This window comes from Schistocerca nitens, chromosome 4, assembly GCF_023898315.1.
Source record: "Schistocerca nitens isolate TAMUIC-IGC-003100 chromosome 4, iqSchNite1.1, whole genome shotgun sequence".
Taxonomy (NCBI): Eukaryota; Metazoa; Arthropoda; class Insecta; order Orthoptera; family Acrididae; genus Schistocerca; species Schistocerca nitens.
The window spans coordinates 710,373,870-710,518,048 of NC_064617.1; the positions used below are offsets into that span (position 1 = coordinate 710,373,870).

The 144,179-nt window shown below is 40.5% G+C and overlaps 1 protein-coding gene across 3 annotated transcripts; it reads left to right on the top strand.

Moving 5' to 3' along the window:
- The first annotated feature begins 35,369 nt into the window (after positions 1 to 35,369).
- Positions 35,370 to 114,086, top strand: LOC126252745 (acetyl-coenzyme A transporter 1). 3 transcript variants are annotated; one of them, XM_049953649.1, is made up of 9 exons: positions 35,370 to 35,550; positions 35,635 to 35,891; positions 45,172 to 45,470; positions 45,560 to 45,714; positions 47,716 to 47,912; positions 83,758 to 83,942; positions 95,889 to 96,006; positions 101,035 to 101,250; positions 113,080 to 114,086. In XM_049953649.1, exons 2-9 carry the CDS (start codon positions 35,679 to 35,681, stop codon positions 113,251 to 113,253), a joined length of 1,557 nt encoding a protein of 518 aa, XP_049809606.1. In that variant the 5' UTR covers positions 35,370 to 35,550; positions 35,635 to 35,678; the 3' UTR covers positions 113,254 to 114,086. The 3 variants fall into 3 exon arrangements, with proteins under 3 accessions (XP_049809606.1, XP_049809604.1, XP_049809607.1); XM_049953647.1 differs by having other exon boundaries at positions 35,370 to 35,544; positions 35,630 to 35,891; XM_049953650.1 differs by having other exon boundaries at positions 35,370 to 35,544; positions 35,637 to 35,891.
- The last annotated feature ends 30,093 nt before the right edge of the window (positions 114,087 to 144,179 follow it).

A 144,179-nucleotide genomic window follows, 5' to 3' on the forward strand; every position in this document is an offset into this window, starting at 1 on the left:
CAACAACAGCAAGCTTACATACAATGGTAAGCAAGAATTTGTGATAATTGATGAAAAGAATAAAACTTGGTTTAAAGTTGAAAATGTTGCTGAAATTTTAGAGTATACAAAACCTGATAAAACTACCAAACATGTTGATGACAACAATAAGAAAAGATATTATGTTTTTATTTATTTATTCATTGGGGCCATCTAGGACCATATTAAGTCTTGTTGACCTAGCACTGGGCCTGGCTTTTTTCTGAGCCCAGACTTCCCTCATTTGTGGAGTGAGCCTGCTTGCGCTCTTCTGTCCAAAAGACATCATGTCTTCTTTTCGGTTGCTTGTCTCGGGTTATTCCATTTTTCACCATCTTCTTTTGGAAAAGAACTCTGTCAAAAGCATCTTCAGCTTTGATATATAGCATCTGGAGGTCTTCTTTGGTGTTTTTAAACCATGGCATCCTAGGTTTTGGTTTTGAATCAAAAAAGAGAAATATATTTTTGATTAACCTATTTCTGTCCATTCATATGAGGTGACCATATTTGTGCCTGGCTTTTATGGATTGTGTCTGTAATTTTTTATAATTTTAATGTAGATTTTCTTGTTGGATCTGTTTTGATGGATGCCATTCTTGTACATAGATCCTAGGATTTTTCTAATGATTTTGTACTCTTTTTTTTTTTTCCTCCAGTTCTTCAAGAAGCCTTTTATCAGCATTTAGGGATAAGGTTTCAGCTGTATACAAAACTACTGACTTCAAAACTGTTTCATAGTGATGTATCTTAGTGTTCTGGGAAAGACATTTCTTGTTGTACATCATGCAGAATGTTTGATAAGCTGTTTCTGGTTTGCATATCCTTCCCTAAAGCACTTCCTGGTCCAGTCCATTTTTCATGATGATCTCACCCAGGTATTTGAATTTGTCCACCCAGATGATGACCCCATATTTCGTATGGAGTTTTGGTGGATGTTAGTCATGACTTCCATTTTCTCAAATGATATTTGTACACCAGTTTGTTCAGTGATTTCTTTTAACAGTTCAATTTGAGCTCTAGTGATGTCTACGTCATTTGAAAGAATGGCAATGTCATCGGCTAAAGCCAAGCAGACTATCTTGATCCCCTTCTAGTTGGTTTCCATTAATCTTTCACACCACATTCTAATGATATTTTCAAGGATGCAGTTGAAAAGCATTGGAGACAGGCCATCACCTTGCCTGACCCCTTTCTTGACATCAGAGGAATCCAAGAGACACCTGAGGGATTTTACTTTGTATCTGTTAGGGTAGCACTAATTAATGCCTGCAATTCAAGCTCAACTCCAAACTAATTTAGGACGTTCAGCAGGACCTCCTGGTCTATGGAGTAGTATGCCTTCTTGAAGTCCACAAAGACTGACACACAGTGTTTGGACCTTAGAGTATAATATCTGATTATTGTTTTGAGGTTGTAGATCTGTTTGGCTGTTGAGCGACTTTTGATGAAGCCCCCTCAGTATTCACTTTTTGATGTGCGACTTGGGCTTCTAAACGCTCCAGAATGGCAAGTGAGAGAATTTTATATGTTACCAGTAGCAAGGATATTCCTCAGTAGTTGTTAATGTCTTTCATGCTGCCTTTCTTGTGCAAGGGGTGGATCAGGGCCATCTTCCAATCTTCGGGCAGTGTTTCCTCATTCCAGATTTTTTCTACTTGTTTTTGTAAGGTTTCAGGTGATTCCTTTGGGACATATTTTCACAGTTCTGCTATGACTATGTCTTCTTGAGGTGCTTTGTTGTTTTTGAGATGGGCAATGTGGCGCTTGATCTCTGCCAGGTGGTCTGGACTCTGGGCACCTGAGCAGTGGTTCTTTGGTCTCAACAGGGTTTGGAGTTTCATTACAGTTCAGTAGGTCTCAAAAGTAGTTTACTAGAATCTGACAATTTTCTTCATTTAAAGTCACCAGTGTGCCATCCTTTTCCTGAAAGCATAGTGACAGTGTTTTTTAATCGGTCAGTTTGCATTTGAAGGCTCTGTAGCACTCTCTGGTTTCATTATTCCTAAAATTTTGTTCTATCTTTTCAATGAGTGATTTTTCGTACTTATGTTCCTCAGTTCTGATTGCCCTGGTTCTTTGGGCATGTTGGATCTTGTAGGTTTTCCAGTCAGTTTCCAATTTAGTTTAGTAGTATTGCTTCCATGCACTGAGCATTTTCTTGAGGACTGACTCACATGTGTTATTCCACCAGGCATGCTTTTTGCTGCTTTTGATTTCTGCAACTTCTTTGGCAGCCTCTATAAGGCTGTATGGTGGTATTGAAGTCACAGTCGCTTGGTATTGCCTTTTCTTGAAACTCCACCACCCTTTTTCGAAGTTTATCATTGTCAAAGTGTATAATTTTTTTTATGGTCTTTCTGGTGTTTGTGGGTATAGGTTTGAATTTAATTATGGGCATCTAATGATCTGAAGCAACATTTATGTTTTGCTTTACTTTGACATTCATAATTTCAGGGCTGTCCCTCCTGGAGATCGGGAGGTGGTCTATTTGGAACTCTGATGGTTTGGACGGGAGATTGTCAAGTGGTCTTCTTTCTTGGTTGATGGCAAAAGTGGGTCGACATTACCTGAAAATTGCGATTTTCATAGATGGGTACAAATCTGTTGCTGTTTTGGTTGGTTTTCTTATGGGCAGGGTAATTTCCCATGATTTTCTTGTATTGTCATTCTCAGCCGAGTTGAGCACTGCAGTCACCCATAAGGAGTTTCACATGGTGTTCAGGAATTTTAGATAGTTTTTCACCCAGTAGGTCCCAGAAGTTATCCACTTCTTCTGGGTCAGACCTGTTTTTATCATTTGTAGGGGCATGCACGTTTACTAGGGTGTAGGTTTTGTTGGCACATTTGACTGTCAGTATGGATAATCTGTCATTCACTGGTTCAAAGTTTGTGACCAATTTAAGGATTGTGGTTCTCATGCAAACATGGTTCCAAGCATCACAGCTCTGTTGAGGATCCGTTTTTGGGCTCCAGTCTGGAAAAACAGTAACCGTTGGATTCAAAGATCTCTTCATCTGGGTACCTTGTTTCTTGTAGGGCAATTACTGATATCTGATTTTTGTGTAGGGCTTTGGTGAGGGTTTTCAGTTTGCCTGTTTGTGTGAGTGAGTTTATCTTGAAAGTTGCTAGAAAGGGTTTTGATTTAGTTCTGAGTTTTTGATTGTGCGGAATACACTGAAATGCTCCAATTCGTCTCATGCATGATGCTGAGTCTCCCCCAGAATCCAAATGAGGCTCATGCATGGTGGCTTTCATGATGAGGGATTCATCTGAAGACTTACCCCTTGGGTAATTTTCTTGAAATGTTGTGCCATCATACTTCTTGACTTGAATTTGTTTTGGGTACGTACGCATCCTGGTTTCAATTAGAGTTGTTAGCCCTAGAGGTTGCCTCAAGATGTTTTCTAGTTTCTGTGTGGTCATTTCTTCTCAAGGTCTTCTTTGATAAGTCAATATAACAATACAAGGCAGCAGCCATTAGTTTTGGTCCACCCTGGGTATTTTATTTCCCCAGTACCCACCATATCTGGTGAGCATTTCCGTATCCGCCACCTGGAGAGATGTCCAATGAGAGACTAGCAACTCCACGTGGGATAATGATTTTAATATAAATAAAATATCAAGACCTTTAAATATACAACCACATACAGTATTCATAACTAAAAAGGATTATTTCTCTTATACAAAAATATAAAACAATGACAAAATAGGATACTATAGATAGATTAATCAAAGCTTTTGATCTTAATTTAAATCTAGTCACTAAGAGTAAAGAAAAAGGATAAATTAGTATTATCAAGAAAGGCTTCAAGGATGAATCCATGGAGGCACAGTTTAATATTGGTAAATATAGGAGAGACCTATATTCTCTTGAATATAAACTACAGGGATAGGCAAAATAATGTGAACACCTGTACTTACTTGGGAATGGTTTATTGATAAGGCGTTGGACCCCCATTTGCCAGTGCCTGCAGCTTGTGGTCTAGTGGCTAGCGTTGCTGCCTCTGGATTGCAGGGTCTTGGGTTTGATTGCCGGTCGGGTTGGGGATTTTCTCCACCCACAAACTGGGTGTTTGTGTTATCCTCATAATTTCATCATCATCAGTCATGACAGTGGCTAGATTAAGTTGTGTAAAAATTGGACTGTGTAAAAAAGTTGGGACTTTGTACGGGTGCTGATGAGCGTGCAGTTGAACGCCCGACGAACCAAACATCAACATCATCAACATTCTTCTTGGAGTAGTGGCATATAATGACTGTATAGCATACAGTGGAATGTTATGCCACTCTTCGATCAGAGCTTCTTCTAACTCTTGTAGTGATGAGGGAGGTGGAAATCAGCTCCGGAGTCTGCTCTCTAATACGGCCCACAAGGGTTCAATAATGTTCAAGTCCAGGAACTGTGATGGCCAGAAAAAATGCTGCACTTCAGTTGCATGCTCCTTGTACCACAATTGTACTTGTCCTGGCTACATGAATCGGTGCATTATCGTCTTGAAATATGGCATCATTGTTGGGAAACAACTTTGAATCATTGGGTGCATGTAATCACCTTAAATGTTCACATAATCATTGGCTGTAACATGGCCTTTGAGAGTAATAATGGGACCAGCAGACTACCATGATATGACTGCCCACACAGTCACATTTACACCTCAATGGTTAACTGCTGGAATCAAGCAATCAGGATTGTAGGCTTCTTTTGGTGTTCACAGGGCACAAACCAAGCCCAGTGTTGGAAATAATGAAAATGTTGACTCGTCAGACCATATGACGTGTTTCTACTGATCAGCTGTCCAGGATTTATGCCCCTGACATCATGTCATATGTTTCTTTGCATTGGTTGTCATCACTAATGGTTTCAGGATAGCAGCTCGTCCATGAATATTCATTTTATGGTGTTCTCAGTGGATGGGTTGATAGATACAGGATCTCAAAGATGGCTTTTGAAGTCACTTTAGCCGCTGTAGTTCTGTGTTGTTTTGACACAATTTGCGTTAGTGTATGATGATCTCTGTCATTTAGTTTTGATTTGCACCCACTATTACGTTTACATGATGATGTCTTTCCATGTTTTGTGTAAGCTGTCATGACTATTGAAACAGTTACTCTTGAAACATTCAATAAGTTGTCTGTCTTGGTTACTGATGCTCCAGCTAATCAGATTCCCACAATCTGCCCTCTTTGGTACTCTGTAAGGTCTTTCATTGCATGTCAACCTCACCTCTGAATGCAAATACAAAGTGTGCACTACTCGTAAACAACCTGCACTGAAGCCTAGTCCATACTGAACACACACAGTCCAGTGAGACACGTGCCTTACCTGCATTGTTGACCGTCAAACACAACCATTCCATTACTACCTCTGTTCACATTATTTTGCCTATCCCCTGTAGCTATAGAATGTGATGAATATAATCATAGTGATAGAGATCTTATCAAAGAAAGGGAAAGAGAGAGATTTATTAATAATCAGTAATCACATGAATTAAACAATGGAAAATGCAGGATGGAATGTAACAATATTATGAGAAGGAAAGCTGCTACTCACCATATAGCATAGATGCTGAGTCACAGATAGGCACAACAAAACAAAAAGACTCTCACAATTACAGCTTTTGCCCGTTAAGGCCTTAGGGCCTTCAACAACAATAGACAGACATACGTGCGCACGCACACACACACGCGACTGCAGTCTCGGGCAACTGAAACCACACTGTGAGCAGCAGCACCAGTGCACAATGGAACTGGTGACTGGTTGGGGGTAAGGAAGAGGCTGGACCGGGGAAGGGGAGGGATAATATGGGAGGGGTGGCAGACAGTGAAGTGCTGTAGGTTAGACTGAGGGCAGGGGAGAGGTGGGGAGGGGTCCCCACATGACTTCATTACATTTAATCCTAATGCAAAGGATTTTAATATTTATGATGATAATGAAATGTATAAAAAGATTAAGATCAAGATTGGAGTTACTGAAAGAAAATGAAAAAGAATCAATATTTATCAAAGAATGAAAAATGTTTCTAATGAAAAAAATTATTCTATTCAATGAGGTCAATCACACACAACCTGCATCAACAACAAGCTTATGTATAATAATTAGTAAATGTTTATGATTATTGATGAAAAAAGTAATCCATAGTTTTATGCAAATCAAGCTGCTGATCTTTCAGGGTATGATCATCCTAGGAATGCAATTAATGATCATGTTAAATAATCATGTTGTAAAAGTTGTAAAAATTTTCACAGTCCCAAAATGGAACTAATGAAATAAATACAAAATTTATCAAAGAGCCTCATCTATATTCTTTAGTTATGAGATCCAAAATGGCTTTCACAGAAAATTTCCAAGATTGGATTTAAGTAGTAGTTTTGTCATCCTGTAGAAATCATGGAGAATATAAAATTAAAGAAATGTATCAAGATCAAATAGCTAATTCAAAAATTTAAATAAAATTTGAGAAAATCACATACAAAACTTACATGGAACAATTGATAATGCTTTAGAAATAGTACAAGAAAGAACCAGATAAAACTGTGCACTTTAACACAATGAACAAAGTATGTTACCAACAACAAAGCAGTACAGTAATTCACAGCCTCTTGGTCACTCCAGTGTATATTACTTTGTGCTCAAGCATTGAGTGGCTGCAGTGGGCAGAGCAACTAAAAAACAATTAGTGTGCATAAAAGTTTAAAAGCTCTACTTTCACAAGATTAGAGCTACACACTGTCAGAATTATGGCCAATATTTTTGCAGGGGATCTATTGCTGTGGCAGATATCTTGCGGCTGTTATCTTTTTTTTTTTTACTCCTTAAAACATGTGGTCAAGTTGGTGATGTTTCCTTGTAAGATGGAACAGTAGTGGTCTTCACTCTCTGGCAGCCATCAAACCCAGCCAATCGCCACTTTACTCTTCTCTTCAAGTTATTGGAAACTACAGTTTCCTGAATCCTTCTTACAATTTTTCTAGTACTCTAGTGACCATGATTTTCATGTAGGCAATGAAGTAATGTAGCCTTATGTCGCTCATGGAAACACAATTTTGATCTCTGTTTATCTAAAGACTTTCTCGTGAGTAGTAAACCTTGGTATATTGTGTGTTCCTGTTTACCCTTGACCTAATGATCTGAATTTTAATATTGTTTCACCACTCTCAAATTTTGATTTTTGTTTTGTTCCCTCCTCATGTTTCTACAAATATGCCTAATAGTTTTTTCATCCTTCAGTCACTTCAAATAAAACATGGTAGAGCACTTTCCCGCGAAAGCCAAAAGTCCCGTTTGAGTCTCAGTCCGGCAAACAGTTTTAATCTGCCAGGAAGTTTCATATCAGCCCACACTTGTGACGAAGCAAGCTGGGATAATTTTAGTTTCCCTCTTGTTTTGTCATCTGCCTCCTTAAAGTTTGTTTTGTTACTTTTAACTGATTACTATTAGCATACGTGGGTATAATCTGCATTTTCAGATCAGAGAAGGATTGGCCCTCAGTTTTAAAGTAAATAATACTAGATCTAATTTTGTGCTTCGTTTTATGTAAGTATTTGATTTTCTAATTTATTTTGGTTATTCCTAGTTAGTAACTTTCACCGTAGGGCGAAATCAGTAATTGTTTTGTAGCTTCAATTCTATTGTTGACATGTAAACAAGTATACATTCTGTACTAATTATAAACGTTTGGAAGATGAAACAATAGCAATCTTAAAGTATTTATTTGGCTCTATTCGAAAATATGATAGCAAAACCTGGAAAACCTGGAAAACGAGCCATGGCAAATTGTCCACAATTTGGAACTGGATTTATAGTAGATACATCAATACTTGATTCAGTCACAACTTTCAAATCTTACTCGGGTCGGCTCTCCACGATGACAATAAAATCAGCTAATAAGATATACACCCTAATCAACGGACATGCACCAACTAACATCACTAACAAAAACAAAATAGAAGAAGTAGAAGAATTCTGGAACCAATTAGATAATATTCTCCAAAAAATCCCAAATAACCATGTCAAAATCCTTATGGGCGATTTCAATGCACATATTGGTAAAGAAAATAAATATCGATATTGGGTAGGTAAATGGTCAGGGCATACACAGACCCACCGGAATGGCATGCGACTCATTGAAATCTGCAAAAACCATGACCTATTTTTCAAATCAACATTTTTCAAGAAAAGAGCCTCGAAAACGAAAACTTGGATCTCACCTAATCCATTACTAGGTGAATATCAGTTGGATCATGTAATGATCTCCCGCGTAAATACAGTAGAAATCATGAAACTTAAAGTCCTTAATGGAGTAGACCTAGATTCCAACCATTACCCAACAAAATACTCCCTAGATGTCATTCCATAAAAAAGAAAATTCACTAAGAAATCTCCACACCGTAAATATGATGTACACAAGATAAATGGCAATGAACAATTTACAAAAGAAACACAAAATTTAAAACCACAAAATTGGCAACAACTGCAAGCAGGACTTTTAAATGCAGCTGAAACTGTAGCACCGCAAACAAGAACACGTAAACACCCATGGTGGACAGATCAGTGTGACCAACTGATAAATCTCAGACAACAGGCGTGGAAAAATTGGTTGTGCAACAAAAATCAAAAGACCTTGGAAGATCTCAAAGATACCAGGAAAACAGTCACAAAAGCAATACGAACAGTCCGTAAACAACACGAAGACAAAAAATTGCAAGACATAAAAAATGATTTCAAGAAAAACAATTCCCGAAATTTCTACAGTGTATTCAAACAAAAATTAACAAAGTACTCTCCTCCATCACTCCAGTTCAAAAATGACCATGGGGAAATTGCTCATACCAACACCGAAAACTTTGAAATTCTTGCAAAATACTTTTCTAAATTACTGAATTGTGAAAAGCCTACAGAAAAATTTGAGTTCCATCGTACACAACAAAACCCAGACTCAAAGCCACCAAGTTTACAAGAGATTAAAGAGATAATTCAGTCACTGAAAAATAACAAAACATCAGGAGAAGACCAAATCATCGCAGAATTATGGAAAAATGCAGGAGAAAATCTTATTGCAAAACTCAAAGAAATTATACATGAAATCTGGAAAACTGAAAAAATCCCCACAGATTGGAAGACTGCAATCATACATCCTCTGTACAAAAAAGGAAGTAGAACAGACCCCAACAACTATCGTGGAATATCTTTATTGTCAATAACATACAAAATTCTGTCTAAAGCCCTACTAAACCGCGCAGAACCTCAGCTGGATTCAAAACTAGGCGAATACCAAGGTGGGTTCAGAAAAGGTTGATCATGCATAGAACAAATCCTTAACTTGAAAAACTCAATGAAATATTTACATAGTACTTCAAACAAAAGTTATGTCATCGCGTTTGTCGACTTTAAAAAAGCATATGACAGTACAGACCAAGAATCCCTTTTTGAAGTATTAGCAGAATTTGGACTAGATCAAAAGACAACAAACATCATAAAAGAAACACTCACAGAGACCAAATCCAAAGTAAAATTTATGGGAGAATTGACCACAGGAGTACGACAAGGGGATGTACTGTCCCCAGTGCTCTTCAATTGTGCTCTTGAAAAAGTTGTTAGAGAATGGAAAAAAGCAGGTGCACCAGCACACAGACTGGGACCAAGACATAAGGGCATAGAATTAGACTGTTTAGCATTTGCTGATGACATGGCACTGATCGCACAAGACATTACCGATGCACAGAAACAGCTAGAATTATTACAAGAACAGGCAGCTAAAATAGGATTACAAATTTCATTTGAAAAAACAAAATTTATGACTTACATCAAAGATGAACCTTCTGATCTCAAAATTGGTAATAACTACATCTCTCGAGTAAAAGAATTTAAATATTTAGGTGAATGGATTGCAGAAAATTGGAATGAAAAGAAATCTGTCAGATCAAGAGTCCAGAAAATGGAGACGGCGTTTCAGTTAACAAAAAACATTTACAACAAAAAAAGTCTCTCGTGGAACTGCAAAATACGACACTATACAACAGTAATTAGACCCGAAGCTCTCTACGCATCTGAGACACTAAACCTTCAACACAGAACACTAAAAGAGGAATTAGAAGTGAAAGAACGTAAGATAATGAGGAAAATCCTAGGACCAAGAACTAAAGATGGGGTACATTATCCAAAACCCAATGCAGAAATATATAAAAATATCTCCAAAATAACAGACACAATGCGCATGAGAAGAATCCAATTCATGGGGCACTTAGTAAGAATGGACTCAAAAAGGTTAACGCACAAAATCCATACATTTTTAAAGAACAAAACTACAAGACCGAACTGGTACAACCAGATGGAAAAAGACCTGAGAGAATTAGGGTCTCCAAATCTACATGATAAAAATGAAATCAGAAAAATCACAAACACACGGAGTTTTGAGGAAGAAAAGAGAAAAACTAACCGACATACATGGTCTACGCAACGAAAGCTAGCCCATTCGTTGTTTATGAAAGAATACTGGGCGAAAAGGAAGGCCAACAAATGTTGATTATGCGTGGTCCTAAGTGATCCATCTGTGAAGAAGAAGAAGATAGCAAAACCAGCCCTTCATTAATTCCACAGTAATTAAGTCTTGTCAAAAGTATTGGTTTCATAACTATATTTGTTCATTTCATGATTTAAATAAATAATTTGGCCTAAACCTTGTAGTGGAAGAAACTGTTAAAAAGACACAATTTTTCAGTGTAATTGAGTGAGTTATATTTTAATTGTAATTTCTGTGAATTTAACTTCAAATAATGTGTAGTTTCGGTACCTATTATTGTGAAGATGTATAAGGGCCCTGTTTTTTTCTCATGAGACAGTCAGTCCATGGCCAAGTTTCAGATGAGTAACCTGTGCTGGTTAGAACAACAAAAATGCTTCAAATTAACTGTGAACTAAGTGTAAAACAATTAGGCTGTGTGTAAAAATAGCGACAGTGTCTGCTCCATATATACCTGATTATTCTTCAAGAAATGTGAACTTTGTGGTTAGGTTTTACTGCTCGTACATGTTCAACAGTAAACTATTGTAGCAGTATGTGGAGTTTTGCCTGCAAACTATTAATGAGGCTTATCACAACAGGGAACTGGCCATATAACTGTGTATTATCAAGGGGTTGTGAACAGTGAAATTAAAGTACTGAAAAATGTAACTGTGCTACGTGGTTTACAGTAGTCTGTGTTGGAATCTACAACCCATTTTTCAGCCAGTGTAGCAATGCAGTATGATGACACCGAGGACAATCAACAACAAATGAAATAAATAAAGCAGGAGGGACCGCCACACACTCCACTGCAGAGTGAAAATCTCAGTCTGGAAACATTCCTCAGGCTGTAGCTAAGCCATGTCTCCGCAATATCCTTTCTTCCAGGAGTGCTAGTTCTGCAATGTTTGAGGAAGAGCTGATGTGAAGTTTGGAAGGTATGAGATGAGATACTGGCAGAATTGAAGCTGTGAGGATGGGTTGTGAGTCGTGCTTCGGTAGCTCAGATGGAAGAGCACTTGCCCACGAAAGGCAAAGCTCCCGAGTTCAAGTCTCGGTCTGGCACACATTTTTAATCTGCCAGGAAGTTTCATATCAGTGCACACTCCACTGCAGAGTGAAAACCTTATTCTGGAAACATCCCCCAGGCTGTGGCTAAGCCATGTCTCTGCAATATCCTATCTTACGGGAGTGCTAGTTCTGCAAGGTTTGCAGAAGAGCTTCTGTGAAGTTTGGAAGATAGGAGATGAGGTACTGGCAGAACTGAAGCTGTGAGGATGGGTTATGAGTCATGCTTGGGTAGCTCAGATGGTAGAGCACTTGCCTGCAAAAGGCGAAGGTCCCAAGTTCGAGTCTTGGTCTGGCACACAGTTTTAATCTGCCAGGAAGTTGAAGGTAGATCTGTTCAACCATTATTGTAGATGTAGTTGTACAAGGAAAACATTTCATATATAAACAGAAGAGTTGATGCAAAACTGTTTACATCATTTAGTAGCTTGGACTGACTTAAGATCTCTTCCAGTACCAGCACCATGCAGTGAGGGGAAGAAGTCTGACTGTACAGCTCTGTGGCACTGCATAATGGGATCATGAAAGAAACTAACTTTGAGAATGGAAACCAGAAATTAAATAAGGTAAAGTTTATAGATATGCATCAGGGTGACAGATTGTACAAGGAGTTAAAAATTCACCACATAATACTCCAAAATGAACAGATGTGGCGCTATGAGGGGATAGATGATACGAAGTATGAATGTTAATATGAAGCCTAAGCTATTCTTGATAATAAGCCACATTTCAACAGCCAAACATAAATTTTCGCATAGAGTACATAACCCTCCTCCCCTCTCCTTGTACCCCGCTCCTTTAAAGTCAGACTGTCTTGCTGTATTTTTTAGTATGTTTTATATATCAACTATTGGATGATTAGGGTATTGTATGCAGTGAGGATGAGGAAATGTGCGTTTTTTAAACCACTAGTACTCAGCAGGGAGGGGATATTGACTTTGGGCAACCCCTGGCAGATAGCTCAGAAACTGCAGTTTTAGTCACTACAGAGCACTGGTGGTTAGATCATCATGTGTTTGCTCTCACACAGTTCTTAAAAACAATGTTTCTGCGGTCAATGTTCAATATTTTTCTTTAGACATTTTAATGTGAAACATTGACAAGCAGTGCCAGAAACATGCTACTCTGGTGGGTTGAGGCATTTCTGGCCATCCCCATTCAATACAAACTCCTTAAAATGCAGACAGTGTGAGAAAACCAGTTCTATATCTACACTACTAGCCATTAAAATTGCTACACCAAGAAGAAATGCAGATGATAAATGGGTATTCATTGGACAAATATATTATACGAGAACTGACATGTGATTACATTTTCACGTAATTTGGGTGCATAGATCCTGAGAAATCAGTACAACCACCTCTGGCCGTAATAACGACCTTGATACACCTGGGCATTGGGTCAAACAGAGCTTGGATAGTGTGTACAGGTACAGCTGCCCATGCAGCTTCAACACGATACCACAGTTCATCAAGAGTAGTGACTGGCGTATAGTAACGAGACAGTTGCTCGGCCACCATTGACCAGACGTTTTCCATTGGTGAGAGATCTGGAGAATGTGCTAGCCAGGGCAGCAGTCGAACATTTTCTGTACTGTTTCACAGGGATCGAATGAAGGGTAGAGCCACGGGTCATAACACATCCAAAACGTAACGTCCACTGTTCAAAGTGCTGTCAATGCAAACAAGAGGTGACCGAGACGTGTAACCAATGGCACCCCATACCATCACATCGGGTGATACGCCAGTATGGTGATGACGAATACACACTTCCAAAGTGCGTTCACCACGATGTCGCCAAACACGGATGCGGCCATCATGATGCTGTAAACAGAACCTGGATTCAACCGAAAAAATGACGTTTTGCGATTCATGCACCCGTGTTTTGTCGTTGAGTATACCATCGCTGGCGCTCCTGTCTGTGATGCAGAGTGAAGGGTAATTGCAGCAATGGTCTCCGAGCTGATAGTCCATGCTGCTGCAAATGTCGTCGAACTGTTCTTGCAGATAGTAGTTGTCTTGCAAACGTCCCCATCTGTTGACTCAGGGATCGAGATGTGGCTGCATGATCCGTTACAGCCATGCGGATAAGATGCCTGTCATCTCCACTGCTAGTGATACGAGGCTGTTGGGATCCAGCATGGCGTTCCGTATTACCCTCCTGAACCCACCGACTCCATATTCTGCTAACAGTCATTGGATCTCGACCAACGTGAGCAGCAATGCCGTGATACAATAAACTGCAATCACGATAGGCTACAATCCGACCTTTATCAAAGTCGGAAACATGATGGTACGCATTTCTCCCCTTACACGAGGCATCACAACAACGTTTCACCAGGCAACACCAGTCAACTGCTGTTTGTGTATGAGAAATCGGTTGGAAACTTTCCTCATGTCAGCACATAGGTGTCGCCACTGGCGCCAACCTTGTGTGAATGCTCTGAAAAGCTAATCATTTGCATATCACAGCATCTTCTTCCTGTCGGTTAAATTTTGCGTCTGTAGCACGTCATCATCATGGTTTAGCAATTTTAATGGCCAGTAGTGTATATCTACATCTATACTCTGCAAACCACAGTGAGGTGCATAGCAGAGGGTCCATCCCATTGTACCAACTCCTGCAAGTCTGAAACGATTTCCAAGGTGGCAGGCTGTAGCACTGGATATGTCACATTGTTTGTTTGGTTGCCTCATGCATGATGATCCCAAATTTCACCCATACAAAGTAGTGATCATGCAGCAGCTAAGTGAAAGGGATTTTGTGCAAGGCAAAGAACTTTATGGCACAATGGCTGCCATTCTTACAGAAGGTGCTGAAATCCTAAAATGATGCATGATGAAGCCCATTTCCATCTGGGTGAGCATGATAATGTACATAACTAAATATATTGGGTGTTAGAGAACCAATGTGAACTACACCAATTATCTCTCACAGCTCAGAAGTAACAGTGTGGTATGGTGTCTCCAAAACAGGGATTGTTGATCCTTACTTTTTTGAAGATGCACTACATGAAAACGTTAGGCATCTTCCTTGCTCCTGAACTGGAAATGCATCAGGTGATCATTTTATGACTTCATGATGTTTCTTGATCCACAGACTATCCCGATCTATTGATTTGTGACTTTTTTTCGTGAAGACACACGAAATCAAGAGTGTACATGAACAATCCATGCACATCAATGACTTGAACATTTCCATTTGTCAGGAAATTTAGGTTAAGCCAAATGAAATATTGGAGTAAGATGATTTTCGTGAAAAGTCTCTGAATTTGCATGAAACAAGGCCATCATCTTAGTAACATCATTTTCTGAACATAATTGAACAGTATATGTGCAAATTAAGAAAAACTGTTTAAATTGTATAGTAACTTTATATGAGCATACTGATTAGCATTTTTATGTTATATTATTAAACATGACTGTCAGACAAGAGGCTGAATCTCTGATGTTATATTTTCGAAACCTGGTAGGCAAGGAAAGCTGGAACCGGCAGTCTGGACTCCGCCCGCAGAATACTGTGCTTAGAGCGCCCAGAAAGAGAAAGGAATCACTACACCAGAGTAGAAGAATCACGAACCAACCTACAATCAAGAAAGCTGTCAAAACTACATGCCTCACTGGACAGCTGCGTCAAGGTGACTCACTGGACAGCAGCGGCAAAGTGAGGAAACATACACTGCCGTTACATACACTAACCCCCAGGGCAGGTAACTGGGATGTTAGTGGCCATGAAGCAGGAAATATACCACTGGTTTAAATTAACAAATAATAACAAACTGAACACAATAAATAGTAATTAGAAGTCCAGGAAAGCTAATCAGATCTGCCTTCCCCAAGTACTCCACTCGCTACTCTTCGCCTCGGCAACACTACAAGCAGAAACACGAACCCAAGTCACTGGAGAATCTCAAGATCTCGCAGTTGTGGAAGTTTCTCTACTTGAATCCAAATGCACTCAACTTAAAACTTGCAGGATCCGGTTTACAATGAGATCATGCACCCTCGTGACCATAGGCCTTTGATCCGGTAGTCCATGCCCACCGCCAACAGTCCCGGCATGTTCTCACACTGCATGGACCTGGCTCCTCTTGAGTCCCCAACCGAACTGCACACTGATGCGACCCGGAAAGACAATGACGTTGCCCCAAAGATAGGGCCACAGTTACTACATATCGATAACCGCTGCTGCTGCCGCTAGTGGAGAGGCAACGCTTGCGAAACCAAGTGGCACCAGTCAACATGAGAAGAAGACACAACCGCAACCATGTCAGCTAAACAATACGGTCTGGCCTCCAACAGAGGAAGGAATCCTACAAACAGCACCAACGTGAGTTGCAGCATGGCTCAATTTTGGTAACGTAAAGAATAATTAAAAAATGTAAACTGGTGGCTTTTTAAAGAATACATGTAAAACATATTGAAATCACACACTTCTTTTTGCTAACACTATCATGATTGCATAACATATAACATATAAAGTTCAAAATTTCACAATGCTAATGCGTCCTTCTACAACAATTATCAGTATTTGATAGTCCATTCACTTGTATCTTGGCTGATGTTCTATACAGGCCACTATAAAATTCCTTCATGGAATGATAAATCTTCATCAAGCAAATAATGTAGGAATTGGAGCAACCCAGCAGCTATTATGTCAGCTGATACAGAAAACACACTGGATCATTTGCTGAGCCCTGTGGATGATCTTTAGTGTCAGTTTGTTCTGTGTGTTTATAGTATGTGCACATGTTCTTCATATTGCTGCCAGGCTATAATGTGTATTTGTTCTACATTCAACATCCCAGTGATTTTACTGGACTCCTCTCAACATTAGTTCTCCAATGTGATTGTAGTGTGAGTAGACAAGCAACAATTTCAACGTAAAGAGATCTTAGTTAAACTCACTGACAACATTCTGGTGGTGGAATGACAGTATGGTGAATAGGAGGGTGACAAAGGGACATTTCTGGCACTATCTCTCACCATTACAGACTTGTGCAGGATAGTGACTGAGATACTACCTCATCTCAGATGTCAGAGGGTGGAATGCTCATTGCCATGGTCTCTAAGAAACAATTACAACTTCAGCACTCACAAATAGGATACACCTGTACTCATGGTTTCACTATAAAAATCAGTTTAAGCTCCACCTCACTCCAATGGTGATCAACAATTGCTTTATGGACAACCACAGTGACTGCTGCCTCACATTGCATAATATCATCTCTGCCGACAATCAGCAATCACACCTTTCTCCACCCACTCGATGTGATGAGAAACCATCCAGCCGTGCTCTGCTTAGGTAGCCACGCACAGCACAGACATGAAGAAGAAGTCAATAGCAATATCATCCATCCCCCTCCCTCCCAGTGCTCTGCATGACCAGGAGGGAGGGGAACTCTACAGTGACCTAGCATGATTACGTTGGCTGATACAGTATCTCAGCATCTCTGCTCTGCAGCATGATCGTGTTTAGAGTCAGTTTGTTCTGAGGTTTTGTTGCATGCGCATGCATTTGGATGTATCGCTGCCAAGATATAAAATGTATTTATTCTACACGCACTGTCTTAATCATTTTAGTTGGAGCATCCTCACCTGGGTCCTCTCCACAGAATTTTCCATGTCCTCAGTTGTAATGGAACTAATTGGAACCTTTCCTGATGGATAAACTAGTTTTTATGGCACAGTCGTGGAATATGTTGGAGCTCCAGAAGAAAAATGTAAATAGTCAGTTGATTGATGATTGCAGAAGCTGTAATGCAACCATTTCTTGTGTTATAAAAAACAAAATGTGAATGAGCTCCAATACTTCAGGTTTTTTTCTTTTTTTTCCTTCAGAAATTCTGTTCTTCCTCTAGTACACTGTCACAATGATTTGAGGTCCAGTATTTCAGCAGCAGTGACCTCTCTAACAAGAAATTTGCCTGGTATCAAACTTCTAAGAATCATGTCTGTGATGACATGTGCAGTAAACAATCAGTCTTATTTTCTTTGTCCATTCTTAGTGGAATACTTTTCCCTCAATGATTCATGAGACCTTCACCTTGTATAAAATTGGATTTTACTGCCCTTGTAAGATGCTAGTTCTTTAGTCTTTCTTCATTTTTCCAAATTACAGCACTGCTCTACAACATTAATATACATCATGTGATACCTCCTAATATTGTGTCAGACTTTCTTTTTTCCGGTGTAATACAGCAAGTCTATGTGGTGTGCACTCAACAAGTCTTTGGAAGTCCTCTGTGGATGTATTGAGCCATCCATAACTGCGAACGTGTTGCCAGTGCAGGATATTGTGCACAAACTCACCAGTGCAAAATGTTCGATGGGATTCATGTCGAGCAATCTCTGTGGCCAAATCATTCACATGATTATCCATAACGTTCTTCAAACCAACCACAAACAATTGTGGCCCAACAACATGGTGCACTGTCATCCACAAAAATTCATCATTGTTTGGGAATATTAAGTCCACAAATGGCTGCAAATGGTCTCCAAGTAGCCAAATGTAACTGTTTCGAGTCAATGATCAGTTCACTTGGACCAGACAACCCAATCCATTCCATGTAAGCACAGCCCAAACCATTATGGAGCCACCACTATCTTTCACTGTGCGTTGTTGACAGACTTGGGTCCATGTGTTCAGACCATGGGGTCTGTGCCACACTGCCCTACCATCAGCTCTTACCAACTGAAATTGGGACTCATCCGATCAGGCCGCAATTTTACAGTATCTAGCGTCCAATTAATATGGGAATATTTAATTCTCTATCAATTTCTGCAATGGAATGTCCCATTCATCTAGCTTCAACTTCTATTCTGCATTCAAAGTCTATTAATTCCTGTCATGCAGCCAGAATCACATTAGAATTTTTTTTCACATGAATCACCTTAATACAAAAGACAACTCCACCAATGCACTGCATTTTACACCTTGTGTATGTGTTACTACCACTATCTGTACATGTGTGTATTGTTATCCCATGACTTTTGTCACCTCAGTGTATTACTCTAAGTGCTTGTGAGGACAACAACCTGCAAAGGTCGATGTTGCATCTGAAATGTGTGTTTTTATATTTTTATTTCAAGTTGCTTGTTCAGTCTGTTCATGGTGCCCAGCTAATGCTCATGTTTTATTTTGTTTGGTATTTATGCTAATTAATTGCTTTATTTAATTTCATTACAATGGTACACAAGTGCTACTGTGCCTACATATCTGTTTTCCTTCAGTGATGATGCCTTGAGGGTGATACTGACAAGCAAGTTATGTCCTCAAATCTAAATTTCTTTGATTTAAAATGACTGTGACATCTGTGAGAACAAACTGTGTGTGGCCCCGATGAGGTCGACACCAGCATCGATCTGAGTATCATATTTGAACTAAGCTAAACATTATCTTTGTGCAGTTCCGCTATGTCAGTTCTGTGTAAGCCTTTGATGTGTTCAGGTGAATAAACGAACTACTGCAAAATGGGAGTGTTGTTTGGTGTAACTGACCCAAACTTCCCCCTCACTGGTAACCTTGAGTTGTAACGTCTTCCGTTTTCGCCGTTTTACTGTGTCCACGACCTCCGCGTCGGTTATTTTCGCATGTATTACATCGACACAGCATTCGAACAATGACTTCGGTCCAACGCCTAATGCCGGATTTTGTGATCGACATGCATCGTGTTGCGGGCGATGTACACCTGCCAGGACTGCAACACGATGCCTCTCATCGACGATTACGCCGATTTCGCCGGACGTTTTTGAGCCTGCAACAATAAGTGAGGTAAGGAGTGTGCATGACTCCGGCTATCAAATGCCTTTGTTCCCACCACATGTGCCCTCCCTCATCGACTGTGCAGTTACCTCTTATGGATCTCCATGCAGTGTGGGACCAATGCCGATTTCTGCAGATGCTTCGTTGGACAACCTACCACCGCCAGGACAACGATTTGCCACGCCGCAATCCGTGCAGTACCACGCGGACACCTGCCATGTGGCCGGAACTGCTTCATTCACAGGTCAACCTACTCAGCATCTGACCATGCCTGCGCCTGCCTCGGTTCAACATCAGCACTTGCCTTCCTACTTCGATACCTCAGCCTGCAACAGGAACAATAACTTGTTATCTGTGTCTGACCTCCACCTCTGTCCCACTGCTACACCTCAGTGTTTTGTGCCACGACATTCACCTTATCCGCAGACCGTTTTCAATGGAGTGACTATGAACAGTGAACTTTCACACATTCCATCCCACGTTCGACATCATTTCCCACACTGTGCTTCTGGACAGCCCGCACCTCTGCAGCCTTCCTGCAACACAGGTGGCCCTGGCTCTGATCCTACGTTGAGCTTTCTGCAAACTAACACGCATTCTCAAACCTTGAACTTTTTCTCACCTGTCGTCCACACGCCGGTTCCAGTCGAGCTTCCGCGACCGTTCTCGGCACATCTCGGTGCCTCATCCACGTCGGTCTTCCGTGATGCGTCAATTCGAACACACCTGCAACGGTTTGAGCTTCCGCAACAGCGATCAACACATTATGGTGTCTCACCCATGTCGGCCTTCTGCGTCACGACAGATCACGCTCAACCACAACGTGTCACCTTCACACTGCCTCCTGAACAGCTGTCATTGCCACATCCCCTGGAAGCACACTCTCCTGGAATAATACAGCAGCAACAGCTCATTTCAGGCAGTGCCCCGACGAACTCAACTCAACCTGTTCTTCCGAACATTCTACAACGTTTAATGACGCTGCCACCGTTTAATCCCCACAGAGCTACAACCTGGTTCAAAATTGCAGACAAAGTGTTCGACCATTACAAACTCGAAGAGTCAACCAAATTTCTGTGCCTCATCACCCACTTGCACGACCAGGAGGACTTGATTGCTGACCTGGTCAACACCCCAGACTCATCTACCCGGTACACTCTGGCCAAAGAGACAGTTCTATGTCAGCTTGCACACTCAAGTGAGGCAGCAATTCGGCAAGTGCTCCACGTCGAGCAACTAGGCAATGACAAACCTTCCCAGCTCAGGGCGAGGTGGCGCAGTGGTTAGCACACTGGACTCGCATTTGGGAGGACGACGGTTCAATCCCGTCTCCAGCCATCCTGATTTAGGTTTTCCGTGATTTCCCTAAATCGTGTCAGGCAAATGCCGGGATGGTTCCTTTGAAAGGGCACGGCCGATTTCCTTCCCAATCCTTCCCTAACCCGAGCTTGCGCTCCGTCTCTAATGACCTCGTTGTCGACGGGACGTTAAACACTAACCACCACCACCACCACCATCCCAGCTCTGGAGACGGCTACGTGCCCTGGTCAGTGCCGATCTATTCTCTGACACAGCTCTCCTCGCCATCTGGTCACATAAACTATCTCCTCACATCCGCTTTGCTCTGGCTCAAAGGCCTCCTGATCTGTCGAGCAAAGAATGACGATTGCTGACAAGCTACACAATGCATCTCTGCTCCACTTTGCCAGCTACTGCCTACCTGACAAGTTTCAGGTTCAGGCTCATCACCCTGCGGCCGGACGCGGCCGGGGCCATACTGTGCTGACCATTCTACTCGCTCCGGGAAGCAGTAAACAAGCAACTGGGACATCACCGGCTCTTCCCGCGGTCACGCCCCCTCCTGCAACCAAACCTGCTGCAGCCACCGAACCTCGGCCACCACCACTGGCAATGAACTTTCCACAGGAAATGCAACCACACTACCCGTACTGTTACTTTCACACACTGTTTGGTGAGGTGGCACATAACTGCAGACCACCCTGCTACTTCCCAAACGCCAATCGCAGGTAGGTTCAGGTGCCGCCTCCTGCGCGCAACATGACAGGCACCCCCCAGTGCTCCATTATGTCTGGGAATGACTGGATAATTGTGGACGACTTTACATTAAAGACATTTCGTTGGGATACCTTCTCCTAGTGGACACAGGCGCCGATGTTTCACTGCTGCCCACGTCCTTAGCATTGTCGAACATCCGCCCTCATCATACTTCACTGCAAGCCGTGAATTCAACTAAACTACAATGCTCGGATTCAACTTTCCACATCGTCTCACTCTCCGCAAACTCGAGTGGACGTTTTTAGTGTGCGAAACTGACGAACCTATACTAGGAATTGACTTCTTGCGACACCACAAACTTTCACCGGACCTAGTGCGGAACACTGTGTTTCACCATCTGTCCAAGACTCACTTCCCCTGTGCTCCATTGAGCAACCCCCTCCCCCATGACACATCGGTCCGGGCTCATCTCATCCGTACATGCTTGTCTCTGTCGACAACGTTACAAGAAACCATGCATAAGTGCCTTGTCGAGCTTGAACACGTCGCTTGCCTACGCAAGGAAAACTTCGAGCTCTCCCTACGGCTCCACGAAACACAGCTCCAGCTCTCCGATGCAACAATTGAATTACAGACACTACAGCAAGGACAAAGCAAGGTCAGTAAGTGCGCAGAATCTGCTTGCAATCCCAGCAATCGAGCTTCCGTGTGTTTACCTCCCGCTACCCCTCGCAACTGTGCTATCAAGACTGCCATAACGTGTACTGACAGTTCTGCAGGGCCACACCCTCCTAACACGGCAGCGTTTGACACTCGGCCGGACACAAGTGTGCATGCGCGACGAGTGTCACGTGTTCCTGAACTGACAGCTCCTACCCCGCCTCTCGTGGACAGCACCTCAAACAATGCAACTTCGGCTCCTGCACGCTGCCGTGCGACTGCCACTGACAACACAAACAGTGCACTCGTGCCAAGCGTTTCGCCCGCGACCGTGCTGCCACAGGCCGCGACCTCAGACAATGGACTCACTAACGCTTCACGAGCTCTACCGAGCTCACCCGACAATGGTGCCACTGCTTCGGGCCGGTGGACATCTTGTCACATTGACTCCTGGGACACATCGTCGCCTCGGCTCCCGTCGGATCCGCCGAGTGACTCCGAATGCCACGACCCCGCCTCCCCTGCCCCACCTGCCACACATTGTAAACAAACCACCTCCCGTGCCGCTGGCAACATTTCCGTCGTCACCAACGGCATGTTCACAAGCTTCGCCTCACGCCAGGCTCCCCTGATCTCCAGTACACCATGTCGACTTTGTCCTGAGTGCCTCTCCGACCTTAAAAAACAGATTTCTGAACTACTAAGTTCCGGTGTCATTGAACCCTCTGCCAGCAGCTGGTCTATGCCCAAATACATGACACCCAAGAAAGACGGGTCGTGGCGCATGTGCGGAGACTACCGTCGACTAAACACACGAACAATTATGGACACCTACCCCATACCCAACATTGCCAACTTTACCAGTTCCATTGCAGATGCGACCACATTCTCTGTTATTGATTGCAAACAGGCCTACCACCAGATCCCCTTGGCACCTGAAGACATCGAGAAGACAGCAATCACCACCCTGATCGGGTTATTTCAGTTTCGATTCATGCCCTTCGGTCTGAAAAACGCAACCCAGACCTGGCAACGCCTCATCAACGAAGTGCTATTCGAACTAAAATTCTCCTTTGCATATCTTGATGACATTCTTGTGTTCAGCTCCTCCGTCGAGGACAACATTCGACATGTGCAAACTGTTATGAACACTCTCGCGGCATCGGGACCAACCAGGACAAATTGCAGCTACATCAACCCACTCTCACTTTTCTTGGTTTTCGGGTCTCTGCCGACGGCATTTCACCGCCCCCTGAGAAAGTACAAACAATACTAAACCTACCCAGACCTTCATCATTCAAAGAGCTCCAGCGCTTTCTGGGGACGGTTATTATCGCTGACATCTAACTTGGGCTGCGGAGATTCAGGCTCCACTGACGGATGCCTTGGCAGACACCAACACTTCTGGATCTCGGCCCGTTCCATGGACCCCTGCTATGACTGCCTCTTTCACTGCACTCAAAAATCTTCTTGCCGAGGCCTGCACCGTCACGCATCCTCATCCCAATGCGCAGCTTTTCATCACCACAGATGCGAGCGATACTGGCATTGGCGATGTCCTTAGCCAGACAGTCGACGGCCAAACTTTGCCTCTGCAGTTCTTCTCGTGCAAGCTCAGCAATGCACAACAGAAATATTCCGGGTTTGATCGGGAGTCGTTCGTGGTCTATGAAGCAATCAAGCATTTTAAGACTGACATTGAAGGATGCCTTTCTATGTTTTAACGGACCACAAACCCCTGGCTGCGGCCATTACAAACCCGCCAGCTGACCTGCCTCCTTGCCACTTCAGATACATGGACTTCATATCTCAGTTCACTACCGATGTCAGACACATAAAGGGTGCTGACAATATAGTTGCTGATTTAATGAGTCGATGCCGTCCATTCACTGTTAGACCTCTCAGACCTCTCTGAACAGCCTAACCTCCAACCCACCAACGAGGAAACACAAAACCTGATTTCAGACTCTACCTCTTCACTACACTTCATCCGCACCATAATTTAGCCCACCCTGGTGTTCGTGCGTCCGCCCGCCTCGTAGCGGAGCGCTTTGTGTGGAGAAATGTCAACAAGGACTCCCAGCTATGGGCATGCTCCTGCGTCGTGTGCCAACACTGCAAAGTACACAAGCACACTTCACCCCCCCTTTGGCGCCTGTTTTATCCCTCCTGGGCGTTTCCAGCATATTCATGTTGACATTGTCGGCCCCCCCCCCCTCTAATGGCTTTCGTTATGTTCTCTTGTCTATCGTCCGAACAACTCGCTGGATCGAGGCTGTCGCCCTCCCCAACATTACGTCAGAAACTGTTGCTCGAGCTATCGTCGAGTCATGGGTATCGCTTTTCGGATGTCCAGCTATCATCATGACTGACCAGGGCAGACAATTTGAGTCGGCCCTGTTCAACGAGATTTGTAACATCTGCGGCATCCGGCGCATCCATGCAACAGAATATCACCCCCAAAGTAATGGGCTAGTTGAGCGCTGGCACCGCACTTTCAAGGTGGCTCTTCGATGCCACGACACTCAATGGACAGAGGCTCTTCCCCTTGTGCTACTCGGCATTCGTGCGATCTATAAGGAAGACCTCAAAGGCACAATAGCCGAGTTCGTATACGGCCAGAACATTGTTCTCCCTGGTGAACTTGTGAGCCCTTCCACTTCTCTCCCTCAGTCTGACTTACCTTCCTTCGTGGACCACATCAGACGTCACTTCATCAACCTCCATATCCCTCTGCCTGCCAGCCACTCCTGCCCTAAGGTTCATGTCCTGAAATCTCTGGACAATTGCAAATACATCATGCTCCGAGATGACACTGTCCGTGCTCCCCTCCAACCTCCATATACCAGCCTGTACCGAGTTCTCCGGCGCTCAGCCAACACCTACGACATCCAGATAAAAGATTCAGCTGTTACAGTCTCTCTCAACAGACTTAAGCCAGCTCATGTCGAGCCTGCTTCTACCCCCTTTCAGGCCACGACCACGCCACTCACTGTCGTGGCTCACGACGCTCCAACCACTCCCTCCACGTCGGACTTACACACTTGGTCGAGTGACTTCCAGCTCCAGTCATCGAGCTCTTCTCCGACCTCGCCCTCTACTCTGGTCTCACGCACTCCATCGAGTGGTCACATGCTCCCCACGTCGAGCTTACCTACGATCATGCCCTCGCCACCAGGCCCTTCGCCGGTCCCTTCAACCTCTCCCCTGTCGCCTGCCTCGCACTGTCGAGGTTTCTCATACCTCCCCCCACCCCCCACCCCCCCCCACATAATCCACGACATCTCAATAATACTGTGCGATGATACACTGTTCGTCATGTGTTTCCCGTCATCCAGTGCTCATGACACGATCTCCGCCATTCCCTGCCACTTGGTGAAATGTGTTCCCCTCTCACCCGACGTCGACCTGGACATGCTTCATGAGTTTGCCATGCCCACCGGAGACGTCATCGTCGCTCCGTTCCATCTGCAAACCACCAGCTTACCTGTTGCCACACGACCAGCATGCCCAGTACGATGCCCAGCTAACTTCAACGACTTCCAGGTTCGGAGGCCAAACCTTCCTTCATGACATCTACCGACACAGCTCCCTGATGACACTGTCGAGCTGACCTTGGTCCGGCTCCAGCGGACCACCCCCGCCAATGCCATAGTCACCCCCTCCCCCCCCCCCCGGCCTCTCAAGAGTCCTCCGTACTGCGCGGGATGGGGGGTGGGGGGGGGGTGGCTATGTGGCGCCGATGAGGTTGACACCAGCATCAATCTGAGTATCGTCTTTGAACATTATCTTTGTGCAGTTCCGCCATGTCAGTTCTGTGTAAGCCTTTGATGTGTTCAGGTGAATAAACGAACTACTGCAAAATGGGAGTGTTGTTTGGTGTAACCGACCCAAACTTCCCCCTCGTATGGATTATTGACCAGAGTTCTGCACTTCCATATCACCATCATTACTATGTAAGAACCAACTATGACATACAGCACCGGCAGCCATTGTTCACCTCATCACAGTGACCTACAATCAAAGTGAGACAGATGCATCCACAGGAACATGATGTGGCTGCCAGATGTAAACAACAGCTGTCTCTCAGTATTCCTTACAGTAATATGGGTGCTGTGGATCAGGCCCTGGCTGACATTATGGAGGATTCCAACTGCAGCTGGCTCGCTTCTGTTGGTTTCATTTGCATTTTGGAGCAGACACTTGTGAGTGTGTTACACCATGTTCACTAACAAATACTAATCATGATGTCCAACAGGCATCACAGGTCATGATAAGATGCGAGGACTCCTGTGTCTTAGGCCTGTGTGCCAAAAACAGTTAGTCTCAGTTTTCTGAGGAAAGTGGCAGATTATACATTCTTGACAGAAAAATTGATCAGTATTTTTTTTCATTGATTCAGGCACTGAAGTACGCACAATCCTGAAGACAACTGCTCTATCTCATATCTTTGGTTCTTTTTGACACCTCCAGGCTTTGAACGACACATCCATTAGGCTGTTTGGTACTACCAGTTGCACAGCTAATTTAGGTCTGAGCACCCCTTTTATACTCTCCTGGAAATGGAAAAAAGAACACATTGACACCGGTGTGTCAGACCCACCATACTTGCTCCGGACACTGCGAGAGGGCTGTACAAGCAATGATCACACGCACGGCACAGCGGACACACCAGGAACCGCGGTGTTGGCCGTCGAATGGCGCTAGCTGCGCAGCATTTGTGCACCGCCGCCGTCAGTGTCAGCCAGTTTGCCGTGGCATACGGAGCTCCATCGCAGTCTTTAACACTGGTAGCATGCCGCGACAGCGTGGACGTGAACCGTATGTGCAGTTGACAGACTTTGAGCGAGGGCGTATAGTGGGCATGCGGGAGGCCGGGTGGACGTACCGCCGAATTGCTCAACACGTGGGGCGTGAGGTCTCCACAGTACATCGATGTTGTCGCCAGTGGTCGGCGGAAGGTGCACGTGCCCGTCGACCTGGGACCGGACCGCAGCGACGCACGGATGCACGCCAAGACCGTAGGATCCTACGCAGTGCCGTAGGGGACCGCACCGCCACTTCCCAGCAAATTAGGGACACTGTTGCTCCTGGGGTATCGGCGAGGACCATTCGCAACCGTCTCCATGAAGCTGGGCTACGGTCCCGCACACCGTTAGGCCGTCTTCCGCTCACGCTCCAACATCGTGCAGCCCGCCTCCAGTGGTGTCGCGACAGGCGTGAATGGAGGGACGAATGGAGACGTGTCATCTTCAGCGATGAGAGTCGCTTCTGCCTTGGTGCCAATGATGGTCGTATGCGTGTTTGGCGCCGTGCAGGTGAGCGCCACAATCAGGACTGCACATGACCGAGGCACACAGGGTCAACACCCGGCATCTTGGTGTGGGGAGCGATCTCCTACACTGGCCGTACACCACTGGTGATCGTCGAGGGGACACTGAATAGTGCACGGTACATCCAAACCGTCATCGAACCCATCGTTCTACCATTTCTAGACCGGCAAGGGAACTTGCTGTTCCAACAGGACAATGCACGTCCGCATGTATCCCGTGCCACCCAACGTGCTCTAGAAGGTGTAAGTCAACTACCCTGGCCAGCAAGATCTCCGGATCTGTCCCCCATTGAGCATGTTTGGGACTGGATGAAGCGTCGTCTCACGCGGTCTGCACGTCCAGCACGAACGCTGGTCCAACTGAGGCGCCAGGTGGAAATGGCATGGCAAGCCGTTCCACAGGACTACATCCAGCATCTCTACGATCATCTCCATGGGAGAATAGCAGCCTGCATTGCTGCGAAAGGTGGATATACACTGTACTAGTGCCGACATTGTGCATGCTCTGTTGCCTGTGTCTATGTGCCTGTGGTTCTGTCAGTGTGATCATGTGATGTATCTGACCCCAGGAATGTGTCAATAAAGTTTCCCCTTCCTGGGACAATGAATTCACGGTGTTCTTATTTCAATTTCCAGGAGTGTATTTTATTCACCTTGGCTGACGTCGAGAAACTGGTGGTAGGTGCTAATTTTCTACTTCACTTCCACCTCTGCCCTGATTTAACACATGGAATACTTCACTACAGTAACAGCAGTGATTCCACAGCTTAGATTATCAGCAGAGCACCTTTTCCTAAATATCTGATGTTGACAAATTCCTACACTTTATCAACAAAAGAGCTTCAGGACTCATGTATTATTCACTAAAGAAACAAATATGTGCAGACATCAAGGTTAAACATTCCAATTTTAGTGGTTGAAAACTTGGTTTTGCACAAAAATTTGAGGGACAAAAGCAGCTAGCTACCTAAGGTCAAGCATCAGCTATCATAGCTAACGATTAGCATGATTTCCAATATTGGATGACCTCCACCTGCAAAACCCCAGTTCAGCACAATTCTACAAGATTTGGAGAAACAAAAGTGCATGAAAAACAAATAGTGACTCTTCCAGGCAAAATCACGAGTTTGTTTACCTAGACAAGAAACTAACTCTGATTTCATTGAAGTTTGATGCTGTGGACACAGGCTAGAGAGGATGTAAAAGAGTTGTGTAAAGATGTAGCTTGAAACATTCTCAAATGTATTGAACATCTGGAATTATCAGAGACCATTCCTACTCATCCCAGCCACGGACTTCTAGAGGTAATTATGAAGCAATTACAGAACAGTGACAGGGACATGAGGAAATCACCATTTTCAGTGTTACAAAAGCTTTGTCTTGTGTTTCCCATTTTCCTATGCAATGTGGCATTATTGAAGAACTGTTAAATTCTAGTATCGTGCAACTACTGATGCCTAAAAACGATGGCACATACAGAATGAGCTGTGACTGCCAGGTAACAAATTCCTAAATGGTACCTAACAGATATTTTATCCGTAATATTCAAGACATTGTCCACTTCTTGGCTGGTGCTCCCGTATTTAGTGTTGTTGACTTTGAAATGGCATACCTACAGATTCCAGTGGCGCCAGAGGACATCACTAAAACTGCTGTCATTACTCCTTTCAGACTATATGAATTCCTGTACATGTCATTTGGGTCATAAAATGCTACCCAAACTTGGGAGGATTTCATTGATAGTGGCCTCAGTGATCTTCCTTTCTGCTTCCCATACTTCGATGATATACTGGTTTCTCTTTTTCTCCTGAATAATATGAAGAGCACTTGTACCTGGTCTTCAGTGAGATGGAGAAATTCAGAATTGTAGTAAACAAGGACAAATGCCAGCTGTGTAAGCAGGAGGTTACATTCTTGGGCCACTTGATGATGTGGGACAGAATCAGATCCATGCACGAATGTACAGAACTCGTCAGACAGACAACATGTCCAACTGTATTTCATGAATTTGGACATTTCCTGGAATGACAAATGTTTATAGGCATCTCACTACTGAATCTGCAAAGATTCAAGCCCACTTAAGTAATATCTTGGTGGGTAAAGTTGCTCCGGGTCAACAGCCTCTGCAGTTGGCCTCAGAGATACAACATGCATGCATTTGATACTATCAAAGATTGACTTCACAGTGCCATTGCTTTGGCATCCCCTTTGCCTTCAGTGCAATTGTCCATAACAGTGGACACCAGTGACACTGCAATTGGGGCAGTCCTGTAACAATTAGTAGATATCCAACAACAACCATTCCAATTATTTTGGTGTAAGATCACCAAGTCAACAAATGTGGTCAGTTTATGACTACGAGCTTTTGGCTGTGTACAAAGCAATTAAACTTTCCTGTGAGGATATTGAGGGACACCCGCTAACTACCTGTACATTCACTGCCCACTAACCACTGGTAAGCACACTTTGCAACCCCAACGAGAACTGCTCCCTGTCCATTTTCATCATATGGATTACGTTGGACAATTCACTACAATTTGTCACCTTGATGTGTTCAAAATATGGTTGCTGACTTTCTGTCTTGGATCAACACTCTGAATGCCACAGTAGGCTTTAGTGAAATGGTGAAGGAACAAGAGGCAGTTCAACAGATGACAGCACTCTTGATGCACAGCAACACCAGGTTCACTGTGGAACCAGTATGTATTCCTGGCACAGGCTTGTATATACGGTGTGATATTTCACAATGCAGAGGCCACCCACTGGTCCCATTACAGTTCTGCAGAGTTATTTTTGACAATTTACATAAAACAGGGATTACGGGGATAAGATTAGATTAATTAAGGCACACACAGAGGCAGTTAAACAATCATTTTTTCCCACACTCCATATGTGTGAGGAATGGGTAAAAGTGCTAGTAATTCTACCGTCATTAGTACCTCTTGCCATATACTTTGTAGTGGTTCACAGAGTATAGCTGTAGGTGTAGAACTTGTCATACTCCACCATCCACCCTACCGCTGGGTTAGCCACGGAGTATTTCGTGTGGCGTAATGTTATAGCCAATTGCAGCATGTGGCCCCATACTTGCATTGACTGACAGCGCAGCAATGTTGGATGTCATGCCTTCCCGCAACATGGAAAATACTAAATTCCTGAAGGAAGACAGACCCAGATCTAAGGGGGAGGAGCGGGGTCAAACTGAGTTATCTCCCACAGGCGGCAATTTCAGGGGGTGCCAAATTCATATTCTTGAAGAAAAAAACCCTTGTTTCCCAAAGCACCTAGCATCCAGCGCACATTGGCCTATCAATTATTCGTGTGATTTTGAAAAGCATTCCTGTTGGTTTTTTAACATTTTTGAACACATTCTAAGTTCATTCCTCATCGAATCATAAGTTGATTTTTGCATCCATGTATAGTGTATGTGATGTCTGCCAGGCAAATCCCAGTCACATCTAGAAATAAAAATACTTCCCTGCAGACAAAAGGGGGCAGAGCAATACGAGCTGAGCCGAATTAACCCGAACTTGTGTATGCCAATCGCTGTTTATTTATGTGGTTGACTGGGTGTGCAAATGATCATCATTGTTATGATTATTAGCAAAATTCATGGATTTACACTACCATAGTTGAAATAAATGACTAACGGAAATAACAGCTGAGAAAGATTACATATTAATCTTCTTGATGTATCCAGAAAATTTTTACCAGATCGCTACACTACTAAGGGCCAGTTGTGCAATCCCTGGTTAGCAGCCGCTTAAGTTCTATTCTCGGAATAGCATGGTAAGTGTGTTCTATGAATGCGTAATAACTTCTAACTGGAGAATAAATGCAGGATAACGAAACTGGTGATTCTGTCAGGGTTAGTGAAGTTAACCAGAGAATAAGATTTGACAATGGCAGGAATAGAGAATTACTGATGACAAGGTTGTTTGTTAGAATGGGGAAGGAGAAGAAACAGGGACACACACAAATTACATGGACGAATATGATGATTCCAAATTTATTTAAAAATTTCTTACTACTAGGAACTTATCGATCACATGCTTCATAAACTGCAAGCGTATGAGGGAAATGTGAAACTGTTTCCAAACAAAACTTTTTGCTTCTAATAGGCCGAATAGGCATTTGATACTGGTACTTCATGAATTATATTCTTTCTTTCTTTTTTTTTGGGGGGGGGGTGTAAATGAGGTAAGCAAAAATGACCATTTGTGTCAAAACAGTCTTGCCTTTTTGGCATGTGTTACAAATCCAGCAATATTAGAAAAGGCTATTTCATTTTATCTAGCAGGCAGTGACAAAATAGACCTAATCAAATCGAGAAACCACACCAGTCTTGGGTACTATTCATATTAACATCTTCGTTAGTATCAGAAAACGACATTTTGATTTTTTATGTAGCAAAACGTTTGTCAGCCTTTGATGAGTAATAGATTCTTTCACAGAAAGGAAAGGATGCCATGTAAAGCTGTAGCAAGATTAAAGAGAAAAAAATGGTGGGACCTAAGGATTGAAGAAATGTTTACTGTCTTGCTTGTCTCTTATCTTTAGTGGTTTCATGTTTCCTTTGTTTGATTTTATATCACACAAAAGACAAAGTTATTAGCTAATAGGCAATAAAAAGTGCAAATTTTCTGAAGAGTTCTTATTTTCCCAGTTACAAATGATCCCACCCAGTATTAATCGTGAGGTTTTTTAAGGAAGGGAGGGGGTCAAACCGGCCAACTGGGAGCAGGAGAGGCACCACCGGGCAATTTAATTTCTGCTGTCCTGAATATAGGTTTGATAGCTTTCATTACAAAAAATAAACGTTTGAATTCCATAGAGCAAAATACAGTGACATGCAACAGAAAAATGCTGTTTGAAGAGGAGTGGCATTGTACTTTGGCACACTTAAGACCAAATAACATGGCTTACATTTCCTCAATCATATATGTTTAATATACAGGGTGAGTTACTAACTATTGCCACCAAGAATAACTCCAAAAGTATGATAGGAGCTGAAAAGTTTGTGGGACAAAAGTTTCATGGAACAATGGGGGTCATTATATGACATTGTTTTTTTTTTTTGTTGCTGGGTGGAGTCGCTTCAGAGATATGAAAGTCAACTTTGTTTTTTTAGATGGGATGCTATAGTTTGGTACTTATTTTCTGATAACAGCTATCAAGATGAATCCAATGATGTGTAACAGTAAGGTCATAAAGGTAGCATGAACATCCATTTACAGAAGGTGTTCGAAGTGATGACCATTGATATCAATGCAGTGCTGCAATCTTCTTATCATCGATTGAGTGGTATTACTTATCACATTCGCACTTATAGAAGCACATGCTCTGACAATTCTCTCTTGCTTATCTTCAGGTGTAGTTGGAACGTCTTTATAAACAATGAATCCCCACAAGAAAAAATCCAGAAGCGTCGTCTGGCAAACAAGCCGGCCATGAGACATCTCCTCCACATCCAATCCAATGATTTGGGAACTGTATTGCAACTTATTTCTAGCCATCAGCGAAAAATGTGCCAGACACCCATCATGTTGATACCACATTCTGTTCCTTGTTCCTTACAATAACAGACCTAATGTTTCTTGCAGGAATGTGGTGTACTTCCTACTATTAAGATTTTCTTCAATGAAATAGGGGCCTACAATTCTGTCCTCCAGAATCCCACACCATTCATTCACCAACCACGGTTTTTGGTGAGGAACTTGCTGCAGCCAACATGGATTTTCAGTTGCCCAATAACGCATGTTATGCAAATTAATGGTTCCATGGTTTGTGAATGTAGCCTTGTCAGTATATGGAATAAAATTAATAAATGTGTCATCCCTTTGAATATGAATCCTGCACATCGGCAGAACTCAATGCAACGCATACAATCCGCACCAGTTAATTCTTGGTAGAGGCCGATATGGTAAGGATAATATTTATGGCGATGCAGAACATGAACAGTACTCTGGCTCATGCCAGAATCCCTTGCGATTTGACGACACCTAACACAAGGATCTCAAACCACAGTGGCAAGAGTACCAATTTCCGTTTTCTTGTTAGTAGCTTTCATTTGCTGGATATATTTCCAAAGTGTTAAAGATCCAGTTGTTCTCAATTTATCATACACATATTTAAAAGTACGGCATGTAGGGTGACTATGCTGAGGATATCTTTTAGCGTATGAGTCTCTAGCTCTCACTGAATTTTGTTGGTATTCTCCGTAAATGAGAAACATATCGACTTGCTCTTTGAAGGAATACATCATTCACATTTGCTTGATTCAATGATACCAGTCTTGCTGTTCATATTAGTGTTGTATTGCGAAACCGTCAAATGGTGTTTACATGTCAATGGCATGTTAGATGGATATGCCGTATTCGGCAAGTATTTTACTATTTGCATGATGTACGAGAGAGAATTGTCAGAGCGTGTGCTTCGATAAGTGCCGAAGTAATAAGTAGGCTAATACTAGTCAATGCGTGATAAGAAGATTGCAGCACTGCATTAATTTCAATGGTCATGACTTCGAACACCTCCTGTAAATGGACGTTCATGCCACCTTTGACCATTTTGAACTTTGTTGACCGTCAAAGACCTTACTGTTACACATCACTTGATTCGTCTCGATAGCCGCTATCAGAAAATAAGTTCCAAACTATAGCATCCCATTTAAAAAAACAAAGCTGACCTTCATATCTCTGAAGCGATCCCACCTAGTAACAAAATACCAATGTCATATTATGGCCCCCATTGTCCCATGGAACATTTGTCCCGCAAACTTTTCAGTTATTATCATACTTTCGGAGTTATTCTAGGTTGCAATAGTTAGTGACTCACCCTGTATATCAAACACTTCAGAAAGATGTGGGCTACAACATCAACATATTTTTCAATTTTTTTAAATTTTTACGTTCTATCTGAAATGCTCGATGGGGGGGGCACCAATATCAAGTTTTTGCCCCAGTTCGGAAATAATATACACCTGGCGCTGAAGGAAGTCTACACCCCTACGCCTAATCTAGTGATGTAATTGTCAGAATCAAATAGTTTCTTCCATGTACTGTCAGCGGCAGGCAGAGTGACACACTGTGTGGAGGCAGTTCCACGGGGCAACAGCAAACTTAATAGCACCGAATTACGAACTGATACCCGTTTTCAAATATAAGATTCAGTTAATGTACCGGTGTGTTGATTTGAAAAATGCAATAACATACTGTTATTATATACTTTAAAACTTTTTTCTGTAAATAAAACAGCAGTAGTTATTCAGTAGCGAAACACACGCATTTCCTCGACTCCTCCTTGTAATTAGTTGTACGTACACCAATACTGAGCGATGAATGGCTCACCTCGAAGCCAGAGTTGTAAAGTGGTGATAGTAGTCTTTATTACAGATATGGCGAAATACAGCCGTTGTGAGAGGTTTCACTAAAGCAACAATAGGCCTTGCGAAGGAGCTTACGCGCTTATGATGGAACAAAATCGTTGGAAAAGGACACAAAAAGTTAATGTGTAACCTAATACACGTGTGCTCAATCATTGTATCGACTTAGAGCTTTTGACTCAGTCTAGTGTTGAATGTGCTGTATGATTTTGTGCAATGTACACAAAGAATATTTTCCGTGTATACAGTTCACAGACTATGGCAACTGTTACAATTTTCGATTATTCGCGTAACGCCTGTCCTTTGTTGTTCACAGCTAGAACCTCCACTTTCCTCACAAAATCATGCGTTTTAAACAGATTATAACTGTGAAGATGTGAAATCGTGAACATGTATTTTCGGTTTATTTGCGTTTATTGGATACGTAGACAACAAACGTTGGACGTGTAAATTATACAGTTATACAATAAAGTTGAAAAAATTGTACTGTTTTAGGTTTCGGTCCCTAGAAAATACGAATCTTTGGTAAATGAGACAAGTTTATTGCCTGACGTGAAGAACGCGTTCAGAAATCCTGACACTGGCTGTTTTGAGTACGCAGAAGTTGACGTTGGCAGCACTGATTTATGTTCGTCGCTCTATTCGCTACACATGTGATAATGTTTTGGTTTGAGAGAGAGTGGGAGAGAAGTTGTATTGTGTTGTTGGTGAATTATGTTTTCAGTGGCGTTTGCTAATGTCTGTGCGTGTCAGACAATAAGCAATTTTCACCCTGACAAGGATGCATGATGTGATAACATGTTAACCTGGATACTGCAGTGATGTGTATTGCAGGCGTGGATTGTTGCTGACATATATCGGTGTGCATTGATTACGTGTACTTAGTTGACAGGTGGAGTACGACGATACTGAAAGTTACTCAGCGAATAACAAGATGAGCACCCGTAAACGAACAGGGACGGAAGTGAGGAATCACTCGACTGATATAGAAGACGGATATCTACCAGAAAAGAGAAGTGACATCAAAGGAGATGAAAAAAATATCGCTATTCTGTTCTTTCTGTACTTGTTACAAGGAATCCCTATTGGGCTTACTGCGGCAATCCCTATGTATCTCCGAAACAGAGGCGTGAGCTATCGACAACAAGTAAGCTAATTGCGACCAAATATAATTTTAATTCGTGTCTTTTTTTCACATTAATGCGAAATTAATACAGAAAAATTTCAGTTCGATATGAGTTAGAAAGACATGACCACAACTCGCCGAAACTGTAAATAAAATAAAAATATTGTGTTATTGTTTACGCTGCATAGTAATAAACGGAAACAGCTGTTCCGTCCAAAAATAAAATTATCTCTTCGCTGACGTATATATTATCGTTAATTCAAATAACTGACAGCAGCGGGTACTGTTTTTACCGATACTTACAGGGTTTAACAGGCTAACAGAGAAAAAGACAGACAACCAGCGTTTCAGTGTTATGCAGTGCATTCAACAGAAATTAGAATAAAAGTTGTACCACCTCAAAAGACTTGATATTTATCATGTGGAAAATCCGATTGTGTATCTTTGCTCGTTACTCTGTTCTGTAAAGTCCTTACAGAAGTAGAGCTCTCTATGATGTGGAAGATCCAAGCTGTACAGTAACAGGCAAAAGCGACCACTGCTGTCTATTTTTGTAAAGTATACAAGTGTATTTTGACTAGCGGTAATTAATGAAACTGATACTTATGGCAGTAATTTCTAGTTTTCTTTATACATGTAAGGAAAAAACAAACCTTGAATTCATATAGGCCTAACTATGCAGTTAAATGTCCTTTGTCATTACCAGTATTTCCTTTTCCTCAAAAGATAGTGAAATTGTCAATAATATACTAGGACTACAACAACCTCTGTAAAGAGTTCAAGCAGCACGGGATGTGTCTTCAGCAACATATCAGAGCACATTAAACATCATGTAGATAATGTGGTGGAGATAAAGACTAAATTAAGCAACAATCTGATGGGCTATTTCTCCCAGTCCATTGAATCGTCTCTTCACAGAAATTGGCTAAAGTGTGATATTAGAAGCCCCTCCCCCACCCAGACACCCACACACAAAATTTTGGTTGTAAAGACTGCATGATGTGTAGCACAGCACAGTGTTGTGTGGGTTAGGTTGGAAGCCTACAGTTTGGTTGTTAATTGGGAAAGCTAATGAATTTGAATGCTAAATAAAGTTGAGGTAGCAGATCTATCTGTAACATTGCCTAATGTTTACGTTCATGTCATATTCAAACCCACTTTTCATGATAAAAGCTAAAACTGGATGGCAGATTTGGTAACAGTGCATTAGATGGTGAACAAGCCTCAGAATAGTGTTTTGATGCATGTTATGTACAGATATAGTTACATAAAATATGAAAAATGCAAAGAGGGGTCACTTCATGACTTTTAGCCAGAAATTTAGTATTTTAGGTTGTGTTAGAATTCACTGTCGATAAAATAGCCACATGTAATGTTAAGTCATTGCACTGTTTTTAATTGAAGAACTCTGTTGGCTTTCTACATTCGAGAGACAACTCACTGTGAGATGTATGTTGTCACCATAAATGCATATTTCAGTGTACACGCCATCAGATAACTACCACAATCTTTTCAGTGGTGATAATTTTTCATGTACTACCTCCCTGTGGTAGAGGGAGCTCCTATGATGTGTAGGTATTTATGTCATATCTCTTAACCTGTTCTCGTGTAAGTAACTAGTGTCTTTGGCACTTCATCTGGGCTTGTTGGCTGAGGCGAGTGTTATGTTGCTTTAGGCAGACAAGTAACACTAGCCAGTTGACTCAAGGTTGCTGGTGTAGAATCAAAGTATCTTGTTTTTGTGTGGGTACACATGGAGTAGCAAATGTGATGGTTTCACCTGTTCTCATGACACCATCATTGGCTTGTCATTGTAAATTATCTGACCTTATGTTCCTCACATATTAGCACCTGGAAAAGGCCAGAGCACCATGGTTGCAAAGGTGGATGTACTGTTTTTGTTCACAGCATCATTGCTCTCAGATCTCCACGATGGGATGCTTGAGTGTAATGCTGCTTAGCTATTTGGGCTTGACTTGTTGCAGCATATGTGGTAGCTCCATCTCTGTTTGCATCAGTGTCACTGAAAAAATTCCGATGGCAGGTGCCCCTCTCCATAAACCCTCTTTATGGTAGATATGCCTCAATGCCCAGCTTAAAGGCTATCTGAAGCCCCAGCAAAACCAGTGGTAGTACAGCTGTCCCTGTGTTCTTAAGACACCTAAGTGCAGCTTTCAGTGTTCTATGTCATCGCTCTATCATCCTGTTGTTTGCGCATTGATAGTAGGTTGTATGATGATACTGGAGCCTCCACAATCTAGACAGTTCCAAAAACAGTATCGGTAGAAATTGCTGGCCGTGGTCTTTCATGATGTCTGCCGGGCAATTGAAACGGGAAATCAGTGTTTTAAGGAAGGCCTCAGCTGTGATTTCTGCTGAAATATGACCAGTTGACATTGCCTCCCCCCAACATGACTGGAGATAAACAGTGAAGTGGTAACAGGCGTTACAGACAGAAATGCTAACAATGGTTCGGTTGGTCCAGAAGCTAGACAAGAGATGGTTGGTCAATTACAGAAAGTATTGTATACAACATGTATATCTGTTTGCAGCTGTAAATATATAAAGATATTCATTTCATGGCAGAAGTGGGCCAATAAGATCTGTGTGAATGTGAGAGAAATGACTTGTTGTCTCAGGAAATTCTTCCATTGGCATGAATATGTTTGCCAACTTTGCATTGTTGACATGCTCTTGATCAGTGGTAACAGTCTTTTTTTGATATTTGAGCACTCAAATTTCTCGATCATCAGTTTAATGGTGGCATTTGCAATGGGATGGATGAGATTGTGAACATTGTCAAAATCTGCTCTTTGTAGAATTCCAGGCATGGATAGGCTAGGTGAGGATCTAGACACATCACATCAAATAATATCCTTTGTACCTAGCAACCGTACTTGTTTGAGCTGAACAGCTATGGAACCATCATGCAAGTATTGTTGTAGCTACTCTTCCATAGCTTGTGCTGCCCTTAGTTGATCATAATTTATTGCCAAAGAGATTTTCTGACTCTAGAAAAAAAATCGGTCACCACATTTCCTGCCTCTCTTATGTGTCTTATATCTGTAGTTGCCTGCCTAATGAATTGAAGCTGGCAGAACTGCCAGGGCGAACAATCTTTGTCCACAAATCTATAAGTGAAAGTGATTGGCTTATGGTGTAGCTTCAGCATAAGGACAGAAGTGTCATATGGCTAAATAAATGGCAAGCAGCTCTTAATTTATGCAATCCAATTAGTCTGGGACTTCATCAGCTTCTGAAAGAAAAACCCCAAAGTTTTTCAACTATTCTTGACATACTGATGGAGAGCTCCCTCGATAGCCTGTTGGCTGGCATCCACCACTATTGCTAATGGTGCATTGTGGACCAGATGGGATAAGAGGATTGCTGTTTACAAACTAGCCCTTACCATTTCAAAGGCTTGCTGCCTTGCGGTTGTCCATGGTAGGGACACCTGCATGTAGTGTTGTTACCTGCCAGTGCTTCTGTCAGCTGTGCATGTATCTCTGCTGCGCTGGCTAGGTGATGTCTGTAACAGTTGATGACCCCCAAGATTCATCTTAATTGCTGGTAAACTTTCAGCTGAGGAATGCTCTTAATGACCTATATTACTCTTTAAGAGGTTTAAATCAGTAGCTGAGGCCACCTGTTCTTGATGCAGAACACATTTTGCCTCATTTTTTACCAGGCCATATTTATGTATTCTGTCTGACACTGTCTTAAGATGTTCCTCGTGTAATTCAGCCGTAATCAAAAATAACAAAATATCATTTAGGCAGAAATCCAAGCCCCTTAGTACTTCATCTACAAACCTCTGCCATGACTGAGCAGCATTCTTTAAACCAAATGGCATATGTAGATATTCGAAGAGAGCCCATCACACTGAAAACTGTAGCACCAGCTAACACATTCGTGAAATATCTTAGGCTATGTACTGGACAGCAGTCGGGAATTGTTTGTGTATTTAGAATGCTATAATTCCCGCAGGGTCTCCAGGTGTCATCTTTCTTTTTCACTAGGTGTAATGGTAATGCAGAGGAGCTGTCAGACCTTCATATGACGCCTGCGTGTAACATCACTTCATATTCTTTCTTTGCTGCAAAGAAGCAGCCTGGTGCTAGTCTCATTGGCCGGTGAGACTGGTTGGCCAGTCGTCTTCTTAATGTGATGTGCTGTGGTATGCAATACTTTCTGTAATTGACCAACAATCTCTTGTCTAGCTTCTGGACCAACCGAACCATTGTTAGCATTTCTGTCTGTAACGCCTGTTACCACTTCACTGTTCCTAGCTTTATCTCCAGTCATCGGTAGCATATGAAGTCTGTATCTAATATTGACTCACTAACACCTGCCACTTGAACTTTATACTGTAGCCCAGGTTCACTGTCACTTCACACTCAAAATAAGATGGGTGAGTTGTTAACTATTGCAAGATAGAGAATTGCACCCACCATGGCAGTCTTATTTTGCCTGGACAGATGCCATAATGTGAGTGGGCACGCTTACTTCACTGTATGGATGCTGTCAATTGCTCACAAATAACTGGGCCCATCTTGAGTGCTGAGTCTTCACTACTTCCTATTGGCATCTGCAGATGTGGTATCAATTCCTTCACCTACACTTTGGAACTTGTATGGAATTGTTTGGCCTGCTGTGCCTACTGCAGACTGCTGAGGCAATTTCGGAATGGGCAGGGAGATGTGCATCATGTGATCTGATTACCAAAATGCTTGTGGTGCCAATGTATGTGGTGATTTTGTCCTCCATTTACTATCTGGCCAACTGTTTGATTCTGCTGGTTGGTTGGATACCCCTCTTCTTTTATCTTGTGCAGGTCCGTTTACTCATCACCAGTCCTAGCAATTGCTTATGCATTGCGCCCATCTGGTATTTAAGACTTAGGAGCTGCTCATGGATCTTAATCTGTTGCATATGCCATATATCCCTGGTCTCCACAGTGGTGATCTCTCTAGCTAGTTGAGTTAATGCTGAGGTACTCACCTGCCCCACAGTAGAATGCCCCCTTTTTGTTCATTGAAAGTGATACTTGCAGCAGCCATACATGTCATAGAGTTTTATCTTACATTGCTTCCTCTTCCACAATGTTCCTCAGATGTCACCACAATTCAGATTGCATTCTATTGCTGATACACTTGAACTGAAGCAATTTTCATTGATCCAGTGACTTACAATTACATCAAACCAAAGTGTTCATCAGCTGAAGATATTGTTGTGAGGGTGGTTTCAAAATAACATCAGACACCATTTCGACTGCTCGAGCATCCAAGCTGTTAACTGCTACCGCAGTCTTTGTGTAACCATTAGTAACTCTGTTTTACGTAAATGTCAATTCTCACATTGTGAACCACAGTTCAGCTTTCTGTGGTAGGAACTTCGGTATCTGTGTTTTCATCTTAGGAATGGGAACCACGTAAGACGCAGCGGGCAAACTGTTGTACTTGTATAAATTTAGGTCATTTGCTGCAGCAATTTAATTTTGCAGATGCTTAATTTGCTTCTGTAAGGCCTCTTCAGGCATAAAAGCTGTTCATTTGTCTAGTTTCACTTAACACAGCTACGCAAAATCACTGTTACACTCTGTGTATTGCTTATGATCTGCTTTTGTGCCACTTAAATGCCTGCTTTCATCATTTCAGACATAAATATGCTGAGATTCACATGACACACGTTAACAAGGTTTAATCTCTTAATTTGTTAGATTCTCACGTGACAACCAACAGTAAAAGTGAACTGTCAAAAATTAGAACTGGGCATGAATGTGAAGCAAACCCAGATGACTGTCCAAAGAATAATACATGTGTGAATCTTCAGGTTTTCGCGGCGCAAAGACTGCTCCATTAAGTTTCGGAAATGCAGCCGCATAAATTCTGCTTCTTCTTCTAATATTTCGGCTGTATACCTTTCAGCCATCTTCAGAGAGAGCCGCTCTCTCTGAGCTTCTTCTTCTAATATTTCGGCTGTATACCTTTCAGCCGAAATATTAGAAGAAGAAGCAGAATTTATGCGGCTGCATTCCCGAAACTTAATGGAGCAATAATACATGTGTTTTCAATCACCGTCCAAAGTTGGTAATTACTGCAGACCCGTACCTAGTACCAAATGAAAAACAAAAAAATTAAATTTCAAACCATTAACAGCACAGTGAGCTTACAATTCTAAAACTAAAAACAAATTAGTGGACAATAACTAACAACAGTAAAATAACTCACTGAGAAGTCAACAAAAACAAACTTCCAAAACACACACACTAAGTCCAACACCAAACGAAAATCACTCACAAACAACTTAGAAATATGAAGATCCCTCACTAGAGAGCATCACCACTTACTCCAACTTGCCCTCTGTAAACACAATTCATTTCAAAGTTTCCCATATCATAATGATGTCACACAACACAGTTAAATCATGGGTCAGAACAAAGGGTGGTACTGCAAATTTCGATTGAGCCACACATCTTTCTGTTCCAATCACATATGGAGCACAGGAAGGATGATATCTTAAAAGCTTTTGTGCTCGATATAATGTAGTTTAAACTTGTCTCCATGGTCCCTATGTAATATATTCCTAGATTTCTCATTTAATGCTTATACTTGAAACAAGATAGTTGGCATCTGGTTTTAATCATCTGCCAGTTTAGGTTATTCAGCTTCTTTGTGACAATCTCCCTTGTGTCAAACAAACCTATGACTGTTTTCCCTGGTAGACCTACTTGGTATGGTCCCCACACACTTGAGGGGAGCCAGAATGATCCATCTCCTCCATGTTAATTTTAGCAAATAAAAGGAACATTTTTTCTAGAACCATTAAACATATTGCTCTGAAATTTGGACTACATTTTCAGTGAATATTTCTCTACGAAGTTAAAATGCCATGTTAAGAAATATTTATTGGTTTTTGTTTTACAATTTTTTTAAAACAGATGCTTATTTTTTTTCTCTAAAATTTTGCACTTTTTCTTCCATAATTTTTGAATTATACAGTATTTTTTTTAGAATTTGTTATAAAAATGAAGGAAAAGAAGTAAACAATATTGTGTATAAATTTCATTGATATACTGTTAGCAGTTTTTTAGAAAATGTTCCTCAAAGATGAAAATTTTAAAGTTATGGGAAACAGCTTCCAAAGTTTTTTGATACATTCCTGCCCCATATGATGGATTATCAGCATCCTCTTCTTTTTCCACTGTTAGTTTCCTTTTCACTGGTCTTTTCTTCCCTTTTGCTGCATGTTGTAGGCTTTTGTCTCTCCTTCCTGCACGTCTTAGTCTTTCTTCATCAATTAGGCGCATTGTGGAAATGGTGTTGTGTCCTGGTTGGAAACCTAAACGTTTCAGCACATCACATTTGATAAGGTTTCCTTCATTGCACATTGCTGCTGCATCATACATTCCAAAATTCAATGTTTTTATCTGTACAAACACTCTTTTGGGAATCCTAATCCAAATTAAATTATTTACACTTTCATTTGGATTTTGTGTTTTCCCATGTAAACACTTTTCCAATAAGTGCATGTTGTGGGTGCTAATTTGTTGATTCAGTGTGAAAAAATAATGCTCATACTGCTCTCCTCATATGCTCAATGCTTCTTGTATTTTGCCTAATTGCACACCTATAATACCTCTGCAATATGTCAATTGCTTCATCTGTCAATCTTCCTCTTCCTCCAAGGGTCTTACCATCACTAAGCTTCTGGGATCCTAATGTCTGCTTTAGTTTGCGCAGGTGATCCCCCATGCGCTTCTGCACATGTCCAATGCTCTCCTGTTTTTTAATGTGAATTTCATTGCCATAAGGTTTGAGTTCCTTGACAGCTTTGTATCCCTTAGAATCACCATCTCCTAGATAGTTAGTGTATCATACATTATACCGCTTCTGTGATCTGGAAAAAATTGCTTTCTCTCCCTCTACTTCCATCGCTCCACTCGTGCCGTGAAAATTTGCTTCATAACTTTCACTGTGTTCATCCTTGGTATTGCCCTTACATCTACAATATTTTGAGAGAATAGCAACATCAATTACTTTGCAACTGTCGCCACTGGTAGCTGTCACAACTCCATTTAGAGATTTATGACTTCTGCGTTGCCATGATCCATGTAAAGCAACAGTTAAATCTCTACAATTCACGTTATCTGTCACAGCTTCTTCAGCTGAAACTTCTGCAGCGCATTTGTTACACTTCAGTAACATTTTACATGCCAAACCAATGTGTGTAGTTATTTTCAATTCCAGTCCTCTTTCTTTGCAAACTTGGCATAATACGTTATGTTTCAAAATATTAGAGAGCAAGGAAATGTTAATTATTTCATTCACATCATTACTGTCACTTTCATAGTTTTCAAATTTTTCTTTGCTGTCACAAAGTTTCTTACTGGAAGAAGGTCTATCACATTCATTTGGAGTAGTTGGCAAAGCAGTCTGAGCAGCATCTCCCTTCAAAACAACAAAAGATTTCTTCTTCCACTCATTGTGCCTTTTCTTAAACACTCGATTGCTGAAACGGGGCATATGGATATCCACAAACTGAATACGTAAAACAGGACGAGCAAACTTAGTCAAATACGCAAAATTGAACAGCTAAACAACACAAAGCAAACTCCACCAGGTCAACACACATGGTATAGCATTTATGTGTACCAATATGAACAGTCACTTGTCACAAAGATCAAGCCATACAACGTTGGAAAACAAAACACTGTCTAATTCCGCAAAGATACCCTGCTTGCAACCAGCAAGTGGTGCCATCAGAGGTCACACACAAAGTTGCTGCAACCGTTTACGCGGCACGTCAACTTTGCAGTGATAAAAAACACACTTAGAATTCACTTAGAAGGGTGCAGAAACAATGTATGACATGCCTCAACTTGCAACAGTGTTGGACAGACTGCTGGATATTTCTTGATTTGTTTTATTCATATAATTCCAAATAATTTTATAATGGAAAAAAACCCAAAAAACATTAATTTTGTCATTTTCATCGTTCCGGCTCCCCTTAAGCAATATTCTGCAATAGAAACACTGGTTACTGTAATGTCAATGTAATAGCCTCCCTTCAGTGCTGAAGTCAACTATTTCAGTATAAGTAACTTCTTTGCAGTGTGAGTAAAAGTTATGAGTATTCTGTCTGTGGAACACTCCTTAGCATAATGTTAGTAAAGCAGTGTAAATGTCTAAAGCTTATTCTCTTCCTCAGGAGGTAAATAGTAATTAGTAAACTTTTTAATAAGACGGTTTGGTCAGTCTATTAACTTTTTACATAAAATTCTTCTTGTGTATTTTTGTAGGCTGAATTTAGTTTTGCGCATTGGCCATTTAGCCTGAAGCTTTTGTGGGCCCCAATTGTGGACTCGGTTTTCTCCACACGCTTTGGTCGACGAAAGTCATGGCTGGTACCAACTCAGTACCTGATTGGTTTTTTCATGATGTTCTTATCAGCTAATGTAGAACACTGGCTTGAAGGAGAATCTGCAGGAACAAATGGCCCTAGTACTGGGACCTTGACAGCATTTTTCTTCTGTCTCAACTTCTTAGCGGCCACACAAGATATTGCAGTTGATGGATGGGCTCTCACCATGCTCAAGAGGTAGTTATGTTGCAGCAACAAGTTAATTGTAATTATTTACTGTTTCTTCTGCTATTTAAATTAATGTGACTTCCTCTACAATCTTGCAGGAACAATGTAGGACATGCCTCAACTTGCAACAGTGTTGGACAGACTGCTGGATATTTCTTAGGATATGTTGTGTTTATGGGATTAGAATCAGCTGAGTTCTGTAATGCATACCTTAGATCTGAGCCAGAACCTCAGGGATTAGTAACATTATCAGGTATTGTATACAAATTAACTATGTACGTACTATGGAAAAAAAAAAACTGACCCTGTTGTTCTCTTCTAATCTTGTGACATACAAGAAACGAAAAGAAAGATTCACATGGAACCATAAAGGAATGACAGCTGAAAGCTTCAGGAACTGTGACATAGCATCGCAGCTTTAGATCTACTTTATTGCCTTATGTCAAATCTAGTTTTCGTGGCAAACAGCAGTCAAAATCGAAGTAAAGGAACATTAGTGAAAAAGATTATTTTTTAAACAAGGAAGAAAGGTTTTGCTATGTAGATACTGACAAAGTAGAAGTGAATGAGACTAGATTCTACTGTGGGGTTATTGAATTGTGGAAGCAAGGTACACCATTTTTGTTTTATGTGTCATGTTACGTTCTTGGAAAGACATCACTTTTATTCACAAAGAGGCAGTTGGGGGTGGCCAATATGTACTTTCAGGGAACAAAATTTCCTGCACAGCTAATGCAAACATATAAAACTATATAACAGCAGTTACAGCTTTTTGGTCAAGAAGTTCCTTCTTAATGGTTAACCAGGATCCAGGATAAGAGAGACCCACATAATGCAAGCAGAAAGAGAGAGACACAGGTGCAAGAAATGATGTTTCTCTATTTACTTATTTTCAAACACATTGTTAAAACTTCCTTTAGTTTGGTAAGAACTTACCCTTTTAGTCTTGTGAACATACTTTTCGTAAATTATATAGCCATATTCCTTTACGAGATATGTTGTTACGCTGTCATTCCCAATCTACAGCTGTGTTTATGTTCCTTGAAAATCCTGTGTGTAAGACAACTAATTGAAGAAGTAAAGGTAACTATCCACCATATACACCCTACTTGAGACATTGAGTGGTTGGTAGGTAGATAAAAAAGATTGACAGACTGCATCTCAAAGAACAAAGAAGATTAAAAGTGTTACTAAGATTTTGGAGTGTCCTTCCTAGTAGACACACCTACACATGCACAGCTATATTGTTCCATCTGTAGTGCCAGAACAAATTTAAAGGCTTTTGAGTGATAATAGTAATAAATTGTCATTATTGAGGAGTCTTTGGGCTTGAATTGATACTTTTACTTCCACATCCTTGTAGTAAGTGCTTTGCCCTCTTACTTTTACGTTATTTTCCTTTACACTTATAAGCCATTATATTTTTTGCTGTCTAGTTTTGATATGTCCTGTACTGTTGTTAAATGCCCCATGGAAAAGTATATGAAAAACCGTTCTGTCATGTGCTTAATCAATAAATTTATTGATTTCTGCATCCTTTTTAAGTTCCTGAAGATGGATCCACTGGGCTCGGAAATTGATAGCATGTAAATTTGACACACATGAATGCAGCTGAAAGGACAAGAAAGAGGAGGTTTAGATTTATTTTCCCCTGTGGATTTTTGATCAGCATTGGATCTTCTTTACTGTATTCAAAACAATTTTTGTGCTCTGATGTTTGTGCAATTCATAAACTGTTCTATCCTTTCAGTCCAACCCAATTTTCTCCACAGTGCAGTAAAGCTGCTCATCTTTGTCACCCCTGTCATCACTACAGATAGATTCTTCTCAAACTGGAGCCTAAGTGACTTGCTCTTCTTCTCCAACCTATTCCTCTTTCCTCCCCTTGCAAAGGAACTAACTGTTCCAAAGCAAGGCCCTCCGCCCCCTTCTCCATACCTACCTTTTATTTGTGATTGTCAACTGTATTTGGAATTTCTCCTCCTGAATGTAAGTCTTGGTCAGCCTTTCTATCTCATTGTAATTGTAGTTTTATCAAGTGAATTTTTCTTTTGGTGTTTTGTAGTGTTTTGTAGCCATGCTGGTGACACCTGATTGCCATCTTACTTCTGGTAACTTAATTTTTAATTTATTGTTATTGTATCCTTCAGGCTAGACTTACAAAAATAATTGAAACAATGATACATTTATCCATTCTGTTAGCAATACTTGTTGCTTTGCAAAATGAATATAATGGTACGTTTGTGTGTTACAGGTTTTCTGTACTTCTGGGGACTAGTATTTCTAGTCACAACAACACTTGTTGGCCTGTTCAAACATGAGATTCCATGTCGTGAAGGAAATGAACCACATGACACTGATTTAGGTGTCAAAGAGACGTATAAGTTGTTGTGGGATATAGTACGTCTGCCTGCAGTCCGTACAACCATTGTTGTTCTGTTAACTAGCAAGGTGAGTAACACACGGCTTTGCTATTTTGAAATATTTTGACTTACCCAATTTAATTGCTGTGGCCCCAAGAGAACTTGCCATCCCCCCCATCTTTGGCCATGTCCCTCAATTCTGACCTGGTCTTGCAAACTCTCTTTGCTTTCCCTTCTGGTGTGTTCTTATATTTATTTCTGGACCTGCCTCTCTTAATTGTTTCCTGGGGATTTCATTCCAGTGCCTGCTTCTCAATTCCTCCATGTCACTTTCTTAGTGTGTACCCAACTACCACCACTTTCTCTCATGTATCTGATTTGTTCTCCTCCAGAGTTCCTCATTATTTATTTTTTCCAGCCATCAAACATTCATGGTCTGCAAGAGACAGCTATTTATGAAGCTCTGAAGCTGTGACATTATGTTCTTGTCTACTTTGTAGCTTTCGCCGATATGGAGCCAGCATCCACATTTGTATTAAAAATACAAAGTTTTGTTTTGTGTGAGATGATTCTGTTTAACGTATTGGATACAGTTGTACGAAGGCAGCATTTACCTTCTTTATATGGTTCTTCACGTCTTCTCCAGACCCACCATTTTCTGTCAGCACTGTACCAAGGTATAAAAATGAGTTCACAGTCTCCATCTTGTGATGTTTTCTATACTGGAGGCCGATAAAAACTTAAATTCTGAGGCCCCTTGCTATGACACCACAAATCTAACATATGGATCATCAGTAATAAATCATAAAGTAAACTGACTACAATCCATTTCAGGAGTCTGGCCCTAGAGTTGCTTGTTCTGTGTGAATATTAACCATGTAATAATACCACAATATTTGTTTCACAAACATAGTTCACTATAGAAGTTAACAGTAACAACAGCCATAAACCTTGTTTTCCCATTGTTTCCTATGTACTTTTGGAAGGTATTCTTAGAAATCAAAGTATTGTAGGTCTGAGTGACCTACCTTAACATCAGCTCACTCTGAACTGGCTTAAGCATCTCTCTAATCTTTATTTATAAACATGCCTCTCCTCACCAGTTTAACAGATGTGAGGTCACAGAAACTGCATAGAAATACGCTGCTCTGCAAAACTTAAGTGTGATACAGATACAGTAACATAACATGTTACCAACTTTGAGAACATGAGTGAAATTGAATGAGCATGTTGCCAGAGGTTTCCCAGTCATGCGCAGAAAGCTGAACGTAACACCACATGAGGTCTGAGTGAAAACAGTGCCAAATGGGGTGTTCCCTGCAACACAAGCCAGTAGGAGAAATGGGGAAAAACTGTGTCAATCAGTGAACAGCAATGGTGCACTTTGATGGTGTTCTTCATTTCACCATTGCCTTGAGACAGCATTTGGATGACTTCACATGGCAAAGAAACATCAGGAAACTGGAAGAAGGATGAAGTGTGGCAAGTGTAACCCCAAGAATTTGGTACTGCTCAGCATTGTTTCACATGCTTGGGAAACATTCCTAACAATGGGCACAGCTGCCAGAAGGAAAAAAGTTGATCAACCACTGTCAACTACAGCAGCAGATGATCACTACAATGTGCAGCAGGCAAGAAGGGACCCACATCAAATAGCAGATGTAGTTGCAACCTCATGTAACAGGAATGGATGGCACAAAATTTTGTGCTCTCCAGTGACACGGCAGCTGCATGGATGTGGTCTCTTTGTCCGGCAACCAGGATGTTCTGTTCCATAGACACTTTTACATAAGCAGAACTGTTTGCAATGGTGCCAGGTGTATAGGAACTTGACCAAAGAAGAGTGGAGCTGCATTGTCTTCTTGTATGGAAACAGATTTAGTCTGAGTAGTTATTCTGGATGTGCTCTCACACTGGGAGAAATGGGAACAGGTGAAACACCGAGGAACATTGTCTAACATGATCGTTTTGGTGGTTAGAGTGCTACGGTGTGGAGAGGCGTAATGTTGCATGAGCATACTGACTTCCAAATTTGTGAACATGGTATACCCACTGCTAAATGTTATTTTGACACTGTACTACTTACCGCGTTCATCTTTTCAGGGGTTCATTCAGCCCTGACTTCATTTTTGTGGATGACAATGTGCGAACCACATTGAACTGCACAGGCTCTTGGAACAAAGTGGATTTTTGTGAATGTTGTGGCCTGCACATTCTCCTGGCTTAAATCACGTTGAGCATGTTTGGTATGCATTTGGGGAAACACATTTCTGCACAGCCACATGTGCCAGTGATCATCCAGCAGTTGACAGTTGCACTGGTGGTGATATAGAACACCCTACAAGAAGAACTCCTAACCAACCTTGTGACCAGTAAGGGAGCACACTGCAGAGCATGCATCACCGTCTGTGGTGATCACACATCCTTTTAAGAACCACTTCCCACTCTTGTGATGTTCAGGGGGCTTCATTGTAGCTATTACCTCTGAATAAATGTATCATTTCTGTTTGTCTCATTTTGTATTTCTTCCAGTTACCTTCTATTACCGTACCGTACCAGTTGTTTTTATGTATGGTGCAAGTTTCATCGAACTATGTTATGTGGCAGTGATACATCATGTGAAAGTTAATTTTGTCCTTAAGTTTTTCACACATACTTGATTCCCCTATTCTTTCCAAATGTTTACTTCTACTTCACAGCAGAGCTCAGCAGTGATTTGAGAAGAGGGAAGAGAAGCTCAGTAAGTGAGATAACTTTCATACCGAACTGCAAATTTGAATTGTGAAGCTGACAATATCTCACATTTGATGAAAGAGTTTCAGAAGACATGTAACAACTCTTCCTTCTGATAAAAGCTGGTCACAACCACAGAGGGATTCATCATGTTTTGCCAGTGCAGTGTGGAAACTCAACAGAAAAGAATTGGACAAAAAAAAAAAAAATGACCAACTCCCAATTGTGATCCCTATGGCAGTTGTGGAAGACCACAGTGTCCTCTCCTCTCTCATATGCCAGGTTGTAAGAGAAGAGATAGAGCCAGAAATGTCAGGCTGAGTAAGCACAAGATAGCAGCCATAAATGTTGACCCTGTACATCAGGAAGTAATAGAAGATGTTGAAGAAGACATGTATCAGTCTTTAACACCGATCACCCCCATCAGAACATACTCTGCCAACTCAATGCCACAGCCATTGAACGACAATCTTGTACCCAAACAACGCAGGTAAAACCAACTTCTACTCCAAGTATAATGCCCCACAGAACAGACATTTGGAGGGCAGAGGAAAACATACTTTTTCACTGTGGACACCTTGTACATGTTGTGCACTATTGCACAAAAAGGAGGAGAGGTTTTTTAATGACAACTATGTTAGCAGATGTCAACTATCATGACAGTTCTGTTCTCACCAATTAACTGCAGACAATTATTGTCAACCAGTTTGATGAAGTCTGTTGCTGTGCCCAGGACGAGGTAGTTCTCCAACTCGCCATGGTCATTCCTTGTCATCATACAGAGGTCTGACATACGTCAGAATGGAGGATTCTAAGCTGAGCAACTATATCTAATGGTGAGGCCACTACGGATGGATATCTTCCATGGATGACAGTCATAAACATGTTAGGAAATTTCATTGACAACATCATCGACAGCTAACCTGTCCAGGTGCTAGTCAGCTCGGGCTTCCTTTTCGGTAGTGTTGAATACTCATTGTCAACATCTAAAGAAGAGTACATTCTATGGTACAGAAGTGAATGTGCAGAAAGTCACAAATGAGAATTATGTCCAGCCAACAGGAACATCTATTGCAAGAGTGCCAACAACAGAACAGAGTCCTGTGAATCTGTGTTCTTGTCAGAGTGTATTCATAATGTTATCAGTCATAGACTGGAAGATCAGAGGCCCAGATCAACAAAGCTATTGCAGCGAGCACTTGCTCTGGGTGTTTGTTTGGCATTGAAGACATTGTTAACTCATTGTCATCAATGAGACATGTTCCAGTCATCAAACTAGATGCTCAATTAAACTGTGAAGCTTTTGTCAGTTGCAAAAAGCTACTCAGGCTCACAGAAGAAATAACCTGCCAGCGATGGCCATAAACATTGTAGGTGATCAAGGAGAACTTTGGATCACTAATTGTTATGAGCAGCCACAGCTCATCCTTAAATCTATGTGTGTCCAAGAAGAGCCCCTTAATGTCATAGACTTGTGTTCCACAACCAATACAGACAATGAAGATGAAGCTAGTATAGAACTGCTAAAAGGATCTAATCTGACCGAGGAACAATGTGAGTGTTAACTGTTTTTTGCCTATTTTTGGATGTTTTCAGATCCGAAGTGGAGAAAAGACAGACCAAGAGGCTTACGGTAAAACACCATGTCAACACTGGGTATTATCTGCCAGTTAGCCAGTAATTGCATAGGAAGCCACCAACTGAATGATGGATAATCCTGGAGGAAGTAGAGAAGATACTGCAAGATGAGACCATTCAGTGTTCAGAGTCCTTGTTCCTCTGTATTGGTCTTCATGAAGGAGGGGGGTTGCACATGGCATTTGTGCACTGACTATCTGTGAATGAACAAAATCACAAAAAAATGCATCTAAACATTGCCAGGCATTGATGATTACCTAGACTGCTGGAGAGGAGCAAATTAAGACTCAACTGTGTAAATTTAGTAAGGCTATTGGCAAATCAAAGTTGATGAGGATGATGGAAAAGATTGCTTTCCACAACTCCTGGTGGCCCTTACATATTCAATGTCATGCTGTTTGGACAATGGAATGCTCCAGCCAACTTCGAGTGTGTGATGGACACCTGCTTTGATACCTTAAATAAACATCTATTTTCTATCTGGGTGACATTTTTGTGTTTTCAAAGATATTTGAACAACAACTAAGTCAGTAACAACTGTGTTGAAGTGTGTTCAGACAACTGCCTGAGTCCAAAAGATTGCCTCTTCGTTGCCCAAGAAATACAAATCTTAGAGCTTCCAGTGTGTGACAGAGGACGCCATCCTGTATCGGAGAAAATAATAGCGGTCACCGACTTTCTGACTCCTCGGCACATTAAAGTATTAATGTGCTCGTATTACCACTGTTTCATGTAAAACTTCTGTGCAAAGGCACTGCTTTGCAAGAACTGCTGCAAGGAGATGCTGGATTTCCCTGTAACATGGTGCAAGTAAAATATTACCTTACCCTTAAGGAGGCACTAACATCTCCTGTCCAAGCATTATATGATGAGAATGCCAAGTCAGAACTTCACATTGATGCTAATGGTTATGAAATAGGTGCAGTTCTATTAAAAATTAAAGAAGGTGCTGAAAAACTAATAGCTTATGGTTGCAGAGCACTGTCGATATCTGGTATGAACTACTCTACAACCAAGAAAGAGTGGCTTGAAGTTGTGGTGGGCCATCAGTGAGTTCCAGCCATATTTATCTGGAAAACCATTCACCATTTGGAAGGACCATCATTCTCTATGATAACTAACAAGTGTGACGAACCTTACAAGTCACTAGTGAGATCGGCACTGGGGCTTTAGGAATATGTCACAGTGGTGTATGACAAGAAACATATTCACAAGAACACTAACTACCTTTGAAGAAGTCTTGTCGCGGAACACAGGGTCGTGGACGAAATCTGAGTCATTCCTGCATTAAGTGGAATTGCTGTTGAACAGAGGGAATATACAACATTGCTGAAAACCATAGAATCCTTTTACCGACAAAGGAGAATTTCACTTAATAAATGGAAGACTGTATGAGAGGAAGTATCATTCGATGTTGTGAAAAAGGTTGCTCATCATCCCACCTCATCAGTGACCAGCTATAGTGAAGTTTTTCCATGGTACTCCAGCATCTGGTCACCTTTAATGCATGAAGGCTGTAGACAGAATCAGACATATCACTGGCTGAAAGCACTCACCACAATTACCTCTGAGGTGTGCGGTACGAATTCCATCAGCAGCAGCACCATTGCACTGAACTAGAGTTGACCACTTTGGAGGTTCCCAAAGTCAACGAGTGGGAATCGCTGGACAGTAGTCTGCATGCGAGACGTAGCAGTGTCATGTTATTTCCCTGTCCATGCTCATGTAGGAACCTAGTTCACGTTAGTGTCTTAAGTTAAGGGAAAGTATAACTTGTTGTAGAACGGAGTGTAAAATAGGCTACTGGAATTTTGCAAACTATTGAAGCAGTCCACATTTAAATCCGACATTGATTTTGAGTGCTGTATGATTTTAATCAGTCATCGCATCAGAATTCATGAAGGCGAGCGGAAGCTGTGTTTGACCATTGTCATGCATATTGACAAGATGTGGCCAGGAGATACACGAGTCCGCTTGAATGGGTAAAAGCTGGGTTCCAGAGAAGGATGAAAAAGAGGCGCCGCGAATGTTTTAGGACCAGTTACCCTTGCCAATAGCAGGATGGTCTCATCCCTGCTGTGGCAAGGTGGGAGAGAAGAAATAGCCCATCTATAAAAATACTTTTTGTACAAGACAGGTCAATCCTAAAATTATTAAAAGGAGGTCTCCTAGTGAGTTGTAATTGTGGGTTACTGTTGTGACCCATAAAAGTAGCTTAATTCTGAATATAGTGCAGTGTGTTGATTATATTCAGTCAAAAAGTACACCAGTTTGGAAGCGAGTTGCAGCAGAACCAGCCACAGGCAGGCAAGAGTGTTATGCATTGCGAAGCAAAACACGGCTGACAAGCATTTCAAAACAGAGCCAGTGGATGCAGTACAGCAACAGCCAACACTGCAATACACTAGTGGAAGGACGGAAGCCTCTCCTCACTCGCCACCACGGAAGTGTTCAGAGTGCGTACATTAAGCCCTAAATGAACATAGTCTGGAGCAAATAAGTACTCAGCCATTTGTATACTAAAATATTTTCATCTCAGTATCACAGCCTATACCACGAGTCTGTGACACTCAGAGTGACATCCTGGAATGCAGTACGTGGTTCACTGTTTGACCACGGGGCAGGGCAGCCTGCCCTGAGTCATGAAAGCAGCTGCTGCTAGAGCAGAGAGCTGCCTGCGTGTTGGAGGGCAATCCGGCCACCTCCGTGGATTTGTTGACTGCACTGCCGCACTGTCATCACAGTCGCAGCCGGAGACATTACTGACAGTGGCATTTGAGTGATGCCACGCTTGGCCCCACTCTTTGCACTGTTAGCAATGCTGGTCGTTTATTGTTTCGTCTGAGAGGCAAATGGACATCTCCACCAAGCTGTTCATGGTGTACTACGGCCGAGGGCTGGAATAAAGAAGTTAATTCAACAAATCTACTGTAGCCTGTATGTCTCAGTTCACTCTATATGGGAGACAATCCAATGGTCATCTAACATGAGGAAAAGTGACATGTCTGATGTAACAGGCTGAGCAGAAGTTACAAATACAGGTTGTGTTCTGTTGTTTTGAGCAGACGTCTATGGGTGTTGGCTCCAGGCAGACCATGTTGGCAGTTCATCCTTAGCAGCACCTTTATTGTTAGGTCATCTGATGTTTACAAAGTATAGCCATGTAAAGTTGTGTAGGGAGTGACTTTGATCAGTGCTCAAAAGTTGCCACAGTAGCTACAGGTTTAGAAGTGGTTAGATCAGATGATCAAAGCTTTTTTCATGGCTCACTCTGGTACTGGTAAATATGGCTGTGCTTATTATCTTACTGTCTACTTGCTGGGTGTTATGGTGGATAATTGCATATGGCCTTTTGATCATGACTGAGTGTGAAAATTTAATTGTTGTAGAGAATCTTGTGAGACAATGTGTTAAGCAGTATTGGAACTATCCTGGCACTTCAGATATAAAGTCCCATGTGGTCATTTTGTGTGATATTCCACTGCAGTCACTAGTTCATCAAAGTTATATTTGGAAGATAATTACTTTGATTTAGTGCCTTGCATGTAAGATAATTGAATTCTATACGTATTATCTTGAATTGCAGGCAACGACAGCCAGACATCCACATTTTTATATATAGGCATCAGATAGTGCTCTGGCTGTAGAAAGTTTTATGGAACCACAACTGATTTCATGACAGTTTATACAAGATCAATACATTGATAAAGTTAACCAGTTTATTGAGGTAAATAACATAAAGGAAAGTAGGTGTGACTCTGCTGCAAAGTATGTAGCTAACATTAAGAAAACACTGAAGGGCAAAAAAATTTTTAAGTATTTCAAACATCTGCTGAATTTTAATATTTCCAATAGAGATAACATCATTTAAAATAATTTTCAGACCTTTCCATACCTGAGGGCACTTTGTTGGTACTCTTTGACATAAGAACATGTATTCCAGCAACCCAAACAACCAACTGAGCATAGCGGAAGACCATGGGATGACATCAACGAAGTAGTCCAGTTCCTCAAACTAGTCTTTAATTTCAATTATTTCATGTTTGAAGATACTGCATCCATACAGAAATAGGTTCTCCATTATACTACTGCCTTGCTAATATCAAGGTACGTTGATGACATTATTTTAATTATATAGAGGCTCTTTTCAGGACTGTGAAAATTTTTTGGAGGGATTAAACAAAATATAACACAATATTCAGTTTACTATGGAATGGAGAAGAGGGTGACATTAAGAGCACTTCTGCACAGGCTGCATAGTGTCAGTTATCTGCCGAGGCTTTCGAATGTGAGTTCTAACAACGCAAATAATAGAAGCCTCGAATGTTTGCAACATTTTTGTACGTACCATTAACCGGTATATTGTATGGAGACTAAATAGGAATCACAAAGCGGCAGAACTTTCATCCCATTCAAAGACCTTCAGCTCTCTTATCACAACCGATAATACAGATTCCACTAGAAGAAAGTACCACAGGGTTCCTTTCTTTGGAAGTGTTTCTGATAGAATAGGCAAATCCCTAGTTTCAAAAAACAATACCTCTGCATCTTATATTCCTAAGAACAACATCCAGAAAGTTAGACATAAGGAAAGTGTGCTTTGTGATATGTCTAAGTTATTAGGTGGCTACTGCATCTCTCGTCAGCATTGTGGTGTCAAATATATAGGCCATATTGGCAGAAGTTTTCCAACTCAGTTTAAAGAACAAACCAATTGTGCGAATTCACGATCAGCACTAAGTGCCAATATACATGACACAGGACATTGGATCACAGACATAAATGAGAATATGCAGATCATAAATTTGGAGAATGAGGGTAACTACCTTAATATTGTAGAAGAGATAGCGATTTTCCGAGTCTTGAAGTCTCCCGAGCTCACCTTGAACACCCAGACAGAAATGAGGTACAGAAATATTTTAGAAAATTTTGACTGTCTATCCTGATAGCCACTTGTTCTAATTTTTGACAATGTATTTTGCTATCAGTACAAACTTTTATTTCGATTGTAATTTATTTTTTATATTGTACGGGACCTTCCCCTATTTTACCTTTCGTCTTTTGGTACACTAGCTCACTTTCTCTATTGCCATCTCACTGGGTTTTCGGATACCATGGCCAATGCAGTTGTCCTCATGGTTGCTTGCATAGGGATCTAGATAGTTCATTGTTCCTTACAGCTGAGCGTGAATCATCTCCAGATGATATTGTGGGATTTTTTTATGTTGCTTGTATACAATGTCGCACACTTTCAAGAGCTTATTGTACTCCCTTCACATCAAATACTCGTTTTATGTTGTTGTAGGAACGTCCTGTTTTATGTATTTGATAAATAGTTCTAGTGGGTTTTATTTTTATTAATGACATGAAGTACAGTGAGAGGCTTCAAGAAAAGTGTTAAATAATGTTGCAGATGCAATTAAGTAAGTACCTAATGTGTGAGTCTATTTTACTTCATGTAATAGTATGCACGAAGCCTGTGTAAAAAGAAAAATTGTAAAATACTTCTTTTCTAGTCTCTTTTTTTGACCACCTGATGACATGCCTAAACTGGCACGAAATGTATCATGGTTTTAACTTTCTTCAGCCAGAGCTATGTTTCTTGCCTTTAAATAAAAATCATTGAATTCTGGTGTGATGAACATTTATGTTTGATTTGAAATTGTTACTTGTTTACACCAAATTAATTATAGGGCACAGGGCCTCAATAATATAGTCTGTTTTTATCAGACATGTTGGGTACTTATTTTCTGGCCAATAGATCTTGTCCCAGGCACACAATTAAGGTCATGCACATATCATCTGTGGGAGCACGGCATCTGAACTTGGTGACAGTTGAAGTAAGACAAGTGAGTTTACAGACCGCAGCATCACTTATGTAGACTGAATGGCAGCAGTGAGCAGATGGATCCAGTTCAGCATAAGACTTAAGAGTACTGTTAACTAAGCCTGCTGTCACTGTGGCCTGTTCTTTTTGGTAGAGACATCGCATGTTTTGTACTTTCCATGTAATATGTAGAACTGTGTGTGTGAACATGAATGGAAGGTGAAAGGGTTTACGAAATATCTATGACACAGCTGTAACGAGTGCTGAATCTTTGGAAATTAAGTTTACTTGTAGAAGACAGACTTTTGAAGTACGGGACATCCCATGTGATGATCTCTGATTGTGGACAAGGTTTCAAGTCGAGTCTCATGTCAGAGGTAATTGCACATTGTGACATTACACACAGGATGACAACTGCTTACCACCCAAAGATGAATGATCTCACATAATGCTTTAATAAGTGTTGGCAGATATGCTCTCAGTGAACACTTATATCAAGCAAAGAGAATCATACAATTCTGCCCGACTCGATATTCGCTTACGAAACAGTGAAGCAAAACGCTACAGGCTTCACACCATGCTTCCTGCTCCATGGTCACTATACTGAAGTGACGTGGATACACCAGTTCCTGTTGAACTGGACTATACTAAGGATTACTATGTGTACACCTCATCTCCAGGACTGCGGAAGCAAGATAGCTGGCTTGCATACAGATCCTGAATGCCCAGGCAAAGGACCGAGACCACTATAACACCAAGCACTGAACAGTGAGATGCAGTCCATAATGTAACTATTATTTTCATGGAAATAAATGTAACTAAGATACATTCCAAATTGTTAGTAATAATAATCTGTAGCATAAAAGAATTTTCAAACAAAAAAAAAAAAGAGTATATTCACATAAGGTATTAAGAAAGGACTAACAGTATTTATCACTTGTGTTCTTGTGCAATAGATATTTTGTAAACTGATGATGTAATCAAAAAACATGATTAATATACATACAGATAAAATATCTTTAATAAGCTGTAGCATAAACAGGCAAACAAAAATGAGTATGTTTGCATATGATATTAAGGAAAGACTAATTATTTATCTCTCATCTTCTTGTTCAGTGAATTTTATGAGACATTTTTTATATTGGTGACAGCACAAGAACATAGTTAATATGCAAACAAGCAATATAATTTATAAATCTATAAATAAAAGCCTTAAGTTAAACAAATTTTCTTTTTTGACAGAATTGGATGATTTTTTTAATTTTTTATTTATTTATTTATTTTTTTAATTAAATTTTCTTGTAGTATCAGTTTGTGAAATGGTTGTACGATATTTCAATCCTTGTGTACAACACTCATTGAAATCCCATTATTTGTTAGTATTGTTCCATCTTTGCCTTGTGGGCTGATTGCGCAGCAGATGCCATTCCTTACTTGGACTACTTTTAGATTTAGTTTTCCCTACAAAACACAGGTGGGTATCAGTACCAAGTCAATCATGGTATCATTGTAGGGGTCACGGTTTAAGCCCATGACTTGAAAAGCATCACAGAATGAGTGAAGCATGATTGACTTTTGAAGATCATACTGACAGCTTAAGGTCTTAACAGCATTCATAGATTGTGCTGCAGAGTAGATGTGACAGATTTTCTTATAAAGAAAATATGAACATCACTAATGTATAAAATAAAACATATAACCCTATATATGTCTGAAGAGTACTTAAGAATAAAATTAATTGCTTTACTTGATTGACTGGATTACCTACCAATATGTAGTGAATCATTGGTGCACATAATCTTTTGTTTTGCATTACCACAGTGTTTTAATTGAAGATTAATGAATTTTACTATTATCATGCATGTATAGCCCTTTAGATTACATAGTATTTTTATATATGATGATGCAGCTGTAGGGTGAATAGGAAAGAATTAGTATTTACTTTAACTGTACATATAAGACATGTGCAACATTGAATATTATTCTTATTCATGTGCAAACAATGATAAAAATTTACATGGGTTCATTTGCACCAAGTAAAATACTCATATTTCTTATCAGGAAAGGTCATGTGGTAAACTGCTGCAGTCTTCATTACCTCTATTAGGCACAATATAAAATAAACAGGTCAATCATGTAATGTGAGACAGTAAACAAAACACATTTAGATGCTAAAAGACAGTCAGGCTTTTAACTACCAGCTTGCTTATATTATTTTAATTTAGTAATGTTTCAGCATCCAAAAAGTTTCTTATGTTTCGGATATACTAGTCTATATGCATTGGCAAGGTTCAATATATATGTCAAAAAATTTTCAGAGTTCAGCATTCATCTGGCATAACTTTTTCTAGTACCTGGGCAGCTCATATTTTTCTATTATGGCTCCTTGTGCTGATGCCTTTTTAATAACCTCCTTGACTAATGCTTTCCTTTTTTCAACTGACTTTGGAGTGCATGGATGGAATTCTGTACATTCTGAAATCAGAATTGTGGGGTGCTTGTAGGACATGATCTCAAAACTAGGTAGCCCATGTATTTAATCCAACTGGCATACTTTCATCAACAGTTGGTTTGACATAGATGTCCAATTTTTTTCATGTCTTTCTCTGCAAAGTTACTTTCAGGATGATACACATAGATTAGTATGCATTCAATGCTACTACTCTCAATGAAAGATTTCCTAGTTTTGGATACATACTGGAATCCATTGTCTGACATGACTGTTTTCTGTTTTCCTATGCGGGTAAAATAATCTATCCCTAACTTTTGAATTATGTTTTTACTGGTAGTTTTATGTAGGGCATAATTTAATAAATTTCTAAAATAAGTCAACTATGACAAAAAATAAAGCAGAACACCCTCTAGGCCTGGCTAGTGGTCCATATAGATCCAAAGTATCTTGGCTCAGAGGCTTTCTTTGGCATGGTACTCTGCATGTATCCTTGGTTGGTCCTATTAGACAGCTTTGCTCTCAAGACACCAGTCATTTGTAGCTAACTGTTTGCATGTTTCCAGATCGTCTTTTTCATATTATAAAAATACATATTTTCTTGAAACTTTCTGGCAGATTAAAACTGTGTGTGACGTGAACTCAGATCCTTTGCTTTCGCGGGCAAGTGGTTTACTGACTGAACTACCCAAGCACAACCCACAACTCGTCCTCACAGCTCTACTTCTGCCAGTACCTTGCCCCCCCTACCTAGCAAACTTCACAGTCGCCTCCTGTGAAACTTACAAGATGAGCACTCGTGGAAAAATGGCTATTGTGGAGACATGGCTTAGCCACAGCCTTGGGCTTCTTCCAGGACTGCTAGTCATGCATGTTTCACAGGAGAGATTCTTTGAAGTTGGAAGGTAGGAGACAACATACTGGTGGAAGTAGAGCTGTGAGAACAGGTCGTGTGTCAAGCTGAGGGTAAGTCAGTTGTTAAAGCACTTGCCCACGAAAGGCAAAGGTCTCGAATTTGAGTCTCAATACAGCACACAGTTTTAATCCACCATGAAGTTTCTAACAGTGCACAGTCCACTGCAGAGTGAAAATGTAAAGCAGAACACATTTTCTTGCAGCATTTCTTGACTTCATAATGCCCATGACTCTAATGAACATAATTTATTAATTTGTTTGCATGCCATTCAGGAAAGCTCAATATCTGTTTTTCAGAATCCAAATTTGTTGTTATAAACAAAATTCCTTTCAAAATCGTGCACATCTAGCCAATCGGCTATGACGTTCTTGTAGGTAGATTAGTGTAGTATATCTAATTACATGATGACCTAACAGAAAACATTTAAATTTTGTGAACCCTTAATGAACTGCCAATAACTCATTTTCAGTCACTGTATGTATCTTTTCATGCTTTAGCAGCATCCTGCTTCCAAGAGAGAGAGTTTATTGTCTGTATTCACAGTTTCTTTATTTTCTTGGAACAAATGAATTTCCAGCCTAACACTTCTGGCAACTGTGGTCAGCCAAGAGAATAGAGTAGTAGAAATGTTGCTGTTACACAGGGTCTCTTTTATAGCAGTAAATGCTTTCTGACAATTATTGCCCCAACCCAAATTGCATTTTTGTTAAGAAGTTCACTTAGACAGGATGCATTTAAGCACTGTTCATTTAGTTTGCACCTCGTCTCCATGACTGTTCTAATGCTGACAACTGTCATTGGCAGCTCTACATAAACCTTAAAGTCGTTAATCTTATCATTCGAAGCTTCTAAAGAGTGGACACCAAACATCTAGTATCTACATTTTATTTCCCAAGTACTTATTTTTACATTTATAATAGGTCTGTGAGGTTCATCTCCTTCCTCCTTTAATACGTGATGGAATGTTGAAATTAGCCAAATGAGTAGGTCCCCCATGAAATGTGTTATCCTGTTATGGTCTTCAGTTGTTATGTATCCTCAATTCTCATTCTCCTCCAATTCCCTTGTGCTTTCAGGAGTCAGTGATCATCAGTTCATGTTATCAGAATGTATGGCAATGAATTTAACTTGTTTCAACATTCAAAATATGGATATTATTTAGGAATCCTAAAATACAATTCCAGGAGGATTGTATGGAATTTGTGGAATCAGCAAGCAATCAGCAATGTTGTGCTGTTATTATAAACATGTCTTCTGTATTAAATAAAAAAATTGAATTTATGTGATATCAATTTATGTTAAAGTCAAAGGGTCTGTTGCTAGACGTTGCAAGAATGGATATTGAAATTATATATCAACCTGCTCCTACCCAACAAACAGGGGGGCTTTTCCATGTTCTGAGAATATACCGGTACTCTCATTTTCTTTACTTTACTTATATTTGCCTTGAGGCCAGCAATTTTCTGTGGTATACCACACCTCCACAACACCAGCCACACTACTCGATGTTTACAGAATCTAAGGTGTTTTCAAAATCAATGAATCCCAGGTACACGGTTGCCGGGAATTCTTTACTTTGCTCTAAGACGATCATTACAGTATTCATAAGATCAACACAATTGTTTTGTGCCCAGAGACTGGCTTCTTTACACAGTCAGTTTTCGTCAATCTTTAATGCTACTTACAATGACACTGGTGCCCTTGCTGGGTGTTGGCATAAATGTAATATCACACTAGTTGCTACAATCTGACAAATTTCCATTTTTGGTTGACTTATCCACCAATCCACTTATCCACTCGTTTGGGGATTTCACTTCGAGACAGATAATCTTCAATGAGGGATGGAGCATTTTAACAGTAGTTTCTGAATTGAATTTTAAGAGCTTCCGTGCTATATTGTCTAACCCTGGAGCCTTTGCCTTTTTCGTTCATTATGGGATGCCGCGTATTTATATCTTGACCACTTTGACTTCCTCTGGAACATCTCTGACCTATTTCTTTTGGTTGTATTCACAATTTAATAACTTTTTGAAGTACTCCTACAGTCTTTGTAGCTGTGCCTGTTGGGTCATAATCATCACTCCATCATTCCTGTTAACTGGCCCTCCACATCTAAAATTCTTCATTGATAACCATTTGGAAACATTGTACAGCTTCTTTGTATTATCCCACTTTGCTCTCTCTTCTGCTATTATCAATTTCCTTTTATATTATCTTGTCCCTGTTTCCATGCTTTTGTTCACCTCAGTGTATTCTTTATGCTCTTAAATCTTCTATGCGCTTGCCTTACAGACATTTAATTTTTGTTTGAGTTCTTTCCTGTAGTTAATCTCATTCATCATTTCATCAGAGACCCAATCTCTTTTCTGATACGTCTTATAATGTAAGATATCTCTGCAACATCTAGATAAATGTCTCTGAGTTTCTGCTGATCTTCTTCAGTTCTTTCCCACATAAAGTTTTCTTCAGAGAGGGACAGAAATCTGTTTCATAGTGCAACAGCCATTCTGTCTTTGACCTGTTGGTCTTGTTCTTTTAACCTATGATTGAGCTAGGTCCACTTTTCAGTCTGAACTCCGCCAAACCTAGGTGGTGGTCACTTCCATTGTCTGCTCCTCTCATACTTCTCACATTTAACAGAGAGTGTTGAAACTTAAAGCTTATTGGCTGCATTAGTCTTATCTGATAAAACTCACATTATGTTATGGCAGTTATGATTGGAAACTGTAGTAGCCACCAGAAAGATCGCGGGAGGCGCACATTGGCACGGCGCGTCACGGGCGGTAGTTGCCGCAAGTAGAGTCCCGTCCACCAGAGGGCACGCGAGAATTCAGACGCGACCTCTGCCGGCGTAACAACAAGAACAACAACAACAACTCCAGCAGCACGGGCCGTGCCCATTCAGTCAACATCGGGCATGCCTAGGATACAGTCCCGGTCTACGCTAAGTGAAGTGCGACGTAAACGTGAACAGTGTTACTACAGAAACAGTGCACCTTCAATGACTAGATCATGCTCAGTGCATATATCTATAAGCAGTTCAGCAGTTACATTTCTGTTTCTACTGCTGTGGACATGTGTGGTGTGTTTAAGCATTTCATTATCTGAACCAATGTTGACATTCAAGTCTCCCATTAAAATATTTTTGTTTCTACAGTAAGCTTGTCTAAGTACTCCATTTAGCTCTGTAGGACATGCATCTTATAGCTTTCTTTCAGCCACTTTGGTTGGTGTGTAGTGCTGAATGACAGTAATATTTTGCACATTTGTTTTAAAGCATGTAGTTATTATCCATTCAGAGACTGGTTTTCTCTCCAGTAAGCTCCTTTTGCTCTACACCATTTCTGTGCATTGCTCTGCATACAGCTGTAGTTCACCATTTTGTGTTTGAACTTCCCCAGATTCTGGCCATCTTATTTCACTTTGTTCGGCCATCTTATTTCACTTTGTCTCAGTGTACCCAACTGGTAGTTCTCCAAGTCATTTTGACTTGTCTTAATCTTCCTGCCTCTTTCAACGTTCTTATGTTCCAAAATTGAATAAGGGTTTTCCTTTTTGGGCCAAAGGATTCACCTGGTTATTGTCCTTTTAGTCTCTGTGGTTTAAAGATTTTTAGTGCTGCTGATTATTGGCCCACAGCCCCCGAGTGCCTTGGTCGGCATGCCACCTCAAGGCCTGGGCACCTGCTAAGTTTATATTTCCGGGTCTTACCCTTTAGACAGCTTGTTTTCACCATGGCTACAATCAACTATCCATCCTTCTGCAGTAAGGCATATGTTCATGACCATTGTCATGGTCACCAAGGAAATTCCACAGACACAAGAGGACTGTGCCTGCTGCCCCACAATCAGAGAGAGGAAAAGGAAATGATATAAGACAGGATGGTGTGAGACATACTTTGTCTGGATCCTCTGTAGAGACACTGTCAACAGTTTCTCTACCATAATATATAGACCTTCACTTCAGTGGCACACACAAAACCCTTTGTGCACACAGCCACTGTTTCATTAAGACTGTGTTTCCTGAGGGGGTTTAGAAATGTCTGATGATAATGTTTTAGAACCCGTAAAATATTTCAGATGTCTGACGATAATGTTTTAGAACCCAGAAAATATTTCTTGGGGAATTACTGATTTTGATTATCAACATCCTAGATCTACCTCTATACTCAGCAGTCACCTTTTGGTGTGTGGTAGAGGATACTTCTGCTATCACATGGTGTGCTCCCTTTCCTGTTCTAATCATGAATGATCCATGAGAATAAAAACCCTTGATAAGCCTCTTTATGAGTTTGAATTTCTGCAATCCCAGTATTCTTGGGATGTTTGTGAAAAGAAATAATATGTTGCCTGACTCTTCTTGGAACATACGCCCTCTGAATTTGAATGTTGGAATTTATGTAGTCTTTTTGAACGCACTTAACATGCACTGTCACAAGGGCTCACTGCAGCGATTTGTCATGCCAGGCAACAAACTCTTCTTACAACGACCATCTGCACATGCAGTGAAATTTAATTAATTATCATACGATGCATTTTGTATTGCCATTTGTAACCACAGTAGATCCCATTATTATATTCTATGCTGCTATTGTAGCTGCTCGGTTGGCACGTTAACGGGTTGTCAAACCTTACACTACGGCCTGTAGATTTTTTATGACTGATGCTGCCATCTGTAAGTTTATCAAACTGTGTACTATCTTGGTCCATCCAGACAGTTACAATCATCTGACAACATGTGGCACAGAAAACGCTGATAGCACAATCAATTACAGTGCCAGAAAAGAATAGGAGTGAGAGCAAGAGCTAATGTTACATGCATTTCATTTTGAATGAAGTTCACAACTTAACTGACACAATCCCCACTGAAGATTATGAATATTCTAAAGATTGATTACAGAAACTATTGTGTACACAAAGAGATCTTGATAACAAAATACATAATCTTCTTGGTGTCACTGATTCCACTGCTGACATGTCCAAATGTGTATGTAGAGGCAGCCAAGTGCAGGATTTTATACACATCATGGGCAGTAAAGGGGGAACTGCTGAAATCCATGGCTCACATTATCATCAGTGATAAACAACCTGCTATGACTGTCACTTCAGTTGCTCCACTATCTAATGTTAGGTAGTTCTGTAGCGGTATAGAACTTGAGATGTTTCCTGGAGGTGTCGAGACTTGGGGTCATTTTTTGGAACAGTTCCAGCTATTGGTAGAACAAGATCACACAGTATCCACTCTTCATTAGCACATGTTTTTGTGTGGCTGCATAGAAGGGAAGCCAAAGGATTTAGTTGTGATGGCATTGCTGTGATCTCTGACACATTTGAAGAACTCAAGAGATTCTTCAAAGCACACCATGACAATAAAAATAGAATTATATAAGCTCACCTGGATTATTTGGAATCTATTAAACTTATACACTTTCCGAATCCAGAATCACTTAATTCTACATTTATCAATTGTATCTGCCATGTCCGTGCTTTCTACGGGCTCAGCAAAGACACAAATACTTATATTCTTGTATCAGCACCACAAATTCCGAGATCTTTTCCTGAGGATACTTGCCAATGCTGTCTTATTCTTTCAGGGAAACTTTTCTTTCATATGGGGGACATACTTCAGTTGATTGAATTTATTGATTGAATTTATAGCAATGGAAACTGACACAGCATTTGCCTCACAGAAGAATAAAACACTGAGTTAGACTCCTGTGGCTGCAGCACTGCATGTCTGTGCTAATCTGAAACAACCAGTACCCAAGGGCAATAAAAATTGTGGTCCATTTTGTGTTATTTTCGAAGAATGTGGACATTGGATCAAGAATGTGATAAAATTACTGATGTCACAAAATGAGAACAGATATTGAAAAGTATTAACTGATGTTTTATATGAACAAAAGACATAAAGTGTCAGATTGCGGGAAGAAGGGTAGGGGATTTTGTACTAGCTATAAAAACCACATCACAAGTCAGTATGTGTCAACAGTAAGGCACATGAAATCTCAGCATCACAGAGTATCACTTCTGTTAGTAATACAAATGCAACAAAACCAACCTTCGTATGTCCAGAATAACAGACACCATGTGTATATAATTAAAGTAGGTGCAGCAAGTGATCTCTTCAGTGCAGATGCACATTGGTCTCGAACTCTTATGGAAATTGGTAAAATGCCAAGAGTTATGACGATAATGGACAAAGGGCACTGCATTAGAAGTGTGTGGATATGTTGAGAATTTGGATCTGACAGGAGGTGTGCTAGGGTAGTCCATGCAGTTGCGACAACCCTGTATCCGGATGGCGCAGTGGTCAGCCTAGTACGCAAGAGACCTGGGCTTGAATCCTGGTCTGGCACAAATTTTCAACGTTCCCCTTTGATTTAAATCAGTGCTTCCTTGGAGCCAATGCCTGTAATTCCGTCGTGTCTTTACCTTCGTATTGTTGCAAATAGCTCAGGTGTGAACCATAGGACCAACAGGACTAAGTAAACTTACTCTGTGTGTGCTGGACAAAAGAAGCCAAGCATCCTTTGCCGCAAAGACTTTAATAAAAGATTTGAAACTGCCTGCCATTGATGAACAACAACTTAGTGTTTGCATGTTTGAGTCTCGTACTAGCTCCTTGCGTGGTGTAGCATTGTCAGTTTCAAAGTTAGAAGATGACTTACATTGGCGCATGTGAAGGTGACCACTGCTTCACAACACAGCCCAGAGTTCTATAAGATATTAAGAATATATCGTGTGTCCACCCACTGCAGTTAGCTGATCCACAGATAGATTCCAAAGAAGATATGCCCATGGAGGTTTTAATTGACAGTGATCATTACTAGAAGTTTGTCACTGATGGTCTACCAACTTGATTTCTAAATCCATTGTTCTATTTCCCAGCATGCTCAGTTAGATCCTCAATGGGAGCAAATCTGCTGTTTTTGCAAATTTAGCTTTTGTTAACTTTGTACTTCAGGCTCATATGCCCACATATGACCAATTAACACCATTCTGGGATTTAGAGACAACTGCCGTAACTGTTCAGCATGTTACAATAAAGACCCACAAAGATTGCATCCTCCTCCAAGAATTTCGAGCATCTTGTCTTGTGCATGATACTCCAAGAGTCATTTGTCTACCTAAGAAATGAAATATTATCTTATATTCTACTAACAGACTGATGCAGAAAGTAGATCTATTAGTTACTTAAGAGAGTTCTTAGTAACTACTCCTTAAAGGACACTTACCACTTCCTCATGTTGACTACATTACAAAGAACCATGGATAGCTCAAGAAAAACCAAGTAACACCATGTTTTATCTTCTGCATCAGGCAGTTAAAAAAGAAAAACTTGGCAGAATAACGCGAGAACAATTTTTGATGCGCCTCCTCACGAGATAAACGCACCTTCTCTCAACAACACATTAGAGGTGGAACTATATCTTCTGCCAGAAATACTTTTTTTTTAGTTTCAATTACATCCTGTGCCTATTATTAGTGACATTATGCAAGCATTCCTGTAACTTCTCTTGCATGAAGATAACAGGGATTTGAAAAGATTTTTATGGCACAGTATTTTTTTGAAGTAGTCACGGAAACTACCATTTCACTAGGCTTCCATCTGGCCTTACATTCAGTCCATTCTTGCATTAAGCAACACTGAAAGAACATGCTTCTAGACATGATACTGCATTTTCCGGCTCTCACAGATACCAGCCAACAATGTTTTTATGGATGACTTCATTTTTGGTGCAAATAACAGCAATGAAACTATCATTATGTATTATGGACTAACGACCCTTATGAAATAATTGAACTTTCAATTAGTGAAATGGACCACTACTTCAAATCTGTTACGAGACTTATTGCTAACTGAAGGGTGAGAGATTACTACAGATACGTGTTTTAGGCATATAGGTACACAGAAATGGACAGCTTTTATGTTAACTTGGATAACGTCACAGGAAAAATTACCTGCTGGACCTACTACCAAAAGGAAATGACTACAGGCGGTAGCTGAATTTTGTGAGTCACTAGGACTGTTCTGTCCTGTCTCAATCATGGCAAAACTATTGTTCCAAGAAACGTGGTGAAACGGAATTGTCTGAAATGAATCGCTACCCAGTGATCTGACAACGTGATGGAATACCTGGGTGTCCACTTTACCGTCATTGTCTTGCATTCATATTCTGTGATGGATATCAATTAGTAAAAAAATCACAATATTCAGATTCATGTCCAGTAAGTTTCCCCTGACCCAGGGTTGTTTGTGACTTTTCCTAACTCTTCCCATTTCCTAAACCTCACCAGTCCCTTTCCTTCACCCGTATTCCTTCTCCTTCAACCCTTCTGCCAGAAGGAGGAGCCACTGGCTCCTCCTCCTGCCAGGAGGATGAGCCACTCGCTCTGAAAGGTTGCAAATTTAAATACCTTTATATGTTGTATTCTCCTGTTGCGGTTTGGTGAGTAGATTTTTTAATCTGTCGAGTTATATTATAATACCTCTTTCGTAGCATTTTCTACTGGAGTCTGATAAGCATCTCTCTGACACTCTCACACTTATTAAACAAATCTATTATGAAATGTACCTATGTTCTTCAGTCTCTCTCTCTCTCTCTCTCTCTCTCTCTTCTCTATTAATTCTATTGGGCAAGGACCACAAGAGCTGACGATCAGGGTCCAAGAACTGATCTAACAAGGATTGTGTAAACTCTTGTCATTTTTGAGTGAGCTAAATTTCCTAAGGATTTTTCCAATTTGTATGTCTTGCATTTGCTTTTCCTGTATCCACTCTTATCTATCTGTTACACTTCTGATCACTCGATATGATTACTTTCAGATATTTTACAATTGTGATTGTTTTTATTGATTTATTGCCAATTGTGTGATTAAGCAATAATGTTTTTTCCTGCCTATTAATGTGCAATACTTTACATTATCTACAGTAAGAATCAACTACCAAAGCATCAAGCATCAATCTTCAGCAAGTGTTCCTGTATTTTTGTAGAGTTTTCTGGCATTGCAACATTCGTATATACAACAGCTTCATCCGCAAACATCCTCACTGAATTCTGTCTACTAGGAACTTCAGAATACAGTGACAGAACTGATCCAGTATTCTGGTACTTTGTTGTTCACTATATGTCAGACCAGAACTGTATGGGAAACTTTCTGGAACTCAAGGAAAATATCAGTAACTGGGGTATCATTTTCTCCTGCCATATGGCTCTCTTGGATGAACACAGCAAGTCAAGTTTTGCAAGACAGCTATTATTGAAATCTGTGATGATTCCTGTAGAGGTGGTTTTTGTTCTTGAAAAATATTGTAATCCGTAGATCCAAACACTAAAAAAAAGGTAAAACATGTACAGTAAATGCACTGTAAATTATTTGAAGGAATGGCAGAAGACAGACTGTAGTGTTCGTATATATGGCATACAGCAGTAACACATCAGACATTTGTTCACAAACACAGAAAGTCAAGTGATACTAATGTGGTTGCATCTGTTTCACCTACAGAAATCTGCATTTACTTCACGTATGATTTTATAACCCTGTTTGCTAACTAGTGTGTTTTTTACAGTAATTTGTATTCTAAATAACATTGACCTTTACGCATATTGTTTTGTGGTTATGTGGTTGTAACTGCTGACTGCATCTTTGAAACCTCCTGGTAATGCTTCCTGTCACTTTATGTAGTTGATGAGGATACAATTAGAAAAGTAGTGTTTGACTTCATATAGTCTGAATAAATATAATGATACTATAATAATTCTACCATGGATTTCATCACTGTGATGTGTCTTTCAACATTTCTTCAAGTAATTATGGATCACTTTTTCCCACCAGTATTGTAAAATCTTCATGTTGTTCGAAAAGTTATTCAAGTTATTCAGAAAGCAAAACAAATGCTGTATTATTAAATGATGAAGCACTCCAAGAATGAGGAAAGAAGCTGAACATTATTAAACTATAAGCATTCAAGAGTGTTGGCTCTATCATTTAGCCCTAAAGAAGTTACAAAGATTAATCAGGTTACTAAAATGAAATCATTCTGCTGTCTATAATAGTGTTTTTGTTTCAGTATTAAACTCACTTGCTGTCTTGACAGGAGTTCCTAAGAGACTTAAACTAGCTGTAGTAAAACACATCTATGAAACTGGAAATAATTGAACAACCTTTATTTGCAGACCTGTTCACTCCTTCCAGTCATTTAAAAAATGGTTGAGACAGTGGACTGTGATAGAATACTGACACACTTTACTAGCCAGAACTTGTTAACTGTTTCTGTCACTTTCATAAAGGATTCTCCACAGAGAAAGCAATACAAGATGCCACAAATGTCTTGATAGGGCTAAACAAGAAAATTTATCCTGTTCATCTACTTTGCCAAACCCTTCAACTGTGTGGATTGAAAAATCCTGCTAGGCAAACTAAATTCTCATAGCAAGGTTGTAGTCTTGCCTTGTAGCAGCAGGGGGTCTCATTGACAGACAATGTCACAGGCAAAAAACCACAGATTGGGAGGAATATAACAGATGAAGTCTGAAAATGGCCAGTCCACGGCCACTCTAGTTCTTGACCTACATAAATGATCTTCAGTGACTTTAAAGGACAGTTCATAAACGGTTGTGTTTGCCAATGGCACAAGTATACTAATTGAAAGTCCAAATACAAGCTGAGAAGAGACAGCTCGGATGACAGCTGAACGCTCTGACAGGTGGTTTACAGCTAACAATTTAAGTTTTAATCTCACAAAGACTTGTATTACGTGAATACAGATAAGCAGTAATGGTCGTACATTAAATGAAGCACACTGTGCAAAAATCTTTTGTGTCAAGTTTAGTAAAAAGTTAAAATGAATTCAACACATACAGGAACAAATCTAGAAACTCATTTCAGTTTGTCTTGGTCTTTGAAACTTCTCTCATTTAATTGACTTAAAGACTAAAATGTTGGATTATGTAGCATATTTTCAATTCCTGTTGTCTTATGAAATTATCTTCTGTGGTGGTGTGTGTAAAATAGATAAAGTGCTTGTTCAGCAGAAGTGAGCAGTAAGAATATTGTCTAAAGTAGATCATTTTGTAGAAGTCTTTTAAGTAACTGGGAATAGGTACATCCTCTTCCCAACGCATTTACTCCTTGAGGCTTTTATTACTGACAGTAACATCAGTTTCAGCTGAACTATGATCAACACAGTTACAATAGAAGACAGAAAAATAATTTTCACTTATGCCTACAACAAGCTCCTATCTGACATAAAACAAGAAAATGGAGATCTGTACTAGTTTGAAAGAAAATTAAAAATAAACTTAATTAGTTACTCTTCCTACAAACCGTCTGAATATCTTTATTCAAGAACTGCAAAGTTTGTTAGCTACATGCAAGTACTAGTGTTCATTGTAAAGCTGCATGAGTTATACTAATTTACTGTAAATTGGACTCGTTGTTACAGATATAGGTAACTATTTTCTTTGAAAAATGCCATTGTAGTCATGTAAACGTTAAACTATGAATAGGAGACAAATATTACTTAACTTATTTGGTTGTTGCAGATTCTTGTTAATATTTATTTATGTATTAGTCCTTTTTATTTTAATAGCACTGAGTGAAATCGATATTGCATGTGTCAAATGCAGTGAAATTGTGCACAACCATCTACAAAAGGAATTTTTTAAAATTTCTACGTACATTAAACATCCGTTACAATTCGAAGTCTGTAACTGTATTCCACTTGTATATGTAAATGAATAGGAAATTTAAGATTGTGCAGTGAGAATGGACATCATCCATGCACCTTATGGTCATTTGCAAGGTGTAAATGTAGTTGCACATTACCACTGAAAAAAAATGAAATGAGCGTACGCCATAGTTGGCCAGGAGGCCCCATGCGGGGAAGTTTGGCTGCCAAGTGCAGGTCTTATTTCGTGCAATGCCACATTTCGCTACTTGCGCACCAGTGATGAGAATGAGGCGATGATGAGGACAACACAACACCCAGTCCATGAGCGGAGAAAATCTCCAACCCAGCCAGGGATCGAACCCGGGCCTGCTTGCATTGGAGAAGAGCATGTTACCACCCAGCTAAGCAGGCGGTCATTGCCACTGGGTAGTAATGGAGGATGATTGTAAAGATTTTTAAAGCAGATTTACTTCCTTGAGGGTTTTTATGTTTTCAAGGCGTTTGCTTAAAAGCTTCAAACCCTTGTCAAATATGCCTCCATGGCATTGGAAAGTGTTGTTGTGAGTTAGGTGAAGGTTTTTGTTTAGTCTGGTGGTGTGTTTGTGGTACATCACAGTTCCTTTGTAGTCTTTTATCTTTTCCATTTAATTTACTTTATAGAACAGGAGTGCTTCTATAATTTAAATATGTGCCAGAGGAAGTACATTAATTGTTGGGAAAGCAAGTTTGCATTATTCGTTTGTTCTACTTTCATTTGTTATTCTAATGACATCCTTCTGCATTCTGTAAATATTAAGTGATGCTGGAGAGTTTCTCCATAATGTTACACAATAATTTCATGGGAGACTGAATATAGGCACAGTAAGCATTCATAATTGTTGTGGCACAAAGTTTCAGTGCTCTTAAGACATAAGTTTACTTAGCTTGTTATTAACATACTCCGTATGTTTGACCTAATTTAGATCACCTTTCACTCATACATTTAGGAATTTTGTTTCTGAGCTAGATACTTCTATGTTTCATAGTGCACCAGCAAGTATGAATAACATCTTTGAAACAGTAGAAAATGGCCTTTTAACCTGATACTTACGTAATTTAAAATAAAAAGTTGAGATACACAGGGAGAATGTTTGTCTCCTTGTATAATAATGTATAATGTTTCTCTAAGAACCCTCATTCAAGCCTGTTACAATATCTGCATCTAATTTTCTTTCCAGTCTTTGTCACCACCATCCATACCTTTTTGAACATTGTGTAAGAAACAGGAAAATAAAGCCAAAGTACTAATATTTGCAGATGTAAGTACTGTTTCCTCATACATGACTCATTTTCGTGCCTTACTGCTCACTTATTTAACATCTGGAATTGTAAAAATCAATGAAAGGATAACATTCTGTGAGTCAGACTGGGGTATGTCTGAAGTTTGAATGTGATAGGGAAGTGAGAAAATCTGAATAGGGAAGTGCAAAGGCTCAACATAAATACTATGAGGTCCAGAGAATGAGTTTCTGTGTACAGTTTAGAGATATGGTGTTCTTGTCATTCTCTGCAGCAAACGAGCGAAAAATAGTTCAGGTGTACATGCTGATGTTACAAGCAGAAGATGAAGATGTAGAGAAAGTATGTGAAGCTATTGAACCAGTAATTCAGTATGTAAAGGGAGATGATAATCTAATAATCATGGATCATTGGAATGCAGTAGTAGGAGAAGGAACAGAAAACTGATTTATGGGAGAATAGCGCTGCAGTAATAGGAACGAGAAAGGAGAAAACTTAATGAGATCAGCAATAGATTTCACCAAGTAGTAGTGAATACACTGTTCTAAAATCATAAGAAGAGGAGGTGTACTTGGAAAAGACCCAAAGACACAGGAAGATTCCATCTGGATTACATTGTGGTCAGACATATTCCAAAATCAAATATTGGATACTCAGGAGCAGATATAAACTCTGGTCATAATTTAGTAATGATGAAGAGTAGGCTAAGCTTAAGAGATCGCCCCCTGCGGGTTCGGGGGTTAGAATAGGCCCGCGGTATTCCTGCCTGTCGTAAGTGGCGACTAAAAGGAGTCTCAAATGTTTCGGCCTTATGTGATGGTCCCCTCTCGGGTTTGACCTCCATCTTTCTAAATTGTTCCGAAGAGCGAGCCAATTGGGGAAGGGCGCCTTACATGGTGCACTGTATCTGTCATGCATTGAGACCTTTAGCCGGCTTTCTCGTCGTTGCAATGGTGTCCAGCTCGTTTTCCATCTCTTGGGCGAGGATACGTCCCTGGGTGCGATTACCACTTACCACGCTGCACTGTGCAGTGTTGCTTTTCGCTGCGACGACGACCTCATACATTTTTGCACCTAAGATCCAGCACGGTAGCCAGTCCGTTGTGGTGGGGCCGCCATGTACCCTGTTGGTTGTAGCCCCCTGACAACACAGGGATCGCTCTACTGATGCCTGCGCCGTTTACTCCCCATGTATGCCAAGGAGTAGATGCCCATCTCCCTGGGGCATCAGGACTCCCGGCAATGGCCATCCTGCCAGGTGGCCCTTGTTGTGGCACCCATGGGGAGGGCCGTTGGTCGGAGTAGGTGGCATCAGGGTGGATGACGCGCAATGAAGCGTGGCACATCATCTCTTGCTGGTGGCCAGTCACCAGCAGTCTCTAAGCGTTCGAGGGCTCATTTTAAAGGAAACGTTTATGACCCCAAATCGTTCCCATCCCTGGCCACACCATGGGAGGAAAAAAAGGCAATGAATGACAGTGACACGTATTCGCCCAGGAGAGCTGATGGGGAATCCTTTGTATCCGTGAAGCCTCAGTTCTTTGTAGAGCATTTAGAGGACAAGTTTGGGGAGGTGGAGGGCTTGTCCAAAATGCGCTCTGGGTCAGTTTTGATAAAAACGGCATCCTCCGTCCAGTCACGCAGGTTACTTGCTTGTGACAAGTTGGGGGATGTTAACGTTACCATCATACCACATAAGAGCTTAAATATGGTCCAGGGTGTTATTTTCCATAGGGACCTACTTTTGCAGTCTGATGACGAGCTGCGCACCAACTTAGAGCGTAGAGGTGTTCATTTTGTCCGGCGCGTTCATTGGGATCCGAGGGACAATCAGGTTGCTACCGGTGCCTTCATCTTGGCCTTCGAGGGTGATACATTACCGGAGAAGGTCAAGGTGATGGTCTACCGTTGTGACGTCAAGCCCGATATCCCTCCCCCGATGCGGTGCTTTAAGTGCTGGAAGTTCGGCCATATGTCTTCCCGCTGCAGTTCCAGCCTCACATGTCGAGATTGCGGACGCCCATTTCATCCCGATACTCCATGTGCTCTGCCTCCCATCTGTGTCAACTGTGGAGAGCCTCATTCACCTTGCTCGCCAGACTGCAGGATCTTACAGAAAGAACGCAAACTCATGGAATATAAGACCCTGGACTGACTGACTTACACTGAGGCTAAGCGGAAATTTGAACGGCTACATCCCGTGCGCATGATGGCATCTTATGCCTCAACTGTCACTCCTGCTCCAGCTCCTTTAGCTGCACCACAAACAGTCAGCTCTCAGAGTCAGAGGACCTCACCTGCCCCCTTGACGATGGTGGCCCCTTCTCCCGCTGTTGCTCCCACACCATCTACCTCGGGAGCAGCACCCACTAAACCACCGGGGACACCAGTCCCCACTTCTAAGCCGGAGAAGCGTAAGTCTTCTTCGGCTTCTCTCGCTCGGAAGGGATCCTTTCGGTCACTCCCTTCCCAGGTTCCTACCAGCGGCACAGCAGACACCAACCAGTTGCTGAAGAAGCCACAGGTCGCTGGTCGTTGAGCTTCGCGATCAACTTCGGTCCCGGAGACTGATTCCAATAAGCCCTCTCACCAACGACAACCAAAGGAACAGCGAGAGAAACTGACATTGAAGACCCGTAAGACCAAGGCACCTGCGGTGGCACCTACTCCACCGCTACCTACAAGCTCTGCGTCTGAGGATGAGGTGGAGATTCTTGCGTCCGCTGAGGACCTCGATCTCGCCGGTCCCTCAGACGCATTGGATAGCAATTGCACGGGTGCTCCATCGGAGGCAGCAGGCAACCCAGTGGCGTAATCTGCCTTCCCTGTCCCGTCACGCCTTTCTCAGCCATGGACAATACCATCCTCCAGTGGAACTGCAGCGGTTTCTTCCACCATCTAGCTGAGCTCCGCCAACTTATCAGCCTTCACCCTTTCTTGTGCATTGCACTTCAGGAAACTTGGTTTCCAGCAATGCGAAACCCCGCCCTCCGTGGCTATCGGGTTTATTATAAGAACCGGGCAGCTTATGAAAGGGTGTCTGGTGGCGTCTGCATATATGTCCTTAACTCTCTTCACAGTGAGTCTATCCCTTTACAAACAGCTTTAGAGGCTGTCGCTGTTCGGGTGTGGACGCCACAGGCTGTTACCGTCTGCAGTCTTTACCTTCCACCGGATGGTGATGTCGCGCAGCGTGTCCTGGCTGCGCTGATAGCCCAGTTGCCGCCACCTTTCTTATTACTGGGCGACTTCAACGCCGATAACCCTCTGTGGGGTGGGTCAGTCGCGACAGGTCGAGGCGCCACCATTGAGCATTTATTGGCACAGCTCGATCTCTCCCTTTTAAACGATGGTTCCTTCACACACTTCAGCGTGGCGCATGGCACGTACTCCACCATTGACCTTTCGATCTGCAGCCCTCGCCTCTTACCGTCTGTCCAATGGAGAGTGCATGACAACCTGTGTGGTAGTGACCACTTTCCGATCTTTCTGTCACTGCCACAGCGTCAGTCTTCTTTGCGCCCTTGCAGGTGGGCTATGAATAAGGCTGACTGGGACTTGTTTTCCTCCACTGCCGCTATTGAGCCTCTCTCTAGTGATGACATTGATGCGGTGGTTCAATCGGTCACCACCGGCATTGTTACTGCCGCCGAATCTGCCATTCCCCATTCTTCTGGGTCCCCTCGGCGGCGTACTGTGCCTTGGTGGTCGCCTGAGATCGCTGCAGCGATTAAAGATCGCCGGCGGGCACTCCAGCATCACAAGCGACATCCCTGCATTGAACACCTCATCACCTTCAAACGGCTGCGTGCGCGGGCCCGCTGCCTTATCCACCAAAGCAAGCAGGAGTGCTGGGAGCGGTATGTGTCCACCATTGGCCTCCATGTCTCTCCATCGCAGGTCTGGGCCAAGATCCGACGCCTCTATGGCTATTGGACTCCTGTCAGCGTCCCTGCGCTCTCACTGAACGGAGCAGTTTGTACAGACTCCGACGAAATTGCCAACAGCTTGGCAGAGCATTTTGCTCTTAGTTCCGCTTCTTCCAATTACCCACTGGCCTTCCGCTCCATTAAAGAGCGGATGGAACGTCAGAGCCTTTCTTTTCGCACCCACCATTCTGAATCCTACAATGCTCCATTCAGTGAGTGGGAATTTCACAGTGCCCTTGCCACTTGCCCTGATACCGCTCCTGGGGCAGATAGCATCCACTGTCAGATGCTGAAACACCTTTCAGTGGACTGCAAGTGACGCCTCCTCGAGCTTTACAACCGTCTCTGGGTCGAGGGTGAGTTTCTGTCGCAATGGCGGGAAAGCATTATCATCCCCGTTTTGAAACCAGGCAAGAGCCCTTTGGAGGTGGACAGCTACCACCCAATTAGCCTCACCAACGTTCTTTGCAACCTTCTCGAACGGATGGTGAGCCGGCACTTGAATTGGGTACTGGAGTCTCGGGACCTTCTGGCTCCATCTCAGGGTGGGTTCCATAAAGGCCGCTCCGCCACCGACAATCTGGTGAGTCTGGAGTCGGCCATCCGTACTGCCTTTGCCCACCGTCAGCACCTGGTCACTGTCTTTTTCGACATTTGGAAGGCATACGATACGACATGGCGTCATCACATACTTTCTACGCTTCATGGATGGGGCCCTCTGCCGATCTTTATCCGAAATTTTCTGTCGTATCGTACCTTCCGTGTGCAAGTCGCGGCCTCATATAGTTCCTCCCACGTCCAGGAGACCGGTGTGCCACAGGGTTCTGTTTTAAGTGTCTGCCTGTTTTTAATAGCCATTAACGGGCTCGCTGCGGCCATGGGAAATTCTGTCTCCACTTCCCTGTATGCTGATGACTTCTGCCTTTACTACAGCTTTACTGGCGTTGCAGCTGTTGAACGTCAGCTACAGGGCACTATCTGCAAGGCGCAGTCTTGGGCTGTAGCGCACGGTTTTCAGTTTTCGGCTGCCAAGACCCGCGTTATGCATTTCTGCCGGCGCCGAACAGTCCATCCTGAGCCGCGGCTTTATCTTGACAGCGAACTTCTTGCTGTGGTGGAGACCCACAGGTTTTTGGGGTAGTTTTTGATGCTCGGTTGACTTGGCTGCCTCATATTCGGCAGCTTAAACAGGCGTATTGGAGGCATCTAAACGCTCTGAGATGCTTGAGCCACACCAGCTGGGGTGCCGACCGATCTACCCTCTTACGGCTCTACCAGGCGTTAATCCAGTCCCGTCTGGATTATGGGAGCCTGGCTTATGGCTCAGCATCCCCATCTGCGTTGCGGGTGCTGGACCCAATCCTCCACAGCGGGACACGCCTTGCCACTGGTGCCTTCCGGACCAGCCCAGTGGACAGCATACTTGTGAAGGCAGGTGTCCCTCCACTGCGGTTATGACGCCAACAATTTCTAGCTGCTTATGCTGCCCATGTTTTTAGCTTGCCCGGGCATCCAAATTATCGTGTCCTGTTCCCGCAGTCAGTCGTCCATCTGGCAGAACGTCGGCCCCGGTCGGGTTGTCCGATCGCCGTACGCGTCAAAGAGCTTCTCTCCGGGCTTGGGTTTTTCCCTGTTCCGCCTCCTTTCCGGGCACCTCTGCGTACACCCCCGTGGTGTGTGCCTCGCCCTTGCCTTCGGCTTGAATTGGCACAGGGCCCGAAGGACTCAGTCCCTCCGGAGGCCTTCCGACACCGCTTTGATTCCATCCTGGCTGTGTATCAGGGCTCTGGCGTTGTTTACACTGACGGTTCGATGGTTGCTGGTCGTGTCGGTTATGCGCTAACTGTAGGGGACCACTATGAACAACATTCATTGCCAGCTGGCTGCAGCATTTTTACTGCTGAGCTGGTCGCCATCTTTTGTGCCCCAGAGTATATCCGCTCCTGTTCAGGTGAGTCCTTCGTCATCTGTAGCGATTCCCTGAGCGGTTTACCAGCTCTCGACCAGTGTTTCCCTCATTCTCGTCTGGTGATGACTATCCAGGAGTCCCTGCATACTCTTGTCCGTTGCGGCCGCTCTGTGGTCTTTGTGTGGACCCCCGGTCATGTCGGTATCTCGGGCAATGAACATGTTGACCACCTGGCGAAAGAGGCCACCAGTAAACCACCTCTGGAGATTGGCCTCCCGGTGACTGATTTGCGGGCAATCTTATGCCGAAAACTTTTCGATTTATGGGACACTGAATGGCGCAACCTGCCCATGTCCAACAAACTTCGCCGTATCAAGGCGACGACATCTGTGTGGCGGTCGTCCCTTCGGGTCTCCCGCCAGGAGTCTGTTGTCCTCTGCCGGCTGCGCATTGGGCACACTCGGCTGACACATGGCCACTTATTGCGCCGTGAGGACCCAACTCTGTGTCGCTGCGGCTCCATTTTATCTGTGGTGCACATTTTATTGGATTGTCCGCTTTTAGCTGTGCTCAGGCAGACGTTCGCACTGCCTGACACGCTCCCTGCCCTTTTATGTGATGACCCTGCTATGGCTGGCTTAGTTTTACGTTTTATTCGGGCAGGGGTTTTTTATCATTTAATCTGAGTGTTTGTGTTTTATTTTATTGTTTTGTGTTGATTCTGGCCTTTGGCCTACGGTTTTAAACTGAGTTTTTAATGTGTTCTCGGTGGTTGGTTTTTCCTTTTTTTTGTTCCTATGGTCGGCCAACCACCGTCACACTCTGTGTGATTGTAGTTCGTCTTGTCTGGTCTTTATCTACGTTTCTCTTGTTCTGTGTCGTCTGTGCTCTATTCTGTTAATCGTTTTTATTCTCTGTGGGGGTTTTTAGGATTTGGAAAAAGGGACCGATGACCGTAGCAGTCTGGTCCCTTTAATCCCACAAACCAACCAACCGTAAGAGATTTGTCCAGGTGGAGCAGAATGGGAAAAAAAGGATAATGTAACATTGAGGACCGATAAGAGGTGTTTGACGCTTTCTAAGGCTGTTGATATTGTGATAAGGGGTACCACAGTAGGTACTTCAGTTGATGAAGAATGGACATCTCTAATGATGGCAATCAGAGGTGTCGGACAGTCAAATGTAGCTACAAGGAAGGTATATATGATGAAGAAACCTTGGGTAACAGAGGAAATACTTTAGTTGATCAGTGGAAGAAGGAAGTACAAAATGTCCTGGGAAAGACAGGAATACAATAATATGTGTCACTTAGGTATGAAATACAGTACATAGTATGTTCAGAAAGCCACAATAAAATGGTTATAGGAGAAATGCAAAGAAATTGAATAAAAACTGATCATCAGGACTGACTCAGCATATAGCAAAATCAAAATAACTTTTGTTGCAATTAAAAGCAGTAATATCAATGTTCAGAGTGGAATGGAAATTCCACTGTTAAATGCAGAGGAGAGAGCAGGTAGGAGGAAACAGTACATTGAAGGCCTCTACGAGAGGGGGGAATTGTCTAATGACATGACTGAAGAAGAAATGGTAGTCGATGTTTTAAGATTTAGGTGATCCAGTGTTAGAGCCAAAGTATAAAAGAGCTTTAGAAGACTTGTAGTCAAATAAGACAGAAGGGATAGATGACATCCATTCAGAATTTGTACAAACATTCAGGAAGTGGCAACTAAATGACAGTTGAAGTTACTGGGTGGAATCTGTGAGACTGCAGACATATTGGGGACTTTTGGAACAATATCATTAACATAACCCTGAAGATAGCAAGGGCAGATAAGTGTGAGAACTATCGCACAATCAGCTTAACAGCTTATACATCACAGAGGCAGTTCTGATGCACTTGGTAATGGAAGTGAGCCTTAAGAAAATCGAGTTGTGTTTCTTAGGATTTGTTGACCTAGAAAATGTGTTCAGCAGTGTGAAATGGTTCCAGATGTTCAAACTTCTGAAAAACGAGTAAACTTTAGGGACAGACAGATAGCATACAGTAGCACAAATACCAAGATAGAGCAATAAGAATGGAAGATCAAGAACAAAGTGCTCAGATTAAAAAGGGTGTAAGACAAGGATGAATTATTTTGTCCCTACTATACATAGAAGAAACAACGATGGGATAAAAGAAAGGCATAGGAATGGGATTAAAATCCTGTGGTGACAGGATATCGATGCTAGCATTTGCTAATTATGTTGTTATCCCACGGAACTCAGCAGTGTATGTTAGTGGGCTATGGACTATGGGGAAACCATAAAAGAAGATAATTAAAGTGTTTGAGATGTGGTGCTACAGAAGGTTGCTGAAAATTAGTTGGATTGTTAAAACAAGGAATGAAAAGATTCTTCCCAGAATCATATGTTCCTCAACATATGGAAAACATCGGTATGATAGGACATGTGTTAAGGCATCAAGTAGTAACTGTCATGGTACTAGAGGAACAGCAGAATGTAAAAACTGCAGGAGAAGACAGAAATAGAAGTCCATCCATCCATTATGGTGCCCAATTTCCAGTATGGTACCTTTCCAATTTTTGCAGAGCACTGTACCTATATAGGGTACTGTTATGAGCTTGTCTCTCCCAAAGACATTTTGAAGTTACTTCCAGCTTCCCTCTGGGAGGAATTACGTTTACCCGTTCTGTCTGCATCTAGGATTTATTGCATGACCAAATACTTTATTATTGTTCAAAGAGCTTTTGTATCATGTAACTTAAGATTGAACATGGAAACTAGCTGAGTATTTAGATGTGGGAAACTGCCTAAAAACCACATCCGAGCTGGTTAGTATACCAGACCCTGACATTCATCCATGAGGTGGATTCAGTGGGGGGGCTGGCGCACCTCCTCATGTCCTGGAAGAGGACGCTTTAATACACTCAGCTGTCTGCACAGATATGGAGTTGGAAATGCACCCAACAAATAATTGAGATGTAGCTTGTAAGTGGCAATCAGAAATGAAGAGACTGGCTGGCACAGGAGAGGAATTTGTGGCAGGCTGCGTCAAACCAGTCAGAGGGCTTATGACCCAGAAAAGTAAAAATATTTTCATTTGTTTTGAAGAACATACTGTGAACAGGAGAACAGTAAATACTCCTTTGCTACAGCAATGTTATTTATTTAGATGCAGTTAAAACACCGTTCTAAGTTTTACTAACTTTTAAGTTTGGAAGTGTTATAGAAATACCAGTAACTTTCAGCAAGTGGTCTGCTTCCTGTCCTCTAAATCAACAACTGACACTACTAACTGTAATTCTCTGATTTTCCACTTTTGTTTATAAGTACTTGTACTGAAAATGTGTGTGTGTGTGTGTGTGCGTGTGCGTGTGCGTGTGCGTGTGCGTGTGCGTGTGCGCGCGCGCGCGGTGTTTGTAATGGTTATTTATCACAAGAGAATTAATTTATTGCCTTGTTCTGGCGACTCCATTTCAAATGGCATTCTGTATGAAGTAATTTAGAGGCTTTTGTGTAATTTTGTGTAGTTTTATTTTCTGGATTTTATGTTTTTTACTTATTTTTACTTGTAGATTGGATTTTCTGCCTGTGATGCTGTGACTAGCTTAAAACTAGTGGATGCTGGCGTTCCCAAGGAGAAGCTGGCACTAATAGCCATACCACTTGTTCCACTGCAGATAATTTTGCCATTGGTGTTAAGCAAGTATACTGTTGGACCACGTCCAATGGATGTTTACCTGACTGCGATTCCCTATCGGTGAGTGGAAGAAGTATATTTGTTATATAGTTTGAATTATTTTACTTCTGTTGAAGAGTTTGATGGTTGAACGTTCTTGATAATTGAAAACCAAGGCTGCATCAAGGCTTGAACCTGCCATTTGTACATCTGATTGAATTGCGTATAATATATTTGGAAGGAATACACATGACATGAAAAATATAAATCTTGTAAAACTTATATTTATCTTAAGGAAGTGTCAACTTTAAAGACAAATAATGTTGAAACCATTGAATTTCTTATAAAGGGAAGAATTTTCTGAGTGGCTCGAATTTAACAGGCAAGCAGCGCAGTAAATTGTTTTGTTAAAGAAGATAATTGTAACGTCGAAGACTCCATTATTGTAGCCCAAAAGCTGTGGAATAAGACTCTTTTGTTAGTACTGGATCACAGGGAATGTAAGAAACTGACATAACATTGTTACAGTGCAATACATTTTGTTGTACCCAAAAGTCATCAGTGCACAGCTCTTTTTCTTTACAAGTCTCATTAAACAAATTTTAAGGAATGCTTGTATTACTAAGAATTCATTTGGTAGGTTAACAAATAGTCTACTATCCATTTTAGTTGATGATTAATGTGTGGTTTAGACCCCTGTATTCTTAGGATTTTTACTCATCAGATGCAACTAAGATATCCAACATTTGATAATTGCCTCCATTGTCTTCTTAAACACCAAAGAAATAATTTCTAACACATTTTAACAGTGTCTTCTTTGTATTCATAAATTAGTAAATGCAAATAGCTTTGCAGATAAGATTTAAAGGGTATTCGGCAGAGGTATACTGACAGTGGCATCTGGTTGCTGTTCTTAAAGTGTAGCTGTTCCCCATATTATACATTAGCACTGTCATTAGTGGGACTTTAAGAATATAATGATGGCCATAAGCTGCATACGGCTTCAGAATGTGGAAAGAAACAGAAGGATAGTAGAAGAGTACAAAATAGTAAGACATTATTTGAATAAAGATGAAACTGCAGCTCAGAAGCAACTGGAACTGTAGATTTGAAAGTGTATGTGTGAAATTTCAGTTTCTACTTTATTACTGTGTACCCCATGGGTTTCTGAAATTCACAGTTTGATGAATATTGACTAAAATTTGATTGTCTTGTGTTTCTGTAAACAGGTTTGTTTCACATCGCCTTATCTGTGGTTATAGAGGAAACATATGCACAAAATTTATACATGAAAAGCAGCTGGGCATATAACTTGGGTAGGCAAGAGCACTGCCTAACAGCACACTCGAACTAAATTATGTTTTGGAATAACAAATGACAGTAGCAATACATGAATGATCAGTCATTTCGTGCTATGTTCCAAAACTTAGACAACCCTAGTGTCTTGATAGCCTTCTATATGAGCCGAAAAAAACTGAGAAAGAGTCTGTTACTAGATGATAGTAGGGTACAGGATCAATTATGTTTCAAGATACTACAGTGAACTACAGTGTTGATTGATTATAAATGTATTGTATATGACTGTAAGACCATAGATGAAGATTTTGGCTGCAGCCCACCATAAGAGAATTAAGTTGACTATAAGAGCATTTATCACCAGTTCATACACAACCTTTGCTTCAAGGCTGGCAAGCCACCATTTCACATCAGATGACAACTTTCCATGATGCTTCTAGTCCACAACATATATTCCATACACTAATACATAAATGCCATTCCATTTCTTGCCCAACCATGGAGTGCCTTTTCAATAATTGTGTGCAAGCAATGAGTTTCTTAGGAAGTGACACAAAGGGTTGTCTTTTCAAGATTGTTGTGGTGACTATTAAACAATGAAAAGTCCAGGATGCAGTTACAACAATATGGAAATGATAGGTTGTTACACATCACATAGAAGATGCACAGAGATGCAGACAGGTACAAATAGAAAGGATACAAGAAATATTCAGCATTTAGACTAAGTCCTTCATCAGACGTAACACACACACACACACACACACACACACACACACACGGCCCTGTCATCCATGAGTGCTAAGGCTCGAGCCTTGCACTGAGATATGGCAATAGCCATATATGTGTGAGTTGTCTGAATGTGATTTTTTCTTTTTCATTGTATCTGTCTGCAACCCACTGCCTCCCCAATGTGCTGAGTAGCAATCTATCCTTTCCATATTGCTGGTAAGATGAATGTTAATATTTTACACTAAGGTTACAGTAAAGTACTACCTCAGCTTCTAAAGATGCCCATAATTGTTTTAAATTTGACTGATTTTAGAAAATAAAATGCTTAAAAATATAACAATACCAGAGAAGGAAAGTTGCTACTCACCATATAGCGGAGATGCTGAGTCGCAATAGGCACAATAAAAAGAGTCACACAATTAAAGCTTTCGGCCATTAAGGCCTTTGTCAGCAGTAGACACACACACACACACACACACACACACACACACACACACACACACACACACACCTGCAGTCTCAGAGAGCTGAGACCACACAGAGAACAGCAGCACCAGTGCATGATGGGAGGGGCGACTGGTTGGGGGTAAGGAGGAGGCTGGGGTGGGGAGGGGGAGGGATAGTATAGTGGGAGTGGCGGACAGTCAAGTGTTGCAGTTTAGACGGAGGGCAGGAGAGAAGGTATTGGACATAGTTCTATCACATATGGCTATTTACTGCAGCTTGATGTCCCATCCCTTTGTGGCACCTGTCATATGCCCAGTTTTAATGGAGTACATTTATATTCTGACAAGAGGGTAAAAGTAAATTCAACCAGGCACCTCCCCTTTATACTACCCATTGATGAGGCAAGTTTGACACTTTTTTAACTCCAGCCTAGGCTTTTAAGTTTGGTGTATTGCATAGTATTTGACTTATCCATTTTAAATTAGTGATCAGCCACTCAGACTTTCTGTTAAAACGTTTTAGATTTTTCTCTGTTGATTTCTATTGTCATATTATCCCACCTTTTCATGCTTGGCATAGTAAAGTTTTTTTACAGTTGGGTTGATTATGTGTCTCTAAGTGTGTGACTGTTCATTTAAATTTTGAGTTTTGTGGAATATTTTAACTTTTGAAGTTTTGACCACACTTCTCTTCATGTTTTTCGAGTAGTAAGGTTGCTAAAGACCCTGGTATCAAGAGCCCTAACCTATCATCATTCCCTTAATCAGAGATATGGTATGGCCATTTTGAATGACTCCATCTCATGAGAAACATTTAAAAAATGCCAGGATAATTGTTTACTGAGAAGGAAAGAACTTTTTAAAAATATGTAGTCACTTATTCTTAAAAATAGTACATCATCTCCGTGAGGACTTCAGTGATTACAGAATATACTTTAATGCTACATTTGAAACAAGTTTTTTCTCTGTGACAGATGAACCTATATAATACTCTCTGGTACTGTAGTGGCCCCATTGTTGGAGATTCAGACAATATTGAATGGAAATTGTTTTAACAACAATAATAATTTATATGTAGGTTTTAGATGAAGTAAAATGCTTCAGAGTTATGCCTAACATTAGTTCTTGAATTAATTGTATTACTAAATAAGCAAAATCAAGCTGATGTCAGGCTGCGTAAACTATGCAGGTTATTTTGTAGTATACAGTGCACCCAGTCCTGCAGTGTTGTGTGACAGTATAACACACCTAAGAAAAAGGTAGTGTATGAACTTAGGTGCTAGGAGGTTAGTTTTGTGAGGCATCTTTGCTACTGTTTATTACTCCTGTGACAAATATTTTGCACACACTGCAAGTGTATAATTGATAGTTTTTTGTTGAAAGATTTTATTGCAAGGTACATTATTTGTGGCAAGTAAAACTGTTATTTCCTTGCCAGCCCTTGTATGGTAGTTTTTATCACTGTTCCTTTGTGTACTTCTGAACTATTTGCTCATATGTTTGTGATGAATGTTGGTATTATATTTGTCATTAAATTCAGGATGTTAAATATCTGTAACAGCTTTGTTGAAACACTGACTAACAGGTCAAGAAAGAAATGTTATTGCAGAATTTGTATGTACAGCAACAGGATGGCTGGCATTATTATTCATAGGTTTCTGGCATCTAGGCTGCTGTTTCTTAATTCTAGGACTATGCCATCCTTCTGTGTTGTTAAAAATACCATAGACAGAACTACTTTTAATCAAGATAATTTTTCTTGCACATTAATTTGTATGATACGGATTTAGCCCTGTACATTGAGAGACCTGCTACTTTTATTTTTGTTGTAAGTTTTGTGAATATATGTTCAGTGAAATGAAATGTTCAGCTGATAATGTGAACAACATTATCTTCTGTTTCATTTTCAAGACAACAGTTGCATCCATCCCTATAATCAAAACAAATAAAAAATAAATATAATTCCATCTTGTAGTTATGGAGTGTGGGACTGTCGCTAATCGATAAATTGTAAAAATGATATTCCAACAGCTGTGATTTCTACAGCTTTTTACATGGGCTATCATTTTCAGTGAGATAATTCACAAACATTTAGAAAACACTCACTCATCTTTACCTGAATAACACTATTTGCAGATGTTTTGGGTACACACATTCAGTCTGGAGACGGGAGGGGTCCTAGGGTGGCAAGAAGAAGAAGAAGATATTTGGTTTCAGTTTTACAGCCATCATCAAATCCACAATGCTAGAAATGTAAATACAAAGGTTGGAACTTAAATAGTGGCAACTATTTATTCACAACCGATACAAAAGAGTTCCATGTTTTGTACCTGTGACTGTCCTTCAAAGTAGTCACCAGTATTGTGTAGAACCCATTGCCAGCGATGTGGAAGGTGTATTATACCGTTAGCAGAGCCTGTTCTGTTGATGGTGTGAATGGACTGGTCTACTGCCTGTTGACTCGCAGGAACAGTTCTGAAGTGAATGCCACGAAGTGGTTCCTTCATCTTCGGAATCAAATCAAAGTAACAAGAACTTAAGTCCGGGGAGTATGGTGGATGGTACAGTACTACCCAGTTCCATCGACCAAACAGAGCAGCCACAGCTTGTGCTGTATGTACCCACGCATTGTCGTGCAAAATGATGGGTGGGTTGCGCAGAAAGTGTCGCCACTTCTTCCGCAAAGCTGGTTGCAGGTGATGCTCCAAAAATGAACAGTAATACTGTGCATTGATGATCTGCTGTAGAGGAAAGTAATGTGTTAGGCTAACACCATCACAGCCGTACACGAGAATCACCATAACTTTCACCATACGGGGGCTCTGATGCACTTTTGACTTTTCCAGCGACCCATAATGACACCATTCGTTGGATTGGCTTTACAGTTTTGGATCGTACGATGTGGCCCATGTGTCATCCAGTGTTACGATACGGTGTAAGAAAGCCTCTCCTTCGCACTCATAGAGCTCCAAGTGCATCTGAGCAGCATTGTAATGCATCCATTTCTGCATTTCCTTCAAGTTATGCGAAACCTATCGTGATGCAATTTTCTGCATGCCCAGGCGTTCCTTCAGGATGTGAAGCACAGTTGTATGCACTAATCCGGTTTCTTGGGCAAGCTCACGAATCGTATGGCGTCAATCACTGTCCACTAATGTGGCAACAGCATGCACTTCTTCTTCAAAGATGCTAGGAAGACGTGCCTGATGCAGGTCTGCCACAGTTTGTCGACCTTTGTTGAAGGCTTTTACCCAACGTACCACTGTTCTGTATGGCAGTGCTGATTCCCCTCATGCCTCTTGAAGACCTTGATGACACTGTCGTGCTGTAGGACCTCTGGCACATTCAGTCTTGATCCAACTGCGTTTTTCCTGTTTCGAAAACATAGTAACACCATTACGTTAGACCGCTTACTCACTAGTGACTGTATTTCCCTTGATTGTGCACACGCTGGTGATGTGGGACAGGCAAGTCCATTTTTTCGGATGAAAGGTAGGTATGTCAACAATGTGTGCTATCAGTGACAATAGTAGATTCCATTGCATAGTGTCTCCAAAGCAGTGTTGCCACTGTTTAAGTTCCAACCTAAGTATTTCAGAATTTGTGAAACTTGAACCTATTACATAGAAGCATAAAAAATAATATTATTATTTTATAAGGGAGAGACACATAGGACACTTGGATGTTGATTAAATTGATTAACAACATGTGACACTTGAATAATGGGTAACCATTGCAAATCTTGCTGCTGGTGGAGAGAATGGTGACAGGTCTTAAGAATCAAATATTTACTGAGAGTAATGAAAATGAGAAATTGTTATAAAGTGTTATAAAGAGCTAATAGAATGAGGACAGAGGCTTACAGTAAGAACAAAATGTTGACTATGTATCCCCGCAATATATTCTGGTATAGCAAGCCTTTAAAATTTCAAAGTAGGTGCTATGTTACTGCCCCTTCCAACAGCCATTATGCATTATTTAATCAGTGCATACATTATTAGTCCATTCTACCTTATAAGGTAATAAGCTTCTATGTAATGTATTCCTGTTAATGTTTCATTAATTCTGAAATACCTTTATTTTTGTTTTCCTCTTGTGATCTGATGGCCATTAAGCCAAAATTGATTATATGTTCAAATAAAATAATGTTACTGTGACTCAATTGTTAACAACATTCTTGAATATCCCGTAGAATCCTAGGTTGTGGCTAGGTTGGAAAATGGAGTTACCAGTTTTGTGGTACCTTCCTAAGGTTTTATTTTCAGTTTTTTCAAAACTGTACCACAGTCCGAGGGGAGCTGAGGTGGGACATGAGAGGTTGGCTTTAATCCTCACTAGAAACGTAACTTCTGCCTTCTCTTCTCTTATTCACTACTCAGAATCTACTGTCAAGTTGCCATCTTGCATTCCTGACCATGACGTCCAACATTATTCCACAGTCTGTACAGTTTGTAAACTTTTGCTTCAGTATTAATACCATAAGGGGGGGGCCAGGGGGGGGGGGGGGGGGGGGGGGAGCTGTGGACAAGGGAAGCAAACTCTGCCTGTCACATAAATTGCTATGAAATAGCACTGCAGAGGGGACTGCCCCTGCTTCAAAAATTATTGTGGATAATGAGCTTTTTCCAAGGAGTCGGAGGTTACATCACTTACAAATGGTATTCAACAGTGGTCTTTAAACTCATATTGCACACACTGTTCTTTGATAGGTAAATTTAGCAGTGGGTAGGTTACGAAACACTGGCAGCATGAAGTCTTCCGGCTTGTAATAATTCAGAAATGGGAAGCTGATTTAAAACAAATCAAAGACTGACTTATCCAGCCAGTTATAAGGAGCCATTTTTATGTGGATTTTGAGCCACTGGAAACTACATGACTTTTTAAAACTTGAGTATCTGATTTACCACACACAGACTGTTAACAAAGGTCCAATCGTACAGGGTAGATTCCCAAATATGTGAGGGGCTGAAAGACTTCATGAGTAACAGAACACATGTTATCCTCGTTGGAGAGTGTTTGTCAGAGATAAGGGTATCATCAGGAGTGCCCAGGGAAGTACAATAAGCACTCTTATTCTTATACACACAAATGATGTGATAGGTATGGTTAACATAAATCTCTAACTGTTCACTGATGACACTGTAGTGTACGAGAAAGTTTTGTCGTTAAGTGACTAGAAGAATACAGGAGGAGTTGACAGAATTTCTCTTTGGTCTGATGAATGGGAGCTTGACCTAAATGTAGAAAAATGTAAGCTTTGCACATGAGTAGGAAAAACATTACAGTAATATTTGAGCGCAGTGCTTCTTTACACAGTCCTTTAGATTACGTATCTAGATGTAACATTGCAAAGCAATATGAAATGGAATGAGCACATAATGTTGGCAGTGGGGAAGGTGAAAAGTTGCTTCACTTTCTAGGGAGAATTTTAGGAAAGTCTAGCTCATCTACAAGCCAACTGCCTTGCTGCAGTGCTAACACCGGTTGCTGTCAGACTACCGAAGTTATGCCCTGTTGAGCTTGGTCAGCACTCGAGTGGGTGACCATCTGCGTCTGCCAAGTGCTGCTGGAAAGTGGGGAGCACTCAGCCCTTGATCACAAAAACTGATAATAGCCAAGAGAGCGGTGTGCTGACCATTTCCCCTTCCATGTCTGCATCCAATGAGGCATGTCAGCTGAGGATGACACAGCTGTCGGTCAGTACCGTTGGGCCTTCGAGGCCTCTTTAGCCTGAGTTAGTTAGTTAGATCATGTTTAAAGAAGACTGCATATAGAACAGTAGTGTAACCCATTTTTGAGTTTTCCTCGAGTGTTCGGGATTCCCACCAGATCAAATTAATGGAAGACATTGAACCAATTCAGAGGCATGCTGCTAGAATTGTTATTGATAGTCTCAGTGCATACTTGAGCACTTTTAGATGCTTTTTGAACTGAAATGGGAATCCCTGGAGGGAAAATGACACTCTTTTTGCAAAACACTATTTAGACAATCTAGAGAACTGACATTTGCAGCTGACTGCACATCAATTCTGCTGCTGCCAACATACATTTCACTTAAGAACCACAAAGACAGGATAAGAGAAATTAAGGCTCATATGTAGGCATACAGACAACTGTTGAGCCCTTACTTCATTTGGGAGTGGAACGAGAAAAGAAGTGATTATTAGTGGTAGAAGGTACACTCTGCCATGCACTATATGGTGGCTTGCGGAGTACACATGTAGCTGTAGATATTACCACCCCTTATGAGTGCAGTTGAACTGTACTTTTGTGGCATTCCATAGCACCAGTCGTAGCTGTTTTGACTGCAGGGCACTTTCTCGCTGACCCACCCAACTACTGTATTTCATTTTTTGTATGAATTAGTTCTGAAGGACATTGTGCGCAATCTCAGCAACATTCTCAGTTCTATTTGTGTGCCTGCTGACCCTACAATGCCTCAACTATGCAGTGAGAGGCTGTGTGTGCTTCTTTTGTTATTTGACTCAATATAAAGTTGTTTAATGAGAATAGAATCCTCTTGCTATTGGGGATGTGCACAGACCACGATATTGCAGAATGACGTAGGTGCAGTTGTGGTCAGTCCCAGTCTGGAAGGGAAAAAGGTTGTTGTTCAAACTTAAATGAGATAATTATGTCTTAACTGCTAATGTCTATGCTGCCCATGTTAAAATCACTAAGTTTGAGGAACATTTATGAATAAACTACCAAATAGAAAAATTTGAAATTTTTTTTTTTTTTTTTTTTTTTTTTTTTTTTTTTTTTTTTTTTTTTTTTTACATATAGAGTGGTTTAGTATTGCAGTTATGACAGAGGGATTTCGGAGTATCTTTTGTAGTTTCCTCCCAATTACTTTTTTTTATTAATGACCCAAATTTTTTTGCAAATAATTGCTTTATAATTAAACTGAAATGAAACTACTGAACATATTGCCAAATGGCTGTGTTACAATGTAAGTTTGACCACTAGGAGTGCTGTATAAAAATTTCATCTCTCTAGCTTGAGTGGATTTTGAGAAAATGTTCCTTATATTCAAAAAATTCTAATTTACGGGAAATTGCTAACAAAGTTTCTCAATACATTCCTGCTCTATAGGATGGATTATCAGGGTCTTCTTCTTCATCCTCCAAAAGCTTCCTCTTCTGTCTTCTTTTCTGGCCTGTTGTTCCATCATACTTCATATGCCTTTCTCTTCTTTCTGCTCCTCTTATCCTTTCTCTGTCAATATTTCTTAGTGCTCGTACAGTGTTCACCCCAGCTGTAAATCCTAATGCCTTCAGAACTTCACACTTCACACTGTTCCCTTGGTTGTAGGTTGCTATTGCATCATAAATGCCAAAGTGCAGTGTTTTTATGCTTACAAACACCCTTTTAGGAATCACTTTCCAAATCAAATTGTTTACGCTCTCATTAGGATTCTGCGTCTTTCCGTGTAGACATTTGTGTAACAATTCTGGCTGTGCTAAGTCATGAAAAATTGGTTTTATTGCATTTATCACAGCTGCTGGCAAACCATGTTTGTGATCATAGTCCTTTTTTGCATTATATTTGCACCAGGAATCTTTTGGGCACAGGCTGTGTTGAGGGTACTCATTGAAAGAGGCAGTATGAAGGAACAATGCCCACACTGCTTTTCGCATGTCACTAACATTACTAGTATTTTGCCTTATAGCATACCCATAGTATCTCTGTAGACGTTCAATCACCTCATCAGTAAGCCTGCCTCTCCCTCCTATTGTCTTTCCATCACTGAGCTTACTTGAACCCAAAGTTTGTTTGAGCCTTCGAAGCCGTGCACCCATACGCTTTTGCACATGCCCAATGCATTCCAACTTTTCAACTACAAATTCATTTCCATATGGTTTCAGTTCCTCTATAGTCTTGAAACCTTTGGAGTCACCATCCCCAAGGTAGTATTTGTACCTAACGTTGTATCTGGAAACTGAACGTTCAAAAATTTGTTTCACTCCATCCACTCCCATTGCTCCACTTGATCCACTAAAATTTGCCTCACAGGTTCCACTGTGCTCTCCTTTGATTTTATTTTTGCACCTACAATGTTTTGATAATATTGCAACATCTATCACTTTTGCACTATCACCACAAGTAGCAGTTACAACCCCATTCAGGGATTTATGACCCCTCTTTTGCCAGGAACCATCTAATGCCACTACCAAATCCCTAGAACCACTGTTCATTTCTACAGATTCTTCCACTGCTTCCTTCATGGTTTTCAAAGCCACATCTTCAACAGAGGATCCTACCAGTTCACAGTAGTACCCAAATTTGCTTGGAGGCGTTGGCAAGTTCATAATACCACAAAACAGTTTACCAGCAGCAGTCCCTTTTCCAATGGATCGAAGACCATACACAAGTCGAACATTCACATCAAACACTCTAGATCGTCCATTTTCACCAAAGAGACTGGCGTGTGAATTGTAGAAAGTCACTTGATACTTGCAACATGCACAGATTATCTTCATCTCACAAGCTAAACCAAAGTGCTTTGTTATCTCTAGTCCCACTCCTACACTTGAACACATTTTGCACAGAACACTTTCTTTCAGCACAGAAGATAATAATCCAGTATTCAGTACTTCGTTAATATCATCACTGTCACTAACATATTCATGAAATCTGTCACTTCCACCAGTCAGCTTCTTGCTAGAAGATGTCACAGGGCTATGGCCAGCCATGTGTTGCTTAGCAGAAGAACACACTGTTTCAGTAATTGTACTATCGCAGCTTGGTATTAGTGTTAATTTTCTTTTCCCTACGTTCTTCCTCTTCTTATATACACTGTTACTAAAACGTAGCATCGTAACCAGAACAACGCTTTACACAAGAAGTATAATACTACCAACAACAGGCGCAACACTGAACTAATTTGAAACGGTAAACAGCAAAGAGACGATGTTCCGCGCTCTTAGCGCTTCATTTGTCACAGAAAACAATGTAGCCAACCCTTGCACACTCGCTGTATGCGTAACATAAGGCGCTGTATGCGTAACAGGCCGAGAAAATCCCAAGGAGTTTGCCAGGAAGTCACGAGAGGGTGTTAGATGCATTCAGCGGCCGCCCATTTCCTCTGCAGGCGTGGGGGAAAATGGTAATAACTCCACTTCTAGAGCGAGTAAAACAATAATTCAAAGTTTACATTAAAGAGGAATGTTCCAATTAAATTTCGGTAGCAAAAAAAAATTGTAATTTTTTGGATTTGACCACCTCCGGCTCCCCTTAATCACTAGAGTGCAATTACAATTATTATGTACATACAGTCTTTTTAGTTTTGTCTCTATCTTTGTTGAATATCACTTCCTGAGTGTAATCTTTGTTCAAAATTGTATCCAGCTGAGTAGTGTGGGTATCTGAGGGGGAGAGTTAGAGGGAGGCACGCGCGCGCGCACACACACACACACACACACACACACACACACACACACACACACACAGAGAGAGAGAGAGAGAGAGAGAGAGAGAGAGAGAGAGAGAGAGATGAAATCTCTTTGTTACAATGTGAAGTTCCGTGACTCACAACTTGCACTTTTATTTTCAGATTGCTATGTGGCCTTATTGCTGCACTTTTAGTGTGGATCACACCTAGCTTCGTTCATGATGGCAGTATACCAATACATTACTATGTTATGGTAATTATTGTTTATGGATTGCATCAGGTAAGTCCATGATTGAGAAAGAATTTCTGCTAATGTTACTTTGCTTTATTCTGCTGTCATTTCTTGTGAGTAACCCAGGATCCTGTTGTTGTTGTTGTTGTTGTGGTCTTCAGTCCTGAGACTGGTTTGATGCAGCTCTCCATGCTAATCTATCCTGTGCAAGCTCCTTCATCTCCCAGTACCTACTGCAACCTAAATCCTTCTGAATCTGCTTACTGTATTCATCTCTTGGTCTCCCTCTACGATTTTTACCCTCCACGCTGCCCTCCAATGCTAAATTTGTGATCCCTTGATGCCTCAGGACATGTCCTACCAACCGATCCCTTCTTCTAGTCAAGTTGTGCCACAAACTTCTCTTCTCCCCAATCCTATTCAATACCTGCTCATTAGTTACGTGATCTACCCACCTAATCTTCAACATTCTTCTGTAGCACCACATTTCGAAAGCTTCTATTCTCCTCTTGTCCAAACTATTTATTGTCCATGTTTCACTTCCATAAATGGCTACACTCCATACAAATACTTTTAGAAACGACTTCCTGACACTTAAATCTATACTCGATGTTAACAAATTTCTCTTCTTCAGAAACGCTTTCCTTGCCATTGCCAGTCTTCATTTTATATCCTCTCTACTTCAACCATCATCAGTTATTTTGCTCCCCAAATAGCAAAACTCCTTTACTACTTTAAGTGCCTCATTTCCTAATCTAATTCCCTCAGCATCACCCGACTTATTTCGACTACATTCCATTATCCTCGTTTTGCTTTTGTTGATGTTCATCTTATATTCTCCTTTCCAGACACTGTCCATTTCGTTCAACTGCTCTTCCAAGTCCTTTGCTGTCTCTGACAGAATTACAATGTCTTCGGCGAACCTCAAAGTTTTTATTTGTTCTTCTTGGATTTTAATACCTACTCTGAATTTTTCTTTTGTTTCCTTTACTGCTTGCTCAATATACAGATTGAATAACATCGGGGAGAGGCTACAACCCTGTCTCACTCCCTTCCCAACCACTGCTTCCCTTTCATGCCCCTCGCCTCTTATAACTGCCATCTGGTTTCTGTACAAATTGTAAATAGCCTTTCGCTCCCTGTATTTTACCCCTGCCACCTTCAGAATTTGAAAGACAGTATTCCAGTTAACATTGTCAAAAGCTTTCTCTAAGTCTACAAATGCTAGAAACGTAGGTTTGCCTTTTCTTAATCTTTCTTATAAGATAAGTCGTAAGGTCAGTATTGCCTCACGTGTTCCAACATTTCTACGGAATCCAAACTGATCTTCCCCGAGGGCCGCTTCTACCAGTTTTTCCATTCGTCTGTAAAGAATTCGCATTAGTATTTTGCGGCTGTGACTTATTAAACTAATAGTTTGGTAATTTTCACATCTGTCAACACCTGCTTTCTTTGGGATTGGAATTATTATATTCTTCTTGAAGTCTGAGGGAATTTCGCCTGTCTCATATGTCTTGCTCACCAGATGGTAGAGTTTTGTCAGGACTGGCTCTCCCAAGGCCGTCAGTAGTTCTAATGGAATGATGTCTACTCCCGGGGTCTTGTTTCGACTCAGGTCTTTCAGTGCTCTGTCAAACTCTTCACGCAGTATCGTATCCCCCATTTCATCTTCATCTACATCCTCTTCCATTTCCATAATATTGTCCTCAAGTACATTGCCCTTGTATAGACCCTGTAGCAAGCCAATATGTATGTTTGCACGTTGGTGCCTATCTCGCAGTGCTGGCATGCAAATAGTGTCTTCATGACTATTTCTTGTGACTCTTAGCCAAATAACATCATCAGTCTGATACATTTCAACAAATTTCCTGTTCATAAAATTCATTAAGTGGAGTGCATCTGTTACATGGCTGATAACCTGAAATTCAGCAAGAATGTAGATTGCACTTAATCATAATAAGATCAGTAAAATCAAGTCCGCAGCTCGTGGTCTTACGGTCCCGTTCTTGCTTCCCTATTATGGAGTCCAGGGTTAGATTCTCGGTCAGGGATTCCCGGGTCAGGGATTTTCACCTGCCTCAAGATGACTGGGTGTTTGTGTTCTCCTCAACATTTCATCATCATTCATGAAAGTGGTAAGTTTGGACCGAGCATAGCTTGGGAATTTGTACAGGCAACTGTGCAGTTGAGTGCCCCACAAACCAGACATCATCATCAGTTAAATCAAAACTTTTTTACACTGCATACAATCACAGGGATTGTGACATTGGTAGCTTCGCAATTATAAAATTAAATACAGACTAGCAGAGTTAATCCAAGGTCATAATAAATGTTAATTTTGCTCTGCAGATGCCTGACTGTAAGGTTTTGCAGAACTGGTTAACTAAATCAGTGGATACAGTTACACATATTTTACATGCAAATACTTGCATAAATATTTCACAGTATAGTGGCATCTAATTTACAGGCATTTTTCAGCATCTTTTTAGTAGTTTTTCACCTTCAGTTTTTATTTACATAATTTGTATTCATACAGTGTGGAATATTTTCATATATTTTCTATGTTATAATACCTTGGCTTCAATAATGTCTTGTGGCTCCATTGCATGATGAACTTTGGGGTGTCACACCTCATCAAAATTGTGAAAGTGTCTTCATTTATTTTTGGTTAAAAGGGAGTGACATACCCGGAAAGAGTTAACATGTATATGAAAGTGTTCTATTTTGGGAACTGCTAACATTGGAAATTCAGTTATCAGAGCATATTTTCATGGACCTCACCTTTGCACAGTTAGGAGGTAGAAGCCTTCTCTGTTTATTGGTAGACTTTGGTGTTCTCCAGTTTGCCATTATTTAGATTATAGTCAATTAGGTTAATGTGAATGATACGAAGAAGACAAAAAGTGAATATACAAGCTCTGCTGTAGTAAATATAACACTTTTAATTTCCTTGGAAATTGCTACCTTATTTATGAAGCAGTTTCTTGTTAGATAAATATTACATGTGCTACTGTTTGCATTGTTTACTTGTGTGTGATAGCCATTGTGGTTCCCCACACCCCCACTTGTGTCTGATAGGCATTGTGGTTCTCTCCCCCCCACGCCCACCCCACCATTTCACCCCCTTGTACATATGAGAGACCATGCCTCTTTTTAAAATGTTGTGATTTGTGTACTTGTGTATTTTGAGCCAAAAAAGGGGGGCATGAGCTGTTCCATATCACATACTACACCAAGAGCTGCCGAATGTCTGAGTATTAGCAAAAGTATACTGAAAGGAATGTCAAGAGACTACAAAGAGATTTTAAAGGAATTTTTAACTCGTTTTTATCAGAAAAAAAGGCGTTCCAACATGCAACAGATGTTGGTATCAAACAGTTTTATGCAAGGAATCAGCAGATGGAAAATCTATGACCTCTTCAAAAAGTTGAAAATTGAAATGGATGACTGTTTTTATATGACTGAACCAGTCCTTTGATACATTGTTTGGAAATTGAGCTTCAGATACAAATAGTAAAAAAAAAAAAAAAAAAAAAACTGTCCTGTTAGAAAATAATCAAAAAGCAAGAAGAAGAGAGAAATTCTTGCTGAAAATAGGAAACTGTGAAATAGTGGTGGACTACTTACCACACTGACGAAGCTTGGTGTGATGTAAATTCTTACAAGAAGTTGGATGGCAGGAACACAGAAGTGCCTTGTACATGAGATAACAGATATTGTTATTCCAGAGGAAGTGCTCCAGAGCCGTATGACTGAAAATGTGGAATTCAAACATTGTCCTGTTTTGGAAAAAGTATAATTGTGTACCACATTGGGAGTGAACCTGGGTTCTTGCACTATGGTAGCTTATGTTTTATTCGGCAAAACTGCATTGCAGTTTACCATTCACATACGAATGTTAGGCACTACAAAGTGTGGTTCAGTGGCATTCCCAGGTTCCATATTATCTTCGTTGCATAGTTCTCATTTTAAGAACTGAATTGATTCTTTATCTTGTTGAGCAATGAATGAGAGAGGCTCCAAATACAAATTTAAAAGGAAGCATTTGTTTGGTATTGTGCCAAAGATTATTTTTGGATCCCGAACTGACTCAGCTTCTTAGCCCTGCATTGCCACTTTGTGTCAAGCTCTAATGGGAAATTCAGTTAAAGTTAAATAAAAAAATCTAACCTTTTGTGATTATTTCAAGTGTATGCAATTCTAAGGTCTAGATTTCTAAAACCTTTATTTAGTTAGTAGTAATTTGTCATGCTGTAGAATTTTGGGTAATAAAAAATTTCAGAAAGTCTATAGTGAGTGTTATTTTGTTTATCAGAATAAGATGAAAACACATTTAATTGTTGCCAAGGAGAGCAAGAGTATAGGTCATAACAATTATGAAATGTTTATACAGCATAATAGAGTAAGTCCTTTGTCAGTAGCATCCTTGATGATTGTATCCCAAAAAGGTGATGTCAACATGAAAATTTTGACATTTCCAAAGTCTGTAGAGTGATAGCATTCTTGATGACTGTGTCCCAGAAAGGTGATCTCGATGCGAAAATTTTGACTTTTCCACAGTCCATAGAGAGCGTTTTTCAATGTAGTATATAGCTGTAGTAGCAAGATGTAACATCGATGTTCTATGCGTCAGTCTGGAACGGCTTGGTCATTTTTCCATCTCACACATGATTTTATACATACCTGCCTTCATAAGGCATACTCATGTGTGATTTCATAAGTTGGATAACCAACATGAATCATTAAGATACATGATTGAAAATCAGTGCTTCTCCAAATGGTACCTGGAAATGTTGTGTTAGCTACATTAATATTTTTATATATATATATATTTTTTTTTAGAATGTCACACTTTCCTGACATTTATGTATATTATTATCACACACACACACACACACACACACACACACACAGTGTTTTTAAAGTTGCTGATTTTCAGCAGACTGTGCTTCATTGGATAAGTGCCATATTTTCTTGTATTGTTAATGTAATTTTCATACGGAAGTCAGTCACCTAAATTTTCACTACTGTTTTGTTTCTAATATTTTTATTACCATCCCATTAAAAAATTTGCAGGTGGCTTTGTACAGCATGTTTGTTGCTGTGATGGCATTCTTTGCACGTATAAGTGATCCAGCTGTTGGAGGAACATACATGACCTTGCTTAATACAGTGGCAAATTTGGGTGGAAACTGGCCAGCAACAGTAGCTTTGTGGTTTGTTGATGGACTAACTTACAAGGCATGCAGTATGGCCCAGGACAATAACTGTAGTTCTGAATCAGAAAAGCAGGTATGTTTTCAATTTTATGGGTGATTTTTCAAAAGAGTGAAAGGAATTGTGCCTCCTGAAAGCAGGTGCTGGCTGCTCACCTGCCTCTCAGTGAATTTGACAGTTTGTAAATTAAATTTTCCCTTTTGTGCGATTATCCTAACATGATACTAGACTAGGAATAGTTTCATGCGAAGATTTCTAAATTGGATTAATATTCTTGGCTCTAAAGTCTTTCAAATATACCTGGAAACTTTGAGAATAACATTTTTATTGACAGAATTTGGTGCAAAGTGGTTCACAAATTGTTTTGTGTAGTGAGTAAGGCTGAGAAATTTGAAAGGAGTTGGGCAGAGTCAGCAGTTGTAATGACAACCATATGTTGTTTAGACATTTCATGTCCAACTTTGTGAAATTGTTGTCGGGTAAGTGTTACTACAACTTCCCTGCAAAGAATAAATAATATTAAGTTTATCTTCAACCTTCAGAGATCAATATTTTGGTCAATATGTAAGTAAAATAAAAAGCAGTATCAATAAAATGGTTCCATTGCATTACAGAAACATAAATGTGTTCAGCACATACGTGAAAAATTCAAAACTTATAGCTAGGGAACATTCTAATCAAAAAACACATTTCAGAAATCCTGATGCTTTTGTACTAAGTAGGACTGCCTCCACAGGAAGGATGACCTCTTTGGGAAGAGATGAAAGGTGGGATGGCCATCTTTGTAAAAGATACATACCACTCAGTACCAACTTAATGCGCAGTTTCTATATCATTACATCATAGGACAACCTTGTGTATAGGCAGAAGAAAATTGAGTTTGCCTATACACCAGTAAGATCATATGGTGACATGTTCTGCCATGACTTTGTTGAATTGTAACTCAAATGCCCGGAAGAGGCTGTTTTATTTAATGTGACTCCTACCTTACTGGCTGTAGTAAATAGTGTGGTTAGCATGGTGGCACAGTAGATAGAAGTGGTGACAGGTGGCATAGACTGTACTTATAGAGGAAGTACAGGCTATGTATGCCTTGCTGCTGTTTGAGTTATGCTTAAATGACGCCTAGATGGCAATTCCTGGCATTCCAAGTTGCAGTAGCATCTGATATACACTGTTTTTACGTGTGAGCATGACACAGTGTGTCAGTTAGCTGGGCATCAGCAACTGCTATTGGAAGAGTGACCAAGGAGTGGAAATGAGACATCAGTCAATTTCCCACTTATTGTGAGCGGTCGCTGTACCACTAGGCTATCCGAGCATGCCTCATGGCCAGACCCAAACTTCCATACACCATCAACCATGTGTCTACAATATGGCAATGAGGCAATATGGCTGCTTCAATTAGGTCAGTGTTTAGGAATGCCTGCCATCCCCTAGTGTAGCAGATTGGGACATGCTATGCTGTCACCTGTGAGACAATCAGCAACTTCCATAGGACAGGTGACCAACATGTGGAAACACACATACCACGAGTGTATACAGCCAGTGTGAGGAAGTTCGTTGCTACTATTGCGTCGCTGTTTAGGAGTTGGTGGATTGGATAGTAAAAATCATACTTAATATGGAAAGGATAGATTGCTGCTCACCACATGTAGGAGGCGATGAGTTGGTGGTAGGCACATTGAGAAAGAATGCCAGCAATATTGCAGTTATCAGAAGGACTGAATCAGAGAAGTTTCTGTGAGAAGGTAGTCTGTGACTTCCTGGATTTGTGCCATAGGATTGGTAACTTTAGGGTTCCCCTAAATGGGTCTGCTATCCACTACACATTAGAGGCTGATACCCAAGTTACTGACTGTGTGGTGGGTGCACAAAAGGGTTTTCTTTTTAAATTAGATGACTCTCCATCCAGTCCAGGTAACAATAGCTGTAGGAGACTCAGAAATATCAGTGCAAGATCCAAAGGGATGCCCCCTCCTCCAGAGGAAGGAGTATTGAAACTTAGTAGTTAACTGCCAAAGCATTCACAGCAAAGTGCCAGCCTTCACAACAAAGTGCCAGAGTTTGAAATGCTCCTGAAAAGCAGTGAAGCTCAAATATAACTAGGTACAGAGAGCTGGTTAAAACATAAAATTGGTAGCAGTGAGATTTTTGATGAAAATTTAAGTGTTAGGTTACTGGGAAATGGAGATGGCGTATTTGTCACCGTAGACAAGACACTCATATCCACTGAAACAGAAATTAAAGCTGCATGTGAGATTGTTTGGGCAAGACTCAGTATCAAGGAAGAGCATAAAATGATAATTGGATCCTTCTGTCGCCCACTAAGTAGACAGAAGCTCAGTTCATTTGTACGTAAGTTCCCCAACTGTGCTGTAATCATTAGTGGAGATTTTAATGACCTAACAATCAATTGCGAAAGCTACAGTTTTGTTAGTGGTGGCCGTGACAGGACATCCTTTGAAACATTACTAAATGCCTTCTTGGAAACTACCTAGAACAAGTGGATCAGAACCTCACTGGTGATGGAATTATGTTAGAGCTAATGACTACAAATAGACCTAACCACTATGAGGATGTCCACATCGAAACTAGTATCAGTGACCATGAAACATTTGTGGCGATAATGAATACCAGAATAAAAAGGGCAACTTCAACAGGTAGGAGGATATATATGTTCAGTAGACTAGATAAAAAGCACCACTGTAGTATCTCAGTGAGGAACTTGAAACTTTTAGCACAGGACAGGAGAATATAGAGGAGCTATGGCTCAAGTTTAAAGGAATAGTTGATGGTGTACTGGATAGATATATACCCAGTGGAACAGTTCATAATGGGTGGGACCATCCATGGTATATATTAACTGTAAAGAAACTTCTGAATAAGCAGTGACTGCTGCATAATAGGTCTAAAACAAAGCATCAGGTTATGGATAGAGAGATACTGAATGAAACGCATTTGGTTGTCACGAGACCAATGTGTAGAGACTTCAACCACTCCCATTGCAGAATTTTGCCAAATGATCTTCCACAAAACTCAAAGTAATTGTGGCTGTATATAAAGGCTGTTAATGGCACCAAAGGTGCAGACAGAAACTGAAATTGGGGGTGGCAAAGCAAAAGCAGATATGCTTAACTCTGTTCCATTACAGAGGAAAATAAAGGAAACTACCCCCAATTTAATCATCACACTATTAAAAAGATAAGTGAAATAAGTGTCAGTTTCAGTCATGTTGAGAAGCAACTAAAATAATTAAAATTAAACAAAGCTCAAGGGCCAGATAAAATCCTTTTATCAGATTCTATACTGAATTCGCAGTTGGCCCCCTTTTTTTGTCCTCGAACAGAAAACCATGTCCAGTAGGTGGAAGAAAGCACAGGTCACACACAAATGGTAGTAGAGGTGATCCACAAAACCACTGTCCATTATCTTTGACGTCAATTTGTTGTGGAATCTTAGAACATATTCTGAGGTCAAACATAATGAGGGATCTCAAACAGAAATCCCACCTCCATGCCAGTCAGCATGGATGCCGAAAACATCAGTTATATGAAGTCCAACTCACACATGACATACGGAAAGCTTTGGATCAAAGCAGTCCAATAGATGCAGTATTTCGTGATTTCTAAAAAGCGCCTGACTCAGTACCACATCTACAATTATTATCAAAAGTATGATTGTATGGAGTATCTAGCAAAATTTGTGACTGGACTGAGGATTTCTTGGTAGGGAGGACGAGGCTTGTTATCCTGGATGGAGGGTCATCAACAGATGTAGAAGTAACTTTGAGTGTGCCCGAGGAAAGTGCATTGGGCCCCTTGCTGTTCATTTTGTATATTATTGACCTTAATGGACAATATTGTTAGAAACTTCAGACTTTTGCAGATGACAAAGCTATCTATAGTGCGATTCTATCTGAAAGAAGCAACATAAATATTGAGACAGACCTTGATAAGATTTCAAAGTGGTGCAATGATTGGCTCCTTGCTTTAAATATTCAAAAACGTAAAATTACGCAATTCAGAAAAAAGACATATTATCCTATGAGTATGATATAAATGAGTCGCCGTTGAATTCAGTCAACTCATACAAATACGTAGGTGTTACCATTTGTAGGGATATGAAATGGAATGATCACATAGGCTCAGTCATGGATAAGGCAGGTGGGTGAATTAGGTTTATTGATAGAATACTGGGGATGTGCAATCCGTCTGTAAAGGAGATTGCTTACAGATCACTTGTGCTACCCATCCTAGGATATTGCTGAAATATGTGGAACCGATACTAACTATGACTGACAGGGGATATTGCTTATTATGGAGGAGGGCAGCACGAATGGTCACAGGTTTGCTTGATGTGCAGAAGAGTGTTACAGAGATGCTGAAGAAACGGAACTCACTGACTCTTGAAGATAGGTGTAAACTACCCTGTGAATGCTTGCTTACAAAGTTTCAGGAGCTATCTTTAGATGATGACTAGGAATATACTGAAACCCCCCTGTGTATCACTCCCCTTGAGGACAAGATTATATTAATTACAGCACACTGAGAGGCATTTAAATATCAATCCTTCCCACACTTCGTACGTGAATGGAATGGGAAGATAACTTGTGCAAAAAAATATAAATGAGCAAAGATTAAGATAACTTGTGCAATGGAACATATCCTCTGCCATTCATAGTGATTTGCAGAGTACACATGTAGATGTAGAAGTAGAAAGCTCTCACACATTCATACCAGAACAACTCACACACACATGGTCATTGGCTCAGGGTACTAAAGGCTGTTCTGTCTGCAACTCAACATCCCTGTATGTGGTGAGTAGCAATCTATCATTTCTGTATTGTTGTTACTGTGTCCTGGACTTTCCATTGTTTAAAGATGATTCTTCATACCATATAAATTTGTCAAGATTTCTTTGAATGCAAACTGTTCCTGATAGTATGGAGAGTTTCCTTACGCAATCAAGTATAGATTTATGAAGCTATGAGGACTCAAAGGTTGGCCAAGTGTCGATAATATTGTAGTCTTTTAGTAGAGAGGAATGACGTTTGTAGAATTATGAATTAAAATGAAGGATTATAATGTCTGTTCAGAACACCATAAACATCAGTTAATTAGGAGGCAAATAGGATGATTTCATGGAGAGATGAGATGTGGCCAGTGGAATGATAGTCTCCAGATCAATTCATGAGTTGCAGACCAGCCAATGGGGAGGGAGATGAATTCTTTCTATTTTGCCTGTTAAGTGATAATTTTATCGGCCATTGTTATTTTGACATTATTATTATTAATTATTACTATTATTTATTTTTCCTCTCACATAGGCCTTCTTTCACTGTGTTGCTTTTTCCTCTCCTCAGTCATTTTGAATCTGTTTTATTTTCTTTCATGCCTCAGAATCCCTTTACTGTAAAACTGTCCCTGTCTGTTGTTTCTTCATCTCTTCTGTTCTTTCTTTGTAAATCTTACTTGACTTCTTGAATCCAGCTTGTAGTTGACTATTTTTGCCATAGATATTTGGGAATCTATTTACTTAAACTGTTGTTGTCCATTCTATATAAATGAGCAAGATTATCAGTCTCATATTTCTTATTGCCAGTTATATTTTCTACATTCTGATATACTGCAGCATTACTTCTTAATTTCCATGATTCTGTCGTTTTCATCGGACCTAGTATTTTTCTTATTCTTCTTCTCTCTAATGCTTCTAGTTTATCCAACATCTCAATCGAATATTTGGCATATAGTCATTCTGTGTTAGTTACTGTTTTAATTTAGAGTTATTAAATAAGCATTTTTTGTTGTAAACATTCTTTATGATAACATAAACTCCTTCCATCTTGTGGATTCTTTCCTGTATGGCAGATTTTTCTAAACCTTTTATAGTAGACTATTTCTCCCAGATATATAAAAAATAAAAATTTTAGAGAATTGTTTATGTCACTGCATTGTTGGCTAACTCCATAAAGAAATTGATTTGCATTACGGCATTTGTTAGACTGTCTGGAAGCATAGCAGAATCATCAGAAAATGCCAAGCAATTTACCTCATCTCTCCCCCTAGCGTTATTTGGGAAATTTTATGATCTGGGAATTATTTCCACACAATGTTCTTATGATTTTCTCCAGAAATTAGTTGAAAAGGATTGGAGAGAAGGACTGGAGAGGTAAAGGGGTAGATTTCGTGAAAGTCACAGAGAACCTCAGGTCAGGGGAGACTTACTTGACCCGCAGTTCTGGCTGACTTTCTCAAACTCTACCCCTTTTCGTAGACCTCTCTAGTCCTTTTCCTTCACCCCTATTCCCTCCCCTTCAACCCTTCTGCCTGAAGAAGGAGCCATTACCTCAGAAAACTTGCCTAATTGTAACCTTCTTTTATGTGTGCGTTCTGCTGCCACTTGGTGAGTAGATTTTTTTATCTATCAAATTAAATTATTTTGTCATTAATGTAATATACTGTACTGGATAATTAATTAATTAGGCAATTAATAATTTTTCTTAGAAACCAACACACTTTTAAAAATTAACGGTCCTAAGTAGTTGCTTTCTCCTGCTCAAATTTTCAGGTTGTCATTCATGAATCGTGCTACTGAATAATAACATTTCTGCACTAGTTTCACATACAAGGTTTTTTTCAGTGTTTCTAAATTTATGCAGAGCTTTTCTCTTCCTTTCACTTTTGTTATAAATTTTCATACCCATATACTATGGAGTTTGACCATGAAATTATTTTGATTCCTGGTGTTGTAATCATATTGAAAATGATTTGCTGCAAATAAATCAGGGTTACTATGTACAAAGATAATCATAGATGTATAGTGAGGGAACACTTAATATACTTAAACTTTTTAGGAGTGGGCGACATGGTTTTCCTCACACAGCATTGTGCCTATTTCTAATGATGATTTTCTGGAGTTTAAGTATTTGACACATATTGTTTAAGTTACCTCAAAATACAGTTCCATACCTTATTATTGACTCGAAGTAGCCATGATATACAACTTCTTTTATGTCCATACTGGCAGTACTGTACAATATCATGATTGCAGATGCTAGGCTATTTAATTTATTTACAAGGTACTGTATATGTGAATCCCACAATAGATGTTTATCCAGTTGCATTCCTAAGAATTTCACACAGCTAGCTTCGTGAAAATCCTGGTTTCTGTGACTGATCTATCATTTACTTTTGCCTTTTTGTTTTAAACTGCATTAACTAAGTCTTTCCATGTTTATACCAGATACTGTGGTTTTGCCATTTTGAAATCCATACCGATTTTTTGAGATTATTTTATTTTTTTTCTATAAAATTTTGAATTTGTGTGATGACTACCTTTTCATATATTTTTGATAGTGATGGAAGAAGAGAGATGGGGCAATAGTTTCCCATATGTTTTGTGCGTATTTTGAATAGTGGCTTAACTACAGTATACTTAAGTGTGTCTGGAAAATAACCTTCTTGAAGGGACTGGTTAACTGCAGATAATGGCTGTTAAATTATTTTAGAGGCTGTTTTTAACAGTTTTGTTGGTATTCCATCCCATCCTGTTGATGTTTTACTTTCTAGTGATAGTATCACATCTTCCATATCTTTTACAGTAGTTTTGGTAAATGTACTAAAAAGTTCACTGCCAAATTGCTCACTGTTAAGGAAATTTACCTGATCTGGATAATTTTCTACATTGATGGTTTGATTTGTTTACATTTATAAAAAATCATTAAATAATTCAGGAATTTGAGTAGTATTTACAATACTTTTGTCCACTGTCTTGTTTTCAGAAATATCATGGCCTCTAGCTGTGGCACCTGTTTCAGCTTTCATCATGACCGCAATGCCTTTGATTTGTTTTCACTATCCAAAATAAATCTATTATTTCCCAGTTCTCTTGCTGCTTTTACAACTTTTGTAAAAATATTTTTGTAATCTTTTAAAGGTAACAAAATCAGGACTTTTGTTATGTTTCAGATCCCTGTGTAGCTGACTTTTTCTTGTGCTAGAGGTTTTTGTTCCTTCAGTAATCCACTTTACTTTATTTCCTACTTTTTATTATGTACAGTAAGGGGGAAAATTTTATTAAAAACATGTAGGAAGTTTTCCAAGAAAGTGGCAAAATATCCAGAACATGAAATACTATGATCTAAAGCCCACTCCACCTTATTTATTCTGTGATAGAATAAGTCTTCTTTTTCCTTTTTTCCTGAACTGGTGTTCAGTGTAGTTTTTTTTTTTTTTTTTTTTTTTTTTTTTTTTTTTTTTTTTTTTTGGGCAAGGTTCCATTGTTTTTGGTAACTCCATAAACAGAGTGCAGTGATCAGAAAGCCCTAAATCTAAACAAAATCAAGTGTCTCAGTAATACTTGTCTCAATATAATTGATTAAAATATTATCTAAAAACAAAGATGATGTGACTTACCAAACAAAAGCGCTGGCACATCGATACACACACAAACAAACACAAACATACACACAAAATTCAAGCTTTCGCAACAAACTGTTGCCTCATCAGGAAAGAGGGAAGGAGAGGGATGGATATGTGTGTGTGTGCGCGAGTGTATACCCATCCTTCCTTCCTTCCTTCCTTCCTTTTTTCCCCCTAAGGTAAGTCTTTCCGCTCCCGGGATTGGAATGACTCCTTACCCTCTCCCTTAAAACCCACATCCTTTCGTCTTTCCCTCTCCTTCCCTCTTTCCTGATGAGGCAACAGTTTGTTGCGAAAGCTTGAATTTTGTGTGTATGTTTGTGTTTGTTTGTGTGTCTATCGACGTGCCAGCGCTTTCGTTTGGTAAGTCACATCATCTTTGTTTTTAGATATATTTTTTCCCACGTGGAATGTTTCCTTCTGTTATATTCATATGATTAAAATATTATCTATACATGTTGCTGTCATTTCGTTTAGTTGAGTAAAATCAGTGAAATTACCACTAAAGCCCAATATTTGAATCATATCAATGAATTTTGTTGTTGTTCGATACTGTGATTTTGACAAAAAGTGTTTTGTTATATCTGTGCCTGGAATGCTATACACAGTTAAAATTACAATATTTGGCCTAACTGTACACAGCAGCTTTCAAATATACATTCTTCATTAAGGGAACCAAAATAAGATCTTGCTTTATATTCTGTTCACCTTTCCATAAGATTTTGAACATAATTTTTTTCGTGTCATATAAATGGTCTTAGTCTATTTTTGCACCCTGGATATTCATAATTTCTTCCTGGTTTGAACAAGAGATTGGTACCTTTGGAAATCACTGGTGAGTGAGTTCAGTGACTTCCATTTCATCTCTTTTGATGGTTTCTTTTTGAAGTGTATTGACATGATTTTAAGGCTGAATATTTTGCAGAGTTCAACTACTCTTCATCCATTCTGATTGTTCCATAAATATGCTGGGAATTTTTCACTCGTTTTCCTGTACTTACTTTCTTCGCCTAGCTGTGCATTGAAATTGCCAAGCCAAATTTTGACAAGGTTATGTGGAATTGTAGACACTATTTTTTCCAGTGTCTCCCATTGTTTCTTGATTTCTCTACCTTTTCGTGGTTGATTTTATTTTCAATATTGCTTGGCATGTGGGCCTTGCACACTTCAAGCTGATTGTCATTAGTCTGCTGCTGACATGCTTCATATTCATTATGGAGGTTATATGCTTCTCTTGAATGCTAAAGCTACCCCTAGAACTAATGTGGGTTACAGTTTTTGTTTGTCTGTTTTGCTTTTGAAAAGGGTGTAATTTCAAAAATCGATTGCACTTTTGTGTCAGTCAGTTTTGTTTCTTGGAGTGCCAATATTTATATTTTTTATTCATTTAGGGTATGCTATGGTTCATACAACCTCCTGAGTGTGTGGAAAAAATTGGTTAGAGGAATCCGAATCCCGCTGTTTGTGTGTCCATCCAGACACCCCAGAATCTGATAGTCTGGTTGTGCTGGTTTTGACAATAGTGGATTGATTACTACTTGGGCTAATAGTTTGTTTCCTGCCACGTGTCATGATACTTGATTATCACAAGCTTTGGACATAGTCCAGGTTTTGGACTGGAGTGCTAGTTTCAGAACAAGAATTTGAGCTGCACCTCTAGTGATGAGACACTGACCTCTTTGCCATGTCTGTTCTGCCAACTCTGCAGTATTGGTCTTTATCATTGCCAGTTAACATCCCATTTTGTAGACTATTTCGCTTCCCCTCTCCTGTTGTTGTTGTTGTTGTTGTTATAAGCAAATTTGACCATCTAAAATAATTTAAAGCTTTGTTTTTATTTTGCTTTGTCCAAAGTTTGCCCTGTCTCGAATACTCCTTCATATGTTCACCATACTGCTTCCTTTTTTCTTAGGTTTTTCCTTCAGTTTGAATTTCATACACCCAAACAAAGCATCAGATTATTATTATTATTATTATTATTATTATTATGGGGTGTCAAAAAGGATCGGAATAATTTTTTTTAATTTTAATGCACCCACGCTTGAGATTGGTGTAGGCAGTACCAGAGAGGTTACCTGGCAGCATGCAGTTGGAGGGAAGCAGGGAAAGTATACAGGCGTTTACTGTACCCAACATGGATCTCAAGTTGCAGCAGTATGTGTCAATTAGATTTTGCGTTCTTCTTGACAAAACTCCATCACAAACATTTGAAATGTTGCAGCAAGTCTACAAAGAGCAAGCCATGGGGAAAATACAAATTTTTGAGTGGCATAAACGGTCTTGAGAGAGTAAAAATTACTTGCTAGTGTTCCACAACCCAGAAGGCCCTCAGCTTCGAAGACTGAAACCAGTGTCAACACAACTGATGTCATGTTACAGGAAGACCATCATTCATTGTTAACAAAGATTGCAGAGATTATGAACATATTCTATGGATCAGATGGCAATATTGTATGAAATGTTCTAGGGTATAGAAAAGTTGTAGCGAAGTGGATGCCTCCAATGATCAGTGATGAACAGAAGGCTCACCGTGCAACAGCACATCGACAATGGAAGGGAAGGAATCAATGAGAACCAGACTTTTTGGGCAGAAGTCCAAGAACTAAAAAGGCCAAAGTTCAACCAAGTCCTTGAAAAATCATGCATCTTGTCTTCTTCAATATGCAAGTCATTGTGTACTATCATGTGTTGATTGAGAAACGTACTGTTATTGTGAAATTACTATTGTGGCTTACTGAAGGAGCCATAAGAAGGAAAACTGCAACAGAAAGACCACCTCTTGCTCAACTGGGATGGATAATGCACTGTCTCGTTGTGCCATCAAAACTCAAAAAACAATATGAATGAGGCATTGAAGTCATACCCCATCCATGTTATTCACCAGACCTAGTACCATGTGACTTCCATCTAATTCATGCAGTGAAAAAAGATCTTGGGGGTTGTTATTTTCAGCTTGATCGAGAGCTAAACAATCAAATTTTGTGTGTACTCAACAGACTGTCAAAAAGGGGCTTCAGGTAGTGTTTTGGACGTTGCACTGAATGCTGGAATCGTTGTATTAGATCCAAGGGAAATTAGTTTGAGAGTCTTTAATGGAATTTGAATAAAGGTGATCAGTATTTTCCACTAAATAAATAATTCTGGTCTTTTTTTTTTTTTTTTTGCACACCCTCATATTATGTGTCACCTCAACCACTTTATTTTTACGGTCAACTTTTTTGGGTTTTCTTTAATTGTGGAATTAGTGTCTGTAGCCACTGCTTTCATCTGCTTGTCTGTTTTCTTCATTCATTCTATCCTTTTAATAATATGTGAAACGTTATCTCATTGTCCATTTCAAGAATAAGAGTCAGTTGTTCAAGGAGATCAATGTTAAGCACATCTGCTAATCTTCTTTGACATTATATTTAGTATGATGATTTGTCCCTCTGTCATCAGGCATTTTTGTATTTGATACTTATTTTTTATTTTACTGTTTCAGGCTTGCATTTCCCAAGGAGGCTCTTGTGAAACAGTGTTGGATGGCTACTATGTAGAAAGTGCAGTATGTGTAGTGATAGGTTTCCTTTGGCTACTGTGGGGCAAGAAAAGGGTTAATTATCTTCAGTCAAGAGGTGACAATGCGTGGAAAGTTGTACGAATGAGGACTAGATAACAGTTGGCTTGTGTTTAGGGAAACACTTTTGCTCTGTGACATGACGAGTGTGTGTGTGTAACAAGAAATATTTTTGTATGAAAATGGAAGTATAAACATAGACATCTACATTCCATGCCTCTGTCATGCACATTTCAGATTCTTATATGAAATGTACTTCTGTTGCAGAATTGTTATTTGAAAAGAAGTTATAAACTATGTTTGATAATTTGTCGTTTTATCAAAATTATTGCATGTTATATATGTGCACTTAATACTTCCTACTCTTTTACTGTCATGACACTGTCATTTTGTAAATAATGCAGTTATATGAAAGTTTAAATTGACAATGAAATGCTGCTTAAGGCTGCTATAACAGCTTGTAGCAAAATGTTGTTGTGGTGGTCTTCATGCCATGTTATCAATATAAGTGCACCGTTTTATTTCTGTGCAATGGTGTGGTGCTACTCAGTATTTTGTTACATGTGTTTTGTTATTTACAACTTGACTTTTGTTTCATCTTTTGTGTTGTTAAGTTTGTGTTACAGTTCGACTTATTTAAGAAATGTGCTGCATTGCACCTCCCATCAATGTGCCATGCATTCAAGGTGCAACTATTTTGAGCACAAATTCTGTATTGGGAAAAAATATGTAGAAGGTTCTACGAATTTGTTGCCTGTTTTGTCAAGTAAGATTCAGGGTAACTCTGTCCAGAAAGTATTTATTATAGTACCTGGTTTCATACAAAAAATAGCAATGCTAATATTTTTTGAGTGCTTCAGCAAAATTTTATTTTGTATGTCACCATCAGTGGTGATGTGTGAATTAAACAATAAAAAAACATGTGGAATTCATGTTGTTGAAATTGTGTTACTTTTCTTTATTGTAATCATAAATTATTGAATTTTGTGCAGGAATCTGAAAATACATTTTTTTTGCAACACACATCAAATGCTGAATACATGTGGGGAACACACACTTGCCACGAGTTGTGTTAATTAGTTGAAATATGATGTAGTTTGTATCAGTCAAAATGACACGAGTTCGTATGTGGTTGGAAGAGAAGTACCTACCAATTCAATTATTCAATCCATAGGAGCCACCATTTAGTTAGGTTTCTATTTATTTTAAACATTGTGATGGTGTCAAACATAATGTAAGATGTCTAACAGTATGGAAATTACAAAATTAGATCCTTTATCTCATGTCAGATCAATATCTCTCATTTAACATAAGTAATAGCTTGATCAGACTGCCCTGAAACGCCTACAGAACTGTTGGGCATATTGTGGCGTGGCTGCAGAAAATAATAAATTAGGAGACAGAATTGCTATCCATCACTTACATTCAGTAAGAGACGTATGTAGTACCACTGATAGACACATATAAATGTAAAAGTAAAATACTACTTACCTTTCGGGACCAGTAGTGGGGAGAGAGGGATAGGTTGGAGAAAGTTAAGAAGGAATGGCAGGGCACCCAGGTCCCATGATGATAGAGACGTACCTGCAGTGAGAATGAAGATCCTTTCGGGAGGACCCATATCTACTCTTCTTGGCCACTGTTGTCCTGACTTTACATCTACATCTACATTTATACTCCGCAAGCCACCCAACGGTGTGTGGCGGAGGGTACTTTACGTGCCACTGTCATTACCTCCCTTTTCTGTTCCAGTCGCGTATGGTTCGCGGGAAGAACGACTGTCTGAAAGCCTCCGTGCGCACTCGAATCTCTCTAATTTTACATTCGTGATCTCCTCGGGAGGTATAAGTAGGGGGAAGCAATATATTCGATAACTCATCCAGAAACGCACCCTCTCGAAACCTGGCGAGCAAGCTACACCGCGATGCAGAGCGCCTCTCTTGCAGAGTCTGCCACTTGAGTTTGCTAAACATCTCCGTAACGCTATCACGGTTACCAAATAACCCTGTGACGAAACGCGCCGTTCTTCTTTGGATCTTCTCTATCTCCTCCGTCAACCCGATCTGGTACGGATCCCACAGTGTTGAGCAGTACTCAAGTATAGGTCGAACGAGTGTTTTGTAAGCCACCTCCTTTGTTGCTGGACGACATTTTCTAAGGACTCTCCCAATGAATCTCAACCTGGTACCCGCCTTACCAACAATTAATTTTATATGATCATTCCACTTCAAATCGTTCCGCACGCATACTCCCAGATATGTTACAGAAGTAACTGCTACCAGTGTTTGTTCCGCTATCATATAATCATACAATAAAGGATCCTTGTTTCTATGTATTCGCAATACATTACATTTGTCCATGTTAAGGGTCAGTTGCCACTCCCTGCACCAAGTACCTATCTGCTGCAGATCTTCCTGCATTTCGCTACAATTTTCTAATGTTGCAACTTCTCTGTATACTACAGCATCATCCGCAAAAAGCCGCATGGAACTTCCGACACTATCTACTAGATCATTTATATATATTGTGAAAAGCAATGGTCCCATAACACTCCACTGTGGCACGCCAGAGGTTACTTTAACGTCTGTAGACGTCTCTCCATTGATAACAACATGCTGTGTTCTGTTTGCTAAAAACTCTTCAATCCAGCCACACAGCTGGTCTGATATTCCGTAGGCTCTTACTTTGTTTATCAGGCGACAGTGCGGAACTGTATCGAACGCCTTCCGGAAGTCAAGGAAAATAGCATCTACCTGGGAGCCTGTATATAATATTTTCTGGGTCTCATGAACAAATAAAGCGAGTTGGGTCACACACGATCGCTGTTTCCGGAATCCATGTTGATTCCTACATAGCAGATTCTGGGTTTCCAAAAACGACATGATACTCGAGCAAAAAACATGTTCTAAAATTCTACAACAGATCGACGTCAGGGATGTCTATAGTTTTGCGCATCTGCTCGACGACCCTTCTTGAAGACTGGGACTACCTGTGCTCTTTTCCAATCATTTGGAACCTTCCGTTCCTCTAGAGACTTGCGGTACACGGCTGTCAGAAGGGGGGCAAGTTCTTTCGCGTACTCTGTGTAGAAACGAATTGGTATCCCGTCAGGTCCAGTGGACTTTCCTCTGTTGAGTGATTCCAGTTGCCTATATATTCCTTGGACACTTATTTCGATGTCAGCCATTTTTTCGTTTGTGCAAGGATTTAGAGAAGGAACTGCAGTGCGGTCTTCCTCTGTGAAACAGCTTTGGAAAAAGGTGTTTAGTGTTTCAGCTTTACGCGTGTCATCCTCTGTTTCAATGCCATCATCATCCCGGAGTGTCTGGATATGCTGTTTCGAGCCACTTACTGATTTAACGTAAGACCAGAACTTCCTAGGATTTTCTGTTAAGTCGGTACATAGAATTTTACTTTCGAATTCACTGAACGCATCACGCATAGCCCTCCTTACGCTAACTTTGACATCGTTTAGGTTCTGTTTGTCTGAGAGGTTTTGGCTGCGTTTAAACTTGGAGTGAAGCTCTCTTTGCTTTCGCAGTGGCTTCCCAACTTTGTTGTTGAACCACGGTTGGTTTTTCCCGTCCCTCACAGTTTTACTCGGCACGTACCTGTCTAAAACGCATTTTACAATTGCCTTAAACTTTTTCCATAAACACTCAACATTGTCAGTGTCGGAGCGGAAATTTTCGTTCTCATCACCAGTTGTTCTGCAGTCATTGCACTACAGTCAACTATCCATGCTATCTGTCAGAAAGATATTCCTAGGTCCGTCCCTTGTACCAGTGATTTGACCGTTTGCATCTACACAATTACTTTGGAATCCACACTTAAGTGTTTGCCGGAGAGTCCATAGAACAACTTTCAGGCTGTTTCACTACCTTTCTGGTCTTGAGTAACACATGGAAAAAGTGTACATCTAAGTCTTCCTGTACATGCAGTGATTTCTCTTAATGTATAATGCTGGTCATTTCTCCTTGTAAAGGGTGAGCATTAATAAAACCAACAAACTGCAGGAACGGATTCCTGACTGGAAACGGAGGACGAAAGGCCATATGAACATTGTCTTGAAATGGACGGTGTGCATGCAATGATGACAAATCTTCCTGGAATGCAGTACAGAGCTGCATCACATCCACATCAGAAGAGATGTTTAAAGTGGCCTCCATGAGATGCAGTGCAAGCATTCACACATCACATCATGAATTGCTACACTCTTTTGCACATTCCGGTCCCTCACTGAATAGCACAAGCATTGGGAACACACTGTTGAAGAGGCTGCATATCAGGTCCTCCAAATCTGAAGTACACACCGTCAGCCACCTCCCTGCTCATTCGTCTGTCTGGAAGGACCCATAATCACATAAACACCCAAAAAGGGCTTGAAATGGTGTGTGATGTGGTTGATGTCTCTGAGGGTAGTTGTTTTGGTATAGCCATGCTGCCTTTCAATTGCTTCCTTCTGCTTGGCTGTACACGAACACCATCTTGGCTTGTTTCAGACATGAATACCAGTACACTGTGTGTCAATCATGCAGCCTGCAACGCAAGGAACACATGGCACATGGTCAGAGGAACATCTGTTCATCAGCACCATCTACCACGTCAACAATGCATTTCAGGACACATGTTCTTCGTAGATCCTTTTTTTCCTCCATTTCCAGTCAGCAATACGTCCCTGCAGTTTGTCACTTTTATTAATGTTCACTCTTTATAGATGGGAGTCAGTAACATATTTTAACCTTTGTAGGAGACAGTTGGTAATTGTAATTTTGTGTAAGAATCTCTCCACAGCAAAAAGTCTTGGTTTTAATGATTGCCACTGCAATTAAGATGTTTTATCTGTAATACTCTCTCCTCTATTTCATGAAAGTGCAAACTTTCCTGTCTTTCATGAATTTTTTCATTATCCCCCATCAATCCTGTTTGATGTGCATCCCACATCGTGCAGCTATACTCCAGAAGAGGATTGACAAGTTTTGTGTAGGCAGTCTCTTTAGATATGTTGCGCCTTCTAAGTGTTTTGCCAATAAAATACAGTTGTTCTTAAAATCCAAAAGATGTTAATAAGCTGTGGGGTGTATACTTTCCACTTCCATCAGTGTATATCAAGTTTTGTTTACACAGTAGTCTCCTCAATGGCACCCGAAAATTCGAACACAATAGAGACCTTAGAGCAGTGCCATACCCACCATATGAGCAAAACGTAACCTATATTATTACCTTATGCCTGCCTACAAAATGTGAACCTTTTGGTTATTTTGAGATTAAGATCCATGGAAACTAGGTACCAACAAAACTACAATATGAATGTAAATTTTTCAAGTCAGTCATCTGAACTATGAAGAATTCTTATGCTGAACAACAGCCCAAAATAATTGACATTGGGTAAGCATTTTGTCTCTACTATGCATAGGTGACCAATAAATAGGTGGCTGTCACTGTAGTAATGGAGTAATATGCGAAACTGATTCAAGTAACACCAATATGGCTTTATTCATACACCTCTTAACAATAACAGAAATAATCCTCTCATGACTCCACATGTAACAAGAGAGGAGAATCGTACAGAAGGTTCAACATAAGTGATACACAGAACAGCTGATGTGAGTGATTCATCTGCAGGCAGGTCCCTGGAGGAGACAGGGCTGGACCCACCGGCAACAATTACTGAGCGATGTTGGTGATCGGGATGGTGGAGGCAGCCTGACTGGAATAGCAGGCTGTGACAATGGACCCGAGGCCAGAGATGGACCGGCACCCAGCACTGGGAAGTGTCAACTGTGGGTGCTGCACGTAGAGGAGGCTGTCAATGGGATGGGGACACCGCTAAGGCAGGCCACAACGGGCTTGAGGAGGAGGGTGGCAGGATGGGCTGTGGTGACGGGCTGCACCCATGAACTGGTAGCTTCCAGGAGCGAGTGGGGGCACAACTGTTCAAAGTAGTGCGCGACTAGTCAATCGGCCTTACGGACGTCACAGAGAGAGTGTCCCTGGCAGCAGACAACAGTGACCAGTATCCACTTCAGCAGGCGATCAAACCCGGACACCAACACTGGTGATCCCAGCGCAATGCGGCCATATGAACCCTACTGTGGCAGGTGGAGCGCAAATCACAGAAGCTGGAAGAGTGTGCAGGGCTGCCAGCCATGCAGCATCTCAGCCAAGCTCCGCTCTCCCATAGGTGTGAAGTGATAGGTGCTCAGAAAATGGAGACGGCATCATCCTGTGAAGAAGCCACAATAAACTTCTTCATTTGGGTCTTGAATATACGCACCAGTTGCTCCAGCTCACCATTTGATTCAGAGCAGAATGGCTGAGCTGTAACATGATGAATGCAGTGACGGGAACAAAACAATTGAAAGGTGTGAGCAATGAACGGGGGCCCATTATTGAAAACTTAGGTACAATGCAACTCCTCAATAGAAAAAACCCTCAAAAGCTTACAAATTGTGACCTCAGCTGATGTGAACGCACACCCACACATTGGACAATGTAAGAAAACAGGGTAAATGCATCCATAACCAAGAGCCATTATGAATTCAAGAAAGGCCCTACAAAATCTGCATGAATGTGTTCCCATACCTGGCATGGAGCAGGCCACAAGAACAGAGACACCCTGGGAGATGTCTGTTGTCGGCTTTACTGTGTTTAGATGGAGGTCAAAAATGGATTTTGTAATTGTAGTGACACAAGATCAGTGCCTTGCGTTGTAGGTGGTGTGCTGTCTTGTCAGACACAGAAGGGTGAGGGTTAAACAAGGAAAGCAAGGATTTATGTTCAGTAATAATGTGAAACTTGGAGCCGTGCAAAAAAGCATGAAATTTCTGCAGAGCATAGACTATGGCAACAGCCTCGTTTTCCACCTGATAGAAATGCTGCTATGCCAGAGTGAGAGATTTAGAGGCGAAAACAACAGATCATTCAGAGCCGTCAGCATATCGGTGTCCTAGGGCTGCGCTGAGCCCATAGTGTGACACACCAGTCGTCAAAACTTTGTGCTTGTCTTGAGAGAATGTAGCTAAACAAGGGGCCGAGAGTAGTTTGGATTTCAACATTTGAAAAGCATGTCTGCAATCCAGGCTCCAGTAAAAAAGGTACATTCCTACTTAACAAGGCATGCAACAGATGAGCCAATGTTGTTGCCCCCAGCATGAATTTATGATGGTAGGCCATCGCCCCTAGGAAGGCCTGAAGTTCCTTTGCAGACAAAGGGTGAGGCATAGACTTAACATCGGGGATGCGGTCTAGCAGAGGGCAAATCCCATCCCGCAAATCCTCGAATCCCAAATAAACAATAGAGGGTTGGAGGAAAACTTGAGAGTTTGTGAGGTTACACCATAAGCCTGCGGACTGTAAGACAGAAAACAAAGTGTGCAAATTTTTGAAATGATTGGCCATGGAGAATCCCATGACAACAGTATAATCCAGATAATTAACACAACCCAGGATATGCATAGTCAGTTGCTATAAAAATCGTTGGAAACTAGCAGGGGTGCTAGCCACACCAAATGGAAGGCACAAATATTGATAGAGACCAAAAGGAGTATTCAAAACCAGAACTCGCTGAGACTCTTTATATGCAGGAATCTGCAGATATGCTTCAGACAGATCAATTTTAGAAAAGTACTGGCTACCCAATATTTTTACCAGCAGTCCTTCCTGTCGTGGGAGTGGATACATATCCATGATTGACTGCATGTTGGAAGTCTTACTGAAGTCGCCACAGAGGCAAAGTACTCCTGATGCCTTCCAAAATACAACCAGCAAAGATGAACAATCACTAGCCAAAACTGGTTACACTGCCATAAGAGTTTGAAGTCTGTCCAATTCTGCTTTCACTTGATCTTTCAGGGTGACAGGAATAGGACATGCATGCCAAAAACAAGGTCAAGCGATAGATTTCAAAGAAATATGAGCAGAAAAATTTGTAGTACGCCCTATACTTCCGAAAAACAAGTCCGAAAACTCCTCACAATGTTTTTCCAATTGAGAATATGCTACTTGATCAGACACAAGGTGAATTGCGTCAGTGATAGAAAGTCCAAATGCCTGAAATGCGTCAATCCCAAAAAAGTTCTTAACATCGACATCTGCTATCACCAAAAATATAATGGATAGAACCACTGATTTGTTAGAGGCAAATGTCATAAATGGCCCCAACAGCACAATGTTCTGTTTGTTATAACTGACCAGCTTCCACATGACAGGTGTCAGTAGAGGCAAGTCTAAACTAACATAGGATTGAGAATTAAATAATGTCACTGGAGCACCTGTGTCAACCTTTAGCTAGGGCACTTGGGGAAAAAAAAAAAAAAAAAACAACGTAACATGTTAAACAACTTGGGAGAAGTCACAAGAATTGGGATCACCCAGTTTACATCTATGTCCCTATCCTGAGTAATCTTTGGCGTACGACACACAGAGGTCATGTTGCCTTTCTTCTGGCAAGCATTACAAGTAGCCCAACACTTAAGGCATGCTGGACAAGACAGAAAGGCCAATACTGAAACAGAGAATGCTGACACTGGCACTGTGGCCGTCACAGCTGCTTGGGTTGGCCATAGTCTGATCAGCACTTGGCCTGGACGTTTACCTCTACCACTTTAGCTTCCTTGTGTAAGCCATCTGTTGTCCTAGTGGGCACATCTTGTGACACTACTGCCACATCACCCCACACTTCAATTTTGTCACCTACTGCCTGAGAAATGTCAGAAGATTATGCTATTCGCAAAACTTCCGCCATCAGGGGTTTTCGCAGAGTAAAGCTTTCTGGTGTACTTCTTTCCAGAGCTAAACAGATAATTGTGACACACACTATGGAGTCTGCATAAGAGTCATTATGGGTATGAACTGACATTTACAGCTAAGGCTGTGAAGTTTTGTTGCCCTGGCCCTGTATGACGTATTTGCTTTCTCATGGTATCAGAATTCAACCTACACTGCTATGACAAGTGTACATTTGCGATGACAGTTGTACAACAAACTGCACGTGACCAAAAGTAAGAGCTGCCGCTTCTTGTACAGGGGCGATCCACGAGAGGAATAAGGCCTTGCTGAAATCCGAGTCTGTCACACTAAAAGCCAAAAAATGCTGTCTGACTTTTTTTTTTTTTTGTAAACTTCCTAATCCTTGGCTGAATCATTATTTGGAGGAAAAGTTAGTGGATAGACTGGTGGAACGGCACCCTTTCTGTTAATGGAAGCTGACAAAATGGTCACTGCTGAAGTAAGCTGTTCAGTAAGGACCAGTAACACAGTGTCCATAATGACTAAACCTGATGAAACCGCACTTAAAGACTGCACATGCAGTAACAAAGTAACACACACAACTGATCCAAGTAAAACATTATGGCTTTCGAAGGATTCTCGGATCTCCAGCTGGGTGGTAGCGTTGATATATTGTGATGTTTTGGGACGTGTCATACTACCCATCTTCTGGTGAAGTGACAAGATTTGCAGAGAGCGGGATATTTATACGCGCAGTCTCCCTTCTCCACTAGTCCTCGGGAGGCTGAGGTGGTCAGGCTGTGGGCGCGCGGTGGTGGGGTTAGCGGCCGCCCCTGGTGGTCGTATTCTGCTCTTGGTGTGAGCATTCTGTCTGCGTCTGTGGCGCAGGATGTTGGCGCACAGGGTTCCATGCTTCACGTAGTTGGTATCCTTCTTCCCTGTTGGCAAGGTTGTCATGAATCCTTATTTCTAGGGATTCTTTGATGATACTTTTCGAGAAGCCAGATGCTTGGCATGGCACATTCGTGTTTTCGAAGTTGAAAGTGTGTTCTTCCATTATGCTGTGTTCTGCCATGGCGATTGCAAACCTCTATGTGGAACGTTTTGAGGAAGTGGCCCTTCAAACCACTAGACAGCAACCAAAGTACTTCTTCCCTATGTCAATGACACTTTTGTCGTGTAGGGGTATGGCAGACAGGTGCTAGATGAGACTCTCGAGCACTTCAACAGCATCCATCTAAATATCAAATTTACATTGGAAATAGAGAAAACTGGAAGCCTCCCCTTCCTTGACATACTAATTAAGAGGAAGGCATATGGTTCAGTAGGCTATACAGTGCATAGGAAGAAGACACACACAGACCTATACCATCAGGCAACAAGCTGCCACCATCCAGCACAAAGACAGTGCTGACCACCCTGGTACATAGGGCAGACACCATCTGCGACAAAGACATCCTACCATCCAAGCTGCAACACTTGTAGGACGTCTTCCGCCAAAATGGCTACAGCGAAACACAGATCAACAGGGTGCCAAAAAGGAAGAAAGAAGCAGTGGCAACCCCAGAAGAAGAAGAAGAGGAAGAAGACAAACAACTCACGTGCCTTCCGTATGAGAGTCTGCTCTTGGCCAAAATTTTACAACTTCTAGGCAAACTCAATATCAAAACCGCTCTCCACCCACCACCGAAGATGAGGGAGCTCCTAGGTTCTGCCAAAGACTCGCTGAAGCTTAACACACCAGGAATATACAGCATCCCATGTGAATGCGAAAAACAGTACATTGGACAAACACAGTGCTGTATATCTAAACGCTGTGGAGAACATATCAGATGTGTGCGACTAGGACACACAGAAAAATCAGCCATAGCAGAACACAGTATGAAGGAAGAACACACCTTCAACTTCGAAAATACGAGGGTGCTGTTTCAAGTATCTGGCTTATGGAAAAGTATCATCAAACAATCCCCAGAAATAAGGATTTATGACAACCTTGTTAACAGGGAAGAAGGGTACCAACTAAGCACAGAATGGAACCCTGTGATAGTGGCAATCTGTCAGGAGCGCTCCACACCGTCACAAGACAAAAGAATCATACAGAATGTTCAACATAAGTGATACACAAAACAACTGATGTGAACGGTACAAACAGAACATAGTGAGGGTGAGTCAGTGCTGCTCCGCAAGCATATAGGTGCAAGTCACCGGTAGATGGCACAGTGGAGAATTGTGCTGTGTGTGTAGTCCTTACAGCGGCCTCTATGTCTGATCTGCAGTGATACAGTTGGCAGTTGATTTAAGTATACATGCACAGCACACTTACACTCACATGCACTAGTAGCAGGAGTCAGCAATCACAAGAAGTTGTATTTGCCTGTAAAATGAGCTAAATATTTAATGTGTGCTATTGTAAAATAGGAGTATTGATTTCCAAAATACAAAGCTAAGAATCTAGTTGTCATGTCAGAAATGTTGTGCTATGTAGCTGTGTTTTCAATAAATTTTATTGCATAGATGAGCACCCTCTGTGTGCTAGTAATTCTCTCTATATCTGGATGGTGAACTGAGATCAGCTACTCTGTATTTTTCACATGAAGCTCATTGCACCATCCAGATAAATGTCTTAGGTTACAGTAATGCTTTCTGATTTTGGTTTTTTGTTTTCCTTTACCATTGTTCTCTTTTGGTAGAAGGTAGTAGTAAGTTTCATTGCCAATATTTTATGCCTATAATCAACCTTAAATACCATTACTCTCATCACTAGTCATGTAGTAACCAAATAATACATGATCAGGTCAAAGTAATAGAAATATGGCTTTACTCGTAAACCAATGAACAATAACAGAAGTAAACTTCTCATGACTCCACACGTAACAAGAAGACAAAAGAATCATACAGAAGGTTCAACATAAATGATACACAGAACAACTGATGTGAGCAGTACAAACTAAAAGAACATACTGGGGGTGAGTCAGTGCTGCTTCACGGTGTAGGTCACCAGTAGATGGCATATAAATGTAAATAAGACTCAATGTGTCAGCAGCTGTCAGAGGATGAGAGAAAATGAACTGAAGGAAACACATTTAACAATTTGATGTTCAGTCACTTAAAATATTTCTTGTTCAGAAAACCAGCTATTTGTGCCATTATTCAAAACATTACTGGTATATCTTTGATGAAATCCGTAAAGGGCAATACACACCAAAAAAAGACTTAACTTCAAGGTTTATTTTTCATCTTCATTTTAGTTCTGTGATAGATTACAAATTTTATAATAATGATTGCAGAAATAGAAAAATAGTGTGAGCTCAGTTCTTAACCAATTTCACACATAATTGGCCATTGTACATACAAAACATGGAAAATTTTGAAACATACTGGCATCCAGAGAATTGTTTTGGATCAGGGCAATGCTAGCTAGTTCCTTCCCTACGTGCTTTGTTATCAGATCGTTTCATCCTCTCCAAACAAATCCTGTAAATCCATGTTCAGTGCTGCTTCATCTCACTTGCAGAAATTTTATCAGGGAAGTGTTGTCCTCCAAGCCTGTTGCTGACAGGTGCGCTAGGAACAATTTCATCAACCAATGTTGTGCCTTTTTGGAAGAGTCCCACTCGGATATACCTCCGTCAAATACAGAGTTATTCAATGCTTCTTTTAGAGTTTCCAAACATTCTTACTCACCCAAAAACCATGGCATATTTGTATCAGAATTACGGAAAATATTAAAACCTAATCTCATGCAATAATCTCACGATAATGCAAGCATACAATGGCTCTGTCTGTCATGACTGCAGCTCGTATGTTCGTTCTTGCTTCTTATGAAGTAATTCTATAAAATGACAACAGAGAACAACACCTGTCAAGGCACAAGCAGTGAGACAACCATACATTGCCTTTATATGAAAGCAATCAACTTTTTGACTCATACATTTCACACATTGTGAAACTACACAGTTGGAGATATACTCAGAGGAAGTCCACCGAACACAGTTTCATGGCGACTGCAGCTGCTCACAGGCGGGGTCACCAAAGTATTACTATTCTATGATGAGATTCATTTTAGCCACTTTTGTGCTCGGAGTTGTTGTTGTTGTTGTTGTTGTTGTTGTGGTCTTCAGTCCTGAGACTGGTTTGATGCAGCTCTCCATACAGTAAAGCTGCATGTCCTCGGGAAAAATTACGGCTGTAGTTTCCCCTTGCTTTCAGCCGTTCGCAGTACCAGCACAGCAAGGCCGTTTTGGTTAATGTTACAAGGCCAGATCAGTCAATCATCCAGACTGTTGCCCCTGCAACTACTGAAAAGGCTCAGAGTAAGATAATTAATTTATTAATTCATTTTATGAATTAATATGCTGTGTTTGATTAGGGAGATCCCTCTTGGATATGAAACAAGTGTAGTAAGTAGAGACAATGCAGCTGTATGTGTGTATTCTCTTCTAGTTAGCTCTGAAGTTGTAAATCATCTGAAAGCTTAGGGAATATCTCAGTCTTGCTTATGTATCTGTAGAGCACAGAAAGCCTCACCTATACAGCGAGTTGTTACCCCTCAGTCCTTCCATTATATATACTCCACTGAGGACTTCCCATTACTTTATGAATAAGTACAGTATATTATTACAGATATGAAGCTGTTATAAACTGTGTACCTTCATTACACTCTACCAAACCACCATTAGTGTTAACCAAGTGTGCTGTATATCTAGAACATTAACAACCCTCAGTTTATACCTAAAACAGTTTTTTTCTCCTAGTTGATGGAACTGTTACACCTGTGAGAAAAGACTCTAGTTTACCATATGTACCACTCAGCTCATTCTGTTACTGCATACATATCAATTACAAAATGATTGATGCTACTAACCGTTGAAAGATAACACTTGCTGTATAACGTATGACTAGAGACTTGCTTCATAACAAGAATATATTGCAGTGTGCTAATAATGATTATCTGACACAAATATTATGTTAATAAATATGAATGGCTACTCAGGTACATTTTAAATTAATTCTTGATTTTCCAAGAATGCTCAGTTTCCCACCTTAAGTTTCTGGAAATCTTATAAAAATACTGAACCAGACTACAGAACACAAATTTGTTCAAAAGGAAAGTAATCAGTTTTTAGAACAGTAGAGTAGAAGTTTATAGTCTCATAACATGCAATTTCAAGCCATTGACTTAACATACAGGAGACTTCTCAGAACACAAGAGCTGGTTTACAATTTTCTTTTAATATCAGTAATATAATATACAGTACTGTATAACTACTTAATTAAGCAGTTAATAATTTTTCTTCAAAAGTAACAAACTTTTAAAAATTAGCAGACCTAGGTACTTGCTCTCTCCTGCTCAAATTTTCAGGTTGTCATTTATGAATTCTACTGAATAGTAACATTTCTGCACTAGTTTCTCACATAAGGTTTTTTTCAGTGTTTCTAACTTGATGCTGAGTAAGTCTCTTCCTTTCACTTTGTTACAAGTTTTCATACCCAATGTGGAGTTTGAGCATAAAATTTTAAACGGTGGGTGGGCAGCATAAAATTATTTTGATTTCTGGTGTTGTAATCATGTTGAAAATGATTTGCTACAAATAAATCAGAGTTAATATATACAAGATAATCAGCTCATATATGTATAGTGAGGGAACACTTAATATCAATATTTTTGAACTGAGCAACATGATTTCCTTCGCCCTACATTGTACATATTTCTAATGAGATTTTCTGAAGTTTTAGTATTCGACACATATGGTTTGAGTTATCTCAGAATACAATTCCATACCTTACTACTCACTCAAAGTAGCTGTGATATACTACTATTCTTATGCCCATACTGGTAGCATTGTACAATGTCCTCATTGCAAATGCTAGGCTGTTTAATTTATTTGCAAGATATTGTATATGTGATCCCCATTATAGATTTCTATCTATTTGCATTCCTACAAATTTTATGTTTTATGTCTGCCCCATGAACCATGGACCTTGCCGTTGGTGGGGAGGCTTCCGTGCCTCGGCGATACAGATGGCCGTACCGTAGGTGCAACCACAACGGAGGGGTATCTGTTGAGAGGCCAGACAAACATGTGGTTCCTGAAGAGGGGCAGCAGCCTTTTCAGTAGTTGCAGGGGCAACAGTCTGGATGATTGACTGATCTGGCCTTGTAACATTAACCAAAACGGCCTTGCTGTGCTGGTACTGCGAACGGCTGAAAGCAAGGGGAAACTACAGCCGTAATTTTTCCCGAGGACATGCAGCTTTACTGTATGATTAAATGATGATGGCGTCCTCTTGGGTAAAATATTCCGGAGGTAAAATAGTCCCCCATTCGGATCTCCGGGCGGGGACTATCCAAGAGGACATCGTTATCAGGAGAAAGAAAACTGGCATTCTACGGATCGGAGCGTGGAATGTCAGATCCCTTAATCGGGCAGGTAGGTTAGAAAATTTAAAAAGGGAAATGGATAGGTTAAAGTTAGATATGGTGGGAATTAGTGAAGTTTGGTGGCAGGAGGAACAAGACTTTTGGTCTGGTGATTACAGGGTTATAAATACAAAATCAAATAGGGGTAATGCAGGAGTAGGTTTATTAATGAATAAAAAAATAGGAGTGCGGGTTAGCTACTACAAACAGCATAGTGAATGCATTATTGTGGCCAAGATAGACACAAAGCCCATGCCTACTACAGTAGTACAAGTTTATATGCCAACTAGCTCTGCAGACGATGAAGAAATTGATGAAATGTATGACGAGATAAAAGAAATTATTCAGGTAGTGAAGGGAGACAAAAATTTAATAATCATGGGTGACTGGAATTCGTCAGTAGGAAAAGGGAGAGAAGGAAACATAGTAGGTGAATATGGATTGGGGGGAAGAAATGAAAGAGGAAGCCGCCTTGTAGAATTTTGCACAGAGCATAACTTAATCATAGCTAACACTTGGTTCAAGAATCATAAAAGAAGGTTGTATACCTGGAAGAATCCTGGAGATACTAATAGGTATCAGATAGATTATATAATGGTAAGACAGAGATTTAGGAACCAGGTTTTAAATTGTAAGACATTTCCAGGGGCAGATGTGGATTCTGACCACAATCTATTGGTTATGAACTGCAGATTGAAACTGAAGAAACTGCAAAAAGGTGGGAATTTAAGGAGATGGGACCTGGATAAACTGAAAGAACCAGAGGTTGTAGAGAGTTTCAGGGAGAGCATAAGGGAACAATTGACAGGAATGGGGGAAAGAAATACAGTAGAAGAAGAATGGGTAGCTCTGAGGGATGAAGTAGTGAAGGCAGCAGACGATCAAGTAGGTAAAAAGACGAGGGCTAATAGAAATCCTTGGGTAACAGAAGAAATATTGAATTTAATTGATGAAAGGAGAAAATATAAAAATGCAGTAAATGAAGCAGGCAAAAGGGAATACAAACGTCTCAAAAATGAGATCGACAGAAAGTGCAAAATGGCTAAGCAGGGATGGCTAGAGGACAAATGTAAGGATGTAGAGGCTTGTCTCACTAGGGGTAAGATAGATACTGCCTACAGGAAAATTAAAGAGACCTTTGGAGAGAAGAGAACCACTTGTATGAATATCAAGAGCTCAGATGGCAACCCAGTTCTAAGCAAAGAAGGGAAGGCAGAAAGGTGGAAGGAGTATATAGAGGGTTTATACAAGGGCGATGTACTTGAGGACAGTATTATGGAAATGGAAGAGGATGTAGATGAAGATGAAATGGGAGATAAGATACTGCGTGAAGAGTTTGACAGAGCACTGAAAGACCTGAGTCGAAACAAGGCCCTGGGAGTAGACAACATTCCATTAGAACTACTGATGGCCTTGGGAGAGCCAGTCCTGACAAAACTCTACCATCTGGTGACCAAGATGTATGAGACAGGCGAAATACCCACAGACTTCAAGAAGAATATAATAATTCCAATACCAAAGAAAGCAGGTGTTGACAGATGTGAAAATTACCGAAAAATCAGTTTAATAAGTCACAGCTGCAAAATACTAACGCGAATTCTTTACAGACGAATGGAAAAACTGGTAGAAGCGGACCTCGGGGAGGATCAGTTTGGATTCCGTAGAAATGTTGGAACACGTGAGGCAATACTAACCTTACGACTTATCTTAGAAGAAAGATTAAGAAAAGGCAAACCTACGTTTCTAGCATTTGTAGACTTAGAGAAAGCTTTTGACAATGTTAACTGGAATACTCTCTTTCAAATTCTGAAGGTGGCAGGGGTAAAATACAGGGAGCGAAAGGCTATTTACAATTTGTACAGAAACCAGATGGCAGTTATAAGAGTCGAGGGGCATGAAAGGGAAGCAGTGGTTGGGAAAGGAGTGAGACAGGGTTGTAGCCTCTCCCTGATGTTATTCAATCTGTATATTGAGCAAGCAGTAAAGGAAACAAAAGAAAAATTCGGAGTAGGTATTAAAATTCATGGAGAAGAAGTAAAAACTTTGAGGTTCGCCGATGACATTGTAATTCTGTCAGAGACGGCAAAGGACTTGGAAGAGCAGTTGAACGGAATGGACAGTGTCTTGAAAGGAGGATATAAGATGAACATCAACAAAAACAAAACGAGGATAATGGAATGTAGTCAAATTAAATCAGGTGATGCTGAGGGGATTAGATTAGGAAATGAGACACTTAAAGTAGTAAAGGAGTTTTGCTATTTAGGGAGTAAAATAACTGATGATGGTCGAAGTAGAGAGGATATAAAATGTAGACTGGCAATGGCAAGGAAATCGTTTCTGAAGAAGAGAAATTTGTTAACATCGAGTATAGATTTAAGTGTCAGGAAGTCGTTTCTGAAAGTATTTGTATGGAGTGTAGCCATGTATGGAAGTGAAACATGGACGATAACCAGTTTGGACAAGAAGAGAATAGAAGCTTTCGAAATGTGGTGCTACAGAAAAATGCTGAAGATAAGGTGGGTAGATCACGTAACTAATGAGGAGGTATTGAATAGGATTGGGGAGAAGAGAAGTTTGTGGCACAACTTGACTAGAGGAAGGGATCGATTGGTAGGACATGTTTTGAGGCATCAAGGGATCACAAATTTAGCATTGGAGGGCAGCGTGGAGGGTAAAAATCGTAGAGGGAGACCAAGAGATCAATACACTAAGCAGATTCAGAAGGATGTAGGTTGCAGTAGGTACTGGGAGATGAAGAAGCTTGCACAGGATAGAGTAGCATGGAGAGCTGCATCAAACCAGTCTCAGGACTGAAGACCACAACAACAACAACAATGTCTTATTGTGAGATTATGTGTATCACATTTAATTTGAAACTGATATTAATTGTTTCTCATGAATAACAGAAACATAAATATACAGTTAAGAACAACTGAATCATAAATTAGTTCCTAATAGTATGTAGCAAACTTCTTTTTGCCCTATTGGAGAGATTGTCCAGAGCTGGAGCCAGGAAGTACACTTCTCCCTCAATAGCGTCACAGTTATCCTGTGAATGGTTGAGGTCAAGTGTCCTGGATGGCCACACAAGTATCCTCCATGTTGGAATGTTCCTCATAGCTGTCAGACAGTTTGTGAAGGGCAAGGTAGTGCATTATCTTGCTGAAGACGCAGTTTGCCTGATAATGGCAGGTATATCATGAGCCCCAAGCCATACCAACGAAACATTTCAAGACAATCACTTGACTTTTCATTTGGCAAGGGAGATGTTTTGCCTCATACACTATGCCAGTGCCATGTACTGACAAGTACGATGACTCTTCAGTCTAGGTGACCTTTGTCCACATTTGCAGTGTTGTACAGCACTAAAGTTTAGAAGTGTGTTAAGACTACATAAAGATGAAGAAAGGGGTAAGGGAGACTATACAGATATCTGTAAAGTAAATGAAAAGAAGTATTATAAATGTCAACACTTAAAGGCTCTTGCACAAAGAACACAGTCCATCACACTTGCCCAGGACATTAGTGAACCAGGAAGTGGCTTATTCAGATGCTAAGATTTCAAAGCATAGTGTCTTAAATATCATTATGACAGATACCATAGAGAATACATATGGCAGCTGATAGATCATGGCCAACTGACAGTAGCTGTTTTGTGGTGTGGTCAGTTTGCCTTTTATTTATACTAGGTGTATCGAGGCATGTGTTGCTGTGGCTCAGTCTGGTTAAATGGAAAAGAAAGAAAAGAGAATGCACATGTTTCTAATAAGTATGGGAATTGGATATACAGTGTGTCCGTGATTAAAGTCCCAGTTTCAAAACACTGGGACATTGCTCAGTATGACGTTGGATTTGAACAGCATATTATTGATGCAGAATATGCACACTGACAGGTGCGCGACACATGATTGTTCCTCAGTTTGCATCCAAGATGCCCAACATGACTGTCTCCATGAAGGATCATGCACTGCTGGTAAAGCTCTTTTACAAGAATGGTGACTGTGTGTCAGTAGCCCTGCAGAGGTTCTGGGCACTCAAGGGTATGAAAAAAGGTATTGGTGCAATGTCTCCTAAGGATCTGGAGAAAATTGTAACAAAATTAAAAAAGACGGGTTCTTTTGAAGTGCAATAGCATCTGTCAAAGTTGTTGCCACAGCATTACGCTGGGGGGTCGAGCAGTGGTGTGCAAACATGCAGTGCATGGGGAATTGCCAGAAACCTGGACATGCCTGTGAGGATGGTGCACAAAATCCCATTAAGTCTTCTGTGTTGTTATCCATACAAAATCACCTATGTTCAGTAGTTGCTTCCTGTTGACCTGCCAGCAAGACAAACATTCGTTCTGGAATTTCTTGCTTATCAACTGATACCACTTCATACTGCAAACGTGACTGTGGTGCAGTTTGACAGCATCATTTATCGTAGGTCCGTATTTTTTAAGGAAACAAGTCCTCTGGGTCCTTTTACCTGTACCATCACTGGTAAACATTATGAGAGTGTTTTGCACACCAACATCATTCCAACACTTCAACAGCATGGATGTAAGGATAGAATCATTTTTGTGCAAGATGCCTTCCTCCCCACATTGAACAGCCAGTGAAGCGGTTGCTGCAGAGACATTTCGGAAATGTCATCATTGTCCCACAGCCTGGCCATCCAGATCGTGTGACCTTAATCTGTGTAACTTCTGGCTGTGGGGTTATCTGAAAGATGTTGTGTTCACTGCTCAGCTAGGAACATTATTATTATTTATTATTTTTGAGCTTTTCCTCATTACAGAGGCTTATCTCCAACATAATAATTTACTTGGAAATTACAATACAAATAATAAACATTCTTAAACTATACTCTCAAAATATTTCTCCAGGTGTTTCAATCTTGCGTGTCCTCTTCCTCTGGCCCATTCTCCTCATTGTGTGCTGCACATTTTGGAGCGAGGTGGTCACAGGTCGTCCTCTTCTTCTTCTCCCCTCCGGTTCCCACTCCAGTATCAATTTTGGTATTCTGGCTTCCTCCATTCGTCGTACATGCCCGTACCACTGTAATTTCTTCCTATCCATTAGGTCATATATTCTTTCTTTTATTTCCATTCTCCTTATTACTTCGGTGTTCCTTATCTTTTCTTTCCTGGAGATTCTTGCCGATCTTCTCCAAAAGTCCATCTCTAGAGCTTGTAATTTTCTAATGTGCTTCATGTTAATTGTCCAGGTCTCCGTTCCATACAGAACCACACTCTCTAATATGGATTTGTATATTAATTTTTTAGTTCTGCTCATTACATTCCTGCTCCATAAGACTGAGTTAAGCATCCCAATGACCCTCCGTCCACTACTAATTCTTTTATTGATTTCTAACTCTGATTTTCCCTCGATTTCTAAAATGGATCCCAAATAACAGAAAGTGTTTATCTTTTTGATTTTCTTTTCTTCAATGTATAGCTCATCTGAATCATTAGTCAAGTATTCTGTTTTTTGGTAATTAATCTTCAAACCCCAAGTTTTGTATGCTACTGCTAGTTGATTGCACATATAGTTAGCATCCTCCCCATCTTGTGCTACGACTACTTGATCATCAGCAAATAATAAATGATGTAGGTACACTCCATCTCTTATTTCTAATCCCATACTATTACATTTACGAGACCATGTTCTAAGGCTAATATCTATATAGATTTTAAATAATGATGGTGACATGGGACAGCCCTGTAAAAGGCCTTTGCTTGTTCTAAATTTCTGTGAAAGTTTATTACCAACTTTAACTTGGCAAATGTTATCTTTATACATCTGTTGTATTATTTTAATCAAAGAAGGGTTTATGTTTGCCATATGTAGTGCTCTCCAAAGTAGTTTTCTTGGAACAGTATCATACCCTTTTTCTAGATCTATGAAAATTAATCCTATATTTTTTGATTTTTCCCTATGTTTCTCCAAAATCTGTCGTAATGTGAAAATATGGTCTACACATGATCTCCCAGCCATGAATCCACATTGTTCTTCTTGGGTTCTAAAATTTTTTTCCAGTTTGTCTTTAATTACTTTCGCAAAAATTCTCATTAATGTGTTTGTAACACAAATTCCTCGATAGTTTGAACAAATTTTGCGATCCCCTTTCTTAAATATTGTATTAATGTAACCTAGCTTCATCTCGTTGGGTATTGAATCTCCATTTATCATTTTGTTGAAGAGCTGTGTTATCAGTTTCACAATTTTGTCACCACCATATTTCAGACACTCCAGATTGATATTGCCTGGTCCCGGTGATTTACCATTCTTTCCTGTCCTCAACGCCTGAAGTACTTCACTTTCTAAAATCTGGATCTCATCATCTTCATGTCCTTTATCTTCCCCTGTTCCTTCTTCTAGATATTCTTCTCTGTCCTCATTTAATAATTTTTGGAAATACTCTTCCCATTCCTTTTGTGTTATCAGCTGGAGATTAGTTTTGCTTTTTGTATCCTGTCGAAGTCCTTTCAATACTGACCATGCTTCTTTTGCTCTCCCAAATCCTAATTTGCTATTCACCTTGGCACATGTTCTTTCCCATGCTTCATTTTTTGCCATCCTTATTTTTTTCATCACTTCATTCTTCTTTTCCTTGTATATTGACCTTGTTTCTTCTGATTTATCATTCAACCACTGAAGGAATGCATTTCGTTTTTCTCTAACGAGGACCTCTAGTTCCTCTGACCACCACTCTGCTGCACGGTTGTGGTTGCTAACTTTTTTACCCAACACCTCTGTTGCTATGATTTTCACATTAGCTTTTATATAGTCATATATTTCCTCTGTACTTCCTTCAAATGATTCAACCAGTTTCCTTTCCATCCTGGCCACAAAGAGTGTTCTGATACTTTCGTCTTGTAGGCTGTCAATATTAAAAGGTAAATTTTCATCTTTCTCAGTCTGGCTTGTTTTATTTATGTTACTTGTATCACTCCTTGCATTCTTCCACGGCCAGAAAGACTTCATTTTAACTAGATAGTGGTCTGATCCACACTGGGCTCCTCTATAAGATCTGACGTCTACTGCCTTGAAATTGCTTGTTTGCCTAATGATAATATAATCTATTATAGAACGAAGTTCTTTGGTGTTCTGTTGCCAAGTATATTTATGAATGTCCTTATGTTTGAAAAATGTGTTGGTAATTTTTAGATCAAATTGTTCACAAATTGCAATCAATCGTTCCCCATTGTCATTATATTCGTCCTCTCCATGTTTTCCTACTATTCTACAAGATTCTCTAATTCCTACCCTTCCATTCAGATCTCCCATGATAATCAGTTCCTTTCTTCTTGGGATTTTTTCAATAGTCTCCCTGAGGGTATCCCAAAATGTATCAGTTCCTTTCTTCTTGGGATTTTTCCAATAGTCTCCCTGAGGGTGTCCCAAAATGTATCTTCTCCTTATCTTTTGTGTCGTTCGTGGGTGCATATACGCCAATAATCACAACTTCCCTAGCAAATAATGTCATTTCAACAGTTATAATACGTTGATTGATGAATGTCCAATTTGTGATTCTTTCTTTCCATGATTTCTTTATCATAATGGAGACTCCTGCTTTGGCTCTTACTGCTTTTGATACCCCACTCCAGATATGTACATAATTTTCCAGTTCTCCTTCTCCTTGGCCTTTCTTCTTTGTTTCAGAGAGTACAACAACATCCATGTTGAACATGTCAAGTTCTGCAGGGAGTAAATTTATTTTAGTGGAAATACCTTGCACATTCCAGCATCCAAACATAATTTTCCGTTTCTCATTGCCAGTTCGTCGTCCAAAGTTCCAATTTTTCCGAGACATATTATTAGGTTTTTTAGCATTTTTATGTTTTTATGTGAGTGAGGAGCTGGTCCACTGCACAACCCCCAACCCGGAGGACCAGGTAATTTTTACTCAAGGTTTTCTTCCTTTAGCCTTTGATAAGCCAATATCATACTACAAGGCAGCAGTTGCTAGTTTTGGTCCACCCCAGGTATTTTTATTAGCTAGGAACATTGAATATGCAAATTGCATAATGCATTCTGAATGGGACCCCCAAGACACTCCAATCTGTTGTGATTTCTTGATTTCGACTTGTCGCAGGAAACAACGGACAGCATATTGAACATGTCTTGTGCCAGTCTCATGACGATTGGAAACTGATGTCATTTTGCTTTTTTGTGGTTTTCGGCCCCAGAGCAATTAAAAACCAATGCATTTTCATTTTTATGCAGTTTTTTGCCTCAGGATGATTAAAAATAAATTTATCCCATCTGACATTGTATGACCTTGCCATAGCGAATGAACATAACTAACTAACAGTGCTGCAACTATTGACTGTGGAACTTGCACAGTCATGCACACTGAACGGTATGGATGGTGCAATGTGCAATTCAAACCACAGCCATTGTACTGTGATTCATCAATCATTTTAAACTGACACCATTTACCTTAATAAGATGCAGCCATTGGTAAAATGTGTGTGTTTTTTTTCCTGGCATGATCATTCAGTGCAGGAAGTGATCTATAATTTTGTAATGTAGTCTTCTTTTGAAAACCAATTTGTTTGCCAGTTACTAGTAATTACATTAACACAGTGATCTTAGTGAATAAATTGGTTTCCAAAAGGAAGAGCACTTCAATTTTTTTTTGTTCCATGATGTTTTCCCACGTGTCAATAATATGCTATTCACATTTGACGTCATTCTGAGCAGTGATTCTGTTTCTGCAATGTTTTGGAAATGGAGCTTTAGTTATGGACACCCTGTATATCCTAATCTCTGTTTCCCTTGTCTCTGTCCATCACCTCTTCCCCCTCTCTTTGCCCATCTCCTCCTCCTTCCCCCTCTCTCTGTACATCACCTCTTCCCCACTCTCTCTGTCCATATTCTCTTCTGTTTCCTCTCTCCAGCTCCTCCTGGCCCCTCTCTCTGTCTGTATGTCCATTTACTCCCACTGCTCTGTCCACCTCCTCTTCCCTCTTGTCTATGACTTTCAGTCTCATTTATTGTTATTGCAAATTCTAATCCTAAGCTGATAAGCCATAAATACAACTTTCCTGTTTTCTGTGAAAGCATATGTGAGAATGAAAACAAAACAACACATAGTTGTGTATACAATTTATGTTTAAAATATTTATAATGAAAGAAACAATTTATCTAATGGCTTAAATGCCACACAATCACAGTTAAAACTGGCTGTGAGAAAGAAAACAAAACCACATGTTTTTACAGCAGAGCATTTTCTTTGTCGCAGTTGGTTTTAATCGAAAACTTCTATACTGTTGTTTAAAAAAATATAAAGCTTATGTCTGTCTGAATGTTTAATAGAGTGCCATTTAAAATTTGAAGTAGATTGGTCAAGAACTTTTAGAGATTTTTTGTTAACAATGTTTCACTATTGTATATTTTATACATATTTATATATCACATACATTAAAAAATATATCCCTATATGCATTCAAATGTTGATTAGAGTAATATGTAAAAATTTGAAATGAATCAGTCAAGTACTCTTTTAAATTTTTTTGTAAGATTTTCGTTTTGTGTATTACATACATATTTATATATTAAAAATATATAGCCTATTGTCCATCTGAATGTTCATTAGAGTATCACGTAAAATTTTAAGTAAATCTGTAAAGAATTTTTTTAGACTTTTGGTAACAATGTTTTCAATTTACAGATTACTTATTTAGTTACATATATTATAATTGGTACATAAAAACATGCATACTCGAAAGCAATGTTATGTCAAAATTTCAAAGCAATCTGTGAAAATTTTTTGGAGATTCAACATTTTGAACAAGTGACCATTTACATTTTTATTTATATGTCCCCTTTATATATTACATATTTATTTATATACTATATATGTTAAAAGTAGGTGTAAACTAACACAAACATATTTGAATGTAACATTGTGTCAAAATTTTGAATAAATTGGTGAATAACGTTTGAAGATTTAAGATTTCGACAAATGAATACTTAAATTTTTATTTATGTAGATATTTAATTTTTAATTTTATTTCAGATTTCGTCAGGTAAAGGCCCAATATAACTGAGTATAAAATTCAGAAACACAATTCAAAGTTAAACTGTAGTTACATTGTAGAGACATAGTAATCTTTTTTAAGTTAATATTTGTACACTTTGCTTTTATTCTTTGTAGCTTGCTTCTTTCCTACTTCTGTTAGTGCAAAACAAAATCTGTTGATTTAATGTGTCACTAGACTATGAAATGATGATTGCAACTGAACTTGACTTGATTCGTGAAACTTTGTTAGTCAAAGTTGACAGCAGTTCACAGCAAAATAATCTGTGACCAACAATTAAACACTGCAGATTTCCATGTTTGGCTTGATCTGACTATGTTGTCTCAAATCAGCCACTTCATACAGTTATGCCTTAGTCACCAACTAGCCTGGGAGAGCAGTCGAGTAAAAATAACTTATTGTAAACAAGGCATGTTAAAATGTATTCACAGTTATTAAGTGCCCAAAAGTATGCTTGAAAAAGTCTGCCTCTTTGTTACTAAAGGGGCCTCATAAATCTAGCTGGTTCTCAAAAATCTGTTAAGAGAGTGGAATGGTACATTGCAAGTGATCACCAGCACCACAGCAAGCTGCCATGGATCTGAAATCTAAATAGAAGAGTAAACCCTTGCAGCAAACTACACCATATCTTTAAGTATAATAAAGATTGCAAATTATATGAGAGATAAATTCATTAGGCTCATGGTAAGACCATACATCACAAATTCCATGAATGTTTTAAATGCCAGAATTTTTGGTGTAGCACTCAGGGGTGTGTCAAATACCATGCGGAGTGGCTGCTTATGCTGATGAAACCAAATTCACTGCCACCAATTGCTGTGAGAGCTGCTCAGATAAACACCAAGTGTGGAGCAGGTAAAGGACCTTTTTTTTCTGGAAGAGAAAAGAGTCTAACAAGGCAAACACAACTTAATGTACATTACTGAGGCAACAATGGCATAAATGTCCCCTCAGTCCTCCTACATTTTTAATTTGTTTATGGTTGCTCTCAGGACAATCTTGGGAAAACAAGTCTTACCATGAAAGTGACACAAACAAATACTCATGGAAGCGCATCTGTGAAAGGAAAGTTTACAGTTAGCCTACTGTTGACTTCAAACTAGCTCTAGCATCTGAAGTTGCAACTCAAGAAGCAAAAAAGAAACGTCCAAAGAAAAGGAAGCTCCAGCCTAAGAAATATGTGAAAACATAAGCTAACTGATACAATGCTAGGAAACTAGCAAAAATAAGTAGACCTTATGTGTCATCCATTATTTCAGATTATCAGAACTACTTTCACTTCTCCTCCTTCAAATATAGGTTTTCCTACTCACAGAGGGGATACGGAAGACAAAATCCTTGGGCCTATCAGTTTTTAAACGTTAACAATCCCGGGAGAGGGACATTAAGTCTGAGGGACTAATGAAAGTCCCCTGTGGATGCTGGGCATTGTTAGTAAGGCAGTGACTGCTAAATTGATTGCTACACACGTCGGCTGCTGTGGTCACACACATTGGCTCTGTTTGCGCCATCCAGAGATGCAGTTGTGACCCGAGTTGAGTGATAGTACGGTGACAAGTGAACGGCATCAACTGCCAAGTTTGTGTCCACCACTTGGAGTGCTGTATTAATGTTTATTACCTACTCCTTGGAGTTGTAACTCATTTACTTCCATATTTATTCCGTTCTCTGCTTGCTGTATATTGACAAGTCTCCTGTAGGAACAGATTATTTTTTTTTGCATTAATAAAACTATTCAAGCCTATTCTCAGCATGTGATTGACTACTTATTAAGTACAGACAGCACAACACCATCTAACATTCCCTTCAGTGGTGACCGTGACATGATTAACTCTGAGAAGACTGGTCCTGTAATAATACTGATTGCAGTATGGAACCACCTGCAGTATCACGACTAGTCATTCACCTCCAACCATTTTGGCCACATAATCCAGTTATCTGCCTTGCCCAGGTCAAGTCCAGCTTTTGATATGCCAGAATAACAACAGATACAACTAAATTTCCATTGATAGTGAATCAGCTGGATCAACACTACACTTCCGTGATTCAGCAGAGAATGCCTATGAAAGATTGAAAACAGAGCTTATTTGTAGAGTCACAGTGCGGCAGGAAGACTGTATGACAGGTGCTGACTCAGGAAGACATGTTGTTGTTGTTGTTGTGGTCTTCAGTCCTGAGACTGGTTTGATGCAGCTCTCCATGCTAATCTATCCTGTGCAAGCTCCTTCATCTCCCAGTACCTACTGCAACCTAAATTCTTCTGAATCTGCTTAGTGTATTCATCTCTTGGTCTCCCTCTACGATTTTTACCCTCCACGCTGCCCTCCAATGCTAAATTTGTGATCCCTTGATGCCTCAGGACATGTCCTACCAACCGATCCCTTCTTCTAGTCAAGTTGTGCCACAAACTTCTCTTCTCCCCAATCCTATTCAATACCTCCTCATTAGTTACGTGATCTACCCACCTTATCTTCAGCATTCTTCTGTAGCACCACATTTCGAAAGCTTCCATTCTCTTCTTGTCCAAACTGGTTATCGTCCATGTTTCACTTCCATACATGGCTACACTCCATACAAATACTTTCAGAAACGACTTCCTGACACTTAAATCTATACTCGATGTTAACAAATTTCTCTTCTTCAGAAACGCTTTCCTTGCCATTGCCAGTCTACATTTTATATCCTCTCTACTTCAACCATCATCAGTTATTTTGCTCCCCAAATAGCAAAACTCCTTTACTACTTTAAGTGCCTCATTTCCTAATCTAATTCCCTCAGCATCACCCGACTTATTTCGACTACATTCCATTATCCTCGTTTTTCTTTTGTTGATGTTCATCTTATATCCTCCTTTCAAGACACTGTCCATTCCATTCAACTGCTCTTCCAAGTCCTTTGCTGTCTCTGACAGAATAACAATGTCATCGGCGAACCTCAAAGTTTTTATTTGTTCTCCTTGGATTTTAATACCTACTCTGAATTTTTCTTTTGTTTCCTTTACTGCTTGCTCAATATACAGATTGAATAACATCGGGGAGAGGCTACAACCCTGTCTCACTCCCTTCCCAACCACTGCTTCGCTTTCATGCCCCTTGACTCTTATAACTGCCATCTGGTTTCTGTACAAATTGTAAATAGCCTTTCGCTCCCTGTATTTTACCCCTGCCACCTTCAGAGTTTGAAAGACAGTATTCCAGTTAACATTGTCAAAAGCTTTCTCTAAGTCTACAAATGCTAGAAACGTAGGTTTGCCTTTTCTTAATCTTTCTTCTAAGATAAGTCGTAAGGTCAGTATTGCCTCATTTGTTCCAACATTTCTACGGAATCCAAACTGATCTTCCCCGAGGTCCGCTTCTACCAGTTTTTCCATTCGTCTGTAAAGAATTCGCATTAGTATTTTGCATCCATGACTTATTAAACTGATTTTTCGGTAATTTTCACATCTGTCAGCACCTGCTTTCTTTGGGACTGGAATTATTATATTCTTCTTGAAGTCTGAGGGTATTTTGCCTGTCTCATACATCTTGCTCACCAGACGGTAGAGTTTTGTCTCCCAAGGCCGTCAGTAGTTCTAATGGAATGATGTCTACTCCCGGGGCCTTGTTTTGACTCAGGTCTTTCAGTGCTCTGTCAAACTCTTCGCGCAGTATCGTATCTTCATCTACATCCTCTTCCATTTCCATAATATTGTCCTCAAGTACATCGCCCTTGTATAGACCCTCTATATACTCCTTCCACCTTTCTGCCTTCCCTTCTTTGCTTAGAACTGGGTTTCCATCTGAGCTCGTGATATTCATACAAGTGGTTCTCTTCTCTCCAAAGGTCTCTTTAATTTTCCTGTAGGCAGTATCTATCTTACCCCTCGTGAGATAAGTCTCTACATCCTTACATTTGTCTTCTAGCCATCCCTGCTTAGCCATTTTGCACTTCCTGTCGATCTAATTTTTGAGACGTTTGTATTCCTTTTTGCCTGCTTCATTTACTGCATTTTTATATTTTCTCCTTTCATCAATTACATTCATTATTTCTTCTGTTACCCAAGGATTTCTATTAGCCATCGTCTTTTTACCTACTTGATCGTCTGCTGCCTTCACTACTTCATCCCTCAGAGCTACCCAATCTTCTTCAACTGTATTTATTTCCCCCATTCCTGTTAATTGTTCCCTTATGCTCTCCCTGAAACACTCTACAGCCTCTGGTTTAGTCAGTTTATCCAGGTCCCATCTCCTTAAATTCCCACCTTTTTGTAGTTTCTTCAGTTTTAATCTACAGTTCATAACCAATAGATTGTGGTCAGAGTCCACATCTGCCCCTGGAAATGTCTTGCAATTTAAGACCTGGTTCCTAAATCTCTGTCTTACCATTATATAATCTATCTGATACCTTTTAGTGTCTCCATGATTCTTCTTTTATGATTCTTGAACCAAGTGTTAGCTATGATTAAGTTATGCCCTGTGCAAAATTCTACCAGATGGCTTCCTCTTTCATTTCTTCCCCCCAATCCATATTCACCTACTATGTTTCCTTCTCTCCCTTTTCCTACTGACGAATTCCAGTCACCCACAACTATTTAATTTTCGTCACCCTTTACTACCAGAATAATTTCTTTTATCTCATCATACATTTCATCTATTTCTTCATCATCTGCAGAGCTAGTTGGCATATAAACTTGTACTACTGCAGTAGGTGTGGGCTTCGTATCTATCTTGGCCACAATAATGCATTCACTATGCTGTTTGTAGTAGCTTACCCGCACTCCTATTTTTTTTATTCATTATTAAACCAACTCCTGCATTACCCCTATTTGATTTTGTATTTATAACCCTGTAATCACCAGACCAAAAGTCTTGTTCCTCCTTCCACTGAGCTTCACTAATTCCCACTATATCTAACTTTAACCTATCCATTTCCCTTTTTAAATTTGCTAACCTACCTGCCCAATTAAGGGATCTGGCATTCCATGCTCCGATCCGTAGAACGCCAATTTTCGTTCTCCTGATAATGACGTCCTCTTGAGTAGTCCCTGCCCGGAGATCCGAATGGGGGACTATTTTACCTCCGGAATATTTTACCCAAGAGGATGTCATCATCATTTAATCATACAGTAAAGCTGCATGCCCTCGGGAAAGTTTACGGCTGTAGTTTCCCCTTGTTTTGAGCCGTTCGCAGTACCAGCACAGCAAGGCCATTTTGGTTAATGTTACAAGGCCAGATCAGTCAATCATCCAGACTGTTGCCCCTGCAACTACTGAAAAGGCTGCTGCCCCTCTTCAGGAATCACATGTTTGTCTGGCGTCTCAACAGATACCCCTCCGTTGTGGTTGCACCTACGGTACGGCCATCTGTATCGCTGAGGCACGCAAGCCTCTCCACAGTAACGGCAAGGTCCATGGTTCATGGAGGGGGAGGGGGGGGGGGCAGGAAGACAGAAGACATAGGTGACAGAAAACTGCCACAGTATCTGTGACACTTCTTCAACAAGGGGGACATCGAAACAGTGCCTGACGATCTCTTGCACACTCTATGGAGCATCTGTCTGCTCCTGCAGGTGAAGGTGATCATCACTTCACAGGCAGAGATGTCTCTTGATGCTGTTGTGCAACTGGCTGACTGCATCCAAGAAGCTATAGCTCTGAAACAACTGGTTAGTGCTGTGACTATGTCTGGTAGTGGTGCATTGTGACTCTTCCCATCTCAGGTGTTGATTACAATGATCTGTCTACCAAAGCTGCTGCACTGAGCGCAAACATTGACACACTGATGTTGCAAGGAGGTCCTAGCCTCTACAGAGGACATAGCCATACATGATCTAGAAGTCATTCTTTGACTCAGTCCATATCAGAT

Coding starts and splice junctions, on each gene's coding strand:
- LOC126252745 (XM_049953649.1), top strand. CDS start 35,679: ATGAGCACCCGTAAACGAACAGGGACGGAAGTGAGGAATCACTCGACT. Junction 35,892..45,171: donor GCGTGAGCTATCGACAACAA/GTAAGCTAATTG, acceptor GTATTTTTGTAG/GCTGAATTTAGTTTTGCGCA. Junction 101,251..113,079: donor GTTCTGAATCAGAAAAGCAG/GTATGTTTTCAA, acceptor TTACTGTTTCAG/GCTTGCATTTCCCAAGGAGG.